The 133,770-nt window shown below is 48.0% G+C and overlaps 2 protein-coding genes and 1 non-coding gene across 4 annotated transcripts; 2 read left to right on the forward strand and 1 right to left on the reverse strand.

Moving 5' to 3' along the window:
• The first annotated feature begins 8,462 nt into the window (after positions 1 to 8,462).
• On the forward strand, positions 8,463 to 30,462 carry Psmd9 (proteasome 26S subunit, non-ATPase 9). Of its 2 annotated transcripts, XM_028885852.2 has the most exons (6): positions 8,466 to 8,720; positions 16,243 to 16,345; positions 21,097 to 21,305; positions 23,288 to 23,389; positions 29,520 to 29,608; positions 30,231 to 30,462. In XM_028885852.2, the coding sequence occupies exons 1-6, from the start codon at positions 8,583 to 8,585 to the stop codon at positions 30,256 to 30,258; spliced, it is 669 nt and encodes a 222-aa protein (XP_028741685.1). In that variant the 5' UTR covers positions 8,466 to 8,582; the 3' UTR covers positions 30,259 to 30,462. The 2 variants fall into 2 exon arrangements, with proteins under 2 accessions (XP_037054604.1, XP_028741685.1); XM_037198709.1 differs by lacking the exon at positions 29,520 to 29,608 and having other exon boundaries at positions 8,463 to 8,720.
• A 4,317-nt stretch (positions 30,463 to 34,779) lies between these two features.
• Cfap251 (cilia and flagella associated protein 251) lies at positions 34,780 to 117,415 on the forward strand. Its single transcript, XM_028885763.2, is given in 24 exon segments — positions 34,780 to 35,109; positions 35,111 to 35,459; positions 36,224 to 36,460; positions 36,521 to 36,825; positions 42,356 to 42,727; positions 48,111 to 48,248; positions 51,249 to 51,358; positions 58,887 to 58,998; positions 59,287 to 59,367; positions 64,959 to 65,036; positions 66,759 to 66,809; positions 69,848 to 70,059; positions 73,682 to 73,876; positions 74,846 to 75,096; positions 75,547 to 75,698; positions 76,672 to 76,845; positions 78,809 to 78,993; positions 85,976 to 86,090; positions 86,877 to 87,040; positions 92,330 to 92,420; positions 92,606 to 92,749; positions 113,863 to 114,091; positions 115,598 to 115,699; positions 117,127 to 117,415. Coding segments are annotated over 24 exon segments (4,110 nt in total). The 5' UTR covers positions 34,780 to 34,959; the 3' UTR covers positions 117,240 to 117,415.
• On the reverse strand, positions 84,075 to 84,147 carry Trnaa-agc. Its single transcript has one exon. It is a non-coding gene; the product is annotated as a tRNA-Ala (tRNA).
• Positions 117,416 to 133,770: the final 16,355 nt, after the last annotated feature.

Consider the following 133,770-nt stretch of genomic DNA (forward strand, 5'->3'; position numbering starts at 1 on the left):
TTATATGTACTTCTTTGTTTTTTTGAGATAGATATTCATGTAGCCCAGGCTGGTCCCATACTCACTGTGTAGTCAAGGATTGCCTTAAGCACCTAGCCTTCCTGCCTCTACTCCAAAGTCTTGAGATTATAGGAGGGGCCATTCCTGGCTCTTTTCATTTCTTTTCTCTCCATTTTTATGTATATCTGTGTGTGTGTATGTGTGCGTGTGTGTGTGTGTGTATGTGTGCATGTGTGTGTCTGTGTATATATGTTTGCATGTGTGGGCACACACACGTGAGAGTCCACACCTGTGTGCATGTGGAAACCGCAGGTCGATGTCATGAAATCAGTCTTGGTTTTCCCCTTTCTTCGTCGCAGCAAGGTCTCTCAATCAAACACAGAGATCACCAATATGGCTAGTCTTATAAGCCAGTCTGCTCTGGGGATCGCCTGTCTCCACCTTCCAGGGATGGAATTACAGGTGTGCTGCCTGGCTCACCTGAGTTCAGGGACTCAAACTCTGGTCTTCATGTTTACATGACAAGTGTCTTAACTGTTGTGTCCTCTCCCCAGCCCTGGTCACATTTCCTGAGGCTTCACAATGGGAATTAAATTTCAATATAGTTTTTTCTCCCAGAAGGGCAGGTTGTTTTTGAGTCAGGGTTTCTCTGTATAGCCCTGGCTGTCCTGAAACTCACTCTGTAGCCCAGGCTGGCCTTGAATTCACAGAGATCCACCTGCCTCCGCCTCCCAAGTGCTAGGATTAAAGGTGTGCACCACCACCGCCCATCTTAAAAATTAATCTTAAACCTGAGCACATAATGTAATGGATTTCCTTATGGCGTTTATGACGACCTATGCGCCATTTTACTTTTTGTTCTGTTGTTTGAGAAGGGATCTTTACGTAGCCTTGCCTGTCCTGGATCTCGCTCTGTAACCGGGATGGCCTCAAACTCACAGAGATCCGCCTGGCTCTGCCTCCCGAGTGCTGGGATTGAAGGCGTGCGGCGCCATACTTGGCCATTTTGCTTTGTTCTTAATCATTCCATTACCCATCTTACCCGTCTCTCACTCATCTCCCCTGAGTAACCCACCCTTATGCTTCCGTGTCACGGGAATTCCATTGCCGGATCTTTTCAAAACGTGTGTGTGTGTGTGTGTGTGTGTGTGTGTGTGTGTGTGCCAAAGGTCGATGCCCACTGTCTTTCTCCACCATATTTGTTTGAGACAGGATCTCCTCACCGAGCCTGGGGGACATCGATTTTTGTTAGACTGGTGGGACATCAAGTTCAGGGGCTCCACAGGCCTCTGTCTTCCCATCACTGAGGTTATGAGTACATCTTCCACACCTGGCTCTTCATGGGCCCTGGACTCCAAGCTCAGGCCCTCACATTTGTGTGTCAAGGACTTTACTCACTGAGTCTTCTCCTTAGTTCCTTTTTTAAATATTAATTAATTATTTTTAAGAAATTCTTCAAATTTCTTAAAAAGTCTTTGGGCACCAACTTGCACAAATCTGCCACCTTTTGGGCTCTTGAAATCTCACTTTTTTATTGTTAAGAAACTCAGGAAAGCCAGTCGGTGGTGGTTCACACCTTTAATCCCAGCACTTGGGAGTCAGAGGCAGGTAGATCTCTGAGTTCGTGGCCAGCCTGGTCTTTAGAGGGAGTTCTAGGACAGGCAGGGTTACACAGAGAACCTGTCTTGAAAAACAAACAAAAAAAGAAAGAAAGGAAGGAAGGAAGGAAGGAAGGAAGGAAGGAAGGAAGGAAGGAAGGAACTCCAAAAAAGAGAAGATGGACTCTTAGACCAGGCCTGAGGTGAAAGAAATTACACCAGACTGCCAATTCTGACCCACAGACCTCGATAGGGTGGGTCTCTGTCACTGGCTCTGTCTCCGGTTCCCTATCTCCTGGCCTCTCTGGTTCTGAGGTGAACATGATAAAGACATATCATATAGAAGAGACAAGCAATTCAGGCTCCTCCCGATCCTGGCACGAGTTTTGTTGGGCTGTGTGTGGCCACTGCAGGCTGTCTCCCCAACAGCCAGGTGAAGGAACAAAGATTGGTCCCTCCACCTCTCATTCGCTGCTATCCCAACGAACATCTAAATGTAAACAAGGCTCTGTCCACAGTGTCTGAGAATCCGGGCCAAACATGTACATTTGGGGCAAACATTTACATACCGCACCAAGTGGAGAGGGCAGAGAACAGCCCAGCATTGGGATTTGGGCACAGAGAGTCTGGGAGGAGAGGGATCATCCGGGCCTGACATGCTGTTCTGAGAAAAGGATGAGCAGGCATTAAGACCCTGAGTGCTAGAGACTGCTAGATGCTCGGTAGCGCTAGAATCCAAGTAGTGTGAGTATCAGGAGGAAGGAGGGAGGCTGAGAGTCTGAAGGTAAACAGAGACCAGAAAGGCCACAAGAAGAGCACTAGAAAGTCCTTGAAAGCTTTTAAGCAGCACGTGACAATGATGCCCTTTAGAAAGGTTACTCAGGCTTCTGCAGGGAATGAATAGAAGTCAGCCGATAGGGTGCAATCAGGGAAGATGAGGGATTGCGGACAGGACTAGAGATAAAGGCTATGATGGGTTTGAGAGCTACCCAGAAGGGATGGGACATTCATTGGTTTCTTGATCACAACCACACTGATGTAACAGCCTAACACAGTCACTTAGACAACAGCCTTGGTTTTAGGCGGCTCTGGTGGGACTCTTCTCCTTGACCTTGTTATTTGGATACATTTCAAAGCTCAGAAGACTTGCCAGACCGTTTCCATAGACATCCACATACCTTTCTCCTGACTTACATATTGTTACCTTTGCTTCTTCATACCACCCCGTAGCTTTTAAAACTCAACATCACTTGCAAGGTGGTTGCAGAAATCTTGATCCCTTCAATACTAGGGCATTTATTGCCTTTCAGTAAGGAAATTGTCTTATGTAATTATAGCAATATATCACATCGACATACTGTGACATATACACTATATAGCAATATATAATATATAATACAACAATATAGCATATAATATAATATAATTATATATAACACATATATGCATCACCTTACCTGGTTCCAAATAGCATCTCTTGCTTATTTATCTATCTATCTATCTATCTATCTATCTATCTATCTATCTATCTATTTATTTATTTATTTATGTTTTGTTTTTTAAGACAGGGTTTCTCTGTGTAGCCTTGGCTGTCCTGGAACTCACTCTGTAGACCAGACTGGCCTCGAACTTATAGAGATATGTGTAAGGATTTGATCCTTAATTACATCATCAACCTTTGCCGGCTTCCCAGCCTAAAAAGAGGGTGAGCCCTTTGTGGGCCCTCTGTTCCCTCTCCTCTCCACTCCTTCCTCCCGTCGGCTCCCCTCTCCCCTCCCCCCCTTTTGTGTCTCTCTGTCTCTCTCTATCTCTCTGTCTCTCTCTTTCTCCCCTCTCCCCCCCAATAAAGCTCTAAAAAGGTAACCATGGCTATGATTCTTTTAATCAGCACGCTGCTCCGACGGCATGGTCGCTGCGGGCGGTGACCAGCCACGAGGGGCAACGCCGCGGCATAACTAACAATATGTCTGCCTACCTATGCCTCTCAAGTGCTGTGAATAAAGATGAATACCACCACCACCCGGCCACCAAATAGCATCTTTTAAAGTTGCTACTTGAAAAGAGGAATTTTATTTACTTTTATGCGCACCAGTATTTTGCCTCCGTGTATGTATGTAATACAACATGTGTGCTTGGTGGCCTTGGAGGGCAGAAGAGGGAGTCAGATCCTCTGGAACTGGAGTTATAGAAGGTTGTGAGCCACCCTGTGGGTGCTGGGATACAAACCTGGGTCCTATGGAAGAACAGCCAGTGTTCTTAACTGCTGAGCCATCTCTCCAAACCCCAAACTATGCAACTGCCTTTTGTGTTATCCATCTATCTATCTATCTATCTATCTATCTATCTATCTATCTATCTATCTATCTATCATCTATCTATCAATCATCTATCTATCTATCTATCTATCTATCTATCTATCTATCTATCAATGTGTGAGGTCAAGACAACTTGCAGGAGTCTGTTCTCTCCTGCCACCTGATGCGGGTTCTGGGGATTGAACTTGGGTCCTCAGGTTTTAAATTCAAATAATTTTACCCACAGAGCCATCTCACCAACTCATTGAGCTGCTGCATCCTCTAGCCAATCAGGAATCGTGTATTTAGTTATCATATCTTTCTCCTTCTCTTACTTTTTGCTCACTATCTGTGTCAGTTTGTGTATTGACACAGGATCATACTACACACAGCCAGGGCTGCCCTCAAACTTGAGATCCTCCTGCCATAGAGATTTCAGGTGTGCACCACCATGCCCAGCTTCTGAGCCACTGAACGACATTCATATACTTTGTTGTATATAATAATACAGGGTGCATCTGTTTTGTTGTTGTTGTTGTTTGAAACAGGGTTTCTCTGTGTAATAGTCCTAGCTGTCCTGGAATTTGCTTTGTAGACCAGGCTGGCCTCAAACTCACAAAGATCCGCCTGTCTCTGCCTCCAAGTGCTGGGATTAAAGACGTGTGACACCACCATCCGGCTACAGGGTGCATCTTAAGGACATTGTCCTGTATAACCATGGTGCAAGAACTGAATCAGAAATTTAACATTGGTGTTATACAATCTCTATCTACATCTTCAGGTGTTCCCAAGAATGGCTTTTATAGTGTTTTTGGTGGGAAATGGAATGAGATCCCATCAAAGAATACATGTTGGGCTCGGTTGACATAACTTGGTTTTCTTCCTTAATCTAAGGCACTTGCCTAACTGACCCCACTTTGTGTATGTGTGTGTGTTTCACAACATTGACCTTTTGGAAGACTTTAGGCCAGTTGCTTTGAAGGCTGTGTCTCAACTTGTCTGCTTCCCCATGATTAGACTCAGGGCAAACATGTCTGAATACTATGTAGGTTGATGTATCTTCAGTTAAAAAAAAATTAGGTATGTAAGACGTTGGGTTTGATCACTAGGTTGAGCTGGGTGGATATTTTGGTTTTTCACATTTTGCCAGCTAGACAAGTCAGTTATTGAAATGTTTTTCTTTCTTTCACTTTGGTTTATTGTTGTTATTGTTTTTGGTTTTTCAAGACAGGGTTTCTCTATGTAGTCCTGGCTGTCCTGGACCAGGCTGGCTTTGAACTCACAGAGATCTGCCTGCTTCTGCCTCCCAAATGCTGGGTTTAAAGGTGTGTGCCACCACCTCCTGGCTGAAATGGTTTTCTTAGCTGTCAAATAAGGGTAACAACACACTTGGCTTCATTGGGTTGTTGAACTGTCACATGTAAGGCATGTAGAACAGTATTTGAGATCTCTGTTTTTCTCTCTCTCAAGGTCCCACCTCATACATGCATCTGCCTTCCCACTGAGTCAAACTCCCATCCCTTATTACTATTTTAAAATTTTTATTTTTATTACGTGCATGTAGGCTGGCTAGTTTTATATCATCTTGACACAGGCTAGAGTTATCTGAAAGGAAGTTGGAACTTCAATTGAGAATATGCTTCCTTAAGATCCAACTGTAGGGCATTTTCTTAATTAGTGATTGATGGGAGAGGGACTAACCCATTGTGTGTGGAGCCACCCCTGGGCTGGTGGTCCTGGGTTCTCTAAGCAGGCTGAGCAAGCCATGAGGAGCAAGCCAGAAAGCAGCACCCCTCCATAGCCTCTGCATCAGCTCCTGCCTCCAGTTTCCTGTCCTGCTTGAGTTCCTGTCCTGCCTTCCTTCAGCGATGAACAGTGATGTGGAAGTGTAAACCAAATAAACCCTTTCCTTGCTAAGTTGCTTTGGTCTTGGTGTTTCATCACAGCAATAGTGGCCCTAACTAAGACAGTGTGCAAGAGTTTTTTTTTTAAATTATTTACTTATTGATTGATTGATTGATTGATTGTGTATAGTGTTCTGGCTGCATGTGTCCCTGCAGGCCAGAAGAGGGCACCAGATCTCATTACGAATGGTTGTGAGCCACCACTCGGGACCCTTGGAAGAACAAGCAGTGCTCTTAACCTCTGAGCCATCTCTCCAGGCCCTGTGCAAGGGTTTTGCCACCGTGTGTGTGTGCCTGATGTCACGGAGACCAGACAAGGGCATTGGATCACTGGGAACTAGAGTGACAGACAGTAGTGAGCTTCCATGTGAGTGCTAGGAACTAATCCCAGGCCCTCTTCAGAGCCATAAGTGCTCTTCACCTCTGAGCCAGCTCTCCACTACCACCCCATTTCTGTTTTTACCTACGTTTATAGAGGTCTTGACACAGCTGCATATTCTTCGCCACTTCAGCACCGTATGGCAGAAGTGAAATTCACTAAGAATTTGGACACCCTTAAGAGACACATTGCTGTCAGTGTCACACGATGAGGTAAGAGGTCAGAGGGTGGAATTATCTAAGCTCACGCGGGCTACAGTCAGTGGCAATAGTCCAGTTTTGAATTAGGTTTGTAGGGATTGTACCATGAGGGATAAGGAACCCAAAAGTGGCTGGGGATACAACTCAGGTGGTAGAGTGATCCCTAGCATCCATGAAACCCTGGGTTTGACTCCCCAGTATTACATAAACCATGCCTGGTGGTATATGTCTGTAATCCCTGCCTGTGGAGGGAGAAGAGGGAAAATCAGATGTACAAGGCCACTGTTGTGGAATATTTAACTATGCAAAGATGTGGTGCATTTGTTTAACTATGTAAAGATGTGGTGCATTTGTTTATGTTGTGGAATATTTGTTTAAGTATGTAAAGATGTGTTGTGGTTTGTTTAATTATGTAAAGATCTGTTGCTGTTTTACCTTGCCTGCCTAAGGCACCTGATTGGTCTAATAAAAAGCTGAATAGCAAGGGAGGAGGTATAGGCGGGACTTAAGGGCAGGGAGAGTAAGGAAGAGGAGAAATTTAGGCTCAGAAGAAGAAAGAAAAAGAGATGCCAGGGAGATGCCAGGGGCCAGCCAGCCAGATATGGGGGAAGTAGGAAAGTAGGACATACTTCTGTACACTGTGAATGTGTGTTTAATAAACAAGCTGACTGGCCAATAGCTGAACAGAATAAAGTTAGGCAGGAGAGCCAAACTGAGAATGATGGGATGAGGAAGGGCAGAGTCAGGAGTCGCCAGCCAGATGCAGAGAGAGCAGGAGATGAATGTGCCATGCTAATAAAGGTACCACCATGTGGCAGAGTGTAAAGAAGGAATATGGGTTAACTTAAAATATAAGAGCTAATTAGGCCGGGCGGTGGTGGCGCACGCCTTTAATCCCAGCACTCGGGAGGCAGAGGCAGGCGGATCTCTGTGAGTTTGAGGCCAGCCTGGGCTACCAAGTGAGTTCCAGGAAAGGCGCAAAGCTACACAGAGAAACCCTGTCTCAATCCCCCCCACCTCCCCCCCAAAAAAGAGCTAGTTAGTAATAATCCTGAGCTATTGGCCAAACATTTCAAATTAATATAAGTCTCTGTGTGGTCATTTGGAAGCCGCTCCTGGGACAGGAAAACTCCACCTACAGCATACAGAAAGAAAGAAAGAAAGAAAGGTGAAACGCCCCAAGGCAAAATGTGGATGAAGAGATACAGGTTAAATTAAATTATAAGAGCTAGTGTGCCAAGCCTAAGCTAAGGCGAAGCACTCATAACTAATAAACGTCCCGTTTATTTTTTTGGGAGCTGGTTGGGAACCCAAAGAAAAATTACAACTACAGGCCATTGGACTCAGTAGTTATTAAAAAATTTAAAAAAAAAAAATGAGGGCTTGAAGGTGTGAAGAGGAAGTGTTGTGGGAGGTGGGACCCAGGTGAAATGGAAAGGGGTGTTGACGGTGGATGTGACCGAGGCACATTACTGTATACATGTATGAATTTGTAGAATATTCTAAGAAACTTGAACAAGGTTCCAAGATCGTCTTCATCTATGTAAGTTTGAGGTTAGCCTGAGATACAGGTGGCCTTGTCTGAAAAACCCAAAATGCTTAAAAAGCCTTTTTTTAAATGCTCTAGGGCTTCGTAGATGTGAAGAACTGAATTGGACAGCAGGGCCGAATCCTCTCACATTCATACAGCTGATGCCTAGGAAAGGCTGAGTGAATGAAAAATAAAAGTGTGAACCGGACACGGTGGCTCCTAGCACTCAGGAGGCAGAGGCAGGGGGATCTCTGAGTTCGAGGCCAGCCTGGTCTACAGAGTGAGTTCCAGGACAGCCAGGACTACACAGAGAGACCATGTCTCGAAAAAAACGAAAGAAAGGAAGAGAAAAGGAGGAAAAGAAAAGAAAGAAAAGGAAGGAAGGAGGAAGGGAGGGAGGGAGGAAAGAAGGAAGGAGGGAGGGAGGGAGGAAGAGAGAGAGACAGAGGCAGAAAAAGAGAGAACAAGAGACGCCGAGTCATCGGGAAACCACGTGGTCTACCTAGCTGGGGCTTCCGGTGACCTAAGCCTACTTTTCAAGCCCCACCCGGTGCTTTCCCCCGGTGCGCCCGCGTCGGCTGGGTATTTTGGCCCTCGGAGGGACCCGTAGCCGCCGCCTCTGCCGGCGTCCGTAACCGGGAAACCCGGCGTCCGGCGCTGCAGGTTGTGGTCCGCGATGTCTGCCGAGGACGCCCGGCACAGGGCAGAGTCCTCCGAGGCCCGTGCGGCCGCGGTCAGCGGCATCCAGGAGCTGATGCGACGCAAGGAGGAGATCGAGGCGCAGATTAAAGCTAATTACGACGTCCTGGAGAGCGTGAGTGTGGCCAGGGCTCCGGACGGAGCGGACCGGGAGGCCTGCGGATGCGAGGCCCAGGGGCTCCTGCCAAGCACTAAGCGCTTTCCATTCGTTACAACCCCTTGACGTGGGGTTTATCTTCTGAAGCATTAACTTTGTGGGTTTTTTGTTTTTTTTTTAAATGCAGCCCAAGCTGGCCTCGAACTCGTGATCTTGCTTCAGCTTTCCAAGTGCAGGAGTGAGAGGCCTGAAGCATTAGCATCTGCGTTGGTCACAGAGCTAGACTATTTGCTGAGGCATAGTGGTCATCACCACGGTCGCCCTCTGTAGGTAACGTTACCGGGCTTGGCGTCCCTTGCCACCCCGCTCGTCATTAGGACTTAATAAACGTCATCGGTGAGAATTAAAATGCAGGTTGTAGCCAGGAGAGGCATCCTCACTTGTAATCCCGGCACTTGGAAGGTGGAGGCAGGAAGATCTGGAGTTCAGGATTATTCTTGGCTACATAGTTAGCTCGAGGCCAGCCTGGGCTATGTTGGACTCTGTCTAAAAATAAAATAAAATGCAGATTCTCATTGGGGTGGGGAACAGTCACTGCATTTCAAGAAAACTCCCAGCTGCACTGCTAAAGACTGTTTTAAGTGACAGGTAAAGGACATTATCCTTACTGTAAAAGGGGGAAACTGAGGCCCAGAGTGGAGCAAATGCTTGCCAAATTAAGAAGTGGCATTGGGGGGTTGGGGATTTAGCTCAGTGGTAGAGCACTTGCCTAGCAAGCACAAGGCCTTGGGTTTGGTCCTCGGCTCTGGGAAAAAAAAAAATGAGTGATGTAAATAAAAATGAGTGATCTGGCTGGAGTAGCCTAAAACTTGAATGCTTTCTTAAACATTAAAATAAAAAAATAAAAAAAAAAGTGGCATTGGTGGGTCAGGTTCTGTGATCTGTCTGCCTCCAAAGCAGACTTTTTTTTTTTTTTTTTGTTAAAACCGCCAAGTCTGTTGTTGGTTATTTTTACTCTTTTCGGGGCCCCTGACACCCAGCTCCTAAATAAATCACACACGGAGGCTTATTCTTAATTACAAATGCCCAGCCTTAGCTTGGCTTGTTTCTTGACAATTTTTCTTAAATTATCCCATCTACCCTTTGCCTCTGGGCTTTTCCCATTCTCTTACTTCTGTAAATCTTACTCTTACTCTGTGGCTTGCTATGTAGCTGGCCCCTGGTGCCCTCCTCCTTCTCTTGCTCTCTCTTCCTCCTCCCAGATTTCTCTTATTTATTCTCTGCCTGCCAGACCCACCTATCCTTTCTCCTGCCTTGCTATTGGGTGTTCAGCTCTTTATTAGACCATCAGGTGATTTAGACAGGCACAGTAACACAGCTTCACAGAGTTAAACAAATGCAACATAAAAGAACGCAACACGCCGGGCGGTGGTGGCGCACGCCTTTAATCCCAGCACTCGGGAGGCAGAGCCAGGCAGATCTCTATGAGTTTGAGGGCCAGCCTGGGCTACCAAGTGAGTTCCAAGAAAGGCACAAAGCTACACAGAGAAACCCTGTCTTGAAGAAAAAAAAAACCACAACACATCATTGCATCATTAAACAAATATTCCACATGCATAAAGAAATGTAAACACATCTTAAACTAGTATTCCACGACAGTGCCACATACCAGGTACCATTTTACCAGGTGCTGACCAGATAGATGCCTAAGGTGCTGGCTTGTATGTGTGCTGTCTCAGGAAACTATCACAGCTGTACTGTCAAGCTGGTGTGCGCCCCTGAAGCTGAAAGAGGCCAAGTCAGGGGCTGGAGAGATAGCTCAGTGGTTAAGAGCACTGGCTGTACAATCAGGAGTCCTGGAGTTCGGATCCAGCACCTACTGTATAACAATCCACACGAACCACAAACACTTGTAACTCCATACCCTTGTGGAGACACATTAAACAGACACATTAACAGACACAAATCTCTTTTTAAAAACGTGTGTGTGTTATTTTTGAAACAAGTAGAGAATAATAAAGGAAGACATCAGGTGTCAACCTCTGATCTCCATATATCCATATGTAATGCACATTCATGCATGCACCTCCTAAGTGCTGAGATTACAGGTATGTACCATGACATCCAAATCTATGTGGTGTGGTGTTGGGGATCAAACCCAAGGCTTTGTGCATGCCAGGGAGGCACTCTACCAATTGGGCTATATCCTAGTCCTTCAAGTACTATGTGTGTGTGCATGTAAGTGGGTGGGTGTGGTGATTTATTTGTGCTGAAATGTGGTGATATTTTATTTGTATGTTAATAAATAAAGTTTGCCTGGAGATCCAAAAACAAAACAAACAAACAAACAAAAAAAAAACGAGAGAGAGAGAGAGAGAGAGAGAGAGAGAGTATGTGTGTGTGTGTGTGTGTGTGTGTGTGTGTATGAATGAATGAAAGGAGAAGTCACTTGTTTAAAGTCACAAGTGGGGTTCAGACATCAGGGTTGGTCAAGTCGAAGTAAACATCTTGTGTATTATTATTTTTTTGTTATTGGCCTCCTATTTATCATTTAGCCAGGTGTGGTGATGTATACTGGCAATCTCAGCACTTAGGAGGCAGAGGCAGGGAGATTACCCCATGTTCAGGACCAGTCCAATCTACACAGATGCCTCTTCCGACTGTTGTGGGCACTTCATGCACATGGTTTGCATATATACATGGAGGCAAAACACTCATACACAAAATAAGTCTTAAAACTAAACATGCTGAACAGTCATAGCTGTTAGGGAATGGTAATTAAAATCATAGTGAGATACTACTTTATACTCACTAGGAAGGATATGATGAAAATGTAGGTAATATCTTAGAGAGAATACGGGGAAATTGGAAACTTCATACAACTGTAAGATGGTATAACTGATGTCCAAAACTGTTTAGCAGTTTCTCAAAAAAAAATTAAACAGTTACATAACCCAGAAAATGCATTCCTCCCATGTGATAATTATGATAGTTGCAAATACATATTCATCCCAAAATTTGTACACATTGTTTACAATATCCAAGAAGTAGAAACGACACAGATATTCTTCAGGTAACAGATAGAATATAATCTAACCATACGGTGGGATATTATTTGAAATAATAAAAGGAATAGTGAATTTTATTGGATAATAAAAGGAATAGTGAATTAATCATACTATAATTAGTAGTAGTTCATGCTATAATGTAAATAAGCCTTGAAAACATTGTGATAAGGAAGTTACAACATACCATGTATTATATGTGTTCTCTGTCTCTCTCTTATCTTGCTACATACTTCTGGTTAGCTCCTTGTACTTACTATATAGCCTGGGCTAGCCTTGAACTCTTGGCAATCCTCCTGTGTCAGCCTCCAGAGTGCTGGGATTATAGATGAACACCACTACACCTAGCTTGTTTTTTTTGACACACGTCTGTATAAAAATTTAATCTGGCCTTGAACTTCACTTTGTCCTCAAATTTGTGATTTTCCTGTCTTGGCCTGCCAAATGTTAGCATTGTAAGTGTGTGTCAGTGTACCTGGTGTTTCATGGTTTCATGTATATGAAATGTCCTGTTCTAATATGAGTCCCTAAAGTCTCCCCTGAAGACCTGAATCCTAGAAGTTTCAGGGTGATGGTCTTGGGCCATGGTGGAATCTTTAAGAGATGGAACTTGAGGGCTGGAGAGATGGCTCAGCCGTTAAAGGCTAAGCTCACAACCAAAAATATAAGAGATGGAGCTTGTAGGTCATTGGAGGTGTGCCCTTGCTGGGGTAGTTCCTATAGGTCATTGGAGGTATATGCCCTGCTGGGGTAGTTCCTATAGGTCATTGGAGGTGTGCCTTGCTGGGTAGTTCCTATAGGTCATTGAGTGTCTTCTGGTAGTTCTATGGCATTGGAGGTGTGCCCTTGCTGGGTAGTTCTATAGGTCATTGGAGGTGTGCCCTTGCTGGGGTAGTTCCTATAGGTCATTGGAGGTGTGCCCTTGCTGGGGTAGTTACTATAGGTCATTGGAGGTGTGCCCTTGCTGGGGTAGTTACTATAGGTCATTGGAGGTATATGCCCTTGCTGGGGTAGTTCCTATAGGTCATTGGAGGTGTGCCTTGCTGGGGTAGTTCCTATAGGTCATTGGAGGTGTGCCTTGCTGGGGTAGTTCCTATAGGTCATTGGAGGTGTGCCCTTGCTGGGGTAGTTCCTATAGGTCATTGGAGGTGTGCCCTTGCTGGGGTAGTTCCTATAGGTCATTGGAGGTGTGCCCTTGCTGGGGTAGTTCCTATAGGTCATTGGAGGTATATGCCCTTGCTGGGGTAGTTCCTATAGGTCATTGGAGGTGTGCCCTTGCTGGGGTAGTTCCTATAGGTCATTGGAGGTGTGTCCTTGCTGGGGTAGTTCCTATAGGTCATTGGAGGTATATGCCCTTGCTGGGGTAGTTCCTATAGGTCATTGGAGGTGTGCCTTGCTGGGGTAGTTCCTATAGGTCATTGGAGGTGTGCCCTTGCTGGGGTAGTTCCTATAGGTTATTGGAGGTGTGCCCTTGCTGGGGTAGTTCCTATAGGTCATTGGAGGTGTGCCCTTGCTGGGGTAGTTACTATAGATCACTGGAGATGTGCCTTTGCTGGGGTAGTTCCTATAGGTCATTGGAGGTATATGCCCTTGCTGAGGTAGTTCCTATAGGTCATTGGAGGTATATGCCCTTGCTGGGGTAGTTACTATAGATCACTGGAGGTGTGCCTTTGCTGGGGTAGTTCCTATAGGTCATTGGAGGTATATGCCCTTGCTGGGGTAGTTCCTATAAGTCATTGGAGGTATATGCCCTTGCTGGGGTAGTTCCTATAGGTCATTGGAGGTATATGCCCTTGCTGGGGTAGTTACTATAGGTCATTGGAGGTATATGCCCTTGCTGGGGTAGTTCCTATAGGTAACTGGAGGTGTGCAGAGGTAGTGGAGCCACAGGCCTTTTCTTTTTTTTTCTTGCTCCCAGGATCACGATGGAAGTGGCTTCCTCCACCATGTGCTTCCATGTGGATGTTCTGTCTCTCCACAAAGCTAAAGACAAAGTCTCCAAAAGTACATACATACCTGCACACATACATACATACATACATACATACATACATACATACATACAAACAAACATACAACCAATCTGTCTGTCCAGTTCTGTACTGAAACTTCAAAACCGTGAACCCAAATAAACCTTTTCTCTCTGTGTTGATCTTGACACTCAGACATTTCCTTAGAGTTTCGGAGCGCCTCCAGGATAGCAGATGTACAGTTGTTTAGTGACTGCCAAAGGTTTGGGGAGTGGAAGGATGCGAGTGTTTGCTCATGGGTCCAGGGTAGGTTGGTCAGGCTCTCTCTGCATGCTCCCTCCTGTGTCTAAGAAAAAACGTCTTTCTTTTTTGAGACAAGGTCTTGGGATGCACTCAGGCTGGTTTTGATTTCCATATGCTCCTGCCTCAACCTCCTGAATGCTGGGATTGTAGAGATATGCTCCTGCCTCAACCTCCTGAATGTTGGGATTGTAGAGATATGCTCCTGCCTCAACCTCCTGAATGCTGGGATTGTAGAGTGGGCTTTCAAAGGTTTTTTTTTTTTTTTTTTTTTTTTTTGGGGGGGGGGGTGTTGATGCAAATGTACTAAAACTGATTGTGGTGGTGGGTGATTAACTCTTGAACATATTACAAACCACTGAATCGTGTGCTTTGAGTGGCTCAGTTATCTGTGAATTCTGCTGCATTTCCACTGTTTTAAATGGAGGGTCCCAGATTAGCCTGGAACCCAAGCTTGTTGTCATGACTAGCCCCAAATGGGAGTATTCTTCTTGACTACCGGAGAACTGACACGGTCCTCCTGTCTCAGCTTACCTTGAGATCCCTGGCTCGATCCCCTCCTTCCTCACAAAGTCACAGTTAGAGGTTCCGGGGAGTAGGGAGTGGACATATCTGGGGGCCACTCTTCAGCCCACCATGTGCCTGGCTCTACGAAGCATCCATTCAAGTCTATGTAGTCGTCTTCAGCAGGTGCGTGTTGTATTCCCATTGTGCAGCCAAGGACACTGAGGTTTGGAATGTGGCTTGTGTATGGCAGAATTGGGATTGAGATCAAAGTCTAAGCCACTGGGCAGCTCCTGCCCACCCCAATGCCAAACATTCCATTGCTTTCATCCATTGTCCCCTGATTTATGTAGGGAAGCTTCAGAAAAAACTTCAGGTGTAGTGGTTTAGGCCTGTAATCCCAGTACTTGGTAGGCTGGAAGCAGGAGGATTGCCGTGAGTATGAAGTCAAACTGAGCTGCAGTGTGAGAGTCTGCTTCAAATAAACACTTGCTAAAACAGACCTTAGAGCAGAGGTACGTTCCGTTGACTCTGGAGGCTGAGGCACGAGACTTAGTTAATTCCAGGGAATTGAGAACAGCCTGGGTAAACATAGGCTAAAGATAAAGTGTTAAAATGAATGTATTGTTTTGAACAGGGACTATATTCCCAATGTTCAGATTCAGAACCTGCTAATGGACATCAAATGCAAAAGCTCTCCCTTTTCCCTAATTCCCAGCCACTTAGTCTCTTTCCCTGGAGGCAGCCAGTACCATCCAGTGAGTGATGAAAAGATGAAAAGAATCTCGGTAGGCCTCTTACATCTTTTTTTTTTTTTTTTGAAGAGTCAAAACCTGGCCACAGCTGGCTGTCTTTGGAGTTGACTCCCTCCAGCTTCAAGGCTTCAGCCAGGTGTCAGCTGGGAAGGAGGTATTGGAGGGGTCAGGTCAGGGATGGGACTGAGGGGGAGCCTCTGAAGGCTCTTTGAGTGATGTGTTGTTACTGTAATTAATTGGTTTTGGAGACAAGATCTCATGTATCTCAGGCTGATATTGAACTTACTGTGTAACCAAGGATGACCTCGAACTTCTGATCCTCCTGCCTCCACATCATTCACCACCACACCTGACTAATGCCGTGCTGGGCATGGAGTCCAAGGTTTAATGCATGCTAGGCAAGCACTATAGCAACTGAGCTGCATCCTATCTCCCTAGTATTAAAGTTTTTTAATGCTACAGAGAATCAAATTCAGGGTCTTGCATATACTAATCAAGTGCTCTACCTCTGAGCTACAGTCCGGCCCTGGCACCTTTGGCTTTGTGTGCACTAATCTCATGCATTGCTTGCATTATCTTTTTAAAGACTTCATTTTATTAATGTGTGTACAGTGTGGGGAGGGGGTGTGTTGGTGCCCAGAGTGTGTATGGAGGTCGGAGGACAACTTTGTGGAATTTGTGTTCCTCTTCAACCTTTATGTGGATCCCAGGAATTGAACTCAGGTCTTTATTCACTGACCCATCTTCCTGGCCTCATCATTTTCATTAGTACCCGCTGGGGAGGGTGGCTGTAAGGACACAATTAAAGAGCCTGGTGTGTGCTAAAGAGGTCGCTGTGTGACCCTCACTATCACTTTTGCCGTGAGTTAGAAGGACAAGGGGCTAGGGAATTGCGTCATGATGTCCTTATCCGTGAGATCTTTTTAACCACGTGTCTTTCTTCCAGCAAAAAGGAATCGGGATGAATGAACCTCTGGTGGACTGCGAGGGCTATCCCCGGGCAGATGTGGACCTGTACCAGGTCCGAACAGCAAGGCACAACATCATCTGTGAGTGACCCTCGCTGGGGCTGGGGCTAGCCTGCGGTAGGGGTGCCAAAGACACAGGGGATGATTAATTCATGTTGAGCATTACAAAGCTTTTCTGCTTTGACAGAATATTTGTCACACCTGTGGGACTGACAGCCAAGGGACTAGAGGAGACTAAAGAATTCCACGGTGAGGGGTTTCTTTGTCTATTTGAAGTACTTTGCTTCACAGTCGGGTGTGGTGGCGCACGCCTTTAATCCCAGCACTCGGGAGGCAGAAGCAGGTGGATGGATCTCTGTGAGTTCCAGGACAGCCACCTGTAGAGAGACCCTGTCTTGAAAAACAAACAAACCAAAAAACCCAAACAAACTCAAAAATACAAAAACAAACAAAACACTTGGTTTCCAGCTGTAATGATCAGGCGTTTGAACCAGTCTGGGCTGTATAATGAAGTAAAAAGCAAGGAACGAAAACTTGACTTCATTGTGGGAACTTTCCTGGATTAACAGTAGAAGCCTGTGCCAGTATCGCTTACCAGCTTACCCATCAAATCCATGAAGTAGATTCGGGTCTCAGGGTAGTGACCTGACTGCCTCCTTTCAAACAGGAGAGCCCTGGACTGGCGCTCAGCAGGGACCCTTGAAGTGTGCGGTACAAGGGTCAGCAGAAACCAGGCTCTGCCTCTGTCTTCAGGGCCCACCCACCGGCTGGGTTCCCGTCAGGAGGCCGGTGACAGGAGAAAAGGCTTGGCACCCTACCCTCGGCTCGCCGTGCCAGGGGACATTGTCCCCTCACGGCCCCTCTGCCTGCCGGGAAAGCTGGGCAGGCCTGTCTGCTGCAGGCCTGTCACTATCCTAAGAGAGTCTTCTGGGTGTTCATTTGTTTCAGTGAAGGAGCTAGCAGAGCCTGGAGAAGATAGTAGGTTTGTGCTTCTGCCTCACAAGGCGTGTTATCTCTGACTGTTCTGAGGTGAGAAGTCCAGATGGTCTCACTGACAAAATCAAGGTGTCGGCAGGGCTGGCTCCCCCTAGGCTTGGGGGGAGGGTGTATTCTTTGTCTTTCCTGAGGCCACCTGTGTCTCCTGGCTCCTGGCCATCCTCTGTCTTTAGAAGTAGTGATCACATCTTTCTAGACTTTGATTCTGTTATCGCCTCTTTTTCCCTGGTCCTCCCGCCTCCCTCTTTAACTTGTTAAGACCCTTTGATGGTATCAGGCCCTCCCAGAAAATCCAGGCTCGTCCCTCCTCTCAAGATCCTTAATTACACCTGGCCTGCACAGTCCGCTTTGTTTCATGAGGTCACGTGAGCACCAGCTTCGGGGTGAGGATGTGAGCATCTTTTACTTGGCGCTGGTAGATACCCAGCCCTCCATCCCAGTTACACTGGGCGATTAATCACCCACCATTTGCACTTAATGATTTCCATTGAATGCGCCCCAACTCTGGCTTCCTCTGCCGAGTGTTTTGGTAATGAGGCCTGCTTCTCAAAAATAGGATGCAGAGTAAGATGTAAGGTCCCTTAAAGCCACAGTGCGATGGCAGAACATCCTCTTTACCCTGCATGTCCTGGTTTTAAGAAGTTCCAGCTTCGCATGAAAACAGCTGAGGAGATGCTGAGAACAGGAAAACCATGCCAAGACAGGCAGGTGTGAGGCCGAGTCTAGCCTTTACTCTAAACCCCTAGGCCCCCAGGGATGTGGCCCACTCACTTCCACAGTATTAGCGGGACCGTGGGGAAGTCTGAGGAATGCTGCTTTTTATTCAAATGATTAACATCGTGTTTCAACACCATTCTTTTCCCATTAACTTGAAAAGCATCAGTGTGTGTGTGTGTGTGTGTGTGTGTGTGTGTGTGCGCGCGCGCGCGCGCGCGCGCACGAGCTGGGGATGGGACCTAGAGCCTCATGCTTGAGTACTTAATGTATCACTGAGCTACACGCCAGTTCCAGCATAGGTTTTCAAGCGTAGCCTATTTCTGGACTTTTTACACTGTTCTACTCTCTGTGTTAATTTTATATCGTCTGAGTGACTTCATTATATGTTAAGAATGTGGTTGAACAATTTTTTCACTAGGTGTTTATTCTTAAACAGGGACTTTTCTTAAGGAACGGTCCTGGGCTTACATTGAAATTGGGAAATAATGCAGAGAGGTCTCTTCTGCTTTGTCCCCGGTGTCCTCTAGGAAGCAGCAAGTGTTAACAGAGTACATTTATGACAGCTAAATTTGGTTTTGGAATAATTGCTGCAGCAGCATTTACCCAGGCGATGCAAATCTTTTGAATCCCGCCGATGTGGAATTGAAATGTGTTAGGAGCCAAGTCATCCCTCCCCTCCCCATGGCTGTGTGGTGAATGTGGACTCTGCAGACATTTCTGGAGGTTCTGGGGCTCCACGTGGGCTTTGCCAGTCGGGTAGCTTTTCTAGTCATAGTGACCGCATATGACATTGACTCTGCTTTAAACCTTCCTGATCTGGTGTCTAGTTTTTGTTTTTTCTCACCTCTGACCTCTGCCTCTGTGGGCTGAGTACCCGAGTCCTATAACTCCCGAAGGCCTCATCTTTGCTCCATAGTGACAGGAATGTCAAACCCCGTGAGAAGACCCAACAGCCCCAGTCAGAAGCTCTGGCACAGTTGGAGAGTCTGTGGCCCATGGGTGCCAGGTGTGGGTTGGCAAGTGACAGAACCAGGCTGTCTTTGAGACTACGGATGAGTAACGTGGATTGAAATAAGGAGAGGAATCCAGAGAAGTAGGGGAAATCATTTTTTAGGTTTAAAAAGGATATTAAATGCCAGCTTCATGCAGGACTGACCTCCAGACAGGACCTGATGGCCTGGCATGGTGGTTCATTATTTAATTTTAATTTTTTTTTTTTTTTTTTTTTTTTTTTTTTTTTTTTTTTTTTTTTTTTTTTTTTTTTTTTTTTTTGGTTTTTCGAGACAGGGTTTCTCTGTGTAGCTTTGCGCCTTTCCTGGAACTCACTTGGTAGCCCAGGCTGGCCTCGAACTCACAGAGATCCACCTGGCTCTGCCTCCCGAGTGCTGGGATTAAAGGCGTGCGCCACCACCGCCCGGCTTTAATTTTAATTTTTGTGCAAAGGTGTTTTACCTGCATATGGTGTGTATTCCAGATGCCTGCAAAGGCCAGAAGAGGCCGTTAGATCCCCTGGGACTAGAGTTACAGAAAGTTGTGGCATCTATGTGGGTGCTGGGATTGGACCCGGGTCCTTTGGAAGAGCAGCCAGTGCTCTTAGCTGCTGGTCCATCTCTCCAGCCCCTCGTTCGACATTATGAATTCGCTTTTAGCACTGAAAAATTAGAGGCCACCTCCACTCCAAGCCCTCAGTTTTCAGCCTTTCTAGAAAAATCAAAGGTTTGGCAGCACTGAATTTGTCTCTCGAGCAGGAGCCCAGTAGTAGTTGCCAAGGAGTAGTAGTTGCCTGCCCCCCACTGGGCATCCCCACACATGAATTACAAGGGTCTTGTGGCTTTTTTTTTTTTTTTGGTACAAGAATTTAAGAGAAGGGGCTGAAGGGATGGCTCAGTGGTTAAGAGTACTGGGTGCTCTTGCAGAGGTCCAGTGTTCAATCCCCAGCACCCACATGGTGGCTCACAACCATCTGTAACTGTGGTCGCATGGGATGCGATGCCCTCTTCTGATGTGCAAATGTACGTACAGACAAAACACCCATAGACATGAATACATCTTAAAAAAAGAATTTAAGAGCAAAGAGTTGTTTTGTTTGTTTATTTGAGACAGGCTTGTATGTACCCGAGGCTAGCCTTAACCTCAATATTTAGCTGAGCACGGCCTTGAACTTGTGATCCTTCGGCTTCCACCTCCTGAGTTCCTGAGTGCTGGGATCACAGGCATGCACCACCACGCCTGGGTTATGCAGTGCTGGGCCTCGATCCCCAGAGTCTCATGGGTGCTCACAAACACTCTACCAACAGAGCTACACCCCCAGCCCCCGTGAAATCCTTCCAGCGGCCATTCTGCCTCACTGTTTTTTTGTTTGTTTGGTTTTCCTGGAGACGGGGTGGCACGCACCCTACACTGGCCTCCTGATCCGCCTGCCTCTGTCCCCAGGTGTTGGGGTTGCAGATGCTGCATCCTGCCCGGCCACCTCACTCCTATATGACGTCCGCAATCGTCCCTGTCTGTACATGAGGTCATGGCATGGTTGCGGCTGCACGTACCTGATTTCTAGGTCTCAGCAGGGGCTGTGCTGCTTTTGAGGGACCTTCTTGATGTCCTCCCCTGTTGTATAGCCAGCTTCCTCACTAGACAGCCCGCTCGTGAGGCCGGCCCTGTGTCTGTTCGTGGGTTTGTCTGCCCCACGGGCTCTGGCTTTGTGTCTAGTGTCTCATAAGCACCCGTTAAACTCATCTGTTGTCACTCTTTTGGTTGCTGCGACAAAATGGCTGGTAAAAACTTAAGAAGGAAGGGTTTGTTCTGATCCCAGGCGGAGGCTGTAGTCCACCCTGGTGGAGAAGGCACCCGGGGACGGTGTGCCTGCATCAGGAGGCCGAGCGTTGGATGCTGGTCCTCTGTCCGAGCCCCTGTCTCATGGGACGTGCTGGCCACATTCAGGGTGGACTGTCCTCCTTCCTCAGTTAAACTTCTCTGGACATGCCCCTAGAGACGCCTCCAGAGGCTTATCTTGGGCGATTCTCAGTCTCGTGAAGTTGACAAGGTAGAGTAAATCCAGGTGTCTCGTCTCATCCGTCCCAAGTCCTGAGTCCCTGGCCTCTGACCTGCCGTTCTCTCCCCAGGTCTACAGAACGATCACAAGGCAGTGATGAAGCAGGTGGAGGAGGCCCTGCACCAGCTACATGCCCGGGACAAGGAGAAGCAGGCCCGGGACGTGGCTGAAGCCCTAGAAGAGGCCAGGAGCCGCAGTCTGGGCTCCAACAGCCCCGCCCTCCCCCAGGCCTTCGCCAAAGTGAACAGTATCAGCCCCGGTTCCCCGGCCAGTATTGCGGTAATCCTGCCTGCTCCCCTAAACCCACTCCTGGGAGTGCTGTGAGTTAGGGAGCCCTGGGCTGTGGATCCTTGCCGGAAGCCAAACCCATTCTCTCCTTCTCTGGCTCTGAATCCCTTTATCCCTTTAACCCGTGCTGGCCAGAGCTGGGCGTACATAGGGTCAGTCCACTGGACTCGGGGAGAGACCTGCTGTGGGCAGTGGGGATACAGTGCAGAGGGTGATACACGTCTCAAAAAAGGAGGCGCTCTTCGCAGAACCATTTTCCCTGGGACTGAAGAGAAAAAGGGTGAGAAGAGCTTGAGATGCACGCATTCTGTCGTTCTGGATAGATTCTGAGCAGACATCTCAGCAGCGTTACCGAGACGGACTTCATGCTCACCACAGGATGCAGAGTAGTCAGAGCTGTGCGTCCAGCACTGCAGCCAGCTTCCGAATATCTTCACAGATCCTAAAAAGAAGCCCTGTGGTCCAGACAAACCACTCGGGACTTGGCAACCACCGGTCTTTGTCTGCACAGATCTGCCTGTTCTGTACATTTCATGGGAAGGCAGCCATGTGATAGACGATCTTCGTGTTTGCTTTCTTTCACTCAGTCCTGTTTTCAGGGTTCATTCAGGGATTAGTCACGCATGTGGGCTTCATGACATTTTATGGCCAGATAATATCCCATTGTACGGTAATGTGTTTTGTGTGTCAGTTAGGGTATGTTTGGATCACTTCTGTGTTGGGGCTATTATAGCTCTTCTCCCTATTTGAGCCTTGAGGAAAAGCTACACAAACTTGAAGCAACCTGAGCCAGGACACATAGCTCCTGGGAAGCAGAACTGGATTCCAAATCCAGATCCTACAAGTCATCTTATGGCCATTAAACCCTCAAGACTGGGGGCTGGAGGGACGGTTCAGTGGTTACGAGCACAGGCTGTTCTTCCAGAGGACCCGGGTTCGATTGCCAGCACCCACATGGAGGTTTACAACCATCTGTCACTCTAGCTCCAGGGGACCCAATGCCCTCTTCTGGCCTCCATGGGCACCTGGCCCACAAGTGGCGCACAGACACACAAGCAGGCAAAACACCCATACTCATTAAATAATAATAATAATAATAATAATAATAATAATAATAATATAATAGAACTTAAAAAGTCACAAGACTGCTGGGTATGGTGGCATGTGTAATCCCAGCTACTCAGGTGGCCGAGGCAGGACCGTCACAAGTTTGGGCAACTTAGCAAAATCCTATTTGAAATTCCAAGTGAAGAAAGACCGAGGATGTAGCTCTTGGGTCGAGCTCTTGCCAAGGTTGGATTCCTAGTGCTGTAAACAATTTAAAAAGCAAGAAGTCGGGAGACTGCAGACTGCAGTCAGCTCTCGTCTGGTCACAGCTGGGTCTGCAGCATCGGGCACTAACGCAGCCAGCCGGTGGCGGGAGACTGCAGACTGCAGTCAGCTCTCATCTGGTCACAGCTGGGTCTGCAGCATTGGGCACTAACGCAGCCAGCCGTGGCGGGTGTTTGTGAAAGGATGACTAAGTGGACGTCTGTAATCTTGGGATCTGAAGTAAAAGGGCCATGCTGGTTCTGGCTGGCCTTGTGCCGGTGACTGCTGTTGAGGGATTTCTAGGGCAAATGTTTGTCTTGTCCAAAAAAGTGGGCCTACATTCACCTGCTTCTTGGCCTTGAACCTGGCTCAGAAACTCCAGAAGGCAGCTTAAGCCTTTTCTCTGTCCTCAAAGCCTCTGCTGGGCACACCTGGACACCATTTGCTAGGTCTGCCCCAGAGGGAACCTCCAGGATGAGGTGGCCCACTGACCTTTCCTGTATGAGGGGCCTAAACCTTTGACCTTCTTGCTCTGAGTTGGCCATTCTTCTCTTGTAGAAACTGAGCTCTTGACCTTGCCACTGAGTTGGGTTGTGAGCAGTAAAAATGACCAGGAACGCATTCCACCTCTTCGACGGTTTCTGATTTTCTCCTGTCTTTAGGGCCTGCAAGTGGATGACGAAATTGTGGAGTTCGGCTCTGTGAACACCCAAAACTTCCAGTCGCTGCAGAACGTCGGCAGCGTGGTGCAGCACAGTGAGGGGGTGAGTGGGGGTGCCCTGGCATCTGGGTGCCTCACAAACCGCAGAGGCATGTGGCTCACAGTTAGGGGGGGTGGGATGGAAATCCAAGAGGAGGGACCCGCAGACTGAGGGGTTCTGGTGGGGGTGTTTCCTAGTCCGTAGATGGCACAGCTTGCTCAGGTGATGGACGACCACTAATTCCATCACCGGGGTGACACCCTCTAAGTGACACCCCTCTAAAGTCCAGTCTCCTACGCCATCACACCGGGTGTGTGTGTGTGTGTGTGTGTGTGTGTGTGTGTGTGTGTGTGTTAGGCTTCCGGCATAAGAACTTTCTGGAGGGAAGCAAACATTCACCCCATAGCACTGGGCATCTGTGTGGGATATTTTGGTCCAGAAGATGTTGGTGGGTTCTTCGCTGCGGACAGAGTATTTGTGTTGCGTCCCCTGCCTGGGATGCTTCTCCTTCCATTTCCCACACTGTCTTTACACAGCGGAGGCCTTGGTGTGCCTTTCCCGGTCACCTGGTCTAAATCCCTGCTCCTGTGTCCAGTACCTGTTTGCAGTCACCCTTTCGGGAGGTCTCTTCACTCTGCCACAGACTCCGTTCCCCTGCAGCTGCTCATGGGCTCGCTTGTCCACATTTCCTTCTCCAGACTGTGATGTTTCCAGCTTCTCACCAGCATGACCGTGTGTGCGTGTGCGTGTGTGTGCGCGTGTGTGCATGCTTTTCTAGGTGGGAACCGTGAAGAAGGGTCACAGGCTCTAAGAGGGCCACCAAAGGCTGTTTTTATGTGAGACGGTCTCGGTGTATCCCAGGCTGGCCTGGAGCTCACTGTGTAGCCTGGGATGATCTTGAACCTTCTGACTGTATCCCCTCCACTGCCTCCACCTCCCAGCACGGGAATTCCAGCTGTGCTCCACTGTGCCTGGTTTTATGGCGTCCTGAGCCAGCTCTCCAGCCCTGGACATATGTTCTTACTTCCCTGGCACATGGGCTTCTTCTGGAATTTACTTTGTAATTAGTGTGGCACATCCCCAGTGCACCTTCCCCCAAGTGCACAGCTGCTGACCCAGTATCGTTCACTGTTATCACTTCACACTGTCACCCCGTTCTGTCAGATAGCTTTGTCTGTGTCTAGTGTTCTATTTGTTCTGAGCCTTTTTGGAATTGCTTAGAAGAATCCATCTGTCCCTTGTCAGCTTTCCTTTAACACCTTGCTATAGAGTGAGTGCGAAAACCATTTGGAAAGTTCACAGGCTACAACCACAGACTCTGCTTGTCTGTCTAGAGCAGCAGTTCTCAACGTCCTAATGCTGTGACCCTTTAATAGAGTTCCTTGTGTTGTGTGACTCCCAACCATAAAATGATTTATTTATTTATTTATTTATTTTTTTGAGACAGGGTTTCTCTGTGTAGCTTTGGAGCCTGTCCTGGAACTCACTCTGTAGTCCAGGCTGGTCTCGAACTCACAGAGATTCACCTGCCTCTGCCTCCCAAGTGCTGGAATTAAAGGCATGCGCCACCACCACCCAGCTATAAAATGATTTTTGTTGCTACTTTGTAACCGTAACTTTGCTACTGTTAAGAATTTGCTACTGTTAACTATCTGTGTTTTCCAGTGGTCTTAGGTGACCCCTGTGAAAAGGTCATTCAACCCCACCCCCCACCCCAGGGATGGAGACCCACATCTTGAGAACCGCTGGTCTAGATGGATAGAAGGTCAGCCATCCCCACCTAACCCTGCTGGTTCTGTCCCAGAGGCTTCCATGAGGGCCAGCCAGGATGTCGTCAGCACAGCCCGTAGCCACCCAGCGTCTCCAGCGAGGCTGTAAATCTACCTCCATCCCATGGTTGGCCTGAGGCTTCAGATACTGACCCTGTGGCTTCTTACCTCAGACAGAACCATGAGGAGGCCACAAGACTTTTTCTTTAACCTAATCATGAAGGACACACAGTCATGTCTCCTTACCTGTCAGGAGTGTGTTGCTAGGTCCAGCCCATAACTGGAGAAGGGAATTGAACCTCTTGAAGGGACATGTGAGAAGACATTGGAGCATGTTATTAAACTGCCCAGAAGGGTCCTCTCTGCTTGTTCCATGCCCCCTTGTCCAGGTTTTATAAATTCATTCTGTTATCATCCCTTTTTTTTTTTTTTTTGGTTTTTCAAGGCAGGGTTTCTCTGTGTAGTTTTGGTGCCTGGCCTTGAACTCACAGAGATCCGCCTGCTTCTGCCTCCAGAGTACCAGAATCAAAGGCGTGCGCCACCATGCCCAGCCACAGATGTGCTTATAAACATGTCTTGTTAGATTCTGGAAGAGGATGTACATACGTATGGAAAACAGAACCAAAGCACAAAACAAGGCCAAAGTCTCCAAGTTAATTTCCTGGCCATTTTCTAGCTTGGGACCTTCCAGGAAGCCTGTGCATCTCCTAGCAGAGAGTGTTGTTGGCTGTCTCTAGAGTGTAGTTTCCTATAGCAAGACCAACACATTGAGCATTGATCACTCTATATAGTCACATCACTACCACTACAGTAAACACGCAGAGCCATGGACCCCAAAGTGACTCAGTTTCCTTGGTAGCTAGTCCTTCACTGGATCACTGATCAGCGCTCTGTCAAAAGTTTATATTTTCCAGACTGTTACAGAAGTATAACCATAGTGCAGCTCCTCTACCCATCCACCCACAAGGTCTCACTACATATCCTTTGTTGGCCTCAAATTTGCCATGTAGATCAGGCAGCCTGCCCTTGAACTCAGAGAAATCCTCCTGCCTCTGTCTCCCAAGTGCTGGGATTGAAGGTGTGCGCCACCACCGCCCACCACTGTACCCGGCCTCAGTACTGCCTTTTGAGCGTGGCTCCGTGTCCTGTCCAGAACAGGTTGGTAGATCTTGGGTGGCATGTGCGTTCATGTGTGTCACACACTTTATCCACTTAGGAGTGAGGGGGACTTAGGGTGGTTCTGAGTTTGGGTGATGATTGACAGATTGCTTTCAATCTGCATTTTTCTAGATAAATGTAGTCTCAGCTTCTCTTTTTAAATTTACTTATTATTTTATATGTGTTTTGCCTACGTTTATATATGCATACCATAGTCATGCCTGGTACCCACTGAGGTCAGAAGAGGACATCGGATCCCCGGGTCTCGAAAATTATTAAGGTCCAGTCTTAATAATCTTCTTCCCAGGAGGCCAGAGAAACTACAAACAGCACAAATTATTTTTGGGAAACAAATCTAAGCACACTGAGCTCTTAGTCCGTCTACCTTATTCCTGTGGGATAAAATCCTGTCTACATAACTTCAGTTCTGCTCTCGTGCCTAGCTCCTGTCTTCCCTAATTTCTCTCTACATTTATCTGCCATCCCCTCTAAGTTCTAACTCAATTCTCTCATCTTAGTTCTGCCCCGTCTTGGTCTTTCTCATCTTGTTCTTCCCCGCCTGGCTCTTCCTCATCTTCCACCTCATTCTTCTAGTTCTCCAGTCAAAATCCTCCTCTGTCTTCGAGGTTTACAGTTATATACCCATGCAATAGCAGTGCTGTAACCAAAGCAAGGTCACCAGGCTTGAATTCTTACAGGGTCATAAAGGTAGACACGAGTTTTCCTCCAGCAGTGACCATCAGGCTTTCTTTTATAACCCAAAAGGGGAGTGGTAAAGGAGGAGGTCTACTGAGAGCTAAAATTGGTTAATATATCAGAAGAACAGAATTTATGTGCTCAAACTACATTCCTGAAGGTGGTTAGGTAAATGTTAGGAGTCTACAATGTTAGTATAAGTACCACTAAGGCTGTATAAGAAAGGAGGGTCCGAGCTTAATTTGTCTTAATTCAGGAGATTGTTTGGCCTTGGATGCTTGATAGGTATTTCAGATAAAATACACTGTTATGAGTTCTTGAAAGCATACATAGTATACAAGAAAGTCATTGTAGGAATCCGCTAATATATAATACTATAATATTATAATGTATTACATATATATTACATATAATAATATATATAATATAAATATAATAATAGCTAATACAAAAGCTAAAATATCACCAAGACTTCTTAAACCATGGCTTGACCTTTGGAAAAGTCCTTGACCTTTCCAAGTAGTATCTTTTATGGTAGTAGCTGGATTCCATTATATTTTCCTGTGGCTTGCAGCACCCTGGGACTGGAGTTACAAGATAGTTGTGAGCCATCATGTGGGTGCTAAGACTCGAACCCAGGTCCTCTGTAAGAGCAGCCAGTGCTCTTAACTGCTGAGCCAACCATCCTTCCAGCCCCAGGTTTCAACTTCATTGTTAGGACTATAAATTCTCCTTCTAGAAGCTTTCTTTCAAAAGAATATTTTGGAGAATCCCAACATGTCCAGTGTATAAAAGCCAAGCTGCAGGGGTAGTTTGAAGGTCGCATGCTGGGTGCCAGCTCCAACCCTCAGAGCCCTGAACCAGTCAGAGTCTCGGATCTCTTTGGCGGTGCTGTTAACATTTTGGTAGTTTCCAGTTTTATGAAGATTACACTCTTGTAGCTCAGACTGTTTCATCAGATCTCCTTCCAGAAGTACAGTGCTTGGATCAAAAGCATATATTTTCAAAGGAAAAGAAACCTTGATTGAAAAAACTTCCTTCTTGGACTAGGGGTGTGTGGCTCAGTGGTAGATCACTTTTCAGGTTCCAGGTCCAGGATTTGATCTTCAACACTGTTTTTGGTTTGGTTTGGTATTTTTGAGGGGGTGTTGTTGTTTTGAAACAGGGTTTCCCTGTGTAGCCCTGACTGTCCTGGAGCTCACTCTGTAGAGCAGGCTGGCCTCAAATTCATAGAGATCTACCTGCCTCTGCCTTATGAGTGCTGGGATTAAAGGCGTGCACCACCAACACCACAACCGTTTGTTTTTTAAGTATAAATATATATATATACGTGCATCATTTTATTATAGCATATTTAGTTCAGCCATAGGAATGTCGTAAGTTCTTCGTTACAACGTGGATATTGAAAACATGGTTCAAAGTGAAAGAGACCTAGCACAAGGCCATATGATTCCACTCAGTGAAACTGTCTAAAAAGCAGTCAGCGAGACACAAAGACCGGGAGGAGATTGGTGGTTGCCGGGGCTGGAGGGACGAGGAGGGGGCTGACTGCTGACGGTCTTTGGGGTGATTCAGACGGTCTACAGTTAGTGTTGCTGGCTCATAGCTCTCTGAGTACAGGAAACCCACCGAGCCATGTACCTTATTATATGCAAACTGTGTCTCAGTAATAAATAGAATGCCTGTTTATCTTAGGAACAAAATCCCATAGTGCAGAAATGTTTACAAATCAAAGCCCTGTGTCTCTCCCTCCTTCAGTCCCTTCCCTGTGTGTGCTCACTTCTCGACTGTGGGCTGGGGTCCAGACACAATGAGAGCTCATTGGGGGGGGGGGGGGCAACGTTAATTCAGTAATCCCAGGCATGCAATTTCACACCCTGACAAGTGTTACAAAAGGAAGCGCAGGAGGGCCGGAGGAAAGCAGTGGGCTCCTGATTTCGTCTGGGGTTGAAGGAGAAGGTTCCTCAGGACGGGAGCCTTGGTGTGCATAGAAGTTGATCAAGTGGCGTGGCCACCAGAGGAGAGCCTTCAGGCCATGGAGGCAGGAGAAGCAAGGCGGCCAGAGGATGGTGGGTGGAGCTCAGAACCAGGAGACTAGAGAAGGGCAGGAGGTGGAGCTGGGAGGTGACCGGTGTCAGGCCACTCAAGGCCAGCCTTGGAGTGCCTCACAGGGACAGTCGCCTCTTCTGCTGAGCAGAGGGAGCTGCTGTGCCTCCCACGCTTGGCAGAGCATGTCTTAGAGATGTCCCGGGTACTAGTTAGCAGGCTTGGGGGTCGGTTTCCAGCATCTGGGGCGGTGTCCGAATAGGGTCCTGAATGGGAACCAGGTGGTTGAATATGTGAACCTGTCGGGGACATTCTTACTCAAATCGCTGCTCCCTACCACTGTATTTTGTCTCCCACCATCCTGAAGTTGTACACAACTCCTTAATACCCGCTTCGGGAGTCTGTCCAGCGAGGAGCCCAGCACCCTATCATTTCACGGTCAGGAAGTGGCTCTCAGCGTTCTCCTTGAGTCCATTTTGAGTGCTAAGGAAACTGAGGCCAGAGTGACCCCCTTTGCCTTTCAGAAGCCCCTGAATGTGACGGTGATCCGCAGAGGAGAGAAGCAGCAGCTCAGACTGACTCCGATGCGCTGGGCAGGAAAAGGCCTGCTGGGGTAACGTCTCTGCTCTGTTCTGGGCCAGCACAGTCCCTACCGATGGAGTGTTCGCAGATGCGGCTGCAGGCAGAGGCAGCGAGTCCTCGGGTCATCTGAGTCTCGGCTGCCTTCCTTACCTGAGCGTCGCCTTTAAGAGAAGGGAAGAGGGCTGGTGAGGCGGCTCAGCGGGGAACGGGCTTCCTGCAAACCCAGTGGCCTGAGTTTGGTCCCCAGCATCCACAGGGTGGAAGAGAGAACTGATTCCTGCAAGTTGTTCACGGCACACACACTCACAAGCTCTCTTCTGTACACAATGAATAAACGGAAAAATACAGTTTGGGGCTGGAGAGATGGCTCAGCGGTTAAGAGCACTGGCTGCTCTTCCAGAGGACCCGGGTTCAATTCCCAGCACCCGCGTGGCAGCTCACAACTGTCTGTAACTCCAGTTCCAGGGGACCTGGTACTCTCACCCAGATATACGTGCAGGCAAAAATACAAGTGCACATAAAATAAATAAATCATAAAAAAAAGGTGAATACAGTTTTTAAAAAAGAGGAAAGTTGACGCAAAGCCCTGTTCACTGCCGGTTTCCCAGGATGGAGCCGACAAGCTTGAACCCTGTCTCTGTTTCCTTTTACAGCTGCAACATCATTCCTCTCCAGAGATGACTGTCCCCAGGGACCTGCAAGAAAGCTGCCTTCAGCCGGGCCCTCCCCTCGGGCCTGGTAGGGATTTCCTCGTTCTCTGCGGTCTCTGAGGTGTAAGGATCTGGAAGAGAGCGGCGAAGCCTGAACAGACGTGGAGGAAGTGCTCTGGCCGCCTGGTGTACTCTCTGCATTGAGGCATTATTAAAAATGTGATTTGTGCCTAGCCAAGTCTTGTGCAAATTAGGCCGTAGCCCTATCTGGGAATTCTCTACATTGAGTTGGAATGATTCTAGCAGGTAATGATCTGACTTCATGTTCTTTTATTTTTTTTGAGACAGAGTCTCCTGTGTAACTCTGGCTCTCCTGTGTAGACCAATCTGGCCTTGAGCTGGCAGAGATCCTCCTGCCTCTGCCTCCTGAGTGTTGGGATTAGAGGCTAGCACCACCATGCCTGGCTAGACCCTGAGGGGTATTTATTATACATATATGATTTTTCCTGAAGGTTTTGAGACTTTCATACATGCATACAGTATATTTCTCTCTCCTCCTTTGTCCCTTCAGTTCCTCCCAGATCTCCCCTCATATCCACTTCCCAGCCTCATGTCCCTTTTTAAAAATAAATAACGTACTGAGTACAATTCATGCTGCCCATATACTGACGGGTGTGGGGTCTTCCACTGGATGAGTGTGGTCCACCTACCAGGGTCCTCACCTCGAACAGCCACAGGGACTTGAGTGCCCCAGGGTCTCCTGTAGCCCAGCCCAGCCTCAGATTTGAACATGGGGTCCTTCAGCCTCCAACTTCCAAATGCAGTATCACCTGCCTAGGCATTTCCTCTTGGAGGGGGTGGGGTTTGGAGACAGGGTCTCTTTGTGAGTTCAGACTGACCTTAAATTTGGGATCTTCCTGCCTCATCTCCTAAGGGCTGGCATTATGGTGTATGCCACCAAACCTGGCTCTTTGTATGGGTTTTCTCTTTTCAAAAAAACCTGGTTTTGTGGTGGTAATTGTGACCATTGTGCCATCCCACCTGAATTTCCTGCGATCTTCAAACCAAGCTCAGAAGGAATTGGAAAGAAAGTTGGGGGACTTGAGGGATGGCTCAGAGTTTAAGAGCACTGACTGCACTTCCAGAGGACCTGGGTTCAGTTCCCAGCACCCACATGGTGGCTCACATCCATCTATAAATGGGATCTGGTGCCCTCTTTTGGCCTGCAGGCAGAACACTATATACATAATAAATAAATCTTTAAGAAAAAGAAAGTTGGGCAAAGCAAACCGGTTCCTGGGCTGAAGTCAAGTTGATTCTCGTGCTGGAAACTGAAGTCTGGAGCTTATACTCTGGGCAAGGGTTCACCGTGGGAACACTGATGTCAGCAGCTGGTCAGTCTCTGCTTGAAGCAGTACTGCCCTGGTTAGAGAAAGCACTGGAGTTCTGTGCATCCTCCGAAGTTGGCTCTGTGTATCCACCATAGTTCCATGAAGAGATTAGCAAAGTTCAGGAGGCCTCACAGGTTAACCCGCTGGAGAACAAGCTCCCTGTAATAACAGCCTGCAGATAGCTCCTGATTGGACTTTTATAATTGAGTCCTGGCCACACCCTGGGATCAGCAGCTTGGGAAGTTAGGTGTGCTAGAGGTTGCGAAGGTGAACATGTTTGTGGACGTCACTTCCTTTTATTTTCTGTCTTTTGAGATGGTAAAATTGGTGTGGGTGACTCTTAGTGACTGTTTTTCTTCCTTTCTCCATGTGCCCCAGTTACTTCCCCCAGTTGCTACCAGTTTCTGTTTTGGATGTCTGGCACGTTCAGAGAGGAAGCTGGTACCCTTGGACTGGATTGCTCAGGGTGGAGGCAAACAGCTTTCTCTGACAGCCGTCAGTATTGGCCTGTGCCTCCTGCCTTGAGTCCTGACACTCAATTTGAAAGCCTCCCCAAACTGCTCCAGCCAGCCAGCCTCATGTATTCCTCTCCTGCAGCCAGACGTGCTGTGTTTACCAGTGTTTGGTGTTGGAATTGTAGGGTACAATTCCAAGTATTTTCCAGCCTCGTGATATGTCCCACACTATAATAAACACAGCTTGTACCATTCAGTTCCATCCTTTTTGAGATCTGCATATGATCACCAGGCTGGGGCATGGGCACTTGCTGGGAGAATCGTTCGTATTCTAAAGTGGCGGCAGCAGGGTGCTCTGAACCAGGCCCGTTGGCCAGTTTCCTGCAGGACAGCCACCTTTGGGGCTCGTCTAGGAGTCACATTGGCGTGAATGACCCTGAAGGACTTAACCAAGGTGGGTTTGCAGAAACTGTTTGCTAACCAAGATCGTGCACTCCACATAACTCCATCCCAGTTAGCTAAACTCTGCATACTGTGCCCTGGTGAGAAGGTGGGCGTGTGTGTGTGTGTGTGTACATCTGCAAGGCCAGGAAATTGGGTTTAGTGCTGAGAGAATTTTTTTTTAAATTTTATTTTATGTACATTGGTATTTTGCCATGAGTGTTGGATCCCCTGAAAATGGAATTACAGACAGTTGTGAGCTGATCTGTGGGAGCTGGGAATTGAACCCGGGTCCTCTGGAAGAGCAGTCAGTGCTCTTAACCACTGAGCCATCTCTCCAGCCCCTGGAGCTCTTGTTGCATGGCTTCCTGAAGCGGCATGAACTCTTGTCTGTCCACCCTGGACTGACAGCAGACTGAATCAGGAACAGCCCACTCAGATGAACCTGGTGAACCAGTGAGCCGTCTGGGGTCAGCAGTGAGAGCCGCACTGCGCTGTGGATGTACAGCTTGCAGGCATCTCCACTCACGACTCTCCTTTACCCCAGTCAAGTCTCGGGTAGCCCAGGCTGACTTTGAACCGATCCTTCAGTCTTCATCTCCCTGGTTCTGGGTTCGAAGGTGTGTTACATCACATCTGGCCGGGAGGCTGCTCCATCTTTTTTTTTTTAATTAATTTATTTATTTTGACTGCTTTTATGACTTAGGGAAGAACTTCCTGACACTTCAGAGTTGTTGTTTTGTTTGTTTTTCTGAGTTTCCCGAGCATGCCCCCCTCCCCGGGCCCTGACCCCCCCACCCCGCCCTCTTCGACCTCCCCCGCCCCCCGCCGTTTCCTCTACCAGCCAAAATGTCCCAATCTGGAGAAAACAACTGCAAACACTACTTTGTTTCATTTTCGTCTAACTTTGGAAAAGTCAGAACCGCCAGGGTTGGGGGACGCTCTTTCAAAGGGTCCCTCAGGAAAGAGTAAGAGGGTGAGCCGCTCCGCCGGCAAGGGGCGCAGGCTGGTCCAGCTGGGCCTGTGACCACCATCCTGCTCCCTCCCTTTCCGGCCTGGCACGCGAAGCTGTTGCCATAGAGACGGAGCTTGGTTGGCAACCGTCACTAGGGAGAGCGGACAGAAGACGCCGGCCGCTGGCGGAGTCCAGGAGGCAGGACGACCCAAGGCTTTTGAGGAACGAAGAGGGCGCGCCCCTGTAAGTGCAGAGTGGAGGGCATGGCCCGGGCGGGGGTCCCGCCCGGCAGGGCAAGGTTGTGGGACCTGGAGCACCCCAGAAAGAGCAAGTGGCGGCGCCTGGACCTAGGGGCTGCCCCTGCCCCTGGCGTTGCCTGGGCATAGAAGTCCCAGGTAAAGCGCTGGTAAAATAGACATCAGAAACCATAGCACGGCTTTTTCAAACAGAAGTAAATTCTAACTCTAAGTCACGCCTCTCAGAGCCACGAACTTTTTTTTTTTTTTTTTTAAAGAAAGATTGGGCTGGTCTAGAACTCACAATGATCCTCCTGCCTCAACCTCCTGAGAGCTACAGGTACAGGTATGAGCCCAGCCCTGCTCCTAAATTTTTGTTTGTTGTAGGGGAAAATGAGAGAATGTATCAGAGGAATTAATTTAAATTTTGTTGTTGTTGTTGTTGTTGTTTTCGAGACAGGGTTTCTCTGTGTTGTTTTGGTGCCTGTCCTGATCTTACTCTGTAGACCAGGCTGGCCTTGAACTCAGAGATCCGCCTGCCTCTGCCTCCCGAGTGTTGGGATTAAAGGCGTGCATCACCACCACCACCACCACCACCACCACCACCACCACCACCCGGCATTAATTAAAAATTTTTTTTTTCTTTTTTTTCTTTTTGGTTTTTCGAGACAGGGTTTCTCTGTGTAGCTTTGCGCCTTTCCTGGAGCTCACTTGGTAGCCCAGGCTGGCCTCGAACTCACAGAGATCCGCCTGGCTCTGCCTCCCGAGTGCTGGGATTAAAGGCGTGCGCCACCACCGCCCGGCTTTCTTTTTTTTCTAATTAAAATTTTTTAAAAGTTATTTTTATGTGTCTGTGGGTCTGCATGCATGTCTGCACACCACGTGTGAAGTGCCTGTGGAGTCCAGAAGAGGGCATCAGATTCCCCTGGAACTCCAGTTACAGATGTGTTGGAACTAGGAATCAAACCTGGGTCCTCTGGAAGAGCGGTCGGTGCTTTTAACCACTGAGCCATCTCTCCAGCCCAGAACTAAATTTTTAGTTTTATGTATTTGTTTGTTTGTTTACTGGGGGATACATACTATGTTGTATGTGTTGAGATCACATGACAACCTTTGGGAGTTGGTTTCCTCCTTCCAGCATGTGAGTCCTGGGGGTCTACCTCAGGTTGTAAGACTTGGGGTCTCATCTACCCCCCCAGAGGACTTTTTAAACTTTCAAGTTCTTTTGAAACTTCCTCTTTTTGAAACTACAGGATGTCAGATACAGAAGAAAAGAGAGGAGAGGAAGAGAGAGGTGGGGAAGAGGAAAAGAGAGGAGAGGAAGAGGAAAAGAGAGGAGAGGAAGAGGAAGTGAGAGGGGAGGAGGTGGAAAAGAGAGAGGAGGAAGAGGAAAAGAGAGGTGAGGAAGAGAGGTGGGGAAGAGGAAAAGAGAGGAGAGGAAGAGAGAGGTGAGGAAGAGGAAAAGAGAGGAGAGGAAGAGGAAGAGAGAGGTGAGGAAGAGAGAGGTGGGGAAGAGGAAAAGAGAGGAGAGGAAGAGAGAGGTGAGGAAGAGGAAAAGAGAGGAGAGGAAGAGAGGAGAGGAAGAGGAAGAGAGAGGTGAGGAAGAGGAAAAGAGAGGAAGAGGGAGAGAGAGGAGAGGAAGAGAGGTGGGGAAGAGGAAAAGAGAGGAGAGGAAGAGAGGTGGGAAAGAGGAAAAGAGAGGAAGAGGGAGAGAGAGGAGAGGAAGAGGAAAAGAGAGGAAGAGGAAGAGAGAGGTGAGGAAGAGAAAAAGAGGAGAGGAAGAGGAAAAGAGAGGAGAGGAAGAGAGGTGGGAAAGAGGAAAAGAGAGGAGAGGAAGAGAGAGGTGAGGAAGAGGAAAAGAGAGGAGAGGAGTTATTATGGAGATAAAAGCTGCTTTCATCTCCATAACACCTCCCGCCACCCCCTTCTGCAGGCTCGGGCTGCATCTGTACTGAACACTTGACATGTGCTAGCCCAGTCTTTAAATCCTGCTAGAATTTAGGATTCTCATTTTTAGTTTTGCCTGTGAGCAAGTTTGACCTCGGAAGGAAAATGTGACTTGCTCCTGGTCACAGAACAAGGCTGGTTGGTGGACGTGGGAGTAGGAGGAACCTTTGACTGTAAAGCCCACACTTTAATCACCAGCCCGCCTGTCCCTGACGTCTTTGCTAATGTCTGCCTTATGCATTGTGCTGCCTGTGGGAATATGAATTATTTAAAGTGAGTTAGAAGGCGCTAAGATCATTCCTAGAAAGATGGGAGGCCTGGAAGTTGATATTCTAAAGATTTTTAAGATTTGAGCTAGGCTTTCCCAAGAAGATGGCATCCCTTTCACTCCCACAGGAAGAAACCGGAGCTGCTTCTGTCCATTTCAATATGTTAACACATCAGGCAGCTGAAGTAGGAGGCAGAAGGGTCTGCTGAGTCTGTGTTGATTTTTTTTCTTCTAGAGGAAACTACAGGATGTCAGATACAGAAGAAAATCCCCCAGAGGAAACAGGAGAACGTGTAGACACAGAAAAAGAAGAGGAATATAATCCAAGTTCTGAAGAAGAAAATCTGCAGCAGAGTCTAACCGAAGACACAGTGTCATGGGAGGAGCCTCAGGAGGAGGAGAGACAGATAGAAGAAGAAAAAAGAGGGGAGGAAGAGGAAGTGAGAGGGGAGGAGGTGGAAAAGAGAGAGGAGGAAGAGGAAAAGAGAGGGGAGGAAGAGAGAGGTGGGGAAGAGGAAAAGAGAGGGGAGGAAGAGAGAGGTGGGGAAGAGGGAAAGAGAGGAGAGGAAGAGAGAGGTGGGGAAGAGGAAAAGAGAGGAGAGGAAGAGAGAGGTGGGGAAGAGGAAAAGAGAGGAGAGGAAGAGAGAGGTGAGGAAGAGGGAAAGAGAGAAGAGGAAGTGAGATGGGAGGAAAAGGAGAGAGGTGAAGAAGAAAAAGGTGAGGAAGAGGACAAGGAGAAGGAAGAGGAGGAGCGTAAGGAGGAGAGGCAGGAGGGAAAGGAGGAGGAGGAAAAAGAGAAAAAGGGAGGTCCTGGCATAAAACAACCGGCAAAGAAGTCTAAAAAGGCACTCAACTTGGATGACATTGTCATCAGCTCTGAGTCCTCCACATCCGCATCTTCACTGGTGAGTCCACACTGACTCATCCACCCGGTCATTCAGTTGTGTTAGTGGCGCACTGGGGTATGACAGTCGGGCTATGGGGTTCAAAACCAAAGTGGGCTGGAGAGATGACTCGACCGGTTAAGAGCCCGCCCTTGCTGTTTTTACTCAAGGCTTGAGTTCCCAGCATCCATGATAAAGTGTCCTATAACTCCAGCACCAGAGAATCTGCTGCCCTCTTCTGTGTTCCTTGAGTCCCTGTATAAAACACACGCACACACACACACACACACAAAAAAAAAGAAAAGAAAACCATATGCTCTGTACAGTAACTGTGAGATGCCAAGGAGGGTGGTTTAATCCAGTTTGGAGGCTGGTCAAGGCAAGCTTCCATGAAGTGTGTACCTGCCTGGGAAATGGCCAATGGATTAGCTGAAGATGAGACACACTTGTCTTGGGACCAAGTTCCCGTGGACACAATAGTGGTATGGATTTCCCACAGCCTGCTCCCCAAGAAAGAACTCTGTGGTAGTATTCTAATTGTACTGAAATGTGATTTTGATTGTATGTTAATAAATAAAGTTGCCTGGGGGTCAGAGCTATTAGAGCCAAAGAAAGAGCATGGCGGTGGTGGCACACGCCTTTAATCCCATAGATCTCTGTGTGTTCAGGGATACAGCCAGCATTGGAGACATACGCCTTTAAGACCTAGAGGGCTGTACATACAGACAGTGACGAGGCAGTCATGTGTTTGAGTTTACAACCAATGAGAAGGCAGAATGACTTTGAAATGACTGACACACAAGGAAATAGCTCTCTTTCGGGAAGCTGGGACACAGCAGGAGGAAGGGTGAGATTTTAGCTCTGAGCTCTGACCTCTTGGCAACTTTATTTAACATACAATCAAAATCACATTTCAGTACAATTAGAATACTACCACATTTCCCCTTTTCTATTTTAATAAAAAGAAAAAAAAGCAAAAGGTTATAACTAACAAAAGAAAAACTATATACAAAAGTACAATAACTATATACAATATATACAAGTAATGAATACCTAAACAGGTATTTGACAAATCAGAGAAAATAATTCCATTATGTATCCTATTTTGGTAAATCCAAGATGTATCTAATGCACTTTCTATCCTAATTAATTTTCAACTATAACTAACTAATTTTCAACCATAACTAACTAATCTTCAACTCCCTCAGAGACCCAAGAAGGAAATAATATTAGCTAACAAAAATAAAAACAGGAAGTGCATGCAAGAAATTTCCAAAAAATTTGTGAGTTGACAGAAACAGCCAGCTGCCTGGGCAGTCACCTGAGGTTTCTCCGCAGTGTTGGGGCATCATCTTCGGCCTATAGGCTTAGCGTATCTGACAGACTCATTTGTGAAGTAGGATGTACACAGGTCAACAGTTCAACCTCACATTGGGTGAGAGCAGTCTATGTACCAGAAACGCTTGAATTCCACTAGTGTCCTGTCATGATTCAGGATTTTAAATTCTGGAAATTGTTGACAGTTATTGAGTTCAGCTGTCCATTCTTCTTGGCTGTGTATATATGGCTTCATCTCAGCATCCCCTTCTTCTCCACATCCCTCTATTAAATGCCAGTCTACTTTCGAGAGGCATGAGCTTTCAGCTGCTGTTCCATTGCACAACAGAAGCCATCGGCCCTCTGCCTGTTAAGCTGCCTTCGAGGAAAAAGGCACTGTACCTTTTCCAGATTGTGAAGGCCACTTCAGGGATGGTGCCATATTGACCTGGCCTCAGAAGATGCCTTTTGATAAAGCCATAATCACACTTGTTTTGGCAAGAATCAGTAGTCCTTTGTTTCGTGTTCTGTCTGTCCATTTTGTCCTGTTGATTCGAGGATACTTTGTTGTCCAGTGGCTAACTTTTGCCACAATGAAAGTTGACTCCATATGCAGTTTCTTCAATGCCCATATTTTCTCTGAAGTAGATTGGTACTGCCAGGAGCCGACATGTCTCAAAAAAGAAAAATTTTCTAAGTTATTAAAACATTTTAAATGCCATATTCTGTAGATCTCTGAAGGGTTTGAAGATGACCTGTCTAAAATATCTCTGCTCAATTTTTAAAACATATCTAATATGACTACAAGTTCTATTGTAATGACTAACTACTAACTTTCATTTCTTTATATCCTAATAGTTGGTAATAATAACATTCAAGGATCAGAAAATTGCATTACATTGTTAAATGAATGGTATAAATACAATTAGAAATATACATATAGCATTTTCTAACAATATCAACTTCAAATTTGTTTACAATATAAAACAATCCAATCCAATGTAAAGTATTTAAAACTAGTAATTGTCTTTTTCTTTTCTTTCTTTCTTTTTTTTTAATAAGAACCTTAAATCTAATCTCCTTTGCTTAGCCTTTTTCCTAACCCTTGACAATAACTTGTAACCAACCCCCCTAAACACTGAAAATTATCCCAGACCCAAAACCCATTAAAAAGACCAAAAAACCACCCGACCCACACCACCTCTTTGGGAATGTGGGCATCGTATTCTTAAAATTGCTTCCTGCTGGGTATGGGCGAATTTTTCTTTATCCTGAAAGAAAAATTTTAGATTAATTGTCAAATTCTAGGAGAGGTAACTATATCCTTCATTATCCAGTCTGTGTATAATGCCAAAGTTCAGGGTTTATCTCAAGTCCTTATTCAAGTAGTCTTTGAGACTGGATCATCTCAGCTAGTCATCTCAAAATTGCTCTGAGCACCTTGTAGTTCAAAGCTGATCTGTGGATGATGTTTGTCAGCTTAATGATATTATTATTGTCCACGTGGAATTGTTGTTGTTGTGGGGCCCCATCTTCTTCCTGGAGACTTCAGTTGATGTTAGGCCTGGCCGTGATTTCCTGCAGAAAACTGATAAGAGACTCGAACACAAAGACATATATATGCAGGTAATTGAAGCCTTTTTTTTTTTTCTAGAATTAGTTAGTACTCTATATGACCATTCATATCTAAACAAAGTTTAAAATGTATAAATATCTATATATATATATTAATCTTGTAAATTTTGATATAAAATTCATACTTTAAGAAGAGTTTAAAGAATCAGAATAGAATCAAAGAGTTGAGATTAGTAATAGAATAGTCCCTTAATTAATTTGGCTTTTGTCCTGTCCCATAGCAGAAGATGGCTCTTTTATTCTGGCATGATACAGGGAATTTGCGTTTTCCTTTTAACAACATGCTTGAGTTTAAAGAAGGAGAGAGCCATTCTCCAACTCCAAAGTCAGCTTTAAATTTTAATTGAACTGGGACTATTAGAAGACCAATAGTGTTAAATCTTTAGAGAAAAGCAGAAACAAACATTTAGGAAGACATAAAAATTTTTTAGATAATATATACCCATACACCGTTTCACTCTGTTTCTTGGGATAGATGATTTGTCCCTTTTCTTCAGTTGTCTCATTTGTCCAGTGTTCTTCAGATTCCTTAACCTTCATTCTCCTAAAAGACAAAAACAAAAACCTTTCCCCAAGACTAATTTTGGGGCTGTTCTTTTTGGCAAGTTATTATCTGATTAAATGAAAAGGCATGTGTTATTGATACAAGTTAGTTTAAATTGGATGTTCATGCTGGTTGATGAACTATCATCTCCTCTAATTAAGAGGTCTCTCTTGTTCAAATCGAACCTTTATCAATTTTGATGGTACCCACAGCTTATCTTCTCCTGTAGAAACAAAAGCAAAACCTCATCCCCAATGTAATACATACCCTGGTTTCCATTCTGAGGTCAGCACATCCTTAAAGTATATAGGCTGATTTAATTCTATAGTTTTTTTCTATTATCCAGTGTCTCTCTGCAGCTGTTGTTCCTTTCTCATTGGCATTCAGAAAATTCAAAGTTAGAAGAACATTATGCAGTCTATTTCTGGGGGGTTTTGTTACCCCTTTCTGTTTATTTAGCATATCCTTTAGAGTTCTGTTTGATCTTTCTATAACTGCTTGACCTGTAGGATTATGTGGTATGCCTGTAATATGCTTTATATTGTAATAAGCAAAAAACTGTTTCATTTTAACAGGAGCATTGTCAGTTTTGATTTGTGCAGGTATACCCATGATGGCCATAACTTCTAGCAAATGAGTGATTACAGAATCAGCTTTTTTAGAACTCAAAGCAGTTGCCCATTGAAATCTTGAATAAGTATTGATGGTGTGGTGTACATATTTCAATTTTCCAAATTCTGCAAAGTGAAACACGTCCATCTGCCAGATTTCATTTCTCTGAGTACCCTTTGGGTTACATCCTGCTGGTAATGGCGTTTGATTGTAGAAGGAACAAGTAGGACATTTCTTTACTATTTCCTTGGCTTGTTGCCAGGTTATGGAAAAATCCTTTTTTAAACCTTTACTATTGACATGATGTTTTTTATGAAATTCTGAGGCCTCCAGCACATTTCCTATCAATAATTTATCAATCTCATCATTGCCTTGTGCTAGAGGGCCTGGCAGACCAGTATGGGATCGAATGTGAGTTATATATAAAGGATGATTCCTTTTCCTGATTGTATCTTGTAATTGAATAAATAGTGAAGTTAATTCTGAAGCATCAGGGATAAATTCTGCAGTCTCAATATGTAACACCACTCTTTCAGCATACTGAGAGTCAGTTACTATGTTGAGAGGTTCTGAAAAATCCATTAATACCAACAGAATAGCATACAATTCTGATTTTTGACCTGAATTATACGGACTTTGAACCACTTTACTTAAATTTTCTGATTGTAACCTGCCTTTCCTTCTTTGTTGGCATCTGTATAAAATGTACGAACTCCAGATATGGGTTTTTGCCGTACAATTTAAGGCAAGATCCATTCAGCTCTCTTTATAAGATCAATTCTATTGCTTTTGGGATATTTGCCTCCAAGCCAAGCGGTTTTTAATGGATTCTTGTCACGTTGGGCGGTTGGTTACATCAACAGAACTCAGTGCTGGTTCAAAGGCGGACCTCCCAGTGGTGCTGAGAAGGGCCTACTGTGTGGCATTGCTGGGAGGCCAAGAATTAACCTAAACACAGCCATGATTTTTTTTTAATACAAAATGTCCCCAGCACAGGGCTAGAGAGGCTCAGAGGTTAAGAGCACTGGCTGCTCTTCCAGAGGTCCTGAGTTCAATTCCCCAGCAACCACATGGTGGCTCACAGCCATCTGTAATGAGATCTGGTTCTCTCTTAGGGCATCCATGGAGACAGAATACTGTATATATGATAGATAGATAGATAGATAGATAGATAGATAGATAGATAGATAGATAGATAGATAGATAGACCTTAAAAAATGTCCCAGGCTTCCTTTTAAACCACCTGTTATGACACTGGCTGACTAGGAATGGAACAAGATCACCATGGGAAAATGTAGCCTGGGTACTACATACGGTGTCAGAATCTTTTTGTTGTTGTTGTTGTTGTTGTAGCTGAGGACCGAACCCAGGGCCTTGTACTTGCTAGGCAAGCGCTCTACCACTGAGCTAAATCCTCAACCCCTCTTTTGTTTCTATTTAAAGTCTGAAACCTCAGAGAGTAACGAGTCGTCCACACACTCCCAAAGTCCTGAAGTAAGCGAGATTTTCAGAGAGGTCCGTCCAAAAGTTGATGTGACTGAGGCACCTGCCGTCCCATCTGAGGAGACAGAAATGGAGTCTCTCAGGAGGAAGTTGCTGCAGGAAGTTAAGGAGGAAGTTAACAAGGACGCAGAAGTTTCAGCCCAAGGTCGGAGAGACAGAGAATCCAGAACCTCTGGAAGGATGTCTTTCTACCTCTCGGAAGACGGACAGATATCATACCAGTTCAAAGGGAGTTCCAAGGCGTCCATGGTGTCCACCTCCACAGAGGACACCTTGTTCCAGAAGGAAGAGGTCTCCAAAGTGTATCCTTTGGTAAGTGTCCCCACAGTGTGTCATTCCTGGGTTTGGACAGTTCTGTGAGAGAGGGCATGTGCATGTCTGGGAAGATCCAGTGTGAATGTGCTTGTGTGTTGTGTGTGCACCCACATACATATGGAGGCTAGAGGATAACCTTGGATGTCTTCTTCAGCCTCTGTTCACCATTATTATTATTACTTTTGTTTTGTTTTTTTCAAAACAGAGTTTCTCTGTGTAGCCCTGGCTGTTCTGGAATTTACTATATGAGCCAGGCTGGCCTCGAACTCAGAGACTGGCCTGCCTCTGCTTCATGAGTGCTGGAATTAAAGGCGTGCTACCATCACTGGTGGGCTTTTTTTTTTTTCCCCCCCATAAGGTTTCCCATTGGCTTGGAATTTGTATTGTAAAGCAGCCTGGGCTGCCTGGCCAGTGACATCCACCCCAAACCCCCTAAGATTCCCCATCTTACTGGTTAAGCACTGGGGTTACCAGCCACTCACTTCTGTCATGTCTGGCCGGTTTTTGTTATTTAGAGGGGTTCTGAGGAGTAAACTCAGGCCTTTCAGTTGGCAACTCTCCGACCCAAAAAAACAAAACAAAAACTTTTTAGGGTTTGGAGATTTAGCTCAGTGGTAGAGCACTTGCCTAGCAAGCACAGAGCCCTGGGTTTGGTCCTCAGCTCTGGAAAAAAATATTAATATATATATATATATATATATATATATATATATATGTGTGTGTGTGTGTGTGTGTGTGTGTGTGTGTGTGTGTGTGTGTGTCTTTTAAAGTTCTGTCAAGAGTTGGGGGGTTGTGGAGACACCCATGTGTTAGACCTGGAACTGGAAGGCAACATCTGGGTTCAATTGCACTGCTCAGCAGGCCGGAAATTCCCGGCATAGTTTGACTGTTGCCTTGGCGACTCCGAGAGGGAGACGCTGTGGTCTTTCCCTCTCTCTCTTCCCTTCCCACCCTGTTTCTCTCCTTCCTCCCTCTGCTCGCTCTCTCTCATCTTCCTCTCTGTACCCTCTTCCTTCTCAGACGCTACCACTCTTGCTCCTCTGATGTCTACTTTTCTGCCTCCGCTAGGGGGAGAGCTTTGAGAGGTCCCCAGGCCCTCATCAGAAAGCGACACATCTCTGGCCTTCCCGAGGAATCTGTCCTCGCTGCGGCGGCTGACATGCGTCCCAGGGAGGCGCCATCTGCGAGGCACAAAAATATTGTCCTTTGCCCAGCGCAGGAGAAGGAGGAGGCCCTTCTCCCACTGCTTTCCCGTCTGCTGCATTGTGGAAATCGTTTGCTAGGATTCATTCTTGCTTTTTGCTCCCCCCCCTTTATCCTGCCCCCTTTCTTTTCCTGAGGATCCATACCTTCGGAAGACTGACTCTACCTATGTAAAGAACTTAGTCCCGACCCAGAGTGAGCCTTTTCCACACAGCTCATGTTAGCTTTTGGTTTTTCTGTTCTGCTTTGACACAAGGTTTTGCTATGTAGCCCAGGCTAGCCTTGAACTTGCAACGCTCTTACCTCAGCCCCGAGTTCTAGGATTATAGACATGTACAGCTTTGTCAATAGTCACTTGTTTCCTCCACCACTCTCTATTTATTTTTATTTAAGGAAGAATTTATATTAAAAAAGAAGAAGAAGAAGAAGAAGAAGTAGGGGGCTGGAGAGATGGCACAGAAGGTTACGAACATTGGCTGCTCTTCCAGAGGACCCAGGTTCAATTCCCAGCACCCACATGGCAGTTCACAACTGTCCGTAATTCCACTTCCAGAGGATCTGATACTCTCATACAGACATACATTAAATAAATAAATCTTAGCCGGGCGGTGGTGGCGCACGCCTTTAATCCCAGCACTCGGGAGGCAGAGGCAGGCGGATCTCTGTGAGTTCGAGGCCAGCCTGGGCTACCAAGTGAGTTCTAGGAAAGGCGCAAAGCTACACAGAGAAACCCTGTCTCGAAAAACCAAAATAAATAAATAAATAAATAAATAAATCTTAAAAAAAAAAATGAAAGAATTTATAGTGTATTTATGTCTGAGGAGGCACGCACAGCCTCCAGTGCACACGGAAAGGCCAGAGAGCATCTTGCAGAGGTCAGTTTCCCCTTCCCGTCTTGGGGGTCGAGGCACTGAACCGAGGTCCTCAGGTTTGGCGGCAAGCACCTTCACTCACTGAGTCTTCTTGCCCATGTCCCACTTAATTTTTCTGAGAGCCTCTCACTTAGTCTGAAGCTCATCATTTGTTTGTTTGTTTGTTTGTTTTTTGAGACAGGGTTTCTCCATGTAGTTTTGGTGCCTGTCTTGGATCTCACTCTGTAGACCAGGCTGGCCTCGAACTCACAGAGATCTGCTGCCTCTGCCTCCTGAGTGCTGGGATTAAAGGCGTGCGCCACCACCGCCTCTGCCGCTGCCGCCCGGCTCATCATCTCTTTTAGGCTAGCTGGCCAGCAAGCCCCTGGGATCCTCCTGCCTCCACACCCCTTTGCTGAGGTTTCTTAATCAGTGTTCTATTGCTGTGAGGAGACACCGTGACCACGGCAACCGTTATAAAATTAAGCATCTTACTGGGGGCTTGCTTACAGTTCCGGAGAGTTAGTCTGTGACCATCGTGGCAGAGTGTGGTAGACAGGCAAGTAGGCAGGGGGACCAGCCTGGTGCTGGAGCTAAGAGCTTACATCCTGATCCATCTGCAGGTAGCAGGCAGAAAGAGAGGCTGGACCTGGAGTGAGCTTTTAAAACCTCAAAGCCCACCCTCAGTGACACACCTCCTCCAGTGAGGCCATGCCTAATAATGCTTCCTAAACAGTCTGTCAACTGGCGACTGAGTTCAAAAATACATGAACCTATGGGGACCTTTTTTTTTTTTTTTTTTTTCCTGTTGTTTTGTTTTTGTGTTTTTCAAGACAGGGTTTCTCTGCGTTGCTTTGGATCCTGTCCTGGAACTCACTCTGTAGACCAGGCTGGCCTCGAACTCGCAGAGATCCACCTGCCTCTGCCTCCCTGAGTGCTGGGACTAAAGGTGTGCATCACCACCACCAGCCCCAATGAGCCCTCTTTATGGCCCCTTGTTTTGTTTACTTGTATATCCCAGGCTAGTTTGAAATGCACTGTGTAGCCAAGGCTGATCCACCTCTGAAGTGCTGGCATTACAGGCATGCACCACCACGCCCAGCTGAAGCCCTTTCCTTTCTCATGACTAATTTTAAAATGACAAGATGAAACTTCAGGGTGAACATGATGATCCTGTTAGGATAAGCAAGTCTCCAAAGGAACAGTCTAATTTGCATACATCAGCTTTTTTAGACCCAAGGCAAATATTAAGTAATTCTGTTCCTAGAAGGTGCAGCTTGAGACGATTATAATTCCACAATTCTACCACTCACGCCCACGCAATCCGAGATGTAAACAGAAACACAAGTTCCAGGGAGCAGGCAGATGGGAACAGGAAGTGTGGGGCGCGAACGCTGTGCGAGAGAAAAGTCACTGTGCGTTCCAGGCCGGGTCTGTCTTGGGGAAGAAATACCCAATCCCACGGTTCAACTTCCTAAGTTTTGTTCCAAGAGGAGAAAGGCAGCTGTTGCTATAGGCCAGGGTAATTCATTGATCTTCAGCAGTTTGCCATTCAACTATCCACTTTCGATGGCGCTTTTAATTGATTAGGTTTTTTTTTGGGGGGGGGGAGCGCAGCTTCAGGCTCAGGGGAAATTTGAGTGGACAGTAAGTACATAGAGTTTCCATGGTGCCTGTTATGCCCACGTCATGAGCCCCCAAGAGACCACCAGGAGTCCGGGTCCATATGCAAAAACAAAGAGCCTTTATTGCAAGCTCGAGCTTGGACTCTCTATCCTGTTCAACAGCGGTTGGATCGGGGAGGGCTTTGAGCTCAGTTGAGGTGGGGGTTTTTAAGGACTAAAGTATGGGGGTGGGGTGGAGGTAGGGGAATTCTGGATTCAGATGGGGGTTGAACTCCTGGTTGGGCAGGAGCGAGGCACAGGAAGTCTTGTCAAACAGGGATTGGCAACTTGTATACAAGTGATGTAAGCTGTCCTTAATGTTCTGGAGCGGCTAGTACTTGTCTGTCTCAATTCTGCTTGGTCCCCCGCAGGGTACACTTCGTGGCTTTTCCTGGTTATTGTAAAGGTGAGGCCTAGTCCCAGCATTGTTAGCCTGCGGACTGTCTTGGTTGCACTAATGTGAAGTTAGGCCTCTTCAGGGCCACCTCCTCTAGATTTCCCTTTCACTACCAGCTCACGTCAGCGAGGCACATTTGCCAGCACCGATACGCCAGTGTTGATGTTACGATTAGCAGATGGCATTATCAGCCAGACGTGCGTGCCCGTACATTCCATGGGCTTTGACGGGTGTGTAACTCCGCATGTCCACCATTTCAGTCTCACTCCCTGCACACCTCCTGTCCCCTCCTCCTCCAGAACCTTGGCAGCCCCTGATCATTTTCAGTGTTGTTTGGCCCTTTCCAGGATGCCTGGGTTCCTCATTTCATAAAATTCTCCTTTTGGCTTTGCTCCCAGAAGGGTAGATTTACTTATCCAGTGTCTGCATGTGGTGCTGGTATTGAACTCAGGGCCTTGCCCGTGCTAGGCAAGTATTCTACCGCTGAGCTGTGGGAAGCAGCAGCAGCAACAAAAAACAAGGCAGAAGAACCAGTTATTCAGGCTGAATGCTTCCCTTTCTTTTTTTCTTTTTGATTTTTCAAGAAAGGGTTTCTTGTCGGCAGTGGTGGCGCACGCCTTTAATTCCAGCACTCGGGGAAGCAGAGCCAGGCAGATCTCTGTGAGTTCAAGGCCAGCCTGGTCTCTAAAGCAAGTTCCAGGAAAGGCACAAAGTTACACACAGAAACCCTGTCTCAAAGAAAAACAAAACAAAACAAACAAAAAAATTATTTTTATTTTATGGGCATTGGTGTCTTGTCTGCATGTATGTCTGTGTATAGGTGTTGGATCCCCTGGAGCTGGAGTTACAGACAGTTGTGGGCTGCCATGTGGGTGCTGGGAATTGAACCCAGGTCCTCTGGAAGAACAGCCAGTGCTCTTAACTGCTGAGCCATCTCTCTAGCCCAGAAAAAGTATTTTATATGATGTTAAAGACCCTCTCTCTCTCTTCCATCTCCCTCCCTCCCTCCCTCTTTCATTTTTTTTTTTTTAGAAAAAGTAGGACAGTCGTGAGGATGGGGAGTAAAAGGCCCCTTTCCCTATGTAGTGAGTTTAAGGTCCGCCTGGGTTACGTGTGACCCTGTTTCAAGCAAATAAAAAGGTTTCTTTTTTCCCTTGGATTGTCAGAGTTATTCTCCTCCGGAGGCGGGCGGGGCACAGCACGCAGGAGCCACGGCTCTGGGCTCAGCATGCTTGAGGCTCCCTGTGTTCGTTTTTGTCCTCCAGACCATGACCTGGTCCTTTGGATGGAACAGTTTCCTCCCCGTCTACTACATCCGAGATAACCAGAGAGTCATCCTCTACGTCTGTGCACACACGGCCATCATTTACAACGTCTTCAGGAACACACAGTGCCACCTCCAGGTAGGTATGCGGCCTGGCTTTGTCTCCCTCTGAACAAAAAGATGTCTTTGTTTTGGTTTTTTTTTTTTTTTTTTTTTTTTTTTTTTTTTTTTTTTTTTTTTTTTTTTTTTTTTGAGACAGGGACTCAGACATGGAGCCCAGACCGGCTCTGGGCTCTCAATGTCCGGCTTCAGCCTCTGAAGTGGTAGGGATGACAGGCATGTGCCACCAGGCCGGGCTGGAAGATGACACCTGTAACTGACATACAGAACTTTGCCTTGGGTCCCAGGCTGACTTCAGTGCCTCAGTGTCATACCTTCCGGCCTCTTTTTTTTCCTAGCAAATTCTTCCCTTTAGAGCAGTGGTTCTCAACCTTCCTAACACTGTGACCCTTTAATACAGTTCCTCATGTTTGGGTGGCTCCCCAACCATAACATTATTTTTTGTTGCTACTTTATAACTGTAATTTTGTTCCTGTTAAGAATTGTAGTGTAAATGTTTTTGGAGACAGAGGTTTGCCAAAGGGTCGCCACCCACAGGTTGAGAACCACTGCTTTTGAGACACACGTTAGAACAGGTGAGGTGGCCCCGCCTGCCAGCACTGGGCCTGGTGACCTGAGTTTGGTCCCCAAGACCTGCGCGCGTGCACGCACGCACGCACGCACGCACGCACGCACGCACGCACATGCGCATGCATGCATATGGGGATACGCAAATAAATACAATAAGTTAAAAGAAAATTAAAGAAGTACATGCTGCTGCCCACTGTCCATGAGTCTAACCAGTACCTAGTGGCTAACAGTCGTTGATACTAATTCTAACATTTCAAGAATTGGAAACATCTGGATTTTGTACATTTCTGCAAAACAAAACAAAACAAAGTGAAAGAGCAAACAAAAACCATTGCAGCACATATTATATCCCCACCAAAGTCACGAAGGGCAGCTATCCACTGGGGGGATACAGACCCACTCGGGTTCTCCATGCTGGAAGGGAGATGTCACGAGGGCCGTGTGACAGAAGGAGAAACAGGCTCAGAGTGTCACAGTGACTAGCCCAGACCGCGTTAGTATGCAGTGGCTCTAGGTCTCGGGACTCGGAAGTACTCAGGACCCAGGGGTCCTCCTATCCTTCCCTGTTCCCACAGTGTTTCTTATTCGCCCCAGCCCTGGGCATCCTCCACGCCTGCCTTCCTCACACTGCTCGCTTCCTCCATCCCTGATAGCTTGACCCCTTTCAAAGCCAAAATTTGCCTAAATGTCTTGTCTGAGTGTCTGCTGCTCTACTGTTGACTTGGTTATTAGTTAATGTGTTGCCTTTTCATGAATGTGTGATGCTAGAGGACCTTGCGTAGTCAATACTAAGACCAAAAGGATCTCAGAGTATTTCCCAAGCACCTAGGAAGTGCTCCGTGTGAGGAATTTCCTTTCTGATAAAAAACATCGAGCAAGTCCCATTGAAGCTGGATTAAGCATGTATCACCAAGTACAGGAACCACATAGGGAAGGTGGCTAGGAGGGGCAGGCAGCCCAGAAGGGTGTAGCATAACCCACAAGAGCCTAGCCATGCCCGTGCGCCACCAGGACTGACCTTGGCCATTTGTTTACAACCTAACATCCTAACTGCTGCTGGGTTTCAGATTATTCGCCTGTGGCCATGAACAAAACTGACCCGGCCCCATCCTCATGGATTTCCCAGTCTGTGATATCAACAGGCGTTGAAGCAGGGAGCATAAACAGATAAGCACAGAGTAAGCATTCAGAGAAGATGGGAAGGCGTGCTAAGGAAGTCATGATGCGAGAGACCTCAGGTTGGCTAGCAGGACCTGAGAAAATCCTGTTTCTGCTGAGACCTGAAAAATGAGCCAACAGGACAGTCTAGGGAAGAACCTTCCAGACAGAAGCAGGTTCAAGGGCTAAGGCCTTGTGTGTGTGTGTGCCAGAGAAGAGGTCGGTCAGTGTGATGGTACAGGTTAGATGGAAGGGGAAAATCAGGAGGGAGAGGAGGAAAAATGGGGACCAAGTCCTGCAAGAATGTTGTCATCAAGCCAGGTGGCGGCGGCGGCAGCGGCAGCAGCAGCGCACGCCTTTGATCCTAGCAGAGGCAGGGGGATCTCTGTGAATTTGAGGCCAGCCTGGTCTACAGATCAAGTTCCAAGACAGCCAGGGCTACACAAAGAAACCCTGTTGCTGTGGAATAATCCTTTTGTACACTGAATATTTGTCATTCTGATTGGTTTAATAAAAAGCTGATTGGCCAGTAGCCAGGCAGGAATTATAGGTGGGACAAGCAAACTAGCAGAATGATGGGAGAAGGAGAGCGGAGCTAGAAGGATATCCTGAGGAAGCAGGATAAGTAGAAAATAAGATAGCAAGACATGAGCCACATGGCAAAGTATAGATAAAAAATGTGGGTTAATTTATATGCAAGAGTTGGTAGTAATAAGCCTGAGCTATTCGCAGAGCATTTATAATTTATATTAAGTCTCTGAGTCAGTTATTTGGGAATCAGCTGCCAGTTATTTGGGAACAGGAAGTTGGGACAGGAAAACTCCACCTACAACCTGTCTTGGGTGCGGGAGAAAAGAATGCTGTTAAATTTGAGTACGTTTCTGGAAGATTCCTTTGTTGTGTGGGGAAATGACTAGGGTGTTAAGAGTGGATCAGGCACCAGTGACCTGCAGAGCTGTTCGGTGATCCAAGGTGAGCAGTGTTTGTGGAGGACGAGGTCAGCAGGGAGTTCAGAGGTCCTGATTGGGTTGGCCACTTACCTCCATCCCTAGGGAGGACCTATTCCTTTGGTGAGCATAACTCCTTTAGTCTTGTGGAGGAAGAGAAAGCTCGGGAACCCACCCCTAGCCCCAACAAGAGATAGAGAAACCTCTGGGAGGGCCCGTGGAAGCCGCTTTCCAGGCAGGCAAGCTTTGGCAAGAGCTCGGGGCTATGTGGACTCAGCCCTCCCTGAGGTCCACACCAGGCCCCATCCTTACTGTTTCTAAGCATGTCTTCTGCATTTCCATAGGGCCACCCTAACATCATCTCCTGCCTCTGTGTCAGCGAAGACAGGCGATGGATTGCCACAGCAGACAAAGGACCAGACTGCCTCATAATTATGTGGGACTCCTTCACAGGGTAGGCTCCGTGTGGTCGAATCTCCCTCATTCTAATTCCTGCAGAGGATCATCCGCCACTGTGACCGAGAAAGGGCTAATAATATTGCTGCCAAGAAACTTGGTTTGTTGGTGGCCCAGAGTAGACTGGACCGAGGGAGGGTCACAGTAACCCAGCTCATGAAAGGGCAGAGCATACACTGGATGCTTAATCTGTCACAGTCAGGGACCTTACTTCTACATCAGATTTTCATTGAAGTTCTTTTTTCTTTTAACAGGGTCCTCTGCAGCCTTTACCTATAACTAGTCCTTTTTTTCAAGTCCACTGTTATCTGTCCTTCTGTGTATGTGTGTGCATAGTTTTATCTTTAACTAACTACTTACTGTGTATGTGTGTGTGTGTGTGTGTGTGTGTGTGTGTGTGTGTTTAAATAGTAGTTTACTCTCTTACAGATCTAGAGGTATTAAATTAAGGTGCCAGCAGGTCTATTCCTTTGGGGCCCTGAGGGTGACACTGTCCCAGGCTGCTCCCTTCACTTCTGCTGGCTGCTGGCAGTCCTGGGTGTCCTTTGGCATCTGGCCTCTGCCTCCATCTTCTCGTGGCATTTGCCCCCGTCTCTGTGTGTCCTCTTCTACAGGACATGGGCCTTAGAGCCTTCCTAATCCAGTATGACGTCACTTTAGCCAACTGCACCTTTCTTTTTAAAATTACATTTTTACTGTGTGTGTGTGTGTGTGTGTGTGTGTGTGTGTGTGTGTGTGTGTGTGGTGTGTCCCCACACATGCCACAGCACATGTGTGGGGTTCATAGATACTAGTGGGAGATGGTTCTCTCCCTCTATGTGGGTTCTGGGTGTTGAACTGGGACAATCAATCTTGCCAGCAGGTGCCTGTTCCCGCTGAGCCATCTCTCCAGCCCTAGTTATTTTTATAATTTATTTCTGGGTTGTTTTGAGACAGGGTTTTGCTATAGATCCAGTCTGTCCTTGAACTCACGATCCTCCTGAGCACTGGGGTTCTAAGTGTGCACCACCACATCCGGCAGCCATTTTTAAATGTATGATCCAGTGAGCTGCTTCCAGATGTGGCCGTCACTGCAACAGCAGATGCGTTCTGAGCCACTCCCATCCTCTCTCCCCCAGCAACTCTGACACACCTTCTGCCTCCACCGATGTGTCCACTCCAGACATTGCCTGGGAACGGAGTCACGAAGCATGTGGACTTGGTGCTTCTCTCCTGGAGCGAAACACCTTTAAAGCTCACCCTGAGCTGGGCAGTGGTGACATACACCTTTAATCCCAGCACTCGGGAGGCAGAGCCAGGCGGATCTCTGTAAGTTCGAGGCCAGCCTGGTCTACAGAGTGAGTTCCAGGAAAGGCACAAAGCTACACAGAGAAACCCTGTCTCGAAAAACCAAAAAATAAAATAAAATAAAAACATAAAAATAAAAAATAAAAAAGCTCACCCTGTTACAGCATTCCAGTCTTTTTTGGTTTAAAAAATTTTTTTATTTAGAGACTTGAGCAATAGCTCAGTGGTTAGGATCACAGACTGCTCTTCTAGACGACCCAGGTTCGATTCTCATCCGCCACATGACAGCTCACAGGCATCTGTAATTCCAATCCCAGGGAATCCTATGCCCTTTTCTGGTCTCTGGGGACACTGCATGTGTATAGTACACGGACATAAATGCAGGTGAAACACCCATCCACAAACACACGAATAATTAAGTATTTAATTTTATCTTATGGGTGTGGGAAATCATAAGAGGGCGTCAGATCCCCCGGAAATGGAGTTACAGATGATTGCGAGCTGCTGTGTGGGTGTGGGAACCAAACCCAGCTCCTCTGCAAGAGCAGCCAGTGCTTTGAACTGCTGAGCCGCCTGGCCAGCCCTGCGCTGTCTTTCAAATTCCGTTGACCCTCAGCGCAGCAGGAATGAGGCATGACTCGTCACTGAAGACATTCGTCACAATTTTTCTGAAAACCCAAGTGAATTGTTTGAGCTGAAAATTGAAGTCTGCGCTGGCCATCATCGCCGGTTACAGCGCTTTTTCCAGCGATAATCAGTCTGGTGCGCTTCCTTCTGGAACATCTGCTACTGATTTAAACACACAGAGGGCCTTCATCGTGTGGTTTTTCTGCACAGTATTTTGTACAGTCATTTCCCAAGAATAAATCTGATGGTGTAGCTCTCTTGACCCTGGCTTGCAGAGAACACATACCCCGCACCAGAGCCACAAAGGCTCTTTCCTCAGACAGGGAGCCTGTCCCCACCTGTATGCCTGAGGTCCCTGTGGGCTGTGTGGCGCCCCACATGTCCTTGCTACAGAGCCCCTGTGACAGCCGCTATGAACAGTCCTCTGTGTGCCACTGGCTGGGACACAGTCTGTGCTCCAGCTGAAGGACACTGGCTCTCTGTCATCTGGGAAGTGTCAGCCCCAGACGTTCCCATGGCAGCCCTCACATCGCTGGGGATGGGAGTCTGGAGAAAGGACCTCAGCCCTGGAGTGGTTTCCAATCACCTCACTCAGCTCTGTAGTCTTTACATACATATGACCCAAAAAACTTGCTCATACTTTTAGGACTGCATAAAGTTTAAGAGAATTTGACGTATCGGAGTCTCTAGCAGATTAGATTTGTGATTCTAATTGAAAATGTGTGGCTGATTTAGACTTCCAATTTTAAATAGAAATCATTTGAGCTTTATAAACAGTGTTAGAAATACAAAAACTGAAGGTTTGCCATATTTGTGGATAAATTTATTAGGCTTGTAGGAATTACTTCAGTATTGGTGAGAAATTTGTTTCTTAATTAGACCACAAAAAAACTTAACCATAAAACTGAATATATTATATTTCCACACCCAGCCTAAAAAGGCTTTTTTAAGATTAATAGCCAAATTTGTGTGGTTATACATCAATCAAAGCTGCACAAAGGTGACTTTGAAAAATATGCTACATTCATAAAGTGAGTAGGATTTGTTTTGAGACAGTGACCTCCTAGATAATCTAGGGTGACCTGGAATTCACTGTGTAGCCCAGACTGGCCTGACACTCAGGATCCTCCTGTCTCGGCCTCCAGCTACTGGGCTGACAGATGTTGGCCACCACACCCAGCTAATCTTTTGCTATGGTTGTGGCTGCAGCAGTAGGAATTGAGCCTGGGGTCATACACAGGCTCTGTGGGCACTCCCTCACAGAATTACATCCCCAGCCCTGAGTAAGACTTTTCAATCGAACAAAAACATTAAGGAAAAATAGTGTTTTTCTTCAATTTGTCACTTTAATAAAGAGAATATTAAATTCTAAGACCAGAAACAACCTCTGAATTATCTTTGTATGGGCTATAAGTTATCAGATCGGATATCATAAAACTCAAACCAGGCACCGGCCAGTGGGCTCCCAAATAACCACACAGAGACTTATTACTAATTATAAATGTTTGGTGGATAGCTCAGGCTTGATACTAACTCCTACCTCATAAATTAACCTATATTTCTTATCTCTGCTCTACCATGTGGCAGTACCTTTTCTCAGTACAGCAGTTCATCTCCTGCTTCCTCTGCCTGGTGACTCCTCCACCCTTCTTTCCTGCGTTCTCTCTGCTCCCAAATCCTGCCTAGCTATTGGCCGTTCAGCTTTTTGTCAAACCAACCTGAGTGACAAATCTTCACAGTGTACAAAGGGATTATTCCACAGCACCAAGCTGGGCTACAATAGTGAGACTCTGTCTAGCTGGGAGCCCATGTCATAAAGAAGAAAGCAGTGTTGGGCAACACTGTTCCCATTGGGTCTCGCCAGGAAGGCGACTGTCCACAGAGGCTCCCAAGAAGAGACACGGCTGACATGACCTTCTGTTGGGAGACTTTTGTGGACATCCTCTTGCGTGGGTCAGGGTTCTCTCAGGGTCAAGTCGGGTGTCCCATGACTCTCCAGGGCTGAGGTCCATTCTCCCGCCGTGAGCTCCGTGATCCCATCCCCAGCGATGTGAGGGCTGCCATGGGAACGTCTGGGGCTGCACTTTAGTCCGCTGACACTTCCCAGATGACAGAGAGCCAGTGTCCTTCAGCTGGAGCACAGACTGTGTCCCAGCCAGCGGCACACAGAGGCCTGTTCATAGCGGCTGTCACAGGGGCTCTGTAGTAAGAAAATGTGGGGCGTCACACAGCCCACAGTCTCACTGCCACCCGATCACCCCTCCCAGTCGAAGTCAGTGACCTCCCACCCCCACATACTTGCTCCTGCCCTCTCTTGCATTCATTAGTTCCCACTGCAGTTTGCACGTCACCTAACTGAATTCGGCATGTGTCAAGACTCTGAATGAACTGCCCTGTTGTGAGTCTCAGCATGGACACAGTAGGAGTGTGGAAGTGAAAACATGAAAATGTCTCCTTACTCAAACCAAGGCTCCAAACCAGAACCACGAAGTATGTTGGGAATCTGTTCCAGGTTTTACGTGTCTGAAGGAGTGTGCATGTCCACACAAGGGAGCAGGCTGTGTTTGCCTGTTTGCACTTGGATTATTATTTTTTTTTTTCCGAGATAGGGTTTCTCTGTGTAGTTTTGGTGCCTCGCTCTGTAGACCAGGCTGGCCTCGAACTCACAGAGATCCGCCTGGCTCTGCCTCCAAGTGCTAGGATTAAAGGTGTGCGCCGCCGCCGCCGCCGCCGCCGCCGCCGCCGCCGCTGCCATCCAGCACATTTTTTTTTTCACATGTTTTGGTCACTTATTCGGCTCAAACCTCATTAAACAAATGTTTTAATTGTGGTCTGGAAAGATGGCTCAGTGGTTAAGAGCCCTTTTCTTCCAGAGGACTCAGGTTGATTCCCAGCACCCTCATGGTGGTTCACAATCATCTGTAATTACAGTTCTAGGGGACCCAGTGCCCTCATCTGGCCTTGGTGGGTGTCAGGTTCACATGTGGTACACAGATATACTCTTAAGTGAAGAACGTTTTAATTCCCTCTCTACCAGCAATTTCTTTCTTTTCTTTTCTTTCTTTCTTTCTTTCTTTCCTTCTTTCCTTCTTTCCTTCTTTCCTTCCTTCCTTCCTTCCTTCCTTCCTTCCTTCCTTCCTTCCTTCCTTCCTTCCTTCCTTCCTTCCTTCCTTCCTTCCTTCCTTCTTTCTTTCTTTCTTTCTTTCTTTCTTTCTTTCTTTCGTTTTTCAAGACAGGATTTCTCTGTGTAGCTTTGGTGCCTGTCCTGGATCTTGCTCTGTAGCCCAGGCTGGCCTCAAACTCACAGGGATCCACCTGGCTCTGCCTCCCAAGTGCTGGGATTAAAGGCATGTGCCACCACCGCCCGGCCAGCAATTGCTTTTTAAAACATTATTATTATTATTATTATTATTATTATTATTATTTTATCACATCCATTTATTTGGGAGGCACAGGCATGTGGTGACTCAAGTATGGAGGTCGAGGACAACTTGTGGGAGTCGGTCCCCTCCTTCCACCACGCAGGTCCCTGGGATCAAACTGGGGTTGTCAGGTTTGGCGGGAAGCATCCTCTGCCCCGAGTCTCTTGGGAGGCAGAGCCCGGGGGCCCGGAAGTCATAGTATGTGCACGGGAGCAAAACAGCTCACCTCACGCCAGCCAGGAAGCGCGCGCGCACACACACACACACACACACACACACGCACACGCACACGCACACGCACACGCACACGCACACACACGAAGGGCCTGGAGCAAGCTATCTTCCCGGGACATGACCCCAAAGACTGTTTCTGTAAGGCCCCACTTTCTAGTCTCCCTCACCCCTGTGTGTTTGTGTGTGTGTGTGTGTGTGTGTGTGTGTGTGTGTGTGTGTGTGTGTGACTTTGGGGAGCCATCTCCTATTACTCTCTACCTTATTCATTGACACAGGGTCTCTCAGTTGAACCCAGAGTTTGCCGATCTGGCTAGTCGAGCTAACCAGCTTGCTCTGGGGATCCCTGTCTCCGCCTTCCAAGCACTGGATCAACAAGTGGGCCGCTGCACCCACCCAACATTTATGTGTACATTCTGGGGACCCCAACTCTGGTTTGGCACTTGCTCTAACCACTGAGCCACCTCCCCAGCCCCACATTCTAGTTCCTACCGTCACCCAGAAATGCCATCATACTATGAATCGATCCAGGAATTAATCCACTGATGAGCATAAAGTCTTCAGGATCCAGTTACTTCCCCACAGTCTATCAGCTGATAGCCAGGCCTTTGTGGACATTGCCGGTTCAAGCTTTGCAGCATCCTTCATGCCTGGCAAAAGTGCCCTGGGTAGAATCGGTGCCAGGAAGAAGTGAACGAGGGACCGGAGTGCTCCTGAAGACAGCACCCAGCACACTCACCCTACTGCTCCGAGTCAGACCTGCTGTTGTTACTGAGATAACTTTCAAAAAACGGAAAACTGGACACATGAACGTTTGCCGTGAGGGCGGGCATTTGGTTACAGTGTTACACAAGCATCACCTTTACCTTGTTACAAAACAATTTAATCGTCCCCTGGGAGCATTGGCTCCCCATGTTCTGTCCTCCCCACCGCCACCACCTTCCTTCCCCCTCCTCCCAGTCTGTTTTCTGCTTACAGAGTTGGTACATTTCCTATCCGTGGGCTCGCATGTGTGTGAGCTTTTATGTCTGGCTTCCTTCATTAGCGTCACGTTCTCGGGGTGTGTCTGAGTCCTGCAATGTATCAGCGCGTCTTTCCTCTTTGTGGAAGAATGAATAATAATGACTGTTTGCTCATGTATTATTGATGAATAAAAGTGAATTAATTCAGCTGTGCCTACTAGCTCATAGCTGTAACCCCGGCACTCAGGAGGATCATAATGTGGAGGCCAACCTGGGCTACAGAGCAAGATCCTGTCGGGAAAAAAAGGGGTGGGTGGGTGGGGGTGACAGCTGGTAACAAGGCTTAGCCATTATGAGGCCGGCTGCTCTTGCTGAGTTCAGTTCTTAGCATCCATGTCCGCCGGTTCACCATTTGTAACTCCAGCTTCATGGGATCGAATGTCCTCTTCTGGCCTCCACAGGCCATTTACATGTATATATCTGTGCACATGTATACGTCACTTTAATATAAAATAATTATTTAAAAAAGAATAAATTGCCAGGCTGTAGTGGCACTCGGGTCTACAGGGGTGTTCCAGGACAGCCAGGGCTACACAGAGAAACGCTATCTCAAAAAAATAAAAAAAGGGCTGGAGAGATGGCTCAGAGGTTAAGAGCACTGATTGCTCTTCCAGAGGTCCTGAGTTCAATTCCCAGCAACCACATGGTGGCTCACAACCATCTATGATGGGATCTGGTGCCCTCTTCTGGCCTGCAGGCATACAGGCAGGCAGAACATTGTATACATAATAAATAAATCTTTCAAAAACATATATATAATAAAAAGAATAAATTATTTAGACACTAATGTTATTAGACATGACTATTCCTTTGCATAGACATCAATCATACTTTGTTATGGTTTTGGAAGGTTTGGGCTGAGTCCAGCCCTGTCACAGCCTCACTGGGAAGCCCGGCATCCCTCGGCAAGGCCGTCCCTCTCTGTCCTGTTTTTCAGAATCCCTGTGCACACCATTTTTGACAGCTGTCCAGAAGGCAATGGCATAAGATCCATAGCCATCACCCGTGATGCCAAGCTTCTGGCTACTATCTCAGATGCCGAAATCCAGGTAAAGAGTCCTTTAGGAGACCTCTCTGAGCTGGCCAACATGTCAGACGTCTTTGCAGCCACCTCTGCACAGACCACCTTGTGTGCACACGTGCATGCATGCGTGCGTGCATGTGTGTGTGTGTGTGTGTGTGTTCTAGACTTCACAGTGCAGAGTTGGGGGCCCCATGCCTAGGGCTGGACTAAGTCTTTTGCTCAGTTACCTGAGACCGCAGGGTCCCCATATCCATAGACTTCTCCTTGCGCCCTCAGGGGCCTCTTCTGTCCTTCACTATGCTCTCTCTTGCAGAAAGTGTGCATCTGGAAGTGGACTTTGGCAGTGGAGAAGCCTGCATGCACTCTCGATCTTCCCAAAGAGTATGGTTTCCAGGTGCGTCGCGTTTGAGCCTGGGAGTGCTAGCCCGTGCTTTACACTGAGGCTGCCTTGTGGGGTCTCTTGGCGTTGGTGGGGTTTGGTCATGGTGCAGAAGGGCCTTTGAACAATACTTTCCTAGCCCAGACCTCCTTTTACCCTTCCTAATAACAGCTAATGTGTTTGACACGCTTGCTACGTCCTAGCTCCTGCTCAGTTCTTTACTTAGGTTATCTCCCATAATCTACACAAACATGCAGGTGCAGAGTTATTAACGTCTGTGGACTGCTGCTATTAATTATTAAGTGATCTATCTAAAGCCACCCCGACCACAGCCTTCCTTTCTCCAGAAGCAGGCGCTCAGCTGCCTCTACTGTTGCAGTGAGTTGGTGAGGTGTGTGGATACATCGGTGTCAGCTTGCGTAAGAAGGCTTGGCTAGGACAGCCCGAGTGCTGCTGTGAGGCCTCTCCGTGTCCCACAACACTGCTTCTCATGTTTTCTTTCTTCCTCCGGTGTGTAGATAGAGGGCTGGTCCATAGCTGGCCCTGTGGTTCCTGGGTCACGGGACCTGAAACTCAAGAGTGTCAAGTGACTAACTCAGCAAAACTCAGGTCCTGATGCAGTCAGATGTCCAGCTGCCCCACCTCCACCCTCCTGTCAATCACTCAGAATTTGCACTGACCCAACAACCAGCCATATGTGGCTGTTTAGGCACGTGCGTGCGTGCGTGCGTGTGCGTGCGTGTGTGTGTGTGTGTGTGTGTGTGTGTGTGTGTGTGCCTGTGTGTGTGTGTGTGTGTGTGCCTGTGTGTGTGCCTGTGTGTGTGTGCCTGTGTGTGTGTGTATGTGTGGGGACCGCACAAATTCAGACATGTGTTTATGTCTGGAATTGTCCTCCATTGCTCTCCCACCTTACTTACTGGGGCAAGGTCTCTCAATCAAACCCAGAGCCAACTGATCCGGTTACTCTTACTAGCCAGCTATCTGGGGATTCCCCCATCTCCGCCTTCTGAGGCTGGAATCACATACAGGCAGGCCACCGCGTTCCCGCAACATTTGCATAGGTTCTGGAGATTGCACATTGGGTCCTCAGGCCCGTGTGGCAAACGCCTTTAGGTGCCGAGCCACCTTCCTGGGTATGCTGTTCAGCTTTTGTTAACTTGACTCAAACCTAGGCATATCTGGAAACAGGGACTCTAAACTGAGCAATTGTCTCCACCACATTGGCCTGCGGGTAAGCAAGGCATTTTCTTGATTGCTGATTTATGTAGGGGAGGGCTCAGCTCACCGTGGGCGGTGTCATCCGTGGACAGGTGTGCCTGGGCTGTATAAGAAAGCAAGTGGAGGTGGCGCACGCCTTTAATCCCAGCACTCTGGAGGCAGAGCCAGGCGGATCTCTGTGAGTTCGAGGCCAGCCTGGTCTACAGAGCGAGATCCAGGACAGGCTCCAAAGCTACACAGAGAATCGAAAAACAAAACAAAAACAAACAACAAAAAGAAAGAAAGAAAAAGAAAGCCATGCAATCCATGAAGATTGTAGTCTGTGTCCGTGCCCTGGCTCCCCTCCATCAGACTCTTTCCTCTCCCAATTGCTTTTGATCAGTTGTATCGCAAACCAGAACACCAGTCCCAGACTTGGCAGTTTTGAGACAGGTCCTGGATGTGCTGCCAGGTAGCCTTGAACCCAGGTAGCCTTGGTTTCGGGTCTTGGCCTCTGGAGTGGGGGGTGGAGGGGGGGAAATACAGGTGTGTGCTGCCGCAGTTGGCTTCCGGTTTCTCTGTTTCTGTACGTAATGCCTGCAGGGCTTTCCCCCACTGGGTCTGTAGATCCCTTTGTGAAGTATTGTCATCTTAATTATATTGTTTTCCAATCCCAGAGCACCAGGTGTCCCTCGGTTTGTGTATGCGGTCTTCAATTCTCCTTTTGGGCAGGGCTTTGTAATTTTGAACATACAAATCGTTTTGCCTCCTGAGTTAAATTTACCCCTGCATATTTTTTTTTCCCTTTCTGGTGCTTTTGAAAGTGGAATCGCTTCCCTAATTCCCCTTTTCAGGTCGTTCACGGCAGCTGTATAGAAACACAGCTGGATTCCGCCTCCTTAGTTTTGTGTCCTGCAACTTTGCCCAAGGCACTATTTAGGTTTCCATGGATGACGGTGAAACAAAATGACAAGTTTGCTTCTCCAGCTCTGCTAGCCACATTTTAAGTTCTCCCCAGCCACAGGTGGCCGGGTGGCTACAGTATTCGATACATTCCACGGCAGAGGTGCCCGGTTAGTCCAGTGGGCGGAGTCACCTCCACTTTTCCCCACAGCCTTTCCTGTGGCTGACGGCTGACAGCATTCCTCAGATGCCACTGAGAGGTTAGGGCCGGGCTGGAGAGATGGCTCAGAGGTTAAGAGCACTGGCTGCTCTTCCAGAGGTCCTGAGTTCAATCCCCAGCAACCACATGGTGGCTCACAACCATCTCGAATGAGATCTGGCGCCCTCTACTGGTATGGAGACATACATGCAGACAGAACGCTGTATACACAATAAATAATAAACCCACAAGGGGCAAACACTAGCCTGTTCCCACTCCAGAGCCTGCAGCTGCCTCCACCCCCACAGTGTTTCTTTCTCCCTCTAACTGCTCCTTGGAGGGCTAGCTCACTATACCCCTTGGTCTCCTCCGGCTATCCCCTTACCCCCCAACCCCCGCCCGGCCCCCTGAACCAGCACGGAGCAGATCACATCACTCTGCTCCTGTGGGCTCCACATCTCCTCCTAGTTTTTGCCCTTTGCTCTTTTCTTAGTTAGGGTTTGTTTAATTTTTTTGTTTTTTTTGCTGTGAAGAGACACCATGACCATGGCAACTAACTCCTACAAAGAAAACATTTCATTGAGGTGGCAGTTTACAGTTTCAGAGGTTCGGTCCATTATCATCATGACAGGGCTTGGGGGGTACGGATACATCTTGATCAGAAGGCCGCAGGAAGTTGACTAGGGGAAGCTTGAGCAGGAGACCTCAAATCCCGCCCACAGTGACATACTTCCCCCAACAAGGCCACACCTCTAATAGTGCCACTCCCTTTGGAGGCCATTTTCTTGCAAACCAGCACACTGCTCTTCACATAAAACTTCTAGAAGGGAGCTGGTAAGATGTCTCAGTAGGTAAAAGCAGTTAGCACACAAGCCTGATGATCTGAGTTGGACCCCTACAACTCATGGCAGAGGGAGCCATGCAGTTCCTCTGGCCTCCATGTGAAGGCCTGCACTCACACACACAATGCATAATATATATAAAAAAAATTTAAGACTGCCTCCCACCCCGGAAAATTTTGGCTTTTTTTTTTTTTTTTTTTGGTTTTTTTGAGACAGGGTTTCTCTCTGTAGCTTTGCGACTTTCCTGGAACTCACTTGGTAGCCCAGGCTGGCCTCGAACTCACAGAGATCCGCCTGGCTCTGCCTCCCGAGTGCTGGGATTAAAGGCGTGCGCCACCACCGCCGCCCGGCTAAGTTTTGGCTTCTTAATGTTTACTTTCATAATAATTATCATTGTGTGCGCATGTGTTTGGGGGAGGTTGTGTGCCTAGAAATCAGACGACAACCCTGTGGAGCCAGTACGCTCAGCTCATTCCACGTGTACGTGGGTTTCGGGGAATCGAACTCGGGCTGTCAAGCTTGCATGGCGAGCACCAGGCATCTTTACCCGCTGCGCGATCTTTCCAGCCTCATTTCTCTCACTCAGCTTACTTTGTGACCCTGGTCACAGATTTTTTTATTTTATTTTTTTAACTTCTCAGTTTCGGCCGGTGGTGCCTGGGTGTGTCAACTGCTTGTTTATCCTCTGTTAACGGGCATTTAGGTTATTCCCTCCCGGTGACTAATAAGAGCAGATGCTTTGATGAGACAAGCCTTCCTTTCTCATTATTTGTTTATGACGGGTATTACGGCGCTGGTTGGTCAGCGGAAAAGTCACGGGCCATAGCAGAACCCAATGTTAGATTTTAGAGCTTTATTAGGAGGGAAAATGGGTGTGGGGAAGGGGACCAGGCTTTTTTTTTTTTTTTTTTTTTTTTTTTGGTTTTTCGAGACAGGGTTTCTCTGTGTAGCTTTGTGCCTTTCCTGGAGCTCACTTGGTAGCCCAGGCTAGCCTCGAACTCACAGAGATTCGCCTGGCTCTGCCTCCCGAGTGCTGGGTTTAAAGGCGTGCGCCACCACCGCCTGGCTGGGACCAGACTTTTTTAAGGTGGGGGTTGTGTCAGCGCCTGCTGATGATGTAAGACATTAGACCCAAGCTGCTCATGTACAGAATCCTAACAATTTATTTTATTTTATTTTTGAAGGCTTATTTCCCCTAAATGATGGCCAACCTTGTAACCTTTAATCCTGGCCCATAGGAGGCAGAGGCAGGTGGATCTCTGTGAGTTTCAGGCCAGCCTGGTCTACAGAGTGAGCCCCTGTCTCAGGGGAAAAGAAAAAGAAAAAAGACACAAGACAAAAGTATAGAAATTCCTTGCAGTTCAGTAGATAACTGCCTTGGCAGAAAAGACACTTTGACCCGAAAGTGCCCTGGTTAAAGGTTGGTTTCCAGCCCTGGGGAGGTCTGGCCAAGCACTCCACCAGTCCCCATCACTCCCAGGCCCGTGTGCTGGCCTGTGAGTCTAACACAGACATTGGTGGCTCACGTTTATATTGCTGTGATAGAGCGAGGGGCTGGCAAGGGGGCAGGGGGTGGGGCGGGAGAGGGGGCAGAAACAGCCTGCCCTGCCTCATCTTGTGCCAGGCCACCAGTACCCCAGACTGCAGCCCCCTCTCCCTACACAGGCTCTCACCTTCCAGCCCTTTCGGGGGTTTCTGTCTCCATAGCTGTTGTTATTGTTCAGTTCCTGCATCTAACGGTTTCCCCCTCGCTTCAGTTTCTGCAAAGTTGGTTTTTTGGGAAGGGCGCCAACAGCTCACGCCATACTGTCTTGGCAGGAATTCCCTTCTGAAGCCTCACAGCCGGTCCAAGATCCCTTGTGGCCCTGTCAGTCTCCGAAGTGTGCATGCGCCAGCCTTTGTCTCAAAGGACACAGACTGACGGTTATTAGTGATGGGGTAGAGGCTGTGGTATGCTTAGCTGTGGGACACCCTGGGTTCACTGCCCAACGGGGGCAAGAAAAGAGCAAATGAATAACTAAATGGTGACTATAGTTTATTCTTGGCTTGTTATGCGTGATGACTTATAATAGATAAAACTTGTAAAAGGAACACATCTTACCCTACTTACTTCACAGCCAGGATTTAAATGCTCTTTTTGCTTCCCAGGTTTGAAGTCTTTTGCATTGTTATGTCCATCCCTATTCAGTTATTTATTTGAATTGAAATTATTATTTAATTGCAACGCTCAGCTGAAGCAGTGAGAGGCAGGTTTGTTTTCTTTTTTTTTTTTTTTTTGGTTTTTCGAGACAGGGTTTCTCTGTGTAGCTTTGCGCCTTTCCTGGAACTCACTCTGTAGCCCAGGCTGGCCTCGAACTCAGAGATCCGCCTGCCTCTGCCTCTCGAGTGCTGGGATTAAAGGCTTGTGCCACCACCGCCCGGCTGCAGGTTCGTTTTCATGTAACACATGTTCATGCCTTCTGCAGAACTACCTCACCTTCAACCCAAGGAACAACAAAGAACTGGTGAGCAACAGCAAGACGCAGGCCATCTTTTACTCCTGGGTAAGTAAGCAGAGCTGTTTCCAACTGTGGATGGAAACGTAGGTTTAGTTTTTGAATACAGATGTTCCATTGTATAGTAATAGTGCATCTATTTTGGAAAAACTGAGCATGTATTTAAACATTTTGATTTAATTATGGCATTTCTCTTAGTCTCATTGGAAATTAGCATATTAAATTAGAAGCAGATAATTAAATTTCATTTACATTTTTAAGGTAATGAGGCAAATATTTATTTGACCATATTTAATAGGTCTAAAAGATAGAGGTTTGTTTTGTTTATTTTTTCTTTCTCTTTTCTTTTCCTTTTTTTTTTTTTTTTTGACAGGGTTTCTCTGTGTAGCTTTCGAGCCTGTCCTAGAACTCACTCTGTAGCCCAGGCTGGCCTGGAACTCACAGAGATCCGCCTGCCTCTGCCTCCCAAGTGCCAGGATTAAAGGCGTGTGCCACCACCGCCTGGCTCAGAAAAGAATTTTTTAAAGTAAAAAATAGTTCATTAAATAAATTGACAATTTCATACATGTAAACAATGCATCTTGACCATATGCACCCCAAATCCCCCTCTACCTGCCCTCAGGAATCCCCAGCTCTTCTTTCCCATTCCCTTCAGGAACCCCCAACTTCTCTTATCTACTCCCCCTAGGCACCACAACATGTCCCCCCCTTTTTATGTCATTCATTCATTCATTCATTTAATGAGATTAAAGAAACACCCAAACAGCCCCAGCTGGCCTCTGCTCCCAAGTGCCAGGATTACAGGTGTGTGCCACCACCACCTGGCTCAGAAAGGAATTTTTTTTAAAGTAAAAAATAGTTTATTAAATAAAGTGACAATTTCATACGTGTAAACAATGCATCTTGACCATAGGCGCCCCAAATCCCCCTCTACCTGCCTCTACCTCGGAGAAACTGTAACTCCGAGTTCCGAGGTGCTCGCCTTACAGAACTGCAAGCAGGTGCTCCTACAAATAGTTCCGGCTGACTTGTCACTGCGGCAGCACTGGTGACAGTGACCAAAATGCTCCACGTGTGGTGGTGCACGTCTTTAATCCCAGTACTAAGGTAACAGAGGCAAGAGCATCTCCGTGAGTTCGAGGCCAGCATGGTCTAAAAAAAGAGAAAAGAAGGGAAAAATAAAGATGAAGAAGCCACACAATTCGGCTGTGGAGTGTTATGATTCCATTTATATGGAACGCTGGACTAGGTAAGTCCACAGAGACAGGGAGTAGATTCATGGCGGTCAGAGGCTGAGCAGGGCAGGAAGGGAGCGACCCCAGGTCTCTCTAGGATGACAGGCACGGTCCCTCTGCAGCATTGTGAATATCATGCATGGCACTGATGTGGACACCTAACAAAATGCACTTGCTTTAAATTTTTTTTTTTTTTAAAGGTGAAGCAAAACCAAAGACTTGTTGAAAAGCTGTCTGTCAGCGGTATTTACTGCTCCGGGTGTTTATTTTCTTTCATCTTAAAGCCTCATTAGTGTAGTAAGAGCTCAGACTTGCATTAACTGCCATACCGAGGCACAATCAGGCCTGGCTTCTAAATAGAGTTGAGTTTCTTTTCCAATGTTTCTAGACATTCCCCAGGCAACAGGCTTTCTTCCTATAGGAACTGCAACCCTCCGGCCCCATCTGGGCACATTTGGTCTCCTCTAGCTAGCGCGTGGTCCCTGTTTTGGCAGCTTGGTCTTTAAATAGTAACGTCTTTTTCTGTGCTTTTCAGTTCGAAGAGAAGGGTATCCTGGCTCACAGCGCCCCGGTTTTAACAGAGAAAGTGAGTATTCCTGTCGTATTTGCACGGCAGACGCTGTGAAGGGTAAATACAGATGTGTAGACTCAGTGGGCAGGGCTGTGCCTTAATGTGAAGCCGGAGGGAAAGAATTTGAACATTTTTGCTTGGATCCTTTATCCATAAGGAATCATCTTGTTAAAAATAATGGAAGTAGCCGGGCGTTGGTGGCGCACGCCTTTAATCCCAGCACTCGGGAGGCAGAGGCAGGCGGATCTCTGTGAGTTCGAGGCCAGCCTGGGCTACCAAGAGAGCTCCAAGAAAGGCGCAAAGCTACACAGAGAAACCCTGTCTCAAAAAAACAAAAAACAAAAAAATAATAATAATAATGGAAGTATTGTAAAAAAAAAAAATCAAATGTGATGGGGAAAGTTGTTACCGGTATGAGGAGGTAGCCAGAGAATGGACAGATTGTGTCACATGCATGTGTATATTGACGAAGAATAAGAGTTAGGTTTGCCGGGCGGTGGTGGCGCACGCCTTTAATCCCAGCACTTGGGAGGCAGAGGCAGGCGGATCTCTGTAAGTTCGAGGCCAGCCTGGGCTACCAAGTGGGTTCCAGGAAAGGCGCAAAGGTACACAGAGAAACCCTGTCTCGAAAAAAAAAAAAAAAAAAAAAAAGAGTTAGGTTTGTCAAAGAGGAGAATAATGATGAGATGAATGGGCACAAGGAAAGATGGTTTATCCTGGGTTCAAATCCCCAGGACTACAAACCAACCAACCAACCAAATGAACAAACACTCCTAGGAAAGATGATTGTGTCTGTCTGCAGACTTCATTCTCAGGAATTAAAACGTAAGAAGTATGTTCAATGGTTATGACTCCTGGTGATCTTTTTTTTTTTTTTTTAAAGATTTATTTATTATATATACAGTATTCTGTCTGCATGTGTCCTTGCAGGCTAGAAGAGGGCACCAGATCTCATTACAGATGGTTGTGAGCCACCATGTGGGTGCTGGGAATTGAACTCAGGACCTCTGGAAGAGCAGCCAGTGCTCTTAACCTCTGAGCCATCTCTCCAGCCCCCGACTCCTGGTGATCTTATGAAGTCTCTCGGAATAACAAATTAGAAAATAGTGAACCATTGCTCCTGAGGGAATATAGAGGTTGGTTTCTGTAAGCTGGTGCCATATTTTCAGTTGATGAGTGCATAACCTTGTTTTGTTAAGGCTCCTGCTTCAAAGATATTTTTTAGATATTACATTGAGGGCCAGGTGTGATGGCGCACACCTTCAATCACAGCACTTGGGAGGCAGAGGCAGGTGGATCTTTGTGTTCAAGGCCAGTCTTGTCTACAGAGTGAGTTCCAAGCCAACCAGGACTGAACAGTGTCTCAAACAAAACTAAACCAGGAAAAAAAAAAAATCCCAGCAACACTGAGGGCTGAGGATGTAGCCCAGTTGGTACAGTGCTTGGTTACCATGTGTCTAGAAGGAGAGAACCTTGATTGAGAAAAATGCCTCCATAAAATCCAGCTATACGGCATTTTCTTAATTAGTGGTTGATGGGGGAGGGCCCAGCCATTGTGGATGGGGCCACCCCTGGGCTGGTGGTCCTGGGTTCTGTAAGAAAGCAGGCTGAGCAAGCCATGGGGTGCAAGCCAGTGAGCAGCACCCCTCCATGGCCTCTGCATCAGCTCCTGCCTCTAGGTTCCTGCTCTGTTTGAGTTCCTGTCCTGACCTCCCTCAATGATAGACTATGATATGGAAATGTAAGCCAAATAAACCCTTTCCTCCCCGAATTGCTTTGGTCAGGGTGTTTCATCGAAGCAATAGAAACCCTGGCCAAGACACAAAACTAGGATCTCTTTGCAGAGGGCAACGGGCAGCAGATAGGCTGTGTTATGTGATAGATTGCTGAGTTTCTTCCTTCCTTCCTTCCTTCCTTCCTTCCTTCCTTCCTTCCTTCCTTCCTTCCTTCCTTCCTTCCTTCCTTCCTTCCTTCTTCCTTCCTTTTCACTGAAGGGTTTCATCATAGCTCATTTGTTTCTCTCTATATATATTTTAAAAGATTTTATTTTAAAATTAAGTGTGCCATGCGGTGGCGGTACACGCCTTTAGTCCCAGCACTTGGGAGGCAGAAGCAGGCGGATCTCTGTGAGTTCGAGGCCAACATGGTCTCCAAAGCGAGTTCCAGGAAAGACACAAAGCTACACAGAGAAACCCTGTCTCAAACCCCCCCCCCAAAAAAAATTAAGTGTGTGTGGGTAGGAGCGTTATGTGCCTGTGAGTGTTGGTGCCCTTGGAGGCTGAGGTATCACATTCCCTGGAGCTGGACTCCTAGATAGTTGTGAGCTGCCCATCATGGGTGTTGAGAACTGAACTCAGGTCCTCTGGAAGAGCAGGACATGCTCTTACTCTCTGGGCCGTCTCTGCAGCCCTCTTTCCATATTTCCCCTCTGAAACCTTGTGTAAGAAAGATGGCTAAATGCCTTATTTATTTCTCAAAGCATACACTGACTAAGAGGCCTTACTGAAGTATTGTTATGTGAAGGGATGAAATAATTTCTTCTGATGAGACAATACCTTACTAGCAAAGGACATCAGGGTAATTGCTTTATATTTTTCACTCAGAGCATGCCTCTCTGCTCATGACAGACTATGCATTTAACAACCTCCATGGGAGACGCTGGATGGGTATCAGCAGTAATTAACCACTCATTGGTTTGGTTAAACAGCGTAACTAACTGAGTACAGCACATAACCTGCTATCCACCCGTGGGTTTTCAGTCTTTTTTTTTTTTTTTTTGTCTAACTGTATTTCTTTTTTTTTTCTTCGCTGTATTTCTTTTTTTTTTCTTCGAGACATAGTTTCTCTGTGGATCTCGCTCTCTAGACCACGCTGGCCTTGAACTCACAAAGATCTGCCTGGCTCTGCCTCCAGAGTGCTGGGATTAAAGGCGTGCACTACCACCGCCCGGCTGTCTAACTGTATTTCATTGTAACATTATAAAACTCCACGCTGATACATGTTTTGGTGCCCCCCCCCCCCCCCGTAACTTATTACCTGTCTTTGAAACCCAGACATTCAACAAACTTGTGGGAAAATTTAGCCAGTCCATCTTCCACTTGAAGTTATCGCAAATACTGTCAGCCACGAAGGAAGGGAAGCTGGTGGTCTGGGACGTCCACTACCCGCCATCGTCCTCCTCCGTGCCCGCCTTTCCATTCATCAAGCCTTGCAAACTGGTCCATTTACAGAAGGAAGGCATCACTGTCCTCACCACCGTCGACAAGTAAGGAGCCTGATTAGAGGAGAGCCTGGGGTGATGACACGTGTATTGTAGACCTCTGTTTTATCTAAAAATTAATTAATTAAATAAATAAAATATAATCACATCCTTTTTCCCTCTAACCCCTCCCAGGTACCCCCTTACCCTTTCCCCAATTCATGGCCTCTTTTTAAAAATTGTTGTTATAGCCGGGCGGTGGTGGCGCACGCCTTTAATCCCAGCACTCGGGAGGCAGAGTCAGGCGGATCTCTGTGGGTTCGAGGTCAGCCTGGTCTACAGAGTGAGATCCAGGAAAGGCGCAAAGCTACACAGAGAAACCCTGTCTCGAAAAAAACCAAAAAAAAAAAAAAAAAAAAAAAAACCCAAAAAACAAAACCCACTAAAAATAAAACCACCCAAAAAATTGTTGTTGTATATTATAATATATATATTTATATATATTCCTAAATTAATAGATGCAACCCACACAGTCTATGTAATGTTGCCTGTATGTGTTATGATTTCGGGGCTGAGCACTTGGCATTGGATAGCAAGTTGAGGGGTTTGTCCCCGGGGAAGACTATTCTTCCAGCTCTCTCCATATGCCTGAGCTTTCTATTAGACCCTTTTTGTATAGCAAGTCACAGATACACAGAGTGTTTTTGGGGACAGTCATAGCTAATTTAGGGACATTAGTTGCCTCTCAACAGGAGAACTGAACACTTTGAGGTTCAGGAGAGGAATGGGTTCTTTTTGGTTTGGTTTTTGAGACAGGGTTTCTCTGTGTAACAGCCCTGGCTGTTCTGGATCTCCCTCTGTAGACTGGGCTGGCCTAAAACTCCCAGAATTCTATCTGCCTCTACCTCCAGAATGCTGGGATTAAAGGTAAATGCCACCACTGCCCAGCAGGAATAGGTTCTTGCTTGTTACATGCACTAACAGGTTATTATTATTATTATTATTATTATTATTATTATTATTATTATTATTATTTTGATGGATCTCATTGAGTAGCTCTGGCTAGCTTGGAATTCACTATGTAGACCAGGCTGTTCTGGAACTCACAGAGATCCGCCTGCTTTTGCCTCATCCCTCTGAAGTGCTGGAATTAAAGGCGTGCGCCACCCTGCCTGACTCCGAACTTGACTTTTTTTTTTTTTTTTAATTTTTTTAAGAGTCACATTTTTTTTTATTATTATATATGCAGTGTTCTGCCTGCATGTGTCCCTGCAGGCCAGAAGAGGTCACCAGATCTCATTACAGATGGTTGTGAGCCACCCTGTGGGTGCTGGGAATTGAACTCAGGTCATCTGGAAGAGCAGCCTCTTCCTCTTAACCACTGAGCCATCTCTCCAGCCCTGAACTTGACTTTTAAAAGCTCATGGGCACACATTGTGTTTAAAAATTCTTCTTATTAGTGACACAAAAAGTCACTCCTTTTCTTCTGTGCTAATGAAACCCATCTCATACTTTAAATTTAAGAAAATACCGAAAGGGGCTGGAGAGGTGGCTCAGCCGTTAAGAGCGCTTGCTGCTCCTGCTGAGGACCTGAGTTTGGGTCCCAGCACCCACATGGTGGCTCACAACCATCCATAAGTCCATTTCCAGGAGATACAACACCCTCTTCTGACCTCTAAGGACACCAAGCATGCATGTGGCACACATACATACATGTACGCAAGATACCCATGCACATAAAGATTAAAAAAAAAAACTAAAATAATTTTTTTTTTTTTTGGTTTTTCAAGACAGGGTTTCTTTGTGTAGCTTTGCGCCTCTCCTGGAACTCACTCTGTAGCCCAGGCTGGCCTCGAACTCACAGAGATCCGCCTGGCTCTGCCTCCCAAGTGCTGGGATTAAAGGCGTGTGCCACCACTGCCTGGCCTTAAAATAATTTTTAAAAAGAGGACTCAGATAGTATTATCATTTTTTGTTTGTTTGTTTGTTTGTTTGTTTTTCAAGACAGGGTTTCTCTGTGTAGCTTTGGTGCCTGGCCTGGATCTCGTCCTGTAGCCCAGGCTGGCCTCGAACTCACAAAGATCTGCCTGGCTCTGCCTCCCGAGTGCTGGGACTAAAGGCGTTTGCCACCACCGCCCGGCAGCTTTATCATATTGATTGCAAAATAATGTCTACACGTTATGTAAAGATCAACTATACTTTTGTGTTTGACTATTTGAGACAGGGTTCACTGCGGAGCCCAGCCTGGCCATAAACTTGTGGTCTTCCTGGCTCAGCCTCCCAAGTGCCAATATTCCGTGTGTTCAGGTTCTGCCCACCCCGGGGAGCTCGCATATCGTGGTAAAATTTGCAATTCTTGGGTTTGCGTAAGAGCACTTGTCACGAAAACCTGGCGGTTTGAGTGTGATCCCTGGGACCCGTGTAACGGGGGTGGGTGTGTGTGTGTGTGTGTGTGTGTGTGTGTGGTGGTGGTGGTGGTGTAAGATGAGGACTGACTTTCAAAGTGCCCTTTGACCCGCACACACGCAGCACCTGCACTCATCCCCCGGGCATTTTATGAGGATTTCAGGTACCCTGCTTGGCGCACTGGGGAGCCCTAGGTAAAAAGCAGCCGTCGTCGTTAGTGTGTTAGGAAAGTTCCCGGAAGTGTGAGAAGACGTCTTAACGAACCTGCGCTGTGGCTGGAGCCACTGTACAATCAATATAGTCACTGCGTCCATTAACGTTTCATAAGTGGTGCAGGGGCGCTGGGCAGCCCTGGCATCCTGGCGTGCCTGTACAAAGAGGTGTGCAGTCACCATCTCAGAGGAGAGAGAAGACATGTTAGCTGGGGGTTAGAGCCTTTGAAGACCAGGCCTGGGTCCCCCCTCTCCCGTATCCAGGAACCCTAGGAGGAGAAGGATTCCACCAACACTGGGTGAGTTATGCCGCTTCTCCCCAGCAGAGGGCAGTATACGCGGTCCTAGCCAATTAACTCTGCCCACCTGCCTGGCTTATTAATCAGAAGCCTCATTTAATCACTCTGTATAACATCTGAGAAAAATCGCTCTTCCTCCCCCTATGATTAGAATTTTTTAAAAAGCCTTAAAAAAAAAAGCTCTCCAGGGATGGATTGGATCACTAGAAATAAAAGCCATCTTATCACAGCCTTTACTTGTGATGACCGGGTGCAGCTTTATGATAATTCTGCCGTGTCCCACTGCCCAGCCTGTGTGGTGAGGGAGGGCTGTTGGATCGTCCTCCATTGTCATCGGTGGCCATGTGGCAGTGACTGTAAATCACTGTCACCCACTGTGGCAAGGGGCTGACCTTGGAGCCAGGAGAGTGTTTGAGAGAACCCGCCATTTACGTCAGGCACACCGGGGCCCCCTGTGCTCTAACCACAGAGCCCAGCTACCTGTAAGCGGTATTTGCTATATACTTACAGCAAATGATTCGTCATCGTTTATCGGAGATTCAGATTAATAGGACCTACTGTGCAGTCTGTCCACCGGATCTGACACCACGAGGCTTTGAACAAATTTCTTAACTTCTTCTCTCTAGCCGTGGACAGGAGAGGAAGCCTCATCGGCCACTGTTGAACATGGCGACACCTGGGGGTCCAGAGCCTGACACAATCAGATGTTCAATAAACGGGCCCCTGCCATTCCTGCTGTTTCACAGCCTGGTGTGTTTTCCTCTCTTCCAGCTACATTGTCACCGGGGACATTAAGGGCAACATTAAGTTCTACGACCACACCCTGTCTGTCGTCAACTGGTACAGTAACTTCAAACTAGGTGCCATAAGGACGCTGTCCTTTTCAAAGGCCCCAGCAAGTCCGCCTACCGAGAAATCCAACCTCCCCATAGACTGTACTTTGAAAGGTGACCTTTTCGTCGTCAGGTGAGTCGTTAATGAATGGCATCACTTGGATGGCCCCGAAATGACTGATGGCCTCTTTCAGCTTGCACACAGTGCAGTGAATGTTCCTCTTGTTCTTAGGATACAGAGTTGAGAGAGCTCACCTTCCTAGTTTTACTGGTGGCTCTCCTTGGCTGATGGCAGACAGTATTGGATTGCTTTGATTTTTTTGTTTTTTGTTTTTGGTTTTTCGAGATAGGGCTTAACTGTGTAGCCTGGACTATCCTGGAACACACACTGTAGACCAGGCTAACCTGGAACTCACAGAGATCCGCCTGGCTCTGCCTCCCGAGTGCTGGGATTAAAGCCGTGCGCCACCACCATTTGACTTGTGTGTTTTGTTTTGTTTTTTTCCAAGACAGGATTTCTCTGTGTTGCCCTGTAGATTTTTTTTTTTAAATGAGTTAAAGGTTTTAACTACTTAGCTGCCTGAGTAACTGGAAGCTGGGTGGCCTTTATCCCCCAGTTCTTATCTCCACTGTGCCTGGGGTCCTTGGCCGTGGAGTGACCTCATTTCTTGGAGCTGAGCTTGTCCTAGCCACCGAGGTTAAAGGCACTGGGTAATCAGTAGCCATAACATTTCAGGACTGAATTATCTGCCAGTCTGCTTAATTACCCTTGCAGTCTTTACAGGCACATCTGTATGTGTGCACCCAACTCCATATTTGCATACACAAATGAATATTTGCATGTGTAGATTAGCTAATTGTACAACTGACTGTCCATCTGCATACTTAATGACTCAATTTACATGAGGAAAAGCGGGCTTTTTTTCACTTGCAAATGGAGGCTGTTGGATGTTGGCGGTATATTTTTGGAGATGTTGGGTTAATAATGTCACCAAATTATAGACGACAAAGGCGGTTCACGGGCAATTAGAAGCAGAATGGCTGCTGTGGCCATTCCCTGCAAACACTGATCCTGCCGGGGGGGTCTCTCTCCGGCAAACAGGAATTTTATTATCGGAACGTTTGACGCCACCGTGTACCACATGACGGCGGATGGCACCAAACTCGAAAAGCTCTTCGTGGAGCCCAGGGACGCCGTCTACGCCATCTCCTGCCACCCCTACCAACCCCTCATCGCGGTTGGAAGTGTCTGTGGGATGATCAAGGTGTGGGACTACGAGAAGAAGGTGTATCTGTTCAGCAGGGCCTTCGAGAAGGGCCTTGGCGTCCAGAGTCTGACCTACAACCCCGAAGGTACTCGCTCTCACCGTCCCAGGGGCCAAGACACCCAGAGGGGCCGTGCCCTGGGCTGTCACCAGCCGCTTGTCCCTCTCCCCCGCCTCGCACACAGCTATGCCATAGCGACCGTCCCAAGTGTCTCTCTTCCCGTTTTCTCTGTGGCGTTTTTTTTTTTTTCTTTTGCTTATTGCTGTCGGGCAAAGCCTGCCGCAGACTCACCCCTGGAATGAAGGAAGTGCTTTTTTTTTTTTAACTTATTTTTTAATTTTATGTACATTGGCGTTTGGCCATGGGTGTCAGGTCCCTGCAACTGGAATCACAGACAGTGGTGATCTGCCATGTGGGTGCTGGGAGTTGAACCCGGGTCCTCTGCGAGAGCAGCCAGTGTTCTTAGCCACTGAGCCATCTCTCCAGCCCCCAAGGAAGTCCTCATTTCTATCCTTGTCCTCTGACTTGTCTTTTCAGGAGCCCTGCTTGGAGCTGGATTCACCGAGGGGACAGTTTATATTCTCGACGCCATGTCTTTAGAAAACGAAATTCCAGAGCCCTTCAAATATTCCAGAACGAGCGTGTCTCACGTCAGCTTCTCGCACGACTCCAACTACCTGGCGACGGCTGTGAGTCCTTCCCTCTGCTCAGGGCTCTTTCCGCACAAAGAGGCGAGGAGTATGGGGAAATCGGGGTTCACATCCCAGTCAGGCTGTGCTGCAGAGGGGAGGGGGTGGGGTGGTGAGGTACAAGGACTTCCGCAGGCAGACAGGAGCAAGGCCTCAGAACTTCCAGACTTGGATTCTGCAGACCCAGGAGCTGGCTCTTGTGTTTCTGGGACCCCGAGACCCAGGGACTGGCTCTTGTATTTCTGGGACCCCGAGACCCAGGGGCTGGCTGTCATGTTTCTGGGACCCCATCTCTCTGTACCCCATCTTTCCTCCTCACTCACTTTGACAAGGCAGCCTCCTCGTTGATCTCAATGTCCTTCCCCAGGGTTTCAGACTCTGTTCCTTCCCTCTGTGACTAGGGCATGGGATCTCAGGAAAGTGGTTCTGGCTGTCCCCTGGTCTGCCTTTCTGTCAGGTGTGGCAGGGTGGTGTGGTGGTGGTGGTGGTGAGGAGGAGGAGGAGGAGGAGGAGGAGGAGGAAGGTCCTCATGGGCCCACTTCCCTCTGGCATCCCACCACATCCAGCCTGGCTTGTACACGCAGCACCGGTAAGGATCAGAGCTGTCCTGGCCCCAGCATGGACATCCGACCTCCCTGCCGGCCGCTCTCTGCCCCTCTGTACCTGTACCGGACCTTTTTTACTTTCTGCAGTAGAGAAAAGTAGAGAGACAAAGGCAAGAGCCTCAGGCCTTGGCTTTCCCTGGGGCACTGGGTAAGAACATGGGAGGAAGGAGTAAGACTGGCCTCCCATGTCCTTCCTCCCCAGTAACCTCAGTCTCCCGGTCTGCAGAATGGGTACCACGCTTCCTCCTTGTTCTGCCCTGCTAAGATTTATTTGGATAAGATGTTCTGAAGGCCAGCGGGTCTGAAAACCACAATAGCGCTTCCCAGGTCCTAAAGTCGAGGGACAGCTCCCGCTCTTGCTCCCTTAGGATATCAGTTTCACGGTGGCCGTGTATAAGGTGGTGGTCGTAGACGGACAGAGGGTCTGGGAATATCTGGCGAGACTCCGCTCTCACCATAACAGCATCCGGAGCCTCCTCTTTGGTGTACACCTGGACAGCAACGAACCCAGGCTGCTGAGCCTCGGCAAAGACAGGTTCCTGGTGAGCTGTTCAGTTGGGTTTGCTCATCGCCAGCGCCATACCCCCCACCCCCCACCTACCCCACCTCACCCCCGCCCTGCCCATTTCATCCCTGACATTTTATGCAAACTCCACTGTGGGAGCCCGTTCTTGGGTTCCTCGTGGCTTTACCCAGCAGGTCCGCATAGAGGATGATCAGAACCACGGGCCTGAGTGCAGGGTCTGGGATGGTCTGCACTTGGCTGTGCTGGGGGAGGAGGTCTTTTGCTTCACCCCTTGGCGTCTCTGTAAAAACCCTGGGCCAGAGACAGTCCGGGCCTGTTGGAAAAGGTTGCAGGCCCTCTTGAGGCTGTCCTGTATTTTCTATCTGTTTATCTCCATAATCTAAATCCTTCTATCTAGTATTTCCTGCTGCTCGCACTCAAGAAAACTCTGGGGAAGCTGTGGGGCTGGTGGGTAAATGCCCCGCACTCCACCTGTAACGTGTCCAGAAAAATAACGGTATGGTGAAGTCTCACAGAGCTCTCTCCGCATTGGCATCTCTGAGGTGGTGGCTCGCGTGGCTCATGTCCCGAGGTGGGGATTTCGGGCAGGTGGGCAGCAGGGAGGGTGTGTCCCCACAGGACAGATGATGCGGCTGCCTTCACCTCCCAGAGACCACTGGGAAAGCTGACACTCACTGGTACCTCCTCGGCATCCAGGGGTCAGGGTGAGACTGTGACTTACCTGAGAAAACAGCAGGACGGGACGGGGCAGACGCAGTGAGTGAGGCAGCCGAATTTGCTTTCCATTGCTGTGAGAAAACTGAGCAAAACCTACTCGGGGGAAGAAAAGAGTTTACTTGGCTTATGCCTCACAGTCCCTCATTCGGGGAAGCTGAGGCAGGAAGGAACTCAAGACAGGAACCTGGAGACAGGAACTGAGGCAGAGGCCATGGAAGAGTGCTGGTTACTGCCTGCTTTCCATGGCTTGCTCAGCTACTTTCTCACACAGCCCAGGCCCACTGGCCCATGGTCATGGCCTCAGGCCAATCTGATGGTGGAGGAGGCAGTTCCTCAAGTGAGGGTCCCTCTCCCCAGGTGAGACAAGTTGACAAAAACTAACCAGAGCAGTAGGGACAGTGGGTGACTGATCAGGTCAACCCTTACCAGCTCAGAAGTGACCACTCACAGCGTCTCTGCCCGCCCCTGCTCCCATCGCCCCCCCCACCCTTCCTGCCCCTTCCTCCAGGCCTGCCTTTCCCCCTTTTCGGTCATCTGTATTCTCGGGGGCCAGACCGAGCAGGCTGCGAATCTGGGACCATCGAGTGCCATGATTTAGGTTTGAATTCGTTCCTCAGATGAGGGAAGGGGCGAGGCCGAAGTTAATCCATCGTCAGAGTTCAAGTTTGGGGTCGGCTGGCTTAGACTTAAGTTCTCACTCCTTAGACACTTGGCTGCGTGTCCCTGGGCAGGCCACTTGGAATGTCTCTGACACCTGCTCATGGGCCTGTGTGCAAAGTGACACAGCCCTGCAGGGACTTGGGGGTCCACGGGTGTGATGGTTTAGGGTGCTGAGCCCACCATCCTGCTTCCTGGAATCCTTCGAGAAGGTGGCACCCAGGTGTAGAGTCAGGGAACTTCCCTTGGAAACCCAGCCAGTTACCATACAGGTCGACACCCAAGGCTTGAAGCTTCTCAGCCAAGTTTGGCCTCCTGCTGAGCGGGGGGTTCTCAACCTCTGGGTCGTGACCCCTTTGGGGGGTGGGGGTGTTGGACAGCCCTCTCGCAGGGGTCGCCTAAGATCATCAGAAAACATAGACACTGAATTACAATTCATAACAGTAGGGGAAATCACAGTTATGAAGCAGCAATGAAAATAATTTTATGGCTGGGGGGGTTACCCCAACACGAGGAACCGTATTTAAGGCTCGCAGTGTTAGGAAGGTTGAGAACCACTGAGCTGGGTCTTCGTGTGTGTGCCCCCCCCCCATGCGCCTCTGCAGATAGAGTACAACCTTATCAAGAGCTACAAAGACCACCTGGAAGTCCTGGACATTCACCGGACGGACCAGGGGACCTACCCTACCTGTATGATCTGGTACCCGCCGCTCACCAAGGAGCTCTTCCTGCTCATCTGTAACAGCTGCTACAAAGTGAAGCTTTTCAATTCCACCACGAAAATGTGCAGGTGAGCGCCAGGGCACCCCACTCATGTGCTGCTGGCTACCCCCACTTTTCAGCCCCCGGGTGGTAACAGCTCATCCCTTTCCCTTCTCAAAGGGAGAAACTGAGTTACAGAGAATGTAAGTCAGGTTCACCCAAAAGCACACAGCGGGGTCACGCCTGAGGAGAGGTGCCGGCCTGGGGTCCTTGCTTTCTGCCAGGTACCAGGGAGGTAAGGGTCCCAGAGCTTGGTGCCCAGGTATCTCTGAAGGACATAGCTCTGGAACCTGGAAGTCACTGGAGTTCCCAAACCCGACATCCTTTTCCGTACAGAAGAAAAAAACCAAACCAAAACTATTTAACAAAATACGACAATTGTCTGATTTTTGTTGTGGTTGTTTTGATTTGATTTTGAGAGAGGGTCTCACTCTGTAGTCCTGGCCTCTGCCTCCTGAGTCCTGGGATCACCGGTGTGCGCTACCACGCCTGCTTCGTCTCACGCTGCTTCTCAAAGGAGTTTTAAGTCCAGCTGATGACATTCATTTGTTCATTCCTAACATGGGCCAGGTAGTGTCCCGGGGGGTGAAGGTGGGTACAAAGCGCCACCGTGGGGCGGACACTTCAGTGATGGGGACACACACGAGTGGGGAGGTGGCGGTGGCAGTGCCTCGGAGTGACTGGGGGACAGGTGTCCAGAGGGAGGTCCTGGGGGGGCAGGGCAGATGGGTTGCTGTCTTCCAAGAGTACCGGGGCGGGGCGTCTTCGGGAGGAAGGAGTAAATCGGGGCATGGACATTTCCGGGAAAGCCCATAGACAGGATCTGCAAGAACAAGGTGTTTGGGGTCCAAAGTTCTTAGGAAGAGGCTCGGCTGGAGTGGAATTGGAAGCGTGAGTGGAGAGGGTGGGAAGACTGACCTCTCGTTTCTACCCCAGGGCGGGGCTGTGGGATGCAGCCAGGGGTGGGGGGTGGAGGGGGGTGCAGCCAGGGTAAGAGGCCGTCCTGTGGAGATGATAGTGGCCTGAAGGTGGCAGGGAAGGATCAGATGGTGAGTGAGAGCGAGCGTAGACTTCCCTACATACCTTGAAGACCGAGGCCGGAGTAGCCAGAAAAGTTGAATTGACCTTGAATGGGTGGGTGTGTGGACAGGGAAGGACAGATTTGAGATCGTTAGAATCCAAGTTTGGATAAGGCAAGTTAGAGATGCCACTGCATGTGAGAGCCCCCGAGTTAGACTCTTGATTCGGGGTGGAGGCCAAGCTGGAGTCTAGAGCAGGGAGTGGTAAAGCCTTGAGCCCGCGAGGGGAAAGGTAGGTGAGGTTGCAGGCCACATCCGGGGCACCCACAGCCGCATTTGAGAGGTGATTCTTCAGTGGCGCACGCCTTTAATCCTAGCACTCGGGAGGCAGAGCCAGGCGGATCTCTGTGAGTTCGAGCCCAGCCTGGTCTACACAGCGAGATCCAGGACAGGCTGTTCTGTTGGGTGTGGCCATAGGTTCTGCGAGACCTGTGGGTCCCAGGTTTCCCTCACCTGGGACACTGACCTTGTGTGCCGTCCCTGCAGCAGGACCGCTGTCTTCAGCTTCCCAGAGCCTTGCAAAGTACTGTCCCTCTGAGGCTGGGGGAGGCTTCACGATTCCCGGACCACCATTAGGCAGGCAGGCCAAGCCTCAAGCCTTGGCTCTTGCTCTGACTCGGCCCTCCATTACGGGCTGCACAAAGAGCTCTACCCTGCGGGGAGCGGGGAGCCTCTCTGCCTGGGCCTGACTAGGTGGCAAGAGTGGCTGCCAATGGCTGTGGCTGGAAGACACGGAGGCAGCAGGAATGTTTGACGAGGAGCCAGCAGCAGCAGCTGTGTGTGCCCAGGCTGCGGGAGGAAGAGGGAGTTTTAATTGGTTGGTTGGTTTTAGTTTGTCTCTGAAATGGGATCTTGCTATGTAACCCGGCTCCCAGGTACTGGGATTACAGGCATGCGTGCCGTCATGCCCGGACACGCTCATACCTTAAAGGGATCTCAGATGAGATTTCCAGAGCCCCAGGACGCCCCAGACTTCTCTTCCTCTTTGGTTTGCTTTGTGGGTTTTGTTTTGTTTTGTTTTGTTTTTTCTCTTTTGAGACAGTGTCTCATTCTGTAGCCCAGGCTGGCTTTAAACTGACAGTAATCCCCCTGCCTCCACCTCTCAAGTGCTGGGACTGTAAGCATGAGCCCTTCCTCCTGCCCATCCCCCCAAACCAAGACCAGTCCTCTTCCCGAAGCCAGGGTTGGAACAATGACTGCGCCCTTACATCTACGGCAGGAAATAGAATCTGGCACGATGTTTAAAATCCTTGAGAGAATGGGTAGAGCGCCTCAGGGTGCTCTCCATGCCCCCTCATTAATGGACACACAGTTCTGAGCAAAGAACATCCCTGGAAACGCCTAGTCAGCCCTAGAAACTGAATTCAGGGGAAGAGGCAACATGCCTCAGACGTGTAACCCTTACTGACCGTTAATCATCAGCCAAGAGAGACAGAGGTACTGTGTGTGTGGTGTATGTGGTATGTGTATGGTGTCTATGTGTGTGTGTGTGAGTGTGTGTGTGATGTGAGTGTGGTGTGTGTGTGGTGTATGTGGTACGTATAAGATGTCTGTATGTGTGGTGTGTGTGTGTGTGTGTGTGTGTGTGTGTGATGTGTGGTGTCTGTGTGTGGTGTCTATGTGTGGTGTGTGTGTGATGTATGTTCATGGTTCTGCCTATTGATCATCCATCCATCTGAAGTTAGCTCAAAGCATCTTTTTTGTTGTTTTGTTTTTCAAGTCAGGGTTTCTCTGTGTAGCTCTGGCTGTCCTGGATCTCGCTCTGTAGACCAGGCTGGCCCTCACCGAGACCCACCTGCCACTGCCTCCCAAGTACTGAGATCAAAGGTGTGTGCCACCACCACCCAGTTTAAAGCATCTATTAAGGAAATAGTGTACAGTGCTGGAGAGATGGCTTAGTGGTTAAGAGCCCTGGATTCAATTTCCAGCACTCACATGGTAGCTTACAACTGTCTGTAACCCCAGTTCCAGGGGATCTAACACAGACATACATGTAGACAAAACACCAATGCACATAAAATAAAAAATAAAGAAATCACTTAAATAAAATAAGATAAATAGCCAGGCAGTGGTGGCGCACGCCTTTGATCCCAGCACTCAGGAGACAGAGGCACGAGGATCCCTGTGAGTTCGAGGCCAGCCTGGTCTACAGAGTGAGATCCAGGACAGACACCAAAACTACACAGAGAAACGCTGTCTCAAAAAAACAAAACAAAAAAGATAAATATATTTAAAAAAAGAAGAAAACAGTACATAAGGCTGGAGGAAATGGTTCCTTGGATAAAAAGTACTTGCCACATGAGTCCAAGTGTGGAGAACTGACCCCTGAAAGTTGTCCACACAGCATGTGGACACACATTATAGACACACAATAACAAAAAGCAAAGTTAAAAACAAACAAACAAACAAAATACCATCACCTCTCAACCTCTCGGCTAAACTCGAGTACAGGAAATAACTTAGCAAGGTTGGAAGTCACCCTCATACAGCATTTAACCGCTGTATGAATCTGTATGTATCTGGTGCTGCCTAGCCACTTCCTCCTCCCAAAGTTCCAGAACATTCCTATCCTTCCAAAATAAGAGCCCCGTGTGCACGGCATCTCTCTTGAGTTAGAGGAAGAGTGAGTCTGGTAAGCACAGTTCAACCGGGGAAGCTTTGCCTTCTCACGATGACTCAAAAAAGAATTTCTAAATGCGTTTTAAAACGTCCGAAAGGATACGGAAAGGCAGCTCACAGAGGGCCAATAAGCTTAGGGGCAGGTGCTTCGCAGCCTGTCTGGACGAGGCAGACGAAAGCAAGACATCATTTTTTACAAACGGGATTAGTAAAGATAAAAGTGATGGATGGGGCCGAGTGTTGGCAAGGGTGTGGGGGAGCGGGCTGGCTCGTCCGACCACTGGTGGCGGTGTAAATTGGCGTAACCTTTGGGGAAAGCAATTTGTCACCCTCTGTTAAGTTTTATGCCCTCCGACTTCCAGGAACGGAGCCTGCAGAAGTGCCCGGGCGCGTATGCCAAGACATAAGTAAAAAGGATCTCTTGTATGGAAATATGTTTTGAAATGGAGGCAGTTCCGAACGTGTCCGTTAATAGGGCCTTGGTTAAATGATGTCTCGTCAGTACGCCAGAACACAATGACACTTTTGGGAAATGGGCAAAAATAAATGAGATGGCTGTTTATGCAGTAACATGGCAATGTCTCCAAGATATAGTAAGAGATAAAGCAAATTTCCACATAAGCACAGATAGTATAATTCTCTCTCCCTATGAAATCATGTATCTGTAAATGTTGGTGAATCCCATGGACCAAACAATTACCCGTGCCTTTCTTGGGACAGGAGTCAGCATCATAGAATGTGGACGTTCTGTTTTATGAATGTCTAAAGGTTTGAGCTTTTTCTTTTCACAATGAATATGAAATGTCTTTCCATCAGAATGAAGAGCTAAGAATTTTGTAAAATTGGTAGACAGGTTGCCTGTCACTGGCTAATGGTTATTGACGCTATGCCAGAAATGGTTCTGAGCGCTTTTTTTTTTTTTTTTTCTGTATTCACTAAGTTGTGCAGTTCAAGAAAGCATCCATCACACCCAAAGGGGAACTGGTTCCTGGGCTGGCAATTTGGCTTCGTTTGTAGAATGTTTACCTCCCATGTACAAAGTCCTGGGTTCTAGACTTAGTACCAAATAAGCCAGGCATGCGTGCCTGGAGTGCCAGCACTTGGGAGTGAAGGCAGGAACACCAGAAATTCAAAGCTATAGCTTCAGCTGCATGGTGAGTCTGAGGCCAGCCTGGCCCACATGAGAAAACCAGAGGAGCAAACTCTGGTTCCCATCAGCAGGCACTCCCCAGCCCCGCATCCCCGTGTCCCTGGAAACCACTGGCCTGCTTCTGTCTTATGAACTTTTCTATACATGTGAATATAAGTTCATATTCCTATATATGGAGTCACATACAGAGCGTGTGGCCTTCTGGGTCTGGCTTCTTTCTTTCTTTCTTTCTTTCTTTCTTTCTTTCTTTCTTTCTTTTTTTTTGGAGCTGAGGATCGAACCCAGGGCCTTGTGCTTGCTAGGCAAGTGCTCTACCACTGAGCTAATTCTCCAACCCCAGGCTTCTTTCACTTAACACGCACTTGAGACTTACCCACTTTGTGACGTGAACTAATGCTCTGTTGTTATGTCCTAGGATGCCCCTATCCTGTCTACCCCTGTGTCTGAGGATGCCCACAGCCATTTGCATTGTTTCCATTTTGTAGCGGCCGTGAGCACTAGGGTGCCGGCTTCGGCATAGACAGACGTGCACAATTTCTTGAATGGCCCTAGGATTGGGGTTTCCATAGCCCCCACTCCCCACGACTCCCCCAACCAGGGACAAAGGTCCTAGTCTTTTCACACCTTGTTCCTGGACTCTTAGCTCTGGTCCCCGGCCTCTGCGCACTTACCAGCCAGCACGTGGAAGGGCCTCAGGAAAAGGCATGAGCTGATGCGTCGTCCTCGACCTGGTGGGCTCTGTAGCGTTCCAAAGTGTTGAGCCTCCCACAGCCCAGCAGAGAGAGCTCACCTCGAAAACTGTCCCTACCCCTGGGTCCCCTTGCTCTGCCTCTGTCCCTTTCCCATCACTGTTTAGGCCTCTTAGATCCCTGTCCCCTGCCTTTATTTACCTTTTTCTTCCTGATGCCCATTCTCCTGCTGTCCAAGCTGTTCTGCCTGCCTCTGATCCCTCATTCTGCGCACAGCTGGCTGCCCCCCTAGAAATACTTCGCTCCAGACCCTGGGACTCACAGCTGTCTCTGCCCTTCTCACTTCAAAACAACTCTTTGTCTCCAGTCCTGTCTCAGTAGCAGGGGCTAGACCTTGGGCATTTCTGCATCCTGACTGCCTTGCCTCATGCCTGGCATGAGAAGGACCTCTCACGAGGCTGGTGTGATAGGATCAATTGTCCTTTATCCAGCACTCACATCCCACACAGGGACCTCACCTCAGAGCAGGCTCCTTGTTCAGGGATGCAGCTGGAATTAGAGAAATCCAGCTGGGTATGGTGGCTTTTACCTCCAGCTAGGGAGGAGGCTGAGGCAGGAGGCACCTGAGCCTGGGGGTTTGAAGCCAGCCTGAGCAAAATACTAAGATTTAAAAAAAAAATGTGGAGCCAGTGAGATGAATCAGTGGATAAATACTGCCAAGCCCGAGGACCTGAGTTCCATCTTGGGATGGGAGGCGAGGACCACCTCCCATACGTTGTACATACCACCACACATGAACACAGAGATTTAATAAGAAATTTTAAAGTCGAATTAGAAGCCAATGGATGTGGAGACCTGTGTGTCCCATAGCCCTGTATTTAGGGATGTCTGGGACAGACAGAAGGTGGTGTCTCATTCCAGTCCGTGGGCCTGACCTGAGGAATTGGGTGGTTGCTTGCATCCTGCCAAGGCATGCCATTTCCTCGAAGCCCTGTCGGTGGTTCACAGACAGTTTCTTAGGGCATAGTGTCAAGAGGAAAGTCCACACCACTGCCACTGGAGGCTGCCTTCACAGTCCGTTTCCCTCAGCTCCCTGGAGCGTTTGCTGCCGGGAGCCAAGGCCCCTTATTTACAGCGGCCGCTGGCAGCGCTTGAATGAGACGTTCTTGCGTAGGGATTAGCTGAGTGACGAGACAGGAAATCCAGAGTCACAAATATATAAGGAGTCCCGTGTAGTGGTGCATGCCTGTTAATTCCCAGCACTCAGGAGGCTGAGGCAAGGAGGATTGTGAGTTCTAGGCCAGCCTGGACTACATAGCAAGACTCTGTGTCTCAAAACAAAACAAAAAACACCATCAACAACAGAACAAAAACCCCAAACCCCAACATAAGTATGGCAGTGCCAATTCCAGTCTTAAAACATACATTGAAGTTTATGGGGTTTACCCTCTTTTTTTTTTTTTTCCTATACAGAAAGACGCTTCTCGGACCGGCTTACGGGTCTCCTATCGAGCACACCCAGGTGCTCCCCGTAAAGAACACATTCGAGCTGCAGAAACGCCACTTGGTGTTCATCAACAAAGACAAGGTGGGCCCCCTTTCTCGGCCCCTGCAAGATGACTGTGCTGGGAGTCCACAGACTGTGAGATCCAGGGCCGGGGAGACGGCTAGCCAGGAAAGCCGCTTACCGCCTGGTCTCGGGGCCCGAGTTTGAGCCCTGGAGCCCGGTGAGAGGAGAGACTGCCTTGGGAAAGCTGTTCTTCGACTTCCAAACAGGCACTGGGGCACAAATGTCCTTTCCCAAATAAATACATTTAATAATCACGTAGATGATAAGACGACCCCTGGGTCCTCAGTTCTGCTGCACAGAATTGCCTTCATGTGGGTCATTGGCCAAACTGAAAATGGCCACAGGTGGGTGAGAAGGGCTTCTGGGAGGCATTTCTTTCTTTTTAGTGTGTGTGTGTGTGTGTGCGCGTGCCACGGTATGCATGTGGAGGTCAAAGGACAACTTTCAGAGGTCAGTTCTCTGCTTCCACCATGTGGGTCCTGGGGGTAGAACCCACTCAGGCCTGGCCACAAGTGAGCCATCTCACAGGCCCCAAGGAGACAGTTTTGAAGCATTCTCAAAGTTTCCCAGTGAAAACTCATAGCCTTCCAAGTTACGCTTTTCTTTCTTTTTATTGACCTGGAAAAATCTAATTTACATGGAAGATACACAAATCAGTGACACCTCGTCCTAGGTTAAACTTGACTCTGACAGAGGGCTCCAGATGCGTGCATGCGTAGCACAAGGGTCTGGAGGTAAAGCTCAGGTGTGTCAGGCTAGCTGGAGACTCAGGCACTGAATATCTAATTACACTTGCCTCTCTAGGTCGGACTCCAGATCTTACCTGTTGACGGCAACCCACACAAAACGTGTGCTATCGTTTGCCACCCAAGCGGGGTGGCTGGCATGGCCCTTTCCTATGATGGCCGCTATGCCTTCACAGCCGGAGGCGAAGACTGTTCCGTGGCCCAGTGGGAAATCAACTTAAGGTATGTGAGGGGACGGAACCCGACCCCATGTGGAAGGGTAGACATCCTTTTTCAGACGAGATATTTGTGTGTGTGTTTGCGTGTACATGCACACACATGTGTGCATGCTAGTATGCACTTACGCGTGTGGGTGCTTGAGGCGGCCAGAAGAGGGCATTGGATCGCCTGGAGCTGGAGTTCATGGAGGTGTGAGCCATTTACACAAGGGCTTTTACCCGCTGAGCCCTTGCTCCAGCCCAGAGACCCCTTCTTAGGTCTGCCTAAAGTGAAGCTGGAAAATGCTAGACGTGTACACCAGAGTAAGAACATATAGGTCCTTTAAGGTCAAAGAGATAAGGGTTGCGGTATAGCTTGGAGACTCTGCTCCAGAATCCAGCGGTTTTCGTAACGTCGCTAATCCTTAGAGTCTGTCTGTGTAGTGGGGGTAACAACTTTTACAGGGTCCCGTATGATCAGACAGGTGGACATAGGTGAATGCAGTAGCCAACCTATAAATTATGGCATCCTTCCTTTCCTTCTGAAAAGGGCATTTGTGTATGAGACGGGACAAGCGCTGAACGGGACCCTCTCATCCATCTAACTGCAGTGGTCTGAACCAGGGCGGAGCCAAGGGCTGGGCTTAGCCAGATCCTGTTTCTTCTCATGACCCGGGCCACGCAAGCTCCAGGGGCAGACGGCCCTGGCACCTCCCTCCCTCAAAGAGCAGCCTGATTCATGGCTCCCGGTAACGTCTGCCCCTGCCATCTGCCAAGGGCGCATCCTTCTCTTTACGGCAGATGTTGACGCTTTCCTTCTTACTCCGAACTTGAGTAAAAATAACTGACAAAATCTGTTCGGGTGCCATGGCGGCTTCAGGGTGCGGCTGCAACTCTGCCTTTTGCCTCTGCCAGCTGGGTGAGCCGATCCAGGGACCTGGGGGACTGGGAAATGTGTGTGTGTGTGTGTGTGTGTGTGTGTGTGTGTGTGTGTGTGTGTGTGAGAGAGAGACAGAGAGAGAGAGAGAGACAGAGAGAGAGACAGAGAGAGACAGACAGAGAGAGAGAGACAGACAGACAGACAGACAGACAGAGAGCTAGCTCTCCATCCAGAAGCACTTACCCAACAGGCCCTGTGTGGCACCCACGTGCCACCTGCAATCCTTGGGGCCAGTGGCCCGCTGGAGGGAGGTGAAGTCTCCCATTTTTTGCCCTCAGCCTTTGTGGGATCCGATAGGGATCTCCAGTAGCCTCCTTATGCTTGGCCAGAATCCAGGCTTCTGAGAATTTCAATTTAATCTGTTGTGAGGACAAAGGATCATTATAAACTAATTAGCGCTTTATTGCTGCTTCTGGTGACTTAATATGTTTCGCATTTCACTAATGGAAAGAAATGTAAAAACCCCAAACAAGTAAACAATACACTTCTCTCCCAGGGCCCAGGCCGTAGCCCGGTGCTTGACTAACATGTATGAACGTTTGGGTTCCACCCCAATACCGCACAGACGCGTGTGCTGGTTTCGTTTTATATCAACTTGACAAAGATTAACGTCATCTGAGAGGAGGAACCTCAATTGAGAAGATGAGTCCATAAGGTCGGGTTGTAAACAAGCCTGTAATTGATGTGGAAAGGCCCAGCCCATTGTGGACGGGGCTACCCATCGACTGATGGTCCTGGGGTATTTTTTTAGTTTTTTTTTTTTTTTTTTTTTTTTGACAGGATTTCTCTGTGTATCCCTGGCTGCCCTTGGACTCTCTCTATAGAGCAGGCTGGCTTCAAACTCACAGGAATCCAACTGCCTCTGCCTCCCAAATGCTGGGACTAAAGGCATGCACTGCCCAGCTGTCCTGAGTTCTATAAGAAAGCAGGCTGAGCAAGCCATGGAGAGCAAGCCAGTGAGCAGCACTCCTCCGTGGCCTCTGCATCAGTTCCTGCCTCCAGGTCCTGCCCTGTTTGCGTTCCTGTCCTGATTTCCTTTGAGGATGAACAGTGATACGGAAGTGTGGAGCCAAATAAGCCCTTTCCTCCCCAGATAGCTTTAGTCACTGTGTTTCATCACAGCCATAGTGACCCTAAGACAACCCATCATGTGGCACAAGCCGCTAATCCCAGCACTCGGGAGGTAGAGGCAGGAACATCAGAATATCAAAGTCATCCTCGACTATATTGAGTTGAAGGTTAGCCTGGGCTACATAAGACCCTCTCTAAAAGAAAGTTTTGTACTAAGTTCACTGATGCTAGAGCTATAGAGCGGAGTAAAGTTGGAAAACCTCCCACCTCCACCCTGCTCACACAAAAGCAGAGACCTGGATTCAAACCCCGGCTTGGTCAGGCATGGGAGCTGGTGACAGTAATCCTAGTACTCAGAAGTAACGGCAGGAGGTCAGCAGTTCAAGGCCATCCTCAGCTACATAGTGAGGTCAAGGCTAACCAGAGGTACATAAAACGCAAAATATAAACAGCAACAAAATAATCCTAGAGTATAACTCCTCTGAGCCCCAGCTTTTCCATGCGATGGATGGGGTGCTGTCCCATGCCCCCTTTTGGGGAGCATCTCCCAGGCACTTGCTTGATGCTGCTGATGTGCCTGGTGTCTTTAGGCCCAGCCCCTTGCCTAGAAGCACCCTGCTATTCCTGAGTACACATATGTCCAACAAATGCCACTTTCTGGGGCTGGAGAGTTGCCTTAGCGGTTAAGAGCACTTGTTCTTGCAAAGAACTGGCTTTGATTCCCGGCACCCACACAGAGGCTCACCACTTCCTTAAGGCACCAGGCATGCATGTGGGGCACACACATACATGCAGGCAAAGCACTCATACACACAAAATAAAAATCTAAAAAAAAAAAAATTAAATAAATTCCAATTCCATTTTCCTTCTGTGCCTCAGTGATTCATTCTCTTTCTCTCTCTCTCTCTCTCTCTCTCTCTCTCTCTCTCTCTCTCTCTCTCTCACACACACACACACACACACACACACACACACATACACACACACACACAGCTGGAATCCCATATGGCTGCTTGGCCCCCCGGGTTGTGGCCCTCAGCCTTCTTCCTGCCTAGCTCGGCCCTCAGTGTCTTCCTCTTCAGCTTCCTCAGGTTAGAGCCCTCGCCACAGAGAGAACGGATCTCTCTCTTTGCTCTGGCCAGAGGAATTTGGCCCCTCTAGGGTCCGCAGGCGGTGGCAGGAGCAGATCGCATGTGGCGCCGTGCTGGCCGCAGAGCCCAGCGAGTCGGGCTGTCTTAGGGAGCCAAGTGCATGTGCCACCTTACCTTGGAGTGGTTGTTGTTTTCTCGCCCTTAGGGGGCCGCCACCCAGCTCCCAAACCAATACCTGGAGACTTACTTATTCTTACTTATGAATGCCCAGCCTTTAGCTCGGCTTATTTCCGGCCAGCTTTTCTTAAATTATCCCATCTACCTTTTGCCTCTAGGCTTTTACCTTTCTCTATTCCATATACCTCTCTCCCCTTCTTACGCCGTGGCTGGCTGGGTGGCTGGGTGGCTGGGTGGCTGGGTAGCTGGCCCCTGATGTCCTCCTCTCCTTCTCCCTTTCTTGCTCCTCTCTCTTCTTCTCTCTCTCTATTCTCTCCACCTGGCAGCCCTGCCTATTTATCTCTCCTGCCTAGCTACTGGCCGTTCAGCTCTTTATAAGACCAATCAGAGCCGGGCGGTGGTGGCGCACGGCTTTAATCCCAGCACTCGGGAGGCAGAGGCAGGCGGATCTCTGTGAGTTCAAGGCCAGCCTGGTCTCCAAAGCGAGTTCCAGGAAAGGCGCAAAGCAATACAGAGAAACCTTGTCTCGAAAAAAACCAAAAAAAAAAAAAAAAAAAAAAAGACCAATTAGGTGTTTTAGACAGGCACAGTAACACAGCTTTGCAGAGTTAACAAATGCAACATAAAAGAACGCAACACATCTTTGCATCGTTAAATGAATATTCCTTGACATAAACTAATGTAACACACATTAAACTAATATTCCACAACATTACCCTTAGGGGTTCCTGGTAGTGACAGGCTCCCATGTCACTTTTGGTCCTGATACCCTGCCCTAGGCAGCATATTTAAAAGTGGCTTTGTTACTCTTTGGGTCAGGAACAGGCCAGGTTTGGCCTGGGGGCCACAGAGAAGGAACAGCTAGCTGATCACCAGCCTTCATAGTTTCCTGTCAGAGCCAAGAAGTAGGGTGACGACTGGGCCCTGCCGGAGACCCCAGGCTCCCGTGGGAAACAAATGCCTCAGGCCATCCCCTGGACCCAGCAGCAGGGCAGAGACATTCTGTGGCCCTCATGAGAGGGCATGTCAGTACTCATCAGCCCTTGGCATGGTCAGAGCTGCGCTTCTGGGCTTGCCCCTTTCCCGGGTGTTCTACACTGTCCTCTCGACCTCATCCTCACAGCCATCCTGGGAGACAAGTGCTGTTCTTATCCCCACATACGGGTCACTAAACGTCCAAGGGGCCTATTGATGGCTCAAGTGATGGACTGGTACCCGAGAAAAATAAAGGGCCAGCGGCCCAATCCTTCACGTGTGTTTGCTTCTTGAATTCTCATGGCAGCCCTGTATGACCCTACCCATTTCGCAGATGAGGAAACTGAGCAGAGGTGGTAAAGCTCAAGGTCGTACAGCTTACAAGTGGCGGAGTCCGGGCTCACAGGCACGTCCCTGTGACTCCAGTTCTGGATCCTTCAGTTCTTACCGTAGGTCTTCACTGAAGTGGGTTCTAATTCACTGAACTAGCAGAAATCCAGTGAGTGGCTTTTTTTTTTTTTTTTCATTACAGTGACTTTAGATTATTTGCCTTTTGTGTGAGGAAAAGTCGGTTGGTCTCATGCAAAAGTAGGTTTTCTTCCCATTCAAAGGGCCTATTTTTGGAGAATCTGACCCCATGCTAGAGAGCAGAGGGCTATTTTTATCCGCTTGGCATGGGTCCCTGTGATCTCCCGGGCTTTTCTGGAAGCAATTAGCGCTGGCAGTACACCTGCATGACACCCCATCCTTTTGGCGCTGGTCGGCCGTGCTCAGCTCAAGAGGGTTGAGGTCTCAGACTGGAGCCTCCCCCCCCCCCCAGGAGAGATGTGGTCCCCAAAGATTGCAGACAAATTGCCAAGCACCTGCCTATCATCAGAATGAGCATCTCACCAGAATTAAGGTGGGTGCCCTGTACGGCTGCCTTCCACGCTTGAAACTGAATTTTCTGTCACAGGCTTCATCACCGAGGGACAAGAGACCCTGCCGAGGCCACCGTCTGTGTGACTCCATGACTTCATGCATGAGTCCTTCCTAATGGTGATGTTTCTCCTTGTTCCAGTGCCCTGGAGGCGGCTGTTTCTCTCGGGGGTGAAGACTTGACCCCGTTCTACGGTCTGGTGGCCGGCGGCAGGGAAGGAAAATTCTACAGGGTAATTGTCATCGAACACTTCCTGGGGACATCTAGTCAAGGCTGTAGAGCACACATTAGAGACTGACGCTCTGTGCTTTTCCATAAAAACCTCCTCCCCCTCCCCGAGCTTAGACTACGCTTTCTAGAAAATGTCCCCAGTGTGCCTGACTGTTCTGTGTGCTGTTCCTGTTTGGTCCCGCACAGGAGCTGGAGGACTACTTCTACTATTCCCAGCTCCGCAGTCAAGGGATCGATACGATGGAGACCAGGCAGGTGTCGGAACACATCTGCCTCTCGGAGCTCCCCTTTGTCATGAGAGCGATTGGTTTTTACCCATCCGAGGAGAAGGTAGGTAGAGCGCCCGCAAGATCAGAGCTGGGATGGGCTATTTATATCAAGCGCCTCCGGGAAGAGTCACTGCAGGCCAGCCTGGAAACATGCCATTTTTTTTTTTTTTCTGAAGTAAATAGATCAGCAAGAAGATTCTGAGGACTTCAAATGGGCTGAGTAACTGACTGAAGGTTAAGATGTACCCATTCCCCAAGACAGACTCCTTGTGGATGTGGGGTATTACGTGCAGCAGGCCTCCTCAACCTCTGCTGCACCCCCCTCCTTTTTTTTTCTTTGAGACAGGATCTCTATGTAGCCCTGGCTGTCCTGGAACTCTCTCTGTAGCCCAGGCTGATCTTGAATTCACAGATATCTGCCGGCCTCTGCCTTCCCAGTGCTGGGATCAAAGGCGTGTGCCACCACGCCGGGCCTGCAAAACATTTTTTGCCCAAGAATTTTTTTACACAACCCTGGGTGTATTGGTTTATAAAACAGGTATACAAATCAAACATTTTGCTGATAAAAAAAAAAACAATGAAGAAATCCATTTTAAAGGAATTTTTGTGGCTTCCATACAGTTTTACCATTTGTTGAAGACAAAAACAAATTTTCATCCTATTGAGATGGTCATGTTCATTTGTTTTTACATAAAGAATAGAGTCTTCCTGAATGTCCGATGCTGCAGGAGGTAGAGTACCTTCAATGTTTTTCAGAGGTGGCTGAGATTTGGTTTTGTCATTGTTCATCCCAAGAATACTGCTTCACATAAATGCATGATGCCAAAAAAGTCCAAGGCGTATTTAGGGCCATTTCAGAAGTGGTTGGAAATTCTAAACTCAAGTCAAACTTTATACAGTGATTTTTAAAAAATGAAACTTTAGTCAGCAACTCAAACAGCAATTCTTAAACATTTTGAGTTGAGGATCTAGCTCAACAGAGCTCTTGCCTACCATGCCCAAGGCCCTAGGTTCGAGCCCCAGGACTAGGGCAAAGAAAAAAAAAATCGAACTTCTAATGGAGTACATTCCAAATATATTCTGGTACTCACATGCTGAGCAGCAATGGTAGGAAATATGAAGAGTCTTTGTTTTCCACAGTTAAACGATCACATTTCTGCAGGAAAGACACTGCAGTCTGAAGTGTGTAGTAGCCACGGATCCCAGCTGAGGTTCTTGTCGGCACTCAGTGGTGTTTTGCGGCATGAAGGCATTTATGGGCAAGCATGCACGTGTGTGTGTGTGTGTGTGTGTGTGTGTGTGTTCAGAACCAAGGCTGCAGAGAGGTTGCTTGACGCAGCACAGGGTGATGAGTGCTGCTGTGAGCCCCTCGGATTGATGGCAGGTTTGACCTTGAGCATATTTTCAGTTGTTATGTCTTCAGAAACCATTTACTGCTACCAAGCTTGTAAGTTCATTGCATGGCCCCATATGGGAGTTGCAACCCATAGTTTTTAAAAGATGTATTTATTTTTATTTAATATGTATGGGTGTTTGGCCTGTGCGCATGTTTGTGTACCATGTGTGTACCTGGTGCCCATGGAGATTAAAAGAGGGTGCTGGATCCCCTGGAACTGGAGTTACAGACAGCTGTGAGCTGCCATGTGGTTGCTGAGAACTGAACCTGGGTCTGGGTCTGTTGTACCCAGAGTCCCCCAAAGACCACCAAGAGACCAAATCCGATACAAAAGCAAATATTCTTTATATTGTGAGTTAACTCGGGTCTCGTCATCCGTCGGATGCAGCAGCAGAGCAGGAGAGACCCCAAGTAGCAACAGGGCAGGGTTTTTAAAGCAAGGGGGGCTTGGTGTCTACAGACTGCATAGGAACAGACTCAGGATTGGTTTATGCAAGTGGCAATCACATTAGTAACTTTTAATTGGCTGGAGTTAGTTGGGGGTTACAGTTATCCATTTCTGGGCAGGCCTGGACAAGTCCCAGGCTCTGTCCTTGAGCTGCCTTGGAGGCAGGCTGACCTAGCACATACTGACTGTGGGGCTGACTCAGTGGCCCAGGCTTCCTTGACCCATGCACATAGCTCTAAGTTGGTGAGGGGTCCCAGACAGTAAACACCTGGCTGAACCTTGAGCGGTCAGAGTACGTGCAGAAAGGGAGCTACTGCAAGGACTATGTCTTTGCCCTCCCAGAAACTGCTTGCTCAAGTCTCAGGAAACTGAAATTGAGGCCTGATCTCTGAGAGAAGACTGAACAGCCTGTTATGGCATCTGCCTGGTCCTTTCAGGTCCTCTGGAAGAGCAGCCAGTGCTCTGACCACTGAGCAGCCTCTCCAGCCCTAAACCTACACAATTTAAGAAGCAGAGAGTCAGGGGACACAGAACTGGGCATGTGAGGCTGGTCTACCTCTGCCCTCCCTGGGCAAGGATGAGAACCCTGGGCTTCAGGGGGTGATGTGTCCCAGGCAGGGAGCACATCCCCGGCTGTGTAGAAAGAGGTCGGTACCTTGTCTCCTTCTGTACAGTTGCCGTTAGCCTGGTGTATGTTCTTGGGGCAACTCCAGGAGGTGGACGGATGCTAGGCCTGACTCTGTAGCTCAGACATGAGTCTGACCACATGGCAGAAATCCCCAGACACTAACAGCCTGGACAGGGCCAAGGAACCCACGTGTGTTCCTAACGGGAACTCTTCTAAATATAACTTACAGGATTTCCTTTCTGAGTTGAAATGTGATACAGTCTCATTGCAGAAAAATTGGGAAAGATATGCAGGTAGAATGAAGAAAAGTTACTTATAATCCTGCCACCCAGACTTGACCCTTACTGTTATTCCTGGTGTTTAGGCAGGGAATGTTGACTACACTGAATATATATGACTGTCTTGTATCCTTATGTTCTATGACATGTTATAAGCACTTTCCACTTGGTTAGAAATTCTCTAGAAAAAAATATGTTCTTTTTAAGGGACTTATTTTTGTGTTTATATGTGATGTATACATGAGGGGGTGTGGGGGTGTTGTCCTGTCTATCACTCGCCCTTTTTAAAAAAAGTCCTTATTTATTAGCAGGGCAGTGGTGGCACACGCCTTTAATCCCAGCTCTTGGGAGGCAGAGGCAGGCAGATCTCTGTGAGTTCGAGGCCAGCCTGGTCTACAGAGCGAGATCCAGGACAGGCACCAAAACTACACAGAGAAATCTTGTCTCAAAAAACAAAAACAAAAACAAAAAAAAGAAAAGAAAAGAAACATAACAAAACAAAAAAATTTACTCTTTTTTTTTTTCCCCCAGAGACAGGGTTTCTCTGTGTAGCTTTGGCACCTTTCCTGGAACTCACTCTGTAGCCCAGGCTGGCCTCGAACTCACAGAGATCCACCTGGCTCTGCCTCCCACGTGCTGGGATTAAAGGTGCACGCCACCACCGCCCGGCTTGTTTTGGTTTTTTCGTTATAGGACCTCCCCATGTAACTTTGGCCTGAAACTTGCTATGTACACCAGGCTGGCTTCAAATTCATAGAGACCCACCTGCCTCTGCCTCCGGAGTGCTGGGATTAAAGGTACAAATGACACCATGACCCACTCTTACAGCTGTATCTTACAAAGCAATATTCTTAAACGATGGCTTCCAAACTGGCCGTCGTATCAGAATTACTTTGAACCTTTGTCAGGTAAGTGAGATGGGATTGCTAGGCCTCACCACAGGCTGAGTACCATAGCCAGTGAGGACAGGGGCTGGGCAGCGTCGGGTCTCATCTGCCCAGGGTCTTTCAGATATGCCGCCGTGTGGAGAGCCCTGACCTCCAACACCAGCTCTGAGTGGCACTTCCCAGGTCTGCTCACCATCAAAGATGAGGGCTTAACACACACCGCAGGGTTATTGGTCAGGAATCTTCTTTGGCTGTAAGTCACAGGTATCTAAGGCATGCCAGGTCTTGGTTCAAAGAAGCCAAGTCCTGTAGCAGAGGCAGTGTGCGGCTTAACCGAACCCAGAGCCTCAAATGCAGCTTCAGGAAACACCCTTCTCTCTGGACCCCTCTTGCTTTTGTGTTGCCCTGGACTGTGGTCTATCCTCACCTCTGCCTGTACCAATGCCCTGGACTGTGGTCTATCCTCACCCCTGCCTGTGCCTAGGAGGCCACACACCCAGATACTGGAAAGAGCTTCCTTTCCAGAGCCCTGGTCATCGCTTGGTAACGGTGGGCCTGACCTCATCACTGTCCAGGAGCACATACTGCCCAGGCTGCTAGGCCTGGACACCCACCCTTCCTAGAGTCTGCGACAGGTTTGGCCCACCTTCACCCTGGGGACTTGGGCAGGGTGGAATGGTTCCCAAATGAAATCCTGCCTAGGCCCTGGGATCTAGCTCAGTGGTGGAGCTCTTGCCTAGCATCTGGGTTCCATCCCCAGCTCTGTATGGGACAGGGGTGGCACCCTCATCCTGGGATTACTGGAAAGATTTCGTGGGTAGCTAGCTGTTTAGCTCAGTCCACAGGGCATGGTAAGTCTCTGAAAAGTATCCGGTGTCTTTTCATAGTCCTGCCTCTGGCTAAAGAATTACAGGCCAGAAGCCAAGGTTCCCACCCTTTTCTGTGCAGAGGCTAGAACCCAGGGCTTGACACATGCTGAGCAAGCACACTGGCACTAAACTGCCTCTCCAGCCCTCAAAAGTTCAAGGTTATCCTCAGCTACATAGCTAGTTCTGGGCTATCCTGGGCTACATAAGACTCTGCCTCAAAAAACCCCAAATGACAAAAACATCTACTTGGGCTGGAGCCGTAGCTCAGTGGCGTGGGTCTTGCCTGGCCAAGGCCCAGGTTCCACCCCAGCACCACACACCCCAGCACACCACCCGCCCTGTGCATACAGATGCATTTACTCTTTGGAGATGTTCCCGTGATCCAGATGTGCCCCACACCAGCCTGCAGCCTTTGTTAGCTGATGCACTCACTGCACAAGATGTTTCTGATCTGTTCTTCTCATGTCAGATCTACAGCAATTTTAAAGATTTTTTTAAAAAAATGTATTTGTTTTTATTTTATGAGCACTGGTGTCTTGGCTGCATGTGTGTCTGTGTGAGGGTGTCAGATCTTAGAGTTACAGACACTTGTGAGCTGCCATGGGGGTGCTGGGAATTTGAACCTGGGTCCTCTAAAAGAGAAGTCAGGGATCTTGACCACAGGGCCATCTCTCCAGCCTCAACTTTAAAGATTTTTAAAAAATCTTTTCATGGCTTCTAAATTTCTAAACCTGTCTCTTCTGAAGTTCATGGACCACTTCCTATGGAAAGGTAACTGTGCCTCCACCCCTAGATCCCAATCCTGTTTTCCTAAGAAGTTGTATGGAAAAGTTGGCCTAGCCATCTTGGGCACACACAAGACTCAGGTGGACAGCCAAACCAGCCCCCCACCCCACCCCACCCCAAGACTATGCCGTATTCATAGTTTTCGTACCTCATGATAGCCACCTCTGGATCTGAGGACAATGAGGTAAGCTGAAGTCAAATTTCACAAGAATACAACCTTCCCCCCAAAGAGTTCCTAGTCCCCCTTTCTTCTACAGAAAGGTGCGTGTGCACAGAGCGTGCCTAGAGTGGCTGAGTGAAGAGAGGCTCTTCCAAACCTTCTTCTTGTTTGTGTATTTTGAATCCCTATGCAACCTAAGCTGGCAATCCTCCAGCCCCGGTCTCTGGATTAGCTTAAACGAGAGGTGTGCACCACACCCTATTTTAAATGAACAACGAGAAAAGAATATAACGTCATAGGAGGAGCCAGAACTAAGTGTCCAGTTTCTATTGCCGGTGTCTATTGCCTCTCATGTCCCTCTGACTGGGGGGACAGCCGGTGCGTGGTGCTTGCTCCCAGCTCTCTTTCCATGTCGCTTACCCAGCACTGTTTAATCCGGGCCGGGTTTCGTAGCGACTTAACATCAGTGCACCCTCTTTGTTCCATAAATTTAAGGCTAATTCTGGTGGAAACATATGTGCCCCCAGCAAGCGCCCCGATAGCAGGCACTCAGCAAATGGTAATTGAATGAATGTGTAAATGAGCAAATGGTGCCCAGTGGCCTCGTTCAACTGCGAGGCTGAAGAGAAGAGTAGGATCCCTGACATTAGTGTTTGATCTCAGAGTAATTACCAAGTTCCTAACGGGCCCGGCAAATTCAGGAGCGGTGGGCAAATTCATTTGTAGGAGTCTTTAGAGAGGAAATAAATGATTGCTTGACTTTTCAATTGTGTACGTACTTGTGTGTGTGTGTGTGTGTGTGAGTGTGTGTGTGTGTGTGTGTGTGAGTGCACGCGCCATGGCATATATGTTGAATTTGAAGGACAACTTGCTGGAGCTGGTTCTCTCCTTCTATCATGTGGGTCCCAGGAATCCAACTCAGGTTGTCAGTCTTGGTGGCAATCACCTTTAGCCATTAGGCCATGTCATCAACCTCAACACATTTTGTTTTAAGAATGTATCCTGGCCTGGGTGGTGGTGCACACCTTAATCCCAGGACTTGGGAGGCAGAGGCAGGTGGATCTCTGTGAGTTCGAGGCCAGCCTGGTCTACAGAGCAAGATCCATAACAGGCACCAAAACAACACAGAGAAACCCTGTCTCGAAAACAAAACAAAACAAAAGTTAAGATCGGGCTGGAGAGATGGTTCAGTGGTTAAGAGCACTGACTGCTCTTCCAGAGGTCCTTAGTTCAATCCCCAGCAACCACATGGTGGCTCACAACCATCTGTGATGAGATCTGATGCCCTTTCCTGGCCTGTATATACATAATAAATAAATAAATCTTAAAAAAAAAATTAAGATCACCGACTGACTATACTTCCAGAATACCCACATTCAGTTCCTGGCAGTCACATGGTGGCTCACAAACATTTAGTAACTCTAGTTCCAGGGGATCTGGTACCCTCTTCTGGCCTCCATGGGCACCAGGCATGCATGTGGTACATAGACATAAATGCTGGTAAAATATCCATAATAATTTTTTTAAAAATTAAAAGGGTATATCCTCTGGAGAAAGTTTCACTCATATAAAATGATACACACAGGGAAGGGAGAGTCATTTCAGCAAACACTGAAAAAAACAGGCTGGAGAGATGGCTCAGCAGTTAAGAGCACTGGCTTCTTTTCCAGAGGACCCAGGTTCAATTCCCAGCAACCACATGGCTCACAACCGTCTGTAATGCCAGTCCCAGGGGCTCCAATGCCCTCCTCTGGCTTCTGAGGACACTAGGCACACACATGAGTATACAGATATTAATGCATGCAAAACATCATACACATAAAATACATGAATTTTTAAAAATTGGAATAATTACAATGCCCAGTGATGGGAGATGGGGGTCAATAAAATAAGGCAAGCCTGTCTATACTCAGGAGCCACTGAAGAGTGGAATTGATGGGCTGGGCTCAGTTTAGTGCTCTTGTGGCATGCACAAAGCTCTGGGTTCTCAGGACCGAGCACTGCATAAAATCGTGTGCCTTCCTATAACCCCCCACACACACACTCGGGAGGCAGAGGCAGGAAGGTAAGGAAGGAATGTGGTATGGACCTCAGTTCCATAGACTGAGGCCAGTCTGGGATGCATCTTGACACTCTGTCTTGAGAGAGATCAAGAGCAAGGGTGGGCGCTCTAGAAGCTTGGTAATTGCTCGTATGGCCAAGCCTGGTCGTGCAGGCCCGTCGTCCCAGCTACCCGGGAGGCTGAGGCAGGAGAATGACAAGTTCAAGGCCTGTCTGGGCAACTTAGTGAGATCCTGTCTCAAAATGAACTTACCTGGTGCCTCCGTGGCAGAGCATTCACCTAGCATGTGTGCGGGCCCAGGGTTCAATCCCCAGGACCCCCAAATAATTGTAATTATCACTTTTACTTGTGTATTCATGGACCTATGCTGCGGGGTAATCCTTTGGTACACTGTGAAGATTTGTCGCTGTGGCTGGGTTTAATAAAGAAGCTGACTGGCAGTAGCTGAACAGGATAAAGTTAGGCGGGAAAGCCCAATTAAGAATGCTGGGAAGGAGAAGGGTGAGGCCAGGCGTCGCCAGCCATATGCAGAGGGAGCAGGAGATGAACATGTTATGCTCATAAAGGTCCCGCCACGTGGCAGAGCATAAATAAGGAATATGGTTATTTGGGAACTGGCAGGCAGGAGAGAAGCATCCGACTACATGCCTAACCTGCAGGGACAGGTTCCAAGCCCACGATGACACTCATTTCTGGGGGCTGCGAGCTGGGGGGGGGGGGATACACTCTTCCCACTTTCTGCGACGTACAGCCTGAGGTCAGCTGGGGCCTCTCGGATCAACCGAAACCAGACTGTAGTCTCATCCAGCGGGTCCAGGCCATCCCGGTCTCTGCACTCAACATCCCTCCAGGCCCGATGCTCATCTCCTCCTCGCTTGGCACACAAACATGAAGCCCACTCCCCCTAGAGAACTTTCTTGAAATCGCCGGAAAGGGACACCTATAACCTCATTTCGCACCGATTTACCTCACACTGCGTGTGACCACCCACCATGGGGCTCCTTGGCCCGTCTCCATCCCACTGGGTTCTCACCGTCATCTACCACCCCTCGCTCTTCCTACCTCCTGTCACGGGGGCCCTGGCGACCACCTCATTCTCCTTGGCTCTTCTCAGCTTCCGTCTCCCAGCACAGCATGCACTGTCAGCCCATCAAGTGTCTACACACGCAAAGCCTGCTTGCTTAACGGCTTTCCCCTCCCCAGCAGTGGGATTGTGAAGAGGGGAGGGGCTAATACATACGCTTTCACGCTATTCGGTTTTCTTAAACTGCCGGCATATTGTCTGCATTGCTTCTGTATTCAGAACAAAAAACCCAGGAGATACACACACGGGGTCCTCTGAAAGCCTTGCGTGCTAATCTGCTGTTAAAAGTGGTCCCAGCTGGGGTAGAAATCGCAGCCAATTGGTGCAAGCTCACCCATATGGAGAGGGAGAAACTTGAGAAAGAGATCATGTGCGCAGCTTTGCCTCCTGTGATTAAAGCCCCCAGGGCCCTTCGTATGTTGGGTCCTGTGCTGAAAAGTAAATGTCAGGTTATTCTCACCCTAAAGGGAAGAGAGATGGCCCACTGTTCTAGGGGAGACCTAGAGCAGGACATCACCCAGAAAGCTTCCTGCAGAAAGACTGCAAGGCAAGAGTATTTATACATGAGCATTTAAATAAATAAATTCTAGATTACCCGAGAGCCACTGGATAAAGCACGCAGGTGGTCACACTCACACCGAGTGCAAAGCCCATGGGGGGTCTTCTCTATCGCCATTCAGTGTGCCCCCAGCACCTTCAAGGATGCCTTCTGGGGTTCGGTCCTCTCTGGCCTCGGGAAGCATGCAGGCCCTTGCTTTATTGGTCCCGCTCATTTCACAGGTGGTAAAAGTGAGGCCTGGAGCAGGAAGGCAGCTTGCACTGCCACTCTGCTTCTGAGAACAGAGCCAGAGTTTGAACCACGTAGGCTGAGCCCAGACCTGGAGTTCTGTGTTTACGCGTGTGCCCCGGCAGGAAGAAGGACAATCCTGTAAGTGGAGACGTCGATCCCCGCATGTCGCTGGAGTTCGGGGTTTTTTTTTGTTTGTTTGTTTGTTTGTTTCTGTGCTAGGCAAGCCCTTGGCCACTGAGCTACACCCTACCCAAGGCATGTGTGCTTTTTCTTAGGTCCCCTTTCACGGCAAGCGTGCATTGATCTTTACCAGCTTTGTGATTTTTATGAAAGACTGGATGGAGCGCAGCGATGGTAGGGGAAAATCTAGTCTCTAAAATACCAATGTTCTAGAACAGTTGTCTTGCTTGTTTTTGCTATGGCCTACATTTAAAAAAAAAAAAAAGTTTACTGTAACGTCACACACACCATACAAGGCAACTATTTTCTGTGGGCAGCTCAATGGCTTTTGGGTTCTTCACAGAATGGTGTAGCCATCAACCCTGCGCAACCCCGGGATATTATCACCCCCCAAAGAAACCCTACACCCATTATCAGCCCCTTTCTGCCCCTCCTCCCCCAGCCCTGGCAACTGCCGATCTGTGTTCCGTCTGCACGGTCTCGTCTATTCTTGATTGCCTAAAAATAGATCATACAGTATGTGATATGCCTGGCTAGGTTCGCTCGGCCTGGTGCATTCAAGATTCATTCAGAATGTAGCATGCTCAGACCTTCGTTCTTGGGTTTTTTTTTTTTAATTTAAATTGTTTGTTTGTTTGTTTGAGACAGGGTCTCACTATGTAGCCCTGGCTGTCCTGGAACTCACTCTGTAGACCAGGCTGGCCTCAAACTCACAGACATCCGCCTGGCTCTGCCTCCAGAGTGCTGGGATTAAAGGTGTGCGCCACCATGCCTGGCTAATATTTTTATTTTTGACTTATTTTTATGTGTAAGAATGTTTGGCCTACATGTCCTCAGAGACAAGAAGAGGCTGTCACATCCCCTGAAATTGGAGTTTTGGATGGTTGTGAGCCACCATGTGGGTGCTGGGAACTGAACCTGGATCTTCTGCAAGAATAAGAAATGTTTTTTGGTTTTTTTTTTTTTTTTTAAGAAATGTTTTTAACTGCTGAGCAATCCTCTAGCCACTTATTATTATTATTATTATTATTATTATTATTATTAATTTTTTGTTTTGTTTTGTTTTGTTTTTCCACGAGATTTTTCTCTATATAGTCCTGGCTGTCCTGGAACTCACTATATAGACTAGGCTGGCCTCAAACTCTGGGATCCACCTGCCTCTGCCTCGTAAGTGCTGGGCTTAAAGGCGTGTGCCACCGTTGCCTGGCTTCCTGTTATTTTTTAATTATTTGTGTGCTTGTGTGTCTGTCTCTATGTGGGTTTGTGCACACGAGTGCAGTTGCTTAGAGAGGCCAGAAGGAGGTGTTATGTCCTTTGAAAGAGCAGCAACTACTGCTGAGCCTTCTCTTCAGGCCCCCTTGATGATGGTGGTGATGATGGTGGTGATAGTGGTGGTGATGATGGTGGTGATAGTGGTGGTGATGATGATGGTGATGATGGTGGTGATGATGATGGTGATGGTGGTGTGATGATGATGGTGATGTGGTGGTGATGATGATGGTGATAGTGGTGTGATGATGATGGTGATAGTGGTGGTGATGATGATGGTGATAGTGGTGGTGATGATGGTGGTGATAGTGGTGGTGATGATGATGGTGATAGTGGTGGTGATGATGATGGTGATAGTGGTGGTGATGATGATGGTGATAGTGGTGGTGATGATGATGGTGATAGTGGTGGTGATGATGATGGTGATAGTGGTGGTGGTGGTGATAATGATGATGGTGATGATGGTGATGATAGTGGTGGTGATGATGGTGATGATGATAATGGTGGTGGTGGTGGTGATAATGATGGTGGTGATGATGATGGTGATAGTGGTGGTGATGATGATGGTTCTTTTTTAAATTTTTTGGATTTAAGTATTTGTTTTATTTACCCAAATGCGTATTTTGCCTGCACATATATATGTGCACCATGTGCATGCCTGGTGCCCATGGAGGTCAGAAGAGGAGATTAAATCCACTGAAGCTGGAGTTATGGATGATTATGAGCTACCATATGGGCGCTAGAATCCAGGTCCTCTGTGAGACAAGTCAGTGCTCCTAAAAGCTGAGCCATCTTTCCGATCCCCCTCCATTCTTTTTTTTTTTTTTTTTTTTTTTCTGAATAGTATTCTATGCAGTCCTGTGAACTTGCCACATTTTATTTGCCTAGTCATGATTTGGTGAGCCTTTGGGTTGTTCGTACCATTGTGCTGTTATGAGGGATGCTACCATGAGCACTCCTGTGTGGATCTCCTTCTAGTTCTCTGGTGCATGAACTAAGGAGGGGAATTGCCTTGTCAAGGAGGAGTTTTGTATCTGTCTGTCAGGGGAGTTTCTATCCCTGTTATGTCTTGACTGGAATCAGCATGCATCTGCCTGCTTCAGAGTGTTCAGGACCTGATCAGAATTTCTGAGATGTGGGCACCTAATCAACTCACCCTTGTGGCTTTGGGGGAAAAGCTCCATGATGTGGCGTTCAGGCAAGGGCATCTCTTAAAAACCTTTACAAACATGCATGCTATAAAGACTCCCCCAACCCCCTGCTGCTGGCGGCGCCGGGCAGTGGTGGCACACACCTTTAATCCCAGCATTCGGGAGGCAGAGGCAGGCGGATCTCTGTGAGATCCAGGACAGGCACCAAAACAACACAGAGAAACCCTGTCTTGAAAAAAAAACAAAACAAAAATTAAGATCGGGCTAGAGAGATGGTTCAGTGGTTAAGAGCATCTGGCTGCTCTTCCAGAGGTCCTGAGTTCAATCCCCAGCCTGTCCTGGATCTTGCTCTGTAGCCCAGGCTGGCCTTGAACTCACAGAGACCCGCCTGCCTCTGCCTCCCAAGTGCCGGGATTAAAGGCGTGCGCCACCACCGCCCAGCTAGTAAAAACAAATCTTGTACCTGTAGATTTCAAAGAGAGTATCTGTGCTTGAGCTGTTGTATGTGGAAGAGCATAAACTACAGGCATTCTGCGTGAAAAGTGCCTCATTCGAATTAAAAAGGTGTGGCCACAGGAACGAGGGGCAGTGGTACTGGTCCTCTTAGCTCGTTGGTGGAGGCAGAAGGATCAGACGTTCAAGGTCATCCCCAGCTGCATATAAAGTTTGAGGCTAGCCAGGGCTACAGGAGATCTTTTCTGTAAAAGAAAAACTGGGGCTGGAGAGATGGCTCAGCCGTTAAAGGCTAGGTTCACAATCAAAAATTAAAGAGTTCGGTTCCCAGCACCCACGGCCGTCTCTCCAGCCACCTTAATAAAGCCGGGCAGTGGTGGCGCACGCCTTTCATCCCAGCACTCGGGAGGATTAGCCCTCTCCGTGGCTTCTGTTCGGCATCTGTTGAGGTCTCGGGTGACGAGTCCCCAGGATGAGAGGGGGGAGCTGAAGTCGCAGAGGGGCTCAGGGGAGTCTCCAGACACAGCCGCACGGAGAGTCCGCCTGGCTGTGGGTCACCCTCTTGAGTCCCCTCCTCCTTCCCTGCCCCAGGTCGGCGTGAAAAGGCTGGTGTGCACAACCAGGATGAGCCGTGGTGAAGGGCTGACTCCAGTAGGTCAAGGATGTTCTAGAGGGTTGCGTGCCACAGGAAGAGGGTGTAGGGCGTACGGAGAGTCCTCCAGCCCTGCGAGCCTAAGCCTCGCTCACGGAAGGAAACCTGCGGCCACCCAGAGCCGCCTTCTGAAAAGGGGAGTGGCCCCCGTTCAAGTGTATTATGTTGCTCTCCATTTAATAAGGAGCTTATAAAACTTAATTATAAAACATGATTCAAAAGCCCTCAGTGGCTTCCTGTGGCCGGCAACGGGGACCGCACACCAAAAGGCCATCGGGGTTCAAAAATGGGTTGAAGGGAAATCGTTCTGCGGGAGAGACTCGGGCCACCCCTGTGTTTCGGGGGCCTGTGGTAGCAACACCAACAAGGGCCGACGTGCTGCATGTCTAAATGCTTAAAATTATTCACCGGCGGCGGCGGCGGCGGCGCACGCCTTTAACTCCAGCACTCGGGAGGCAGAGGCAGGCGGATCTCTGTGAGTTCGAGGCCAGCCTGGTCTACAGAGGGAGATCCAGGACAGTCAGGGCTGATACATAGAGAAAGCCTGTCTCCAAAAAACAAAATTAATTAATTAATTAATTAAATTTAAAAAATTATTTGTCAGGTGAGAAACCATTCAATAAGTGCTGAGTCAGTACTGAACCACGTGAGTGAGGGCAGGAGGTGATTACTCCAAATGAGGCTTTTGTAATATCTTCTTTGTTTTTTGAGATGGTCTCTTACTAAATATCCCTAGCTATCCAGAAACTCGCCATGTAGACCAGGCTGGCCCAAACTCACAGAGATCCTCCTGTCTCTGCCTTCTCCAGTGCTGGGATTAAAGGCGTGCGCCACCAGGTCCAACTGATTTTTTTTTTTTTGATTGTGTGTGTGTATCTATGTGTGCATGTGAATGCAGGTGTCCTCAGAAGCCAAAGCGGGGTGGGGTGTCAGGACCTTTGAAGCTGGAGTCACAGGCAGTTGTGAACATGTGTTCTAGAAACTGACCTTGGGTCCTCCACAAGAGCAGCAAACACTGTTCACTGAGCCTTCTCTCCAGCCCCGCTTTTGTGAATAATTTTAAAGAGGAATTCTTCCATAGCCCATCACCGTCTGCTTCATTCATTCACTCACACATTCATTCATGTTTTCTCCGAGCGACTGTCAAGCCAGGCTCTGTCTACACCAAGCCGCTGAGGAAGTGGAGTTGAAAGTCGCTCGCAGCATCTTCCCTGGGGAACAGATGCAAACCCAAACAGCCAGCTCAGTCACAGCAGCTGCCACCTGTCCTGGCTCTGCGGAAAGCCACAGGCTTGGTTGGTGCTGACTCTCTTCCGCATGAATGTCACTTTTGTGAGCCCCCTCCCCCACAGTCAAGGACAGGGTTTCTAAGCGTAGATCCTCCCGAGGATGCGTAAACAGCGTATTCTCACCCCCAACCCCTGGCTCACTGAGTCAGAATCCCCCGTTAACAAGCCCTCCGGGCCATTTCTGCCTGGGCAGTTTGAGAACCCTCGCCTCAAAGCCAGGCCTCACAACCTCCGCCACACTTCAAATAGTGTGACTTTTAAATAGTATGGCTGACTCTGCACCCCAAACTCATGAAATCAGGATCTCTGGGCACGGGGAACTGCCCTCAGAACTAGGAGAACTCTCCAGGCTGATGGAATGGACCGCTGCCTCAGCGGATGATGGACTAGGGTGAGAGTGCCATAGAAGGCCTGGCTGATTACAGAAGAGCATTCTGTGCTGGTCATCCTGGCCTCCTGAATCTCCAGAGTCGCCTTCACACCAGAGCATCCAGAAGACACTGAGTGGGCCACACCCATCCCCCAGTTCTCCTAAGCATGAACTTCATTTAAACATGCGGTAGAACCTGTGCAGACAGGCTCAGGAACGAGTTATAGGGGTGGCAAGCTGCCAACTTATCATTATTATTTATTATTATTATTATTATTATTATTATTATTATTATTATTAGTGTGCTGGTGTATACATGTGGAGGTCAGAAGACGACTTTCTAGATTCAGCCTCTCTCACCAGGGATCGAACTCAAGCAGCCAGGCTTGTGCGACAAGCCCTTTTTACCCTCCGAGCCCTCTCGCCAGCCCAAGCAGAGATTCTTAGGGAGGAAGAGGCAAATCACCTACTGAGTGGTTTGTGCCGCTGATGTTCGCTGAGGTCTTGGGACTCTCTGGGTATGACTAATGCATGCATTTCAATTCCCTTTGTTATCATAGTCCCCTACTTAGGAATCGAGCTAAATCATATATTCCATCAGTAATGTATATGTATCATAATTTATATACTTATTACTTATAAATTTGATCATATGTCATTAACATAGAATTATAATTTATATTGTAATTACATGAATTCTAATTAGTAAGCACGTAGAAAATATAATAATCACAGTATAATTACTGTCTGTTCAGTCCCTACCCTGTGTAGACACTTGTATTCTTCAAAACCCTGTGCGGGCTGGGGATACAGCTGAGATGTCAGAGCGATCCCCAGTGCCACATAAACCAGACATGCTGGCACACGCCTGTGAGATCAGAGGTTCAAGGTCATGCTCAGCTGCATAGCAAGATCAAGGTTAACTCAGGCTACGTGAGACCCTATCTCAAAAAAAAAAAAAGTCCACAAAAAGAAAACCCAGACTAAACACAGCACAAACCACCCCAGTGTTCATGTGTTATGCTTTGCTCTCCTCTCTCAAGATAAGAAACTTGGAGATAAGTGGTATTAAGTAACTCACTCAAGATCCCACACACAGAAAATAGCAGTTAGAATTTGAAGACCGATCCGTTCTCTGAAATTATCACTTAACTTTACTCTCTGCTAAGTAAGTGGTGGCGTATGTATCTCTTAATAGTATTAAATTTTTTACATTTTGTCATTTAAAGATGTCTGTGTATATGGGTGTTTCACATGCATATGTATTTGTACACCTCCTGTGTGTCTGGTGCCCACAGAGACGGGCAAAGGGCATTGAATCCCCTGAAACTGGAGTGACAGGTGGTTGTGAGCCACCATGTGTGTGTGGTAGGAATCAAACCCGGGTCCTCTGCAAGAGCAGCCAGTGCTCTTAGCCACTGAGCCATCTCTCCAGCCCCAGTATTATTAAAATTAGTAAAATTGGAACTGGAGAGATGGTTCAATGGCTAAGAGCTTACAGTTAAGAGTTACTGCCCTTGGGGCTGGAGAGAAGGCTCAGTGGTTAAGAGCACTGGCTGACCTTCCAGAGGACCCTGGTTCAATTCCCAGCACCCACACGGCAGCTCACAACTACCTGTAACTCCAGGATCTGACATCCTCACAAAGACATGCGTGCAGACAGAACACCAATGCACATATAATAAAAATAATTTTTAAAAAAGTTACTGCACCAGGAGGTGGTGGCACACGCCTTTTATCCTAGTACTTGGAAGGCAGAGGCAGGTGGATCTCTGTGAGTTTAGGGCCAGCCTGGGCTACAGAGTTCCCGCTCTTGCAGAGGACCCAAGCTCAGTTTCCAGCACCCATATGACAGCTCACAACCATCAGTAGCTACAGTTTCAGGGGGTCTGACACCCGCGTCTGGTTCTCTCAGTCACCTGTCACACAATGCAAGTAAATATTCATACACATACACTAAAAATAAACCTTTAAAATGATGAACATTAAAAGTTTCTCTTCAGATAGTACACATCTTTTGCCTTGTACTATTCATATAGCATGCCATGTTAATATGCTGTTTTTAATATGCATAACTATCCATATATAATCGAATGTACGATTGTGCAGTTGTGTCAACTGTAAACCCAGGAAACGCTAACTATGGAGTGGTGTCCTCACACACGGCGCGCACACAGTTTCGGTTACAGTTGCTCGCAACCAATAATGCTGTTTTCCCGAGAGCTCAAGCTGCCAGCCTCTAGCAGTTCTGCTTCACACATAGGGAAAAGCGGTCACACCTTTTTCCCTCCAACATGACACACGGATCTAAGCAGCAAAATTCTGCAAGGGAAAGGGTGGAAACGGGAGGCCCCAGCAGGCTGCAATTGTTCAGGGAACAGCTTGAGAGCAACAGGTTTGAAACGATCTAACTATCCTTAAAGTGAAAGTAAATGACCCCAGGTTTAGATACACCTGCTTAAGTAAACAAAACCAGTGTGTGTGTGTGGGGGGGGGAGCGGCGGTTGGGGATTTAGCTCAGTGGTAGAGCACTTGCCTAGCAAGCACAAGGCCCTGGGTTCAGTCCTCAGCTCCGGAAAATAAAATAAAATAAAGGCGTGTGCCACCACTGCCCAACAAAACCGTATAAGCCGGTGAGGTATGGAGAAATGGGTCGTTATGGTAGTGTTTGCATAGATCCACGATATCTCCGGAAAACGGCACATGAAGGGATAAAGAGATGCTGATAATTTTCTTCTTTAGTTAGTTGGTGGCTTTAAAAATAATAATAATAATAATAATAATAATAATAATAATAATAATAATAAAAGGAGTCCCTGGCTTGAGGCAGTTGGATCTCAAGCTAGGTCAGCAAAAATAAAAATTAAGTCAGACATAGTGGCCCATGTCTTTAATCCCAGCACTCTGGAGGCAGGGGCAGGTGGATCTGGGTGAGTGAGTTCTGGGTAAATCGGGGTGACTCAGTGAGACCCTGTCTCAAATAGAATAATAAAAAATAAAATTAAGGTAAAAAACAGTCAAAGGGCCAGGTGGTGGCAGCGAACGCCTTTAATCCCAGCACTGAGGAGGCAGAGCCAGGCTCTGTGAGTTCGAGGCCAGCCTGGTCTACAGAGCGAGGTCCAGGACAGGCACCAAAACTACAGAGAGAAACCCTGTCTCGAAAAACAAAAAACAAAAACAAAAAAACAAAGAAAGAAAAAAAGAAAGAAAGAAAGAAAAAGAGAGAAAGAAAGAGAAAGAAACAAAGAAAGGAAGGAAGAAAGGAAGAAAGGAAGAAAGGAAGAAAGGAAGAAAGAAAGAAAGAGAAAGAAAACAGTGAAATGTCTGTGGCTGGCAATATGGCTCAGTAGGTAGGGATGCTTACTCATAAGCCTGATGCCCCAAGTTCAGTCCAGGATCCATATGGTAGAAGTGGGAATTTAATGGCAGCAAGTCGTCCCTGGGTCCTCCATATATGCACCGTGGGGTGTGTGTGTGTATGTGTGTGACACACACACAAAAATGTAAATAAAAAGTATTTAAAATTTTATTCTTACTTTTACTTTGTGTATCTGTGTGTATGGGGGTGGGTGGGGTGGGGTGGGTTCACAGAGGCCAGAAGAGGGCACTGGGTCCCCTTGGTCTGGAATGACCGGGTTGTGAGCCGCCAAGTGTGGATGCTGGAACTGAACTCAGGTCCTCTGCGAGAGCAGCGGACAGCCTTAACCTCTGAGCCATCTTGCCAGTCCCTTTCCATGCTTTTAATCCCACCCAGTGTGGTGTCTGACTGCCACCAGGCCGGGGCCACACCGTGCCCATGGCTGCAGGATGGCAGTGAGTCTTGACACTGAGAAGCAGGAAGCTTAGTCCGTTGTAGCCCCGAGGTTTTGCCTGTTCTTCTTTTTTCTACTATCTTGTCCGTTTCTTGCAGTATTGATTTCAGAATCAGCTTGTCACTCTCCACAATAGCAAAAGAGCTAGCTGGGGTTCGGGGTTCCGTCCCGTTGTTCTCTGGCGGTGCTGAGGGTGGAACCCCAGGTCTGGGACAGGCTAGGCAACTGACCGGTCATCAGCCTGGAGTGCAGTCACCTTAACACTATTGAGTCATCCAAGCACCAGATAAGGAACCTTTCCACTCATTTAGGTTCCTCTTAATGTCAACATTATTTCATAGTTTTCGGAGCTTAAGCCTCCTTTGTTAAAATTATTCCTAAGTATTTATTGAATTTGATGCTACTAGAAATAAAATTATTGGGCTGGTGAGATGGCTTCACAGATAAATGTTGAACCCTCATGGTATCCTCTGTTTTTTACATGTGTCCTGTGCCACACATACATTACACTACACACACACACACACACACACACACACACACACACACACACACAAAGCACACACACATACAAAGCACACACACGTATCCATTTTTTTTAAAGAAATAGAATTATTTTTTTAATCTTCATTGTGTTCATTGTATAACAATACAACTGATTTTCATACATGGAACTTTTTATTTTATGTGTGTGAGTGTTTTACCTCCATGTATATATGTGCACCCTGTGCGTGCAGTACCTGCTGAGGTCAGAAGAGGGCGTCAGAACCGGAGTTAGGGATGGTTATAATCTGTCCTGTGGGTGCCGGGAACTATGCCTGAGTCCTCTGCAAGAGCAGTTACTGCTCTTAACTGCTGAGCCATCTCTCCACCTCTGAGTTTCACATATTGATATCAGACCCTGAAATATCACTGAAACCTTTTACCAGTTCTAATAGCTTTTAGTGAATTTCTTAGAATTCTTTTCTCTTTTATGAGATAAGGTCTCGCTATGTAGCTCTGGCTGGCCTGAAACTCACTATGCAGACCAGGGTGGCCTTGAAATCACAGAGATCCACCTGCCTCTGTTTCTGCCCCATGAGTACGGGGATTAAAGGAAGGCATGCATCACCACAGCTGGCTGTATACTAACTTTAAAAATTAATTTAAAAAAATTTACTAGGGTATGAGTCATGTATTTGAGTTTCTCAGTGAAGTACTTACTCATCCAAACTTATTTTTAAATTCTTGTAGATTCTATCTTCATGGTTTGGGAAATACTTTTTTGTTTGTTTGTTTGTTTGTTTGTTTATTGAAACAAAATCTCTCTATCTAATCCTAGCTAACTTAGAACTTGCTATGTGGGCACAGATTGGTCTTGAACTTATGGTAGTCTAACTGCCTTTTGTTTCCTGACCACAAAGAAACAGGTGTGTACCACCAAGCCTGGCTAGATTCTACCCTTAAAACAGGCTGACATGTATGTCTCAGGGTGAGGAAGTGGTTTTGATAGACTGGGAGATCCTCAGGGTGAAAAGTGACATAATAGAATAGTATTTGTGACAGTCCACATGGTATGGACAGTGTGACATCATCAGGACAGGACGAAGTGCTACAGACTGGGTGGCTTAAAAAACAAAAGGAATTAGGGACTGGAGAGATGGCTCAGAGGTTAAGTTAGGAGTGATTGCTGTTCTTGCAGAGGACCAGAGTTTGGTTCCTGTACCCACACATCAGGTGGCTCATAACCATACATCATGTGATTCCAGCTCCAAGGGATCCCATGCCCTCTTCTGACATACACAATCACCTACTCTCACATCTGTGTATATAGACACACATGCATAGACATGATTTTTAAAAGTAAGCCTTAAAAAATTATTTATCTATTAGTTTATTTTATTTCGACGCTAAGGACCGAGTCCGGTGCCTAGGATGTACTAAAACAACAAGATTTTATCCTGTGTCAGATTCCAAAATCAGTGTCATCGGTGTGATATGTCCCCTGTGACGGTTGTCGGATTGATTGATTCCTTTGGGGCTCCTCCCACATTCTGATACTCAGTTCTGTTTCCTGACCACGAGGAAGCAGGTGTGCACGGAATCACACTGTGTTCGGCTCCAAGCTGAACTGGTATAATGATGGATACATTATATTGAAAGCCACCCTCCTCCAGCATGACCTCATTTTATAATTACATTTGCAGTGACCCCATTTCTAATAAGGTCCCCAAGGTTAGAACTTCAGCATCCTTCCTGGGGGACCATAACACAACCCACAAATATATGTTCCTCTTCAGTTTTTCTTTCTCTCTCTCTCTTTCTTTCTTTTCTTTCTCTCTCTCTCTTTCTCTCTCTGTCTTTCTCTCTTTCTCTTTCTCTCTTTCTTTCTCTCTTTCTTTCTCTCTCTCTTTCTTTCTTTCTTTTTTTGGTTTGTTTTTTGAGATAGAGTTTCTCTGTGTAGCCCTGGCTATCCTGGAACTTGCTTTGTAGACCAGGCTGGCCTCAAACTCACAGAGATCCACCTGCCTCTGCCTCCCAAGTGCTGGGATCAAAGGCGTGCGCCACCACACCCGGCTTCAAGTATCTTTTGTGTTGACCATAGTCTTTGTTTCATTTTCTGTTCTCTAGATTGAAGACATGTTTAATGAGATCAAGTTTAGTGAATACGTGGACACTGGGAACCTCATCGACAAAATCAACTTACCGGATTTCCTCAAAGTCTATCTTAATCATAGGCCACCTTTTGGTAACACCATGACCGGCATCCAGGAGAGCTTTGACATACTGGGTTCCAAGAATTCCGAAGGGAAAATGGTTATTCGGAGAGAGGATTTCCTGAACTTGCTCCTCACTAAAGGTAACGCCCAAGCAAAGACATCTGGTAGCAAGCATCCTTCCCATTGCCAGCAGGAAAAGCCTCTTTAGGGCAGGCAGACACTTTGGGATCCCCATCTGTCACGAGGACAGGCCTTCAACCTCCAGGGTCACCTTGTCATGTCTTACATGTCTGACAAGTGTAGGTTAATGAGAAGGTCCCTGACCTAGAAATGAGAAACACGTGATTCACGGGCCAGCAAGACGACCCGGTGAGTCAAGGTGTCTGCCACAAGCCCAGGCGACCGGAGTTCAACTCCCAGAACTCACATGGCGGGAGAAGCTGTACTCTGACCCCCAAGCACAGCCATGGCACGTGTTCCCCCCTCCCCCACCCACAAAATAAATAAAGTGCAAAAAAAAAAAATACTTAAGAAAAGTGTGTTTCACACTCAGCTTCCCAAGACTTCCAGTCTCAGCATGCCCACTGCTGTGCTGTTGTTCCGTAGCCCAGGCTAGCCTTGAGTGGTCGCGCTCTCCATCCTCTGTGCTGGTTGGAAGTCGACACCACCACACCCAGCTTGGCTTGTAAAATGGGGGGGTGTGTGCCAGCTTATCTGTCTCCTTGGGCTATAACGAGGTCAGGATGGGTTTGGGCTGTCAAGCCACACTCCAGTGAGGGTCACCTTGTCCTGTCTTGCATATCTGAGAAGTATTGGGCTTTTTTTTTTTTTTAATCTCAGTCAACCTAAGATGGCTCTGAGAGGAGGGAGCTTGAGATGAAGCCCAGCCCAGCCTTCACCTCCACGGTCCCTTGCTCAAGCCCCAACATCTTCCCCCTGGCTTTGTAGTACCATATAAGGAAGTGTGGTGACGGACTAGGACGCTGTACATTGTCTTCCTAGCTAAAAGAAATGGCAGAATACGTCTCTTGAAGTTCTCTGGACCAGTGAGACAGCTCAGCGGGTAAAAGTGCTTACTGTTAAGGCTGAGGACCCCAGTTCAAGCTCTAAGACCCACAGAATGGCAGGAGAGAAGCTGTCCTCTGACTGCCAGCATGCACCATGCCCGGTACACACACACACACACGCACGCACGCACGCACGCACGCACGCACACACACACGCACACACGCACACACGTGCAAATAAATAAAGAAATGTAAAATTTAAAAAGAGAATTCTCTCGCCAGAGGGGTGGCACACAGCGGTAATGCCAGCACTTGGGAAGTAGAGGCAGGAAGATCGAAAGTCCCCAGCAGGGCTGGAGGCGTAGCTCGGTTATACAGTATTTGCCTAGCTTGCTCAAAGCCCTCAATTGAATCTCCTGTATCACACAAGCCAGACCTGGTGGCCCAAATCTGTAATCCCAGCACTTGGGAGAGTTCAAAGGTCATCCCAGCTTGAGGCCAGCCAAGTTTGAGGCCAGGCTGCGATACAGGAGAGCCAGCCTCAAAACAAACAAAAACAGAAGACCTTCTCAGCTCTCAACCCGGGGGTGAGACAGAGCCCCCGAGTTAACCAGACTCCTTTTGTTCCCCCGTGCCCAGGCGAGCACATGACAGAGGAGGAGATGAACGACTGCTTTGCCACGCTGTTCGGCCTGAAACCTGAGGGGTGGAAATTGGAGCCCGCATCCACCTCCGCCAAAGGTACTTGGCCTTTGTCTGGTCTTGTAGCCCCGGCTCACTAATTTGTTACAGACTTAAGTGCATTTGTTCCCTCTGACCAGTGGGAGCCACTGCCCACAAGACCCTGCCCACAAGAGTCAGTCTTCTGGGAGTCCCGTGAATAGGTGACCACAGAGCCAGTGAGCCGTGGCTGTGTCTGCCAGATGGAGGATTCCCTCCCACTCTGCTGGTCCTGTGGTGTCTTCTGACCTCCCTCCCTCCCTCTCTCCCTCCTTCCTCCCTTTCTTCCTTTCTTCTTTTGGGAGGGAGGGTGGGGGGGTGGTTTTGAGACAGGGTTTCCCTGTGAAGCCCTGACTATCCTAAACTCGCTATGTAGACCAGGCTGGCCTTGAACTCACAGAGGTCCACCTGCCTCTGACTCCTGAGTGCTGGCATTAAAGGTGTGTGCCACCACTGCCCGGCCCTTTTCCTTTCTTTGTTACACTGGGTTCATCTCTCTGGCTTGGGTGGATGAACATTAAGCCACTTCTGGAGGTAGCTTTATCCTCCACTTGACATCTCTCCATCAGCTTCAAGGTCTCCAAGGTCATCCCAGCCTTGGGGTATGTTCGATGGCAGAGGACTTTCCTCACATGCCCAAAGCCCTGGATTCTATCCCAGCACGAATTGAATGAAAACTCCTCTTCCTCTTCTTGCTGTACCCCAAGAATGTCCCACCTCTGTCTCTTCCCAGCCAGCTGTCACTAACAGGTGTGACCGTTGTGAGTTTGATCTCAGGAGGAGCCGATCCTAACAGCTCTTCCCGGCCTGCTTGGGCTGGAAAATCTCTACCCTGGTGGTTGGTGGTCAGGCCCACAGCTCCTGAGACTACAGAAGCAAAGATTCCCGGCCTGGCTCTCTGTCATCTCTTCCTCTTATGGCCTAACCAGGTTTGCCAAGACCTTGGTTAGCAGGGCTCTACTCCATAATGAACTAGTTTGAAGGGTCAAAGGTGACCCTTAGCACAAAGTACTGGCTACTCCCCCCGCCCCCTTTTTTTTTTTCAGAGCTGAGGACCGAACCCAGGGCCTTGTGCTTGCTAGGCAAGCGCTCTACCACTGAGCTAAATCCCCGACCCCTTTTCCCCCTTATGGGTGTTTTGCCTCTGTGTATGTCTGTGTTCTGTGTACCGTGTACTGTGTGCATGCCTGGTGCCCAGGGAGGCCAGGAAAGAGCGTGGGATCCCCTGGAACTGAAGTTACAGATGGGCTTGAACCACTGTGTGGAGGCTGGGAATCGAACCCGGGTCCTTTGGAAGAGCAGCCAGTGCTCTTAACCACTGAGCCATTTCTCCAGCCCACCCCCCCTACTTCCGCTTAGTGCCATTCCCTTGGGTTTTTGAGAACTCCCTCTTATTAGGGGCTTCATCACTGGAAAGGCATGTGGTTTTCCTCTTCTTGCCTGTCTAGACCCAGAAATCTGCCTTGAAGAAGAACTTCCAGACGAAATCACTGCGGAAATATTCGCGACTGAAATTCTTGGCTTAACCATTTCTGACAGTTCCGGACAGTTGGATCAGTGAAGTCACTGAGGATGTTGGCAGCACACATGACTTTGTGGGTGCTTGCACACACGTGTGCGTGTTTTCCAGGAGTCATTCCTTTTTTCTGTACATGCCTAACCCCGCCCCCCCCATCCTTTTTAGAGCCTTTAGACATTAAAAGCAGAATTCTCTTAGGCAATGGATCTCACAAAGTTGGACATTGTACTGTCTGTGAAAGAAATGAGCATGCCACTAGGACTTTGCAACCTGGTTTATGTTTTGTTCTTTAAAAAAAAAAATCATGGAAAAGAAACATAGGCTTTTTTTTTTTTTTTTTTTTTTTTTTTGGTTTTTCGAGACAGGGTTTCTCTGTGTAGCTTTGCGCCTTTCCCGGAGCTCACTTGGTAGCCCAGGCTGGCCTTGAACTCACAGAGATCCGCCTGCCTCTGGGTGAAGGAGAAAACAGGCCTGGCAGCTGGATCCCCAGGTCTGATGGGGGGAGACGCGGGGGCAGGGGGCGCTCAGCCAGTGGCAGGTCTCCCTGGAAGTCACAGTCAGCCACTCATGCCCTTCCTCTGGACTGCTGTCTGTACCGCTGGCCCCTGTGCCCGGGAGGGGGGTGTTCTGGGCTCCCGGGAGCGCCAGACTATTTTTCTTTCTCAGCAAAACACCCAAGCCGTTGTGTGCGGCTGTTCCATCGAGCATCACTGGCCACGCTGAACTCTGGTGGCAACCGCCAATGAAAATGCAGAAGTCGTCTGGGTCCTCCCCCGAACTGCACCTGGGTCAGAAGCCACAGAGCTCCTTTGGGATGCAGCTGACGAGCCTTGCCTCGCCACCTCACCCTCCGCTGGGCAGTCGCCGCCGCCGCCACCGTGCGCTCAGTGGTCAAAAACGGGGCCATTGCGGCGCATCTTTAAGTTCACAGTGATGTTTTGTCCCTGCCCTCTGGCCCAACAAGGGAGAGCTATGGTCTGCTTTTAGAGTTTGCCCTCCGTTCGAAGGTCTAGTTCTAGCAAGTGTCCTCAGTGTTCCCCCCACCCACCCACCCACCCCCGCGCCGCACTATCACATTCAGTCCAGTGTACCTGCCCACCCCCACCAGGGCCTTTTCCTTAGACAGCAGCATTAAGGAAATATTTCTCTTTTGGGGAATGGGGTAAACATTTTTTAAAAAATCATTCTTAGGCTGGCATGGTGGCGCACGCCTTTAATCCCAGCACTCGGAGGCAGAGGCAGGCAGATCTCTGTGAGTTCGAGGCCAGCCTGGCTACCAAGTGAGCTCCAGGAAAGGCGCAAAGCTACGCAGAGAAACCCTGTCTCGAAAAACCAAAAAAAAAAAAAAGAAAAAAAAAACAATTCTTATTTTATGTGCATCAGTGTTTTTCCTGCATGTGTGTCTATGTGAGGTTGTCAGACCCCTACAACTGGGGTTACGGGCAGTTGGGAGCTGCCGTGTGCCAGCTGGGAATTGAACCCAGGTCCTCCGGAAGAGCAGCCGGTGCTCTTAACCGCTGAGCCAGCTCTCCCGTCCTAGGAAAACACTTCTGATCCTTTAAAGAGCCCTTTCCCATAGAGCACGAGAGAGAGAGAGAGAGAGAGAGAGAGAGAGAGAGAGAGAGAGAGAGAGAGAGAGAGAGAGAGAGAGAGAGAGAGAGAGAGAGAGAGAGAACTGCATCTGTACCTCCTCGCGGGCACCAGGCCCCCCTCTCCTCACGGGTGTGCAGTTGCACGTCTGTCTCCGCGAGAGTCTTCGCAACAGTCTGGAATGAGGAACAGAACCATCTACCCCACACCATGCTGTGTCACGGCGACCTTGGGGCAGGGGCCTGGGGGCATGGTCCTGTAGGCACCTGCTTGTCGGAGCATGCCACTAGGACTTTGCAACCTGGTTTATGTTTTGTTCTTTTAAAAAAAAAAAAATCATGGAAAAGAAACACAGGCTTTATGAATCGATTTTGTAGCGGCTGAGGGCCTAGGAGATATATTACCAAGCTGGTTAAAAAGTTCCTGGGGACATTCTAGGGAACAGGAAACTGGCAAATAACTTGTTCTCTTAAAAACAACAACAAACAAACAAAAAAACTGGAACTGAGCACAGCCTGGAGACCAGGCAGGACTTTGCTTTATCCACTCTGGCACCTTTTCATCTTGCTGTTCCTGACTATATCTATTGCAGTGGTTGCCATGAGCAAAACTGTTGGTGCCCTTGAACCCACCAGGGCTGGTGCCACCATCAGAGGCAACTTGGGATGATCTCTCCGTGTTCATCCAGCCATAGAGAAGGAAAGCCAAGGTCCTGGTTATGGACATTCCTCCAGGAAGGCCAAACAGCCAGGGACAGCAGAACTGGTTACAGCGCCCCACTCTTTCCCTCCCAGTGTGCCAGGGGGACCCTTCAACCCGGGACACTTCCGGCAGGTGACTTGACGTGGTTGTCTCTTGGTATATTTGACCGAGGCAGAGTCAGCAGCTTCTGGGCACTTGAGTAAAGGAAGGGACAGGCCAGCACCATCACCCTAGCCTACTGGTCCTGGGGTTGGGGACAGTGCAGAGTGGCTCAGAGGTCATAAGAGCTTGTCTGTTGATATCCAAAGGACAGAAATTTGAACATCGACAACCGTACCGGAATGTAAGGTTTCTTTGAAAACTGAGGCTTCTGCCTAGGAGGCTGTATGTTACAATGAGATTGTGAACTCACAGACCTGAAGTGAGTGATCTTCCAGAACCATCCGTCCTCCCCAATGGCCACCCCACCTCTCCATCCGGCCACCCATCCCCAGCCAGCTCCGAGAACTGTGAGCGCCTAGCCCAGCATCGTTTGCACTGGGAACCCAGAGATTGGGTCCCTGGTCTGCTTCTGATACTTTGTAGCTACCTGTGCTCCCTTGGGTGTGGTTAAGCCCTTAAACCTCAGTTATGTCCCGGAATAGCTCCGGGGAGGTTGTGAGGATTGAAAGAGGCAGAACAAGTGAAGCATTCCTGGCACCGGTACCGCTCCCAATCCGACAGCAGCTATTATTACCGCAGGCAGAGACTGTGCCGGAGAACTGAGAAGTTGCCGGACAGGACATAACTTCTCCGGTTTGAGCATCATAACATTCCCACCCCAAAGGGGGTCTCTCTTAGGTTAGAGCCTGGGTCTGCAATATTTGTAGAGCGACTGAGTGCACCAGAAACCTCAGTGTCCTTGACTGCTTGCTTGCTTGCTTGTTTTTTTTTTTTTTTTTTTCCCCCAAACAGGGTTACTCTGTGTAGTTTTGCACCTTTCCTGGAACTCACTCTGTAGACCAGGCTGGCCTCGAACTCACAGAGATCCACCTGGCTCTGCCTCCCGAGTGCTGGGATTAAAGGCGTGCGCCACCACGGCCCGGCAACTGCTTATTTATTGATGATGGCTTTTAGGCAGACGTTGATGTAGATGAGGATGGCTTCTAACCTGTCATGTAGCTGAGGATGACCTTGAACTCCCGGTCCCACTGTCTGTCTGTCATGTAACACTACTGGGGAGATGTGAATAAGCATCTACTCAACCCAAACAGGGGTCAAAGTCAGGAAAGCATATCACAGTCCAAGGTGGTGAGCCGATGAGTTTTACCGGGGTCACTTACAGGGACAGAAATGACTGAAGGTCAGCTGCACCGCCAAAGCCCACCCCAGCATGGGTGACAGCTCCCCAAAGCTGGGAACCAGGAGCCCGCTGCACAGCCTGCAGGCAGCTCAACAAGCGGCAGGGTGTCTCTTTGAGGCTTGTAAGTTGGTCTAAGCCTCTCTGAGCCGGCTTTCTCTCAGCAGCCCTTACTGTTCCTGTAGTCTGGGAGAGGGAGGAGCCTAGTGAATCTGCTCAGTTTCAGGGACTAGCTAAAGCTTTTGAGTTGTTTTCTTCCTGTGCCTACGGGGCTTCCCTGCAGGACTGATGGGACGTCTCACCTCCCCCTGGAACATCCTGTGTCTTCGTGAACTTTCCAAGATGGACGGTTTTTGTTTGTTTGTTTTTGTTTTTATTTTTCAAGACAGGGTTTCTCTGTGTAGTTTTGGTACCTTTCCTGGAGCACGCTCTGTAGACCAGGCTGGCCTGGAACTCACAGAGATCCGCCTGGCTCTGTCTCCCGAGTGCTGGAATTAAAGGCATGCGCCACCACGGCCCGGCCTAAGACGGAAGGTTTTTATGTCAGAGAAAATTGCTACACAGCACTCACAAGTGCTGGGATGACAGTCACGTGCCACCATGTCCCTGTAATAGCTTTTGACTTGAAGTGAATGTCGGGTCCTCCCAACCCTCCACCTCAGAGTTGGCAAATGCTTCAAGGGGATCCCTCAAGCACCGTGGTCTCTACCTCAGTCCCCCCAGACCTTAGGTTGTAGGGCAAGCATAAGTGTGGACATTGTAGAAAAGAGTGCCCCTGCCAGGGAACCAGCCCAGCTTTAGTTACAGTCACGAGAATTTGGACCCTATGACTCCCGCATGTGACAGCATTCTCCTCTTAGTGTTTTTCAGCCATTTTGAAAATGCAAAGGAGCGTCTCTTAGCTTTCAGACTGGACAAAAGCAGACAGTAGCCTTGGTTTGCCCACAGGCTGGAGGCTTCCCACTTCTGCCTTGCTTCACATGCCAAGTCACTCACCCTAAGAGATAGATCATCACAACTATACTGAATCTATACGAAATACCTAACAGCCCACGGTGGCGGTGCAGGCCTGTAGTCATAGCACTGAGGAGGTGGAGGCCGGGAATCAGGAGTCCCAGGTCATCCTTGGCTACATAGTGAGTTTGAGGCCAGCCTGGGCTACACAAGACCCTGTCTTTAAAATAATAATAATAATAATAATAATAATAATATAAAAACAATACTTGCCCGTATCCTTCAAAAGATGTTAAGGCTGTGACACACAAGGAAAGACTGGGACATAAAGGCCAGATGTCGCATGGTCGCCTGGATCTGTCTACTGAGGTAGCCTGGAGAATCACCTGGAGGTGATTGGAAGGAGCTCAGCGCTTAGTTAATAGTGCCACACCAGTGGTCATTCCGTGGCTTTTGCTCACCTACCCTGATCATGTAAGACACTCACGTTAGGGAAGCTGGTGAAGGGTCTGTGGGGACCCTCCGCACTGTCCTCCAATCCCTCTAAATCAAAAATGATTTAAAAATGGGGAGGGGTGCGGTATTTTATTTTTGCTGTGCTGTGAACTACACTCAGGGTCTTGCCCATGCCAAGCCAATGCTTTGCCGCTGAGCCATGCCCCCAGCCTCGACAAAAGCCGCCTTTTAGAAGGCGGGGTCTACATCACGGCCCTGCCTTTGCGGCTGTGTGTCCTGGGGTCTTCCTCCAGGGAACATTCCCGAGACCACTGCCCCCCACCACACCCGCCACCCCTGCTCTCCGACTAGCCTGACCCATCCTAAGCAGGCTGAGAGGTGGTGCGAACCAAACGGGTTTTCTGGGAGACATTTGCATCCTGGGGCTGTCGCTCCCGGAGTCACAGGTGCTTTCGCGGTGAGCACGTTCTCCAAGGGTTTGGCCGGCAGGTCCCGGTAGGCAGCTGAAGGCAGTAAACAGAGGCCTTGGGAACCGGTATCCAGTTACCAGCCTGCGTCCAGGTCATTTAGCTTACCCTCTGCTATCTCTGCTTGCAGGAATACGAAGGAGAAAGGAAGGGTCAGGGAACCGGCATTGGGGTACACACCTGTGATCCCAGCAGTCAGGAGGCCGAGGTAATATCGGCACAAGAGCACCACATGTGTGATTGATTGCCACAAGGGCAGAACATGGATGAAGCAACCTTCGTGGTGGGAAGAGGGCCTCAGATTTGCCTAGAACTGGAGCTACAGATGGTTGGGAGCCGCCATGTGGGGTTCTGGGAACTGAACCCTGGTCTTCTGGACGAGCAGCAGCCAGTGCTCTCAACCACTGAGCCATCTCTCCAGCCCAAACCTAGGGCTCTTAGGCATGCTAAGCAGGCTCCTTACAATTTAACAGCACCACCAGCCTGTGTCTTCATTCATCAGCCAAGAACAAAGAACTTCGTTTGTTTACCCAATCCCGGGTTCCGCGCGTTTACTACACGCTAGAGACTACCGGAGTTAGCTGTCCCCTGAGAAGTGCCTGTCCTCCGTGAATAAGACAGGTGTGGCTCTCACCTCCTAGGGGCATGTGCCGAACAAATAGTCCCACTGTGCTGGGAGACTGGAGGGGGAGCCCCAGGAGACTGACATCAGAGAGGACTGTATTCTGGAGAAACAGGGTGAACAGTGCAGAGAGGGAGAGCATTCCAGCCAGTGTGTCTCAAAGCTGGGAGGTTGGGAAGAGCGTGTGTGTGTGTGTGTGTGTGTGTGTGTGTGTGTGTGTGTGTGTGTGTTTCCCCAGGATACTGTGGGCATAGTGATCTCCAAGTTCCTTCCTTGGTGCCTTATCATTTCACATGTGATCCTCCTGTGTCTGAACAAGAATGTTTTCGTAAACAAGAATGTTTTCATACATGGAAGGGTCAGGGAGACAGAGACCAGTCAACGGTATAAGTGGAAGCTTTCTCTCTCTCTCTCTCTCTCTCTCTCTCTCTCTCTCTCTCTCTCTCCTCCCTTTCTCTCAATCTTATTGCATTTATGTTCTCATTTTGTGAAAGGAGAGACATGTACATGATAAGATATACATATGTGTGGAGGTCAGAGGTCAGCTTGCAGAAGCTTCTGCCGTGTGGGTTTTGGGGATCACAAGCAGGTCGTCGGATTTGGCAGTGAACACCTTTACCCGATGGAGCCAGCCATCTTTCGGGTCCCATTATTTCTTCACAAGCAAAAAGCCTTCATGTGGGACAAGGTGTTTCTCTGAGGATCTAGAAACTATATATATGTACACACACACACACACACACACACACACACACACACACACACACACACACAAGCTGCAAGTAGTCCCAACCCTGAAGCTAATCATGAAACTAAACTGACATCAAAACTCAAAGAGTATTTCAGTCCCACAGGTCTTGAGTCCTTGAGGGGTCCCTATTCATCCTTTCAAGGCTTTCAGGGATACCAACATTGAAGGGGATGCTGAGGATGGAGCCTAGGGCCTTGAACATGCTAAGCACATGCTAGACCCCTGAGCCACACTCCTAGTTGAAAACATTTGTTCTTAATTCTGTTTTGTTTGCTCTGTGTTGGGTACCATGCTGGGAATAGAACCAGGGCAGAGTTTGCCACCCTCAGATGCCAGAGCTAACAATGGCCCAGTGTCAGCCATGCGTGCTACTGCGTGCTACATTGTGTCAGAAAGCCTGGTCCTTGCCGTAAGAAGGTTACATGACAGAGAAAAGGTCTGTGAGAGACCCGGGGTCAGGGCAGGGGCAGTGCAGGGGCGAAGGGATCAGAGGGGAAGGAGAAATTACAGAAATGAAGCGAGCTATCCCAGGCGGTGAGCGCGTCGGAATAGCAAGAGACAGCTGACGGAGCCCAAGGGTGCCAGGGATGGGGGTAGGGGCAGAAGATCAGTCCAGAGGAGGCAGTGGGTTACAGTACAGGTCTGGGGTACTGAATCAAGAAGGCTAAGCCAGGAGTGGGGGATGGGGGTGGAGGTATTGGTTGTGGAGGTGGTAGTGGTGGCACACGCCTTTTATCCCAGCACTTGGGAGGCAGAGGCAGGCAGATCTCTGAGTTCCAGCCTGGTCTAGAGAAGCTAGTTCCAAGACAGCTAGGGCTACATAGAGAAACTGTCTCAAAAACAAAATCAAAACCCAAAACCAACCAAACAAAATGCTAGGTTGGATTAAAATGGAAGGGAGAGGAGGATCAAATTTGTATCTTGGAGGCAGAAGGATACATGGGAAAGGGGAAAGCGAAGAATTTACTTTTTTTTTTTTTTTTTTGGTTTTTCGAGACAGAGTTTCTCTGTGTAGCTTTGCGCCTTTCCTGGAACTCGCGCTTTGTAGACCAGGCTGGCCTCGAACTCACAGAGATCTGCCTGCCTCTGCCTCCCAGTGCTGGGATTAAAGGCATGCGCCACCACCGCCCGGCAGAATTTACTTTCATAGTTGAGAAAAGCAAAGGATTGTGTCGGAAGTACTTCCCAGAAAGAATAAATGAGGCTTAATAAGATGAAGGGGCAGCTGAGTGTGTATTGATCACGACCTCTAGTTTGTGGTAATAGAAGGTGACTCTGGTTAGCTTAAGTGGAAAGGGGCTTTATTGGAAGGACATCGGGTAATTGAGAGAATCTGGGGAGAGGCAGACTCTGAACATGGGCAGGACCACCACTGTGCACGTCACCTTCCAGTCCCCACCGGCTCTCCAAAGGCCATGTCTCCCACACACCTTGCTCCTCTGCCTCTCTATCTTCTAAAGTGAAAATCAAAAGCTAGTGTGGGCCAGCGAGACAGCTCAGCAGGTAAAGCAGCTTGCTGACAAGACTGAGGACCCGAGTTGGAGCCCTGTGACCCACACGGTGAAGAACGTTCCCTGAACACCGTCTTCTGACCTCTACACATACACCAAGACACAAGGCACATGTACACACACACACACACACACACACACACACAGAATGTTTAAAACAGCAATGAAAAGTGCTGGGTATCACGGTACACGCCTATAATCCTAGCACCCAGAAGATAGGCAGCAAAATGACCCCAAGTGTGAGGCTAGCCAGGGCTACCTAGCAAGACCCTGTCTCAAAAATAAGTAAATAGATCAAGACAAATCAAAACCCCAGTGTAATACCACTTCATCAACCAAGTTGGCTAAACAAAAAAGACTGCCAATAACAAGTGTTGGCAAGGAGTTGGCGAAGTTGGACTCTTCGCACATTGCCGATGGGATATAAAAAGGTCCTGCTTTGGAAAGGGGTTTGGAAGCTCCTGAAAAATATTTAGCATAGACTCTCCGTCTGACCGAGCCATTCTTTTCTTAGGCACACTGCCAAAAAAAAAAAAAGGGAGTTATCCACACAAAACCCCCACACTAACATTCACAGCAGCAGCATTCATAATAAACCAAAGGTAGAAACAAGCCAGGGCGCAACAGACAAGAGGACACACCAGGCACAGCTACGTAATCAAATATTGGTTAGCCATGTTTCCCATCTTTCCATTTCAGCTATAAAAAGAAATCGTACATGCTACAACATGGATGAGCCTTGAGCACATGCTAACTGAAATCACTCGCACACGGCACACATTGTATTATTCTACTTTTGTGAAACATACATGCAAAATCACACACACAACACACACACACACACACACACACACACACATTAGCATTCTACTTCTGTGAAACATACGTGCTACAGTTTGAATCTGGACTGTGCCCCACAGACTGAGTGTTAAAGGTTTGCTCTCCAGCCTTCAGGAGTGCAAGTTAGGTCATTGGGGGTATGCTCTTCAAGGGTCTACAGGGATCCCTCCTCTCCTCTCTTCTCCCCGCTTCCCTGCCCTCCCCTCTCCTCTCCTTGTCTCCCTTCCTTCTCTGCATCCTGGCTGCCTTGAGATGAGCAGCTCTGCTCCCTCCCATTCCCTCCATCTTCCTTGCCACTGATACAGGATAATGCGGCCAATCACCCATGCAGGGCAGGTTCTGAACCTGTGAGCCAAAATAAACTTCCCACCTTTGAAACTGTGTACCAGCTGGGAGTGGGCCTGCACGCTTTTAATCCCAGCACTCAGGAGGTAGAAGCAAGGAGATCTCTGAGTTCAAGGCCAGCCTGGGCTACAGAGCGAGATCTAGGACAGGCACCAAAACTACACAGAGAAACCCTGTCCCCCCCCCCAAAAAAAAAAACAAAAATAAATGATAGATAGATAGATAGATAGAGTGGGAGTCCAGCTCCCACCTTTTGAAGGTAGAGCTGGGTAGAGGAGAGAGGAATTAGGAAATATTAGGTAGACGACGCAGACGACGAAGAGAAAGAGAGACACAGGATAGTTTCAGGAGGGTCTGGGTCAACAACCAACAGCCACTTCATTTATTCAAAAGGGCTTTTTATAATATGCTAAGGGGAGCGGCAAAAGACCTCCCCCTTGCTAGATCAAAGCACACCGCACAGCCAAGTGTAGACCCTTCCAAATACCTGGTAACCACACCATTCAAATCATCTCATTATGCAGCCTTACTGGGTAAAGCAAGCTCAGATTCTCTGACCTTGAGCAAGACCTTAACAGAGAGCCTAGATAGATAGATAGATAGATAGATAGATAGATAGATAGATACATACATACATACATACATACATACATATATACATACATAAAATAAAATAAAATAAAATGAAGCATCTTTTGTTCTAAGCCAGCCTGGGCTACAGAGTGAGACCTTGCCTCAAAAATAAATAAATAAATAAATAAATAAATAAATAAATAAATAAATAAAATGAAGTATCTTTTCAGTATTTTGTCAGAGTAGTGGAAAACTTTTTAAAAATTGTTTAATTATTTTGTAATAATAATAATAAAGATCTGCCAGCCTCTACCTCCTGGGGGCTGGAATTAAAGGCATGCACCACCACATCTGGCTAGAGTAGCAGAAAATTTACTAATACAAGCTAGGTGTGGTGGCTCACACCTGTAATCCAGCGTGGAGTCATATAAGGCCCAGGCCAGCCTGGGCTGCAGAATGAGAGCCTGTATCTTAAGGGGGAGGAGAAATCAACTCATGAACAAGGCTAGGTACCATGTCCAGGACTGAAATCCCAACTGCAGGGAGATAGGCCCCTTTGGTGGGTCCTGTCTTCAAACCCAAGGGCTCCCACCCAGAACTAGGGAGGATGTTCAGATTTGGGAAAGCCACACACAAGAGACTCTAGAAGGATTTGGGGCAGTTTTTGAGATTCGTGATTTTAGAACTGATCAACTGATTCTAGTATAGCTGAGTGACAGAGTGCTTGCCTAGTGTGTGAGAAGCTCTGGGTTTAGTCCATAATCCTGTGAAACAATACAAAACTCACCACATAGACCAGGCTGGTCTCAGACTCATAGAGATCCACTTGAGTACAGGGATTCAAGGTTCACCATGCCTGGCAACAGAGTCTGTGGAAGGGTTCTAACTTTAATCCAGGTCACTAGGTCATAACCAGACTGCCCAAGTTTAATACTTTAATATTAGAGGAGATATTATCTCACTTTGAACACATTAATCTTCCTTTCTTCCCTTCCCCCTCCCCTTTGACAGGATGTCATGTAGCCCAGGCTAGCCTCTAACACATTATACAGTCAAGGATAACTTTGAACTTCTGATCCTTTTACCTCCACCCCAAGTGCTAGAAATACAGGCCTGTAGAACTAAGGCCCTGCTTTGTTGTGGAAATATTACTTTAGCTGTGTAAAGATGTTACATTTTTGTTTGTTTGTTGTTTTTGTTTGTTTTGTTTTTTGAGACAGGGTTTCTCTTTGTAGCTTTGGAGCCTGTCCTGGATCCCACTCTGTAGCCCAGGCTGTCCTCAAACTCACAGAGATCTGCCTGGCTCTGCCTCCTGAGTGCTGGGATTAAGCATGCGCTACACTGCCTGACTTGTTACATTTGTTTATGTTGCATTTGTTTAACTATGTAAAGATGTGTTGCATCTGTTTCACCTTGCCTGCCTAAGGCACCCAATTGGTCTAATAAAAAGCTTAATGGCCAATAGCTAGGCAGTAGAGGGATGGGTGGGGCTTGTGGGCAGAAAGGAGGAGTCTAAGATGGAGAGAACAGGGAGAAAGTGAAGAATATGCCCCTGGGGCCAGGCAGCTGCCAGCCAGGCAGACACAAAGTAATTCACACAGAATGAAAGAACAGCAAAAATCCCTGAGGCAAAACATAGATGAAGAGAAACTGGTTAAATTAAGTTGTAAGTGCTAATGGGAGCCAGGAGGTGGTGGTGCACACCTTTAATTGCAGCACTCAGGAGGCAGAGCCAGGTAGATTTCTATGAGTTCTAGGCCAGCCTGGTCTACAAAGCAAGTTCCAGGACAGACTCCTACACAGAGCTACACAGAGGAAAAAGCTAATGGGTCAAGCATAAGATAAAGCCGAGCATTCATAACTAATAATAAGTCTCCGTGTCATGATTTGGGAGCTGGTTGGTGGCCCAAAAGAAAGCCTGCTACAGCCAGGTGGCGGTGGCATATGTCTTTAATCCCAGCACTCGAGAGGCAGAGCCAGGTGGATCTCTGTGAGTTCGAGGCCAGCCTGGGCTATAGAGCGAGATCCAGGACAGGCACCAAAATTACATAGAGAAACCCTGTCTCAAAAAACAAAACAAAACCCCCCAAAAAAACAAACAAAAAAACGAGAGAGAGAGAGAGAGAGAGAGAGAGAGAGAGAGAGAGAGAGAGAGAGAGAAAGCCTATACACAGCTTAGGTGTTTGTTTTCTGTGAAAGAGAGATCGTCTCACCTGGGTCAGCTTCATCAGCGGTGTGTCCTTTCTGTTCCTGTTTCAGAGGAAGGGACAGCATTGCAGTATGTGCCTGGAACTTTCTCCTCACCCGCTCCCGCCCTGTCCGGCCCCCACATTTTCTGGGCCTGGCTGAAGTCCTGTTCCCCAGACCACAGAGCACCTTTGTCTGTGACGGCCACACTGGTGAGCTGCTCAGCTGTAGAGAGTGTGAGAGGCCCGCAGTTCCCTCCCAATTACACATCCCCGCTCCAGAGATGGAAACCTCCTCCACCCTGCCGTGGTGAACCAGCCTCCACCCTGGAGGTATGCCTAACAGCAGGCACAGAGAGTGGAATTTTAGCAACCCAGGCAAGAGGAGAGTTTGACTTCAGGCTCCTGGGTGGGGCTTCATGATGCCAGCCATCTTATGGGTCCCCGGATTTAGCAAATACTTTCTGGTACACACAAGCACTTACACAAAACAAAACTGTTAGCCTGGTGGTGCTGCTGGTGGTGGTGGTGGTGGTACACACCTTTAATCCCAGCACTCGGGAGGCAGAGGTAGGTGGATCTCTGTGAGTTCGAGGCCAGCCTGGGCTACAGAGTGAATGAATTTCAGGACAGAAAGGACTGTTTCACAGAGAAACCCTGTCCTGAAAAACCAACCAAAAAAAACCCTAAACTGTTTCCTCCTTATAAGAACCCTATGAGGTGAGAACTGTTAGTGTATCTTCATTTTAAAGACCGGGCTCAGAGTTGGGAGACAGTTGGTGCCAGAGGTGACCAACTTCTGTTACCCTGAGGTCATCTTGGGCTCTTACTTAACCTGTCTGGGAGGCTAATGTTTGTGGAGAATTTAACTGGTAGTTTCTGGTCCATAGTTAGATTGACCCTCAAATTGAAAGCTTCAAAAGTGCCAAGAAGAGGATCCAGGCACGGTGGTACATATTCGTCATCCCAATATTCAGTAGACTATTAAGACAGGAAGATCACAAGTTTGAGACCAGCCTGAGCTATAGAGTGAGTCCCTGTTTCTAAAAAAAAAGAAAAAGAAAAAAACTCAGCAAGTATTTGAGAGTCAGCAAGACGGCTCAGTAAATAAAGCCACCTGTCAACAAGCCCGACAACCCGAGTTTGATCCCTAGAACCCGTCCGTATAGTGGCAGGAGAGAACCAACATGGTATGTGTGCATCCCCCTCTAAATAAAATAATTAATTAAAAATTAAAAAGAAAGGATTTGGAACCATCTTAAGGGCAAGACAAGGTAGACCGAGACTGGGATGATGCTAGACGGCAGTGATGCTGTTCCAGCAGGGAATCCAACTTCTTACACCTGTTAGCCTTGGCATGTTTCTTTTTTGTTTACAGACTATTCATCTCTGTAATCAAGCCCACATAAATAAGACCTTACATTTTTTTTTATTTCGAGACAGGGTTTCTCTGTGTAGCTTTGCGCCTTTCCTGGAACTCGCTTTGGCTGACCTTGAACTCACAGAGATCTGCTTGCCTCTGCCTCCCGAGTGCTGGGATTGAAGGTGTGCACCACACCACCACCACCCGGCAAGACCTTACATTTTTAATATCGTGTGTTACCTGTGCAAATGGGGAAAAAATTAATGTTTGTACACCAATATGACTGTTCATGTCTGTAATGCCAACTCAGCAGGTAATTTGGGATACTTTTTTCCAAAGCTGACAGCTAAAAGTTTCCAAGAATTATATATATATATATTTGTGTATGGGCAAGCATATATTTGTGTTTGTATAAGAAGATCAATGATAGCAGTATGTTAAGCATCACCAGCAGCAACAGCTCTTCCGGGATCTGCAGTCCTATGAACAAAATTGTAGAGACACCCAGCCCACTCCATTAAAAAAAAAAAAGCAAAAATTCCCAGGAAACATCAGTTTTGCCACTGTCGGGGTAGCTTTGGCACATTTGAACTTGACTGTGAATGATTTTGTGGGGGCAAGAGACGAAAAAAAAAAAACTTAAATCTAAGCCCTACTGGGCATAGCAGGCGAAGCCACAGGGTCAGGAGTTCAGGGCCATCCTCAGCTACTCAGTGAGTTCAAGGCTAGCCTGGGCTATATGAGACCCCGTAGGGAGGAGGAGGAAGAGGAGGATTACGGGGGTGGGGAGTGTGGAGGGGAGAAGGAAGGAGAAGAAATAAAACATTGTCTGACTAGTCAGAGAGGGCTAGGCATGTAACAAAGAACTGCAACACCATGAGCAAGACCTCGCAGAAACATTAGCGTGTCAGACACTTAGTATAAAACAACCGAGTTTTGTTGAAAGAAAGAAGTTTAAAAATATCCGCAGGGACAGGAAACTATATTAAAAAAAATGACATACTAGATTTAAGAAGAACATTTGTATAAAGCTTTATGGTTTAATCAGGGATCAAAACCACAAATACCTGCGGGGGCTAGACAGCAAACAGAGATGAGTCAGTCAGGTGGCTGGGTGAGCAACTGGTCACCTGAGCCGTTTGGAGGGCAAGGACTGCTCAGCGCCGGCAGCCGCTGTGTGACCTGGGGGCCCAGTGTGCAGAACTTGGGCTGGCTCTAATGAATCTGAGTTTCTTTTTATGATAGTCCAATTCAGGTAACATCGCACTGACCGTCATAGCCACGTTTCTCCTTTTTCCATTTTTATGAGGCTGTGTGGTCAGCATCTGTGTTTGTATGTGCATGTTTACATGCATGGTATGAGTGCACATGCACATACATGGGTGTGCACGCCCGTGGAGGCCAGAAGCTGAAGCTGAGAATCATCCTCTAGCTACTTTATTTATTGAGGCAGGCTCAATCAATCAATCCCGGAGCTTGCCACCATATATTCCTTTTATTATTCATGGGTAAATAACCCCACTGTGTATAAAGACATTCGCTCACCAATTGTTATTTAGATTTAAAATTTTTTTTATATTTCAGTGTGTGTGTGTGTGTGTGTGTGTGTGTGTGTGTGTGTGTGTGTAATGAGGCAATCAGAACAATTTTCAGGAGTCAGTGCTCTCTTTTCTACAACATGGATTCTAGGATTCGAACTCTTGTCTTCACACCTGCCTGCAAGTGCATTTACTAAGCCGTCTTGCTGATACATGGAATTTTTAATATATCTTATTTTTAAATTATACCCATATTAACTGTGGCATAGCACTTGTCTAGCAATGCAATGCCTAGCACTAAACAAAGATTAATTCCCTGGGGCCCCGGCACATATCTGATGGTCAGGCACAGAGGGCCAAAAGTATGAGACTTCTGATTTATGGCATATTTTTCCAACCCAGCCCTCAGAATGGTTCTCTGACATAATTGCTCTACTTTTTTTGTTTGTTTTGTTTTTCGAGACAGGGTTTCTCTGTTCTGGAACTCAGTCTGTAGACCTGGCTGGCCTTGAACTCACAGAGGTTCACCTGCCTCTGTCTTGAGTGCTGGGATTAAAGGGGTACACCACCACAACCTGGGTGTTTGATTTTTTTGTGTGTTTTTTTTTTGTTGTTGTTTGTTTCTTTTAAATAATTTCTTTATTCTTATTTTATGTACATTGGTGTTCTGCCCGAATGTATGTCTGTGTGAGGGGGTCAGATCTTGGGGTTACAGACAGGTGTGAGCTGCCACATGGGTGCTGGGAATTGAACCTGGGTCCTCTGGAAGAGCAGTCAGTGCTTTTTTTTTTTTTTTTTTTTGGTTTTTCCGAGACAGGGTTTCTCTGTGTAGTTTTGCGCCTTTCCTGGAACTACTTTGTAGACCAGGCTGGCCTGAACTCACAGAAATCCACCTGCCTCTGCCTCCCAAGTGCTGGGATTAAAGGCATGCGCCACCACCGGCCGGCGCAGTCCGTGCTCCTAACTGCTGAGCCGTCTCTCCAGCCCCTGATTTTTGTTTTTGAGACAGGGTCTGACTATATAGTCCTGGAGAGCTTGGGACTCCTTACATAAACCAGGCTGACCTTGAACTCACAGAGATCTGCCTGCTTCTGCCTCCCAAGCGCTGGGATTAAAGGAGTGCGCCACCACGCCCGACCATTGTTATTTCTGTTTTTCACACCAGGACCGAGTGTGTAAAATGATACGCCTGGGGGAAAGCCCACAAATGTCTCACTCTCATTTCCCCACTAGCTCTCTCCACCGCCCACCCCCGCCCCCGCAACGCCCCTGAACTTCAGGGGAGATGCTTGGTAACACCATCAATGAAGTTCCTGGCTGCAACCTGGGAAGTACT

This window comes from Peromyscus leucopus, chromosome 23 (genome assembly GCF_004664715.2).
Source record: "Peromyscus leucopus breed LL Stock chromosome 23, UCI_PerLeu_2.1, whole genome shotgun sequence".
In the NCBI taxonomy this organism is placed as follows: domain Eukaryota; kingdom Metazoa; phylum Chordata; class Mammalia; order Rodentia; family Cricetidae; genus Peromyscus; species Peromyscus leucopus.

Bases quoted from the DNA above. Each gene is read 5' to 3' on its own strand.
- Psmd9 (XM_037198709.1), top strand. From the start codon at position 8,583: ATGTCTGCCGAGGACGCCCGGCACAGGGCAGAGTCCTCCGAGGCCCGT. The intron at 8,721-16,242 runs GTGAGTGTGGCC...TCTTTCTTCCAG, and splicing joins ATTACGACGTCCTGGAGAGC to CAAAAAGGAATCGGGATGAA. The intron at 21,306-23,287 runs GTAATCCTGCCT...TCCTGTCTTTAG, and splicing joins GTTCCCCGGCCAGTATTGCG to GGCCTGCAAGTGGATGACGA.